This window comes from Cupressus sempervirens, chromosome 6, assembly GCF_028749045.1.
Source record: "Cupressus sempervirens isolate cs-2001-9-10 chromosome 6, ASM2874904v1, whole genome shotgun sequence".
Taxonomy (NCBI): domain Eukaryota; kingdom Viridiplantae; phylum Streptophyta; class Pinopsida; order Cupressales; family Cupressaceae; genus Cupressus; species Cupressus sempervirens.
In genome coordinates, this window is record NC_143123.1 from 6,599,670 (window position 1) to 6,743,848 (window position 144,179).

Sequence of the window (144,179 nt, forward strand, 5' to 3'; positions counted from 1 at the left end):
GGGTAGGCAAATTTATAGTCAAAATTCATCGAATCGATGCTGCAGATGCAATGGTGAGGTCCACTTTGGCTCTAGACACTCCCAATAACTGCTAATACTTTGGATCTGAATCGTGGTCCTCTAAGAGGTGAAGCAAAAATGGTCTCCAATGGCTATGTGATGAGAAGCTCCCTCAGCTCTAGTACCATGTAAGAATTTTCCTTAGGAAAAAAAAAACACCAAGGTCAAGAAGCTCAAACACTAGCACAATATGGACCAATAATGGATGATCATAATAACAATAATGAGAATATCATATGTACGTACACAGTAGAAGTGCATGTATATAAAGGCATCTAGAATGACTAGGAGTCAACAAAGTGATAAGTCTCACAACTAAGCACATGTCCACCAAGAGTGCATTATCCTCCATTGAGCACAGGAATTTTTACGATGATGAGAGGATAAGCTTACATAAGTGTATCTCATAAAGAGATGTTGTAGACACCATGTACTCAATTAGAGTACAAAAAATTGTGTTGTCTACATGACAACTCAGATGATTATGCAAACTCCTGTGTTGTCAACAAGACAACTTATATAATTACGCATACTCCTAGGTGTCTATATGATAACTAATAAAATAATACATTTAACCTAAGTAAACTTAAGTAAAGTGTAATAATAAATAATTATTTAAACTAACACTAACAACTACATAATATAAGTTTATTATAAATTAAGAATAAGAAGCCAAATGAAGGCCGAAATAATAGGGTCTGAAAAAATAGGGCCCAAAAAAAAGGACCCGAAAAAATAGGTGTGAAAAAATAAGGCTCAAATAATTTCTTTGAAATTTTAAATATGAAACATATTCTTTTTGTTAAATATATTTTTGCTTTTTCTGTTGGGAGTGGAAAAATTTAAAACAAATTCGTGGAATGTCAAAAGACATCTATTAGGGGATATGAGGAGTCTCTCGAGTCTCATAGGTTATAAAAAAAATACTCCTCATTTCATTTTCATTTTGTATTTTTGCACAGAGGAAGAGGTGGAGATTATTGGAGTAGATTGGAGTTTTTGAAGAGTAGATTAAAGTTTTAGAGTAATTCTTTTGCCAGTGAGATTTATATTTTTTGTTTTTATTTTTTAATTTAGTTTTGTATTTAGATTTAGAATTAGTTATATATTTAGATTTAGATGTAGATTTAGTTTCAAAATTAGTTATAATATTCTACTTTGATTTAGATTTCAATTTCAATTAGTTTCATCTCAAATTTAGAATTGCATTCAAAATTGTTTAGATTTGCATGTAATAGTTTAGCATTAATTTCAATTAGTTTTATTTCAGATTTAGAATTTGAATTGCATTCAAAATCTATTTGATTTATATATTTGATAATACTTTTCATTTGCACATTTTTAATGTGCATGTTTCAATTTAGTTTTAGATTTGCATGTTTCATATTAGTTTTAGATTTGCATATATCAAAATGCTTTTGGTTTGCATATTTTAGATTTGTATGTTTCATAATAGTTTTATATTTTCACATTTTAAAATATTTATATTTTCATGTTCCATAATTAAATTTTATCAGTAACGTGGATGGCAAGGTTGCCATATCAATAAAATTTGTATTTACTAAAGTTAATAATTAATTTAAAATAGATGAATCATATATTTATTTTATATTTTATCATTATTTAATTATATTATGTGTGTGTTTTATTTAAATATTTTGCATAGTATATATAGATTTTTATTTTTATTTATGGTTGTAATGTTTGAAAAGTGGAAGGAAATGCCACCATATTTCAAACATTACAATCTAAATGTTTCATTTAAAATAGTTTTCATTTTTTATTTATCTTATTTTGAACATTATTCATTTTAAAGAATTTTATGTTAATTATTAATACTTTTTTATTCTCATTATTTCTATGTATTGATGTTTGTTTATAAGTTTGTAGGTTACTATTTGAGTTATGGATGTCTTAAACAAAGAATCAAATATTATTGATACTAGCCTGACTACTCGAATGACCTCAAGTGAATTCTTTGAGACTGAGTTTGACAAATGGCTACAAATAATTAAAGAGGTGTGCACAACTATAATTAAAGTTGTGAAGAATGTAATATTGTCAATTGACTATGTTGAGGAAATGGAAGTAATGCAAATGAAAGATGTAGAAAATTTCTTGTGTGACACATCTACAAAAGTGGATGGATTTCCCTCAATGATGAAAGAAGCATTTCACAATCATTGTTCAAATAAAGGTCGCAAAGTAATCATAATCATTGAAGAATGTGACATGTGTTTACACCATTACAAAGATTTTTTTTGTATATAGTTCATTCTTGTCTCCAATTTTAGAATTTTACTTCTAATCAGTTGTATTGGGAGTTTTGTTTCCCCATTGTTCTATGTAACTTTCATGAAGAAGAGAACAAGAAAAACTTAATTTATTTTTGTACAAAAGATTTCTTCAAGGGATGTGGTTGCTAAATATGTTAATTAAGAAATAAAATCATAAGTCTAAATAGATGTCCTTAATGCCATGCATATTCATTGATTACATTTTTTTTATCGTTGCAATAAAACTTGCATTAGCATTATTAAAAATTCAACAATATATAATGTTCTCACATCATCATGGAGAAAATGATTTCCATAAAATTGATTCTTATATATTCTTATCTAACCCTAACCCTAACCCTAATTTTAACCCTAATTATAACTTTAACTCTAACTCTAACTCTAACCCTAACTCTAACCCTACCCCTAATTCTAACCCTAACTCTACCCCTAATACTAATCCTAACTCTAACTCTAACTTTAACTCTAACCTTAACTATGACTATAACTCTAATTTTAACCATAACCCTAACATTAATCCTAACCCTAACCCTACCCCTTATCCTAACCCTAACACTATATATAACTCTAGCTCTGACCCTAACCCTAATTATAGTCCTAACCCAAACCCAAACCCTAATTCTAACCCTAACTCTGACTCTAACCCTAAATCTAACCCTAACCTTAACTCTAACCCTAACCCTAACCCTAAATCTAACACTAATCCCAACTTTATCTCCAACATTAAGTCTAACTCTAACTGTAATTTTATCTCTAATTCTAACCCTAACCCTAACCCTAACCCTAGCCCCAATTCTAGCCCTAACACTAACACTTTAACAATAACACTAACACTAACACTAACCCTAACCCTAACCCTAACACTAACACTAACACTATAACTCTAATTGTAACCGTAATCCTAATGCTAACCCTAACTCTAATTGTAGCCCTAGCACTAACCCTAATTCTAATCCTAACCCTACTTCTAACCCTAACCCTAGCTTTAGCTCTAGCTCTAACTCTAACTCTAACTCTAACTCTAACCCTAACCCTAACCCTAACCCTAACCTAAATTATAACCCTAACTATATTTGTAACCCTAATTCTTACCGTTACCCTAACCCTAACTCTAACTCTACCCCTAATTGTATTTTTAACCCTAATTTTAACCCTAACCCTAACCCTAACTCTAACTCTAACTCTTATTCTACCCCTAGCCCTATATAACCCTAACTCTAATCCTAATCCTAACCCTAGCCCCAATTCTAGCCCTAACCCTAACCTAATTATAAACTAAACTATAACACTAATCCTAACTCTAACCCTAACTCTAACTCTAACTCTAATTCTCATCCTAACCCTAACTCTAACACCAAATCTAAACCTAACTCTATCTCTAATGCTAACCCTAACCCTAACCTTAACTGTAATTCTAACCCTAAATCTGACTCGAACTCTAACTCTAACCCTAACTCTAACTCTAACTTTATCTCTAATTCTAACCCTACCCCTAATGTTAACCCTAACTCTAACCCTAACTGTAACTCTAACTATAACTCTAATTATAACCCTGACCCTGACACTAACCCTAATCCTAACCCTAACACTATATAACTCTAACTCCAGCCCTAACCCTAATTTTAATCCTAACCCCAACCTTAATTCTAACCCTAACTCTTACTCTAACCCTAACCCCAACTCTATCTCTAACTTGAACCCTAACTCAAACTCTAATTCTAACCCTAACCCTAACCCTAACCCCAACTCTAACTCTAACTCTAACACTACCTCTAATTTTAACTCTAACTCTAATTATAACCCTAATCCTAATGTTAACCCTAATCCTAACCATAACCCTAGCTCTAACCTCAATTCTAACCCCAACTATAACTGTAACTCTAACTCTAACTCTAATGCTAACTCTAACTCTAACTCCAATTAAAACCCTAACTCTAATTCTAACCCTAACCCTGATTCTAACCCTAACCCTAACTCTAACTCTCTCTAACATGAACCCTCAGTCTAACCCTAATCCTAACCCTAACCCTAACCCTAACCCTAGCACCAATTCTAACCCTAACCCTAACACTAACACTAATACTATAACTCTAATTGTAACCCTAACCCTAATTGTAATTGTAACTCTAATTGTAACCCTGACCCTATCACTAACCCTAATCCTAACCCTAACACTATGTATAACTCTAACCCTAACCTTAATTCTAATCCTAACCCCAACCCTAATTTTAACCCTAACTCTAACTCTAACCCTAACCCTAAATCTAACCATAACCTTAACTCTACCTCTAACTTTAAATCTAACTCTAACTTGAATGCTAACTCAAAATCTAATTCTAACCCTAACCCTAATCCCAACCCTAACCCCAACTCTAACTCTGACTCTAACTCTAACTCTAACTTTAACTCTAACTTTAACTTTAACTCTAACTCTAACTCTAGCACTAACACTAATACTTATACTAACACTAACACTTACACTACCTCTAATTTTAACTCTAGCTCTAACTGTAACCCTAACCATAATGCTAACCCTAATCCTACCCATAACCCTAAGACTAACCCTAACTCTGACTCTAACTCTAATCCTTATTCTAATTCTAACTCAAACTCTAGCTCAAACTCAAACTCAAACTCTAATTCTAACCCTAATCCTAACCTTAATTGTATTTGTAACCCTAATTCTAACCCTAACCCTAATTCTTACCTTTACCCTAACTCTAACCCTCTCTAACTTGAATCCTAACTCTAACTCTAACTCTAATTCTAACCCTAACTCCAACCCTAATCCCTAATCCTAGCCCTAACACTAACACTAACACTAACACTAACACTAACCCTAACCCTAACACTAACAGTAATACTATAACTCTAATTGTAACCCTAACCCTAATGCTAACCCTAACTCTAACTGTAACCCTAGCGCTAACCCTAACTCTAACCCTAATTCTAACTCTAACTCTAACTTTAACTCTTACTCTAGCTCAAACCCCTACTCTAATTCTAACCCTAACCATAAACCTAACCCTAACTATATTTGTAACCCTAATTCTATCCCTAACTCTAATTCTTACGCTTACCTTAACCCTAACTCTTACCCTAATTGTATTTATAACCCTAATTCTAACCCTAACCCTAACTCTAACTCTATTATACCCCTAACCCTATATAATGGTAAAAATAATCATAATCTAACCCTAACCCCAATTCTAGCCCTAACCCTAACCTAATTATATCCCTAACTATAACTCTAATCCTAACTCTAACCCTAACTCTAACTCTATCTCTAATTCTCACCCTAATCCTAACTATAACACAAATTCTAACCCTAACTCTATCTCTAATGCTAATTCTAACCCTAACCCTTACCCTAACTCTAACCGTAACTTTAACTCTAACTCTAACCCTAACTCTAATTCTAACTCTATCTCTAATTCTAACCATGCCCCTAATTCTAACCCTAACTCTAACTACAACTATAACTCTAATTCTAATTGTAAACTTGACCCTAACACCAATCCTACCCCTAATTCTAACCCTAATCCTAACCCTAACACTATATATAACTCTAACTCTAACTCTAACCCTAATTCTAATCCTAAACCCAACCCTAATTATAACCCTAACTCTAACCCTAACCCTAAATCTAACCCTAACCCCAACTCTATCTCTAATTTTAACTCTAACTCTAACTCTAATTTGAACCCTAACTCAAACTCTAATTCTAACCCTAACCCTAACCCTAACCCTAACCCTAACCCTAACCCTAGCCCCAACCCTAACCCCAACTCTAACCTTGACTCTAACTCTAACTCTAACTCTAACTCTTAAACTAACACTAACACTAACACTAACACTACCTCTAATTTTAACTCTAACTCTAATTGTAACCCTAATTCTAATGCCAACCCTAATCCTAACTGTAACCATAACAATAACCCTAACTCTAACCCCAATTCAAACCCTAACTATAACCCTAACTCTATCTCTAACCTTTATTCTAACTCTAATTCTAAATATAACCCTAACTCTAATTCTTTACTCCAATCCCTTGAATCACAATATTCTTTACTCACACTTTGTTCCTCCCCTCCATTTGTTTCCCTTTCTTTGTTTGTTATTGGAAGCTATTATTTTTAGTCCATTTGGCTACAGGAATAAGAATATGGGAATAGGAATATGTATTCTAGAATTGTTATTCTAAAATACAAAATAGAATAGGTATTCCTATTCTTGTTTGGTTTAGTCAAAATTTGATGGGAATTTACAGACCCAAAAATTTATGTTTTCTAAAATAAATAAAACTAGAATAGAGTCCACCTATTTAGGTGGAATTGCAAATGTTCATTTTTGGGCCAAAATTGGAATACGTATTCCTATTCACAATTTCGATTTGGTGCACCCTAGATAGAGAATTTGAAATTTTAAGAATTTACATATGCCTATTCCACTCATATTCCTGTTGCCAATAGCTCCTTTATGATCTAGGCATTAGGAGCTAGCGAATTGGACAATTTCTTTGATAAATCTTGCTCTTTCTTCTTTAGATCCACAAGCAAGCTCTAGAATTCTTCGCAGACTGACACACCTACTTTATCAACTTCAATGTCTAAAACTTCAAACATATTAATTGTAGTGGGATGTTGAGGATCAAAGTTGTCCAACAAAGACATCATGTCCAAAGATTGTCGGTAAGCTTTAATAGCTTTGTCCATCTTATCTACATCTTTGGTGCATGATAACACTCAACAATGAAAGTGTCGTCATCCTTCAGAGTAGGGAAATGCTTTGCAACACGAGGCAAACCTTCAAGCCAGTTTACAAACCTTCTAGTGGCACTCTCCACTTGCCTTACAAGTCTTCCATCATCATTGGATTCTAGATTAGTTGAAATGAATTCGATGAGCTCATCATAGTTATAAGAGCCCTTTCCTTTGTCTTTTTTTTTACCGAAATGATCCTTGGCTTGCTTCATACTCTTCTCATTGGCTTTCCACAAGTTTTCCCAATGTTCTTTGGGCATAAATACTTTCTCCAAAACTTCCTTGTATTTTTCAAATTCCCCCTCAGGTTGGAACAACACTTTGTCACTTCCACGCAAATAATACCATACAAACTTGAATCTAAACACAAGCTCTGAGACAAAGAGACAACATTTGCAAAAGCAGATGAAAGAAATTAGCTTAGACTTATACAAAGAAAATGAGTAATGTAACTTCATTGTTGTACCTAGGCGAAGCATCAGCCCTTCCAACCTTCCATGTTTTGGTTCTTCTTGTTAAGTCCATCTTTCTAGATTATAAATCTCAATCATCTCTAGAATACTTTTTGTTGAAAAGTCCTCCACAAAAAGTTTTGGACGTGTTTGCTTCATCTTCTTCTTCTTTACAGAAAACATTGGGAAGTAGACTACCACCATGATCATAATATATATCTTGCTTGTACATAAAGACTTGTAATCATGCATCAACCAAGTTGGCTTTGAAAACATAACAGAATATCTATGTTTCCATTAGTAAGCAGTTGGAAACCCACACACTTGTCTTTCTTCATAAAAGTAGATTTTTACCTCTGCAACTTGATTCAAGACCTTCTCGATTTTAACTTACACTTTCACAGATCTTTCCATTATGATATAATTATGTGCACAACTTGTTAACATCATCGTGACTTCATTCCTCAAATACACGCTTGATGAAGTTCGCTAAAAGGGAAAACTAACTTGATTATTGAGAATCTGAAAGGAATGGGAATGTTGGAGCACGATAGTAGATACAGAAACAAGAATATTTTACTTCTCATCGAAAAGATGCTTGAAACACATCCCATCCCAACCTAGATTACATAGACCCTGAACACATTTGAATAGCAAGAAACCCACATAGGAGAATAGGTAAAGGCAAGGCAAAGGAGACTCAAAAAAGATACAAAGTGAGAGCCTTGGGAAGAGATGAGAAATAAGTCACCTAAAGGCTACTTAGACATGCAATCTTATAGAAACTTATTGAATACCAACAACTATACTTGACAAGGTAGAAACTGAAAGCTGGCAATAAAGGGTTATTGTTGGACACTAAGGTGAGAATCAGAATAAAACTAAGGATATTAATTATGATTTGATATCAAATACAAAGGGAGCTGCTCGAAGCAATTGCATGTTTTGGATTACATGGTAACTAGAGGTATTTCCATCAATGCCAAAGAGGGAGATTATTGGAACTACAATTGGAATAATTGCTATGTTGGCATTGATGTCAAACCTTAATTGGTAAGATAGTTGATATATGAATAGAGTGTCATATCAATATGATTTATGAAGAGGATTTGAGAAGGAGAGATAAAAAAAGAACCTAGAGAAAATATTATGTGAAACTGCAATGGCAACTTGTTTTGTTAGACCTTGGCAAGATAATATGATTGTTTAATCATAACACAAATGGACAAGATAGTTGTATTGAAGCCTAGAGGAATGATCAAAGAAAGATCAAATGCATATGCTTGATCATAAAAAAGAGCAAAAGATTAAGGAACTAAAAGTATATGTTGAGTGATGCTAGAGTTGATTGAATAACAATATAAGTCTAGGAGAATACAATGTCGATCAAGCATCAGTATCAATCGATTATCACAAAGAATGATGAGTACAATAGTTAGTATTGACCAAATAATTTAGTGGTGACCAAGTATCAAGACCCAGTGTTGGCCAAGGGACAACATTTGATAGATTATGAGGAAATCTTGGTTTCCAGCTAACACAATTGAATTCTTGGAATATGTAAAATGTGTTGAAGATAAGTATGGATGACTAGGAGCATTTAATTCAAGGGAAACTTTGTTTGAGAATTTTCATGCATAAATTCAAAGAGAAGTTTGGAGAAGTTTATAAAAGGGGAGAAGGAGAGAAAAATGGTAGAAAGATTCAATGAATCTAACCAAACCCTAAGATCTATCGTGGTGTTTAAGTAGCAAAATATTAGAACTACCTATTTAAGGAGGTATAAGAGCTAACCTTAAACAAGGTTAGAGCAGTCATTGATGCTATTAACTAGTGACCTTAAGCATGAGGTTGAGAAGAGTTATGAAGAGGTTATGTGTGATAACTTGAAGGATTGCCAAGCAGATCGGAGATAGAGATGATAATGAAGGTTAGTCAGTGAATTAGCATATGAGCTACATTGTGATCTATATTTGCAAAGTGAGTTGTATTTGTCAGATCAACCTATTGTTACTTTCTAACCATTGTATAAGTTTTGAAATCTTTTAATCAAGGTTGACCTGATAGTCAATTGTGAATCCTTTAACGAAGGTGACATTCTAATGGAATGTTCTAAAGCCCTCTAATAAGGCCATTCCTAAATGGGTGATTAAATCCTTTAACAAGGTCACATTTAACAATGTGTTTTGTAGCCTTTAACAGGGTTGGCTCCTCATAGAACTCACTTCATAAGAGTGAAAAAATGGTAGCATGTTACATGGGGTTTTTCCCAAATTGGGTTTCCATGTTAAAATTTGGTGGCATACTTATGTGGATGTTATTTGAGATGTTTTATTGTTAAATGTTTAGATCTAAAATATTTGAAGTGATTAAAAGTTGAATTGGTACATCTAGACTTGAGGATAACTGATTCAACCCCCCTCACCCCCCTTTCAAGTATTCTAAATCATTCTAACATGATGAAATAATGAGTTTTGTAAGAAAGGGGTAAGAAACATTAGAAAGGAATATACATATAAAAAAAATAGAGAAATTAAATTTTGGTAAAAGTAATTATCTATTATATATGTTTAGCAGTAACAGAAGTACTCTTCCCACTGATCTGAATCTTTTAAAACATAATCTAAAGAATTTACCCCCAAATTCATCTATCTGATTATCCTAGCACATTAATAGGTGAGGAAGAGGACAACTCAACATGAGAAGGAAATATGTAGGGCTCGCCATAGAATTGCTTATGGAAGGCACTGCAAAAATAGTTCATTATCAGCTGGTCAAATTGCCTATAAAACTATTTTAGGGATCTGCTAGAATATGTTGTAGTATGTTGTTTATACACAACATGTTACTTTGGAGTGCATGGTCGACAAGAAAATTTAAAAAGAAAAGCAACAATATCCTAGAAATATAACTTGCTAAGAAGTGAAGTTATATTCTATCATCTTTGAAAAGCCGAATACAATGAAATGATTACCATTTATTTCTATATAATAAAAGTTCTAAAAAAAATTAAATAAGTTAGAGTTTTTCCATTGGCAAATTTTTTTTTAAAAATACATATGAGAAATATTATTTCATGTTTACCAATAAAAAAGATCATTTTCAACAATTAATATTGTTCGCCCTGACTGATAATTCTATGAATGTATTTGAAAGAGTCACATCAGTTATTATGTTGCCATTAATGTCATGTCTTAGTTGGCTAGACATTATGCTAATTCAGTAGAGTGTCATGTCATTTGATTCATGAAGATGATTTGAAGAAAGTATGTTGATGAGTTAGATTATTGATATGTATGGTATTCAATGGGTACTTGATTGAGTTAGATAGTGATAATATAATGTTGGTTTGATTATTTTACAATCATGTAATCTTGTGAGGTAATAATGAAATCTATGGATTCACCGAGCTATACAAGCTACACCGAGCAATAAGGTGAGAGAAGACATATAGTGTTCATCAAGTAACTACAATTGTCACCGACTAGTTGGCTAAGCAAAGTTAAAATTTGGAACTTTAACCGAGAAAGTTTCATATTGATTGAGTAATGTATTGCCCAAGTGAAATATAATGTTTACCGAGTAACAAATGGGAGAACAAGTTTGGAAAAATGGAATTTGAGGCTGACTTTTGATGAAAATAAAAAATGTTTGAAATGTTCAAAGGCTGAAGTCAAAGTCTGTTACAAGATCTATGGTTGGAAAACTACAATGAAGATCTGATGATGAAGGTTGAAGAAAGATAAGGATGAACACAAAGTTATATGAAAGATCTATTTTCTAAGTGACTATATACATTTAAACTAAGATTTACAATAGAAGTTAGGTGACAATAATGGAAGAATCTGGAGGTAGAGAGACTGTTATTTGAGAAGATGATTAAGAATTTTTTTATGTGTAATAGTGAAAGTCAAGAAGAGTTAAGCACAAAGTGAAAGTGCGAAGGAGTGAATCAGCTAGAAGAATATCATAGGAAGAAGATTAGAGAAAGAAGACCAAGAAAGAATAGATATGTGAACAAGCAAGGTAGTGAGCTATACTTAACTAGATAATCTGACTATTACTATTTAACCATTGTAGCAAATAAAATCTCTTAACCGAGTGGACCTAACAAATCTATGAAATATTATCTACTAATATCAATTAGGGATGTTTGTAAGTCCTTTAGAGAAGGCCACTCTTTAGATAGGATCAAGGAATGATAAGGTCTAGATGGTCTTTTGGTTAAAATCCTTTAACTGGGTCACACTAGAAAAATGTGTATGTAAACCTTTATCAAGATTGGCTCCTAGTAGAGCTCACTTTAGAAGAGTGAAATTTTTGGGTTGCCATTCCCAAGTGGTTTTTCCCTTTACAGGGTTTCCATGTTAAAAATGTTGGTGTCAAATGTGTGAATGCTTTTGTGTTACAAGTTGATTTTCATGATATTTACTTTTTATTACAACTTGGTAAAAGCTAGGTAGATGCTAAGTTATATTATTGATACTTGATAAAGAAAACAGCAATGAGTTTAAAGTTTGAAATAAATTTTTTGTAAGAGTTAATTGTAAAACTGAAAGAGAACATTGAGTTATTTTAAAGAAATTTTAAGAAGTTTGAATTGGTACTAAAATGTATGAAAGGACTGTAGGATAACTAGACATAACTTATTCACCTCCCCCTCTCAGTTACCTAATAATTGATATCAGAGCATAGTGCTTGGAGGAAGAATTTTAAGAGAACTTGAGCTAAAGATCTAAAGATGTATAAGAGAGAGGGATACCAAAGTTGAACAAGGATAATTTATCCTCATTGAAAGATAGAATGAGGTTGTATCTATCTAGAATTGGAGATAATGTTACACATTGGTTGGATTGTGAATACACTACACATGTCACTTCTATGACTATAGAACAAATGACTAGAAGAGAGATCATAATATTTTGATGATTGAGATTGCATATGTCCTTGATGATGTTAAGTTTGATGATATCAAGAATTGCACTACTGCTAAACAGATGTGGAACAAATTGACAATTTTATATTGTGGAGATCCAAATACTCTGAGAGATAAAACTAAAAGCCCAAGAGGCAAGTATGATGACATGAGAATGAAATAAGGAGAGAATGTTGCACAATATGTGAACCAAATCAAAGAGGTTATGAGTGCAATAAGAGTTTCTGGAGGAGTTATCAGTGACAATGAAATTGCAAGTAAAGTTCTTAGAACTCTTAAACCCATCTATGCTATAAAAGTTTCTCCAATTCAAGAAGTTAGAACTATGGCTACTAATGATCTAATACTTGATGGCTTAGTTGGTCGGTTGATTGTATTTGAGTTTACCAATTATGAAAATAGTACGGTTTCACTTAAAAACACTTCATCTAAAATTAGCATAGGTTTATCATGAAAATGGAAAAAATTGGTCTTGATTAAAAGACCGATTCATATAGTCTTGTAGATTTTGTTTGTTAATACATTCCACATGGAAAAAGTATTTCTTAACAAGATGATTTGGAAGAAATCGGTTTTCTCTACAAAAATGAATGTCATATTAAATGTATATGTTTAAAAAATAGCTTTCACAAATAATTAGTTTGTGAATAATTAGTTTTTGTTTTGATTTGATTTGAATGATAAACATTTCTCATTCAAAGATTCAAAGTTCTTTATAGTAAAAAAACAATAATCCTTTCATGGAAGATACCATTTTTTGGGAGTTTATTTGCAGATAACGAAGGTATTGAAGAGTCTATATATGATTGGAATTTTGATGATGGGATGTAGAAAAGGAAGATAATCTTTAAGTATTTAGATTGGCATTGTTTCTAATGAAAAGATTGGTGATATGGAAGAATGTTCTTTTGATTGTAATCTTCATGTAAGATAAAATTTGTTCATGTAAATAAATGATAGTGTCATTGACAAAATGTTCAGAATGATTTGTTGAACTTTGTGATTGAACATACAAAAATTTTAGAGAGGAAATTTTTGTGGTAGAAGTGGTTGAGAGGTATAAATTTTATTTAGTTTTTTAATTTCTCTCAATTGATAGATAACGTTATTTTTAGATAATAAAAACATTGACTTAGAATTGTTAACTTATGAGTCTACATATTAATAATACAAGTTAAATATATCTTGTAAATATTTAGTCAAAGTTTACAGTGTTGCGAAGGTGGAAATGTAATTTGCAAATTCATGTCATTATAATGGCTGGAAAGTTTTATGAGAATATAGATAATTTTTTATAATCAGATTTGGACAACAATTTGAAATACTTGGGTGTTCAAATTTTCAAATGAAAGATATCTCATATTAATGTAAAAATAAAATTTAAATAATTTTGTGTTCTTTGAAGGTATCATCTTTTTCTCATTGTAAATTTTAATTTGTAAATAATAATTGGTTTTGATAATGTATTGCATAGCAACAAAGTAACCATCTAATTATTCCATTTCTCAAGTATGTAGAAAAAAAGTGGGTGCTTCTTGATGTTCAAAGTGGGTGCTTCAAGAGATAGGGATCTATAGGTGTTCTTTGAGTTATAGATCCTAAATGTAATAAGAGCGTTGGTGCTTCCTTGAGTTGTAACTATAAAATATTTGTCTCAAAAGGTCTAATAAAAGGAAGAATTGAAGAGTGGTTTTTAACCCTACAGGGCTTTCCACTATAAATATTGTATCACCTTGTAATTATTTTGTATCTTGCTCATGTGTTAATGTTTCATACTTTGTAATTGGTTAAGTTGTAAAAATTCATGTAACCACTAATTCACCTCCCTTCTTAGTGGTGATTGTATTCCAATTCCTACAACTTATCTTTCACTAAAATTCCCCAATTTAGATATTGGTCAATAGATAAAAAAATAACAATAAAAGTGAAAAAAAATGTATATTCTAAAGGTAATAGCAACATAGTTAATATATGTCCAATCCATACATGTAAATAGAAGGTAATACATAAAGTTTTTCTCTTTGTCCATCATCATGGTTCATAAATATGTATAATCTTTACATGGATTACTAATGACTACATTACAAGGATTTACAACTTTAACAAATCTAGTGCTTCAAGTAATACAATAATGCATTAGTGAGCATAAATCCAAAAGGTGTCATGAAGAGAATGATGAATCCACAAACCAAGAACACAAGCCTTAGCAGAAGATTGTTTTCCACCCAACAATGTGGACCTTATAATCCATCCCCCAAGCTAGGGGATGAAATTTAGACGTACACATGTTGAAATAAAAATGAAGGCTTTAAAGTCACAAGTATCAAAAGTTTAAGGAAAAGTATCTCATAATACAACAAGGATCAACAAAAATGAATACATGAGCACCAAATATAAATCACAACAAAATCATAAGAAATCTAAGAAGAACATTATATGCCAGAGGAAAATCTAAACACAAAGTTGAGGTGATCCTAGGATACAATTGAAGGTGTCGTTACATGATCCCATGCTAGTGCCACACATGGCCTCTCTAGACCTAGCACCTAGATGGACACCATCTAGAACCAACCACCGTAATGAAACGAGGTGTTGTACTACCAACTCAACATTCCATTGATGGGCATTCCTTCTCTACCTACCCTTACAAAAGGGTGTATACATGCTCTAGGCATGGGAGAGGTGTCATAGTCTTTTATTAGTGTGATTCCCAAACTTGGTAAATTTTAATTATGTTTCCACTTGATTACAAATCTTTGACATTGGGTTATCCACGACTATCTAGTTTGGTCCCTAGCCCCTAATGCAAGCCACCCTTCAACTATGTCCCTAGTGATCCCTCCTAACACAAAGCCTCATAATGACAAGGCAAAAATATCCAACAATAAGAAGTGGAGTACAAAATCATGCATTCCTCCTCAATACGATAATACCCAAATATTAATCCATCAATCACAAAATATGACAATCTCATAACTAGATGTTAACCCCAAACTACGGATCCAAAACAAATAATAAAAATATGCCCAAAAGAAGAATAAGCATCAAAGTAATAAGACACCAAAATCAAGAACCAATAATCACTTAAAGAACACATCATCAAGGCATAATCCTCAACATCCAAATGAGATTCAACAACATCCCAAGGTCTAGAACATAGGAGAACAAACATGTATCTCAAGTAAAGACCATCAAGGTAACAATGTCGACAAAATCAAAAAAGAAAAAGAAAAAGAAAAGTTCTTTACCTTTGGTGAACAAAAGAAACATAGCAAAAGGAAGTACATTTGTTGTATATTTCTCAAAAAACATCAAAACCACTAATAACATGTAATAATTAATGCGATCAGATTTCCACAATCCATAATAGTTATGTTACTTAGTTTCTGGACTAGATTGTGTAAAGATTTTTACCATCAACGTTTCAAATCACACTACGTGATCCATTATCAGGATGAGAGAGCAAGAGATGTAAAACAATGTAAGTTGCAGATTTAGTAAAGACTCAGACTCACCAAATAAAGGAGACCAGGAGAAAGGGATTGCACACACCCCAAAGTTAGGAAAAATAATAATAATAAACATCAAAATAAAGCAAAACAATTAGGGTGAATGACTAACAAGTGTGTGTGTGTGTGTGTGTGTGTGTGTGTGTGTGTTACATATAAATAATAATATATTTATAATATATACTCATATATATGAAGTATATATAAGTATATAATAAAAATATATAACATGTATAATATATACTTGTATATATATGATATACAACATATATATATTAAATACATATAATAAATATATATATTTTATACATTGTTTGAGATATATGCAAAATATTCCAGCATATATTTTATATATATTTAATATTTACTTACTTATATATATATTATACATATTATATATTTCTAATATATACTTATATATACTTCTTATAGATAAGTATATATTATAAATATATTATTATTTATATGTTATAAGTATATATATATCAAAATAACATATATGTCTATATTACATATATATATATATATATATATATATATATATATATATATATATATATATTGGTAATTTATATACTTATACACCCTCTTAATCCATATGCTTGCTTCTCCCGGATCTAGATCAGTTTTTCCTTTTTTCTCTCTTTCTTCCCCTTACTATTAACCTCATTACTTGCATTGTGAAGATGTCTTCTTGTTAGTCATTCACCCCGATTGTTTTGTTTTTTTTTTATGTTTTTTTTTTTTTTTTTTTTCCAGCTTTGGGGTGTGTGCAATCCCTTTCTCCTGGTCTCCTTTATTTGGTGAGTTTTTACTAAATTTGCAACTTACATTGTTTTACATCTCTTGCTCTCTCATCCTGATGATGGATCACGTAGTGTGATTCAAAATGTTGATGGTAAAAATCTTTACACAATCTAATCTAGAAACTAAGTAACATAACATGTAACAAAGTAATAATAATGAACAAAAGTCATTTTAGAGCAAAGAACTATCAACATTCATAATACAATCTTTAATATAAATTTATACATAATAAACCAAATCATTATTGTAAAAATAACTTTAACTCTAAATTACTAACTCACATTTAACAACTTAATTAAAACAAGAGCTCTAGCCAAGCTAGAGTCCTTGCCTCTTGCCAAAAATTCAAGATAGATTTTTTCAATTGTTTAAGCATGAAGTACTGAGAAATGGTGATGTTGTATAGATGTCCTCTAAATAATCATTTGCAGTTTAGTAAGTGCATTCATATGCATATTACTATTAGTCACTACCAAGTAGTAGTAAAACTTTTATTAGAAATACCAATGACCAATTAGAAAAAAATGATTAAAAATTAAAAAGAAAGATTTTTTAAAAAATGATAAAAAAAAACTTTCAAATGATAAAAGAATTTTAAACAGTGAAATTAATAGTAAGTGAGATGAGAATATATTTCTTTACCTCTCAATATATATTTCAAAAATTCGCTACAAGAACCGTAGCTAAACATAACTCTTCTATTTGATAAGGACATAAATTCTTCATTAAAAATAAATTAAATTAAGAACTATAGAAAATAAAGAAATAACCTTAATAAAAAAGACATACCCTTTTTTAACACTTTTATGAATAATAAATAAACCATATCTATATTTGATTCAAAAATAATTGATAATAATTCAAGAAGTGCTTCTAACTAAATCTTTGTGAAGCTATAACTATAAATCTTATAGATCATAGGTGAGATTTCTCTTTTTTAACTTTTCTATAGACCTATATCAAGGTTATCAAGCAGGTTTGAAGATTGCAAATAAGTACTTTTTGATTTGTCTAACGATGGAAAGTTTGTCCTCTTGAAAGACAGATCACAAACTCAAGTCCTATGGGATAGGTTAAGTTTATTTTTTTATTAGCATATTTAAATATACTTAACCTATCATATAAGACTTAAATTTGTGATGTGTCTTTCAAGAGCACAAACTTTCCATCATTAGGAAAATCCAAAAGTAATTATTTGCACTCTTCAAACTTGTTTGATAACCTTGATATAGGCCTATAGAAAAGTCAAATAAAAGAAATCTTGCCTATGGTCTATAAGATTCTTAGTTATAGCTTCACAAAGATTTAGTTAGAAGCACTTCCCTAGTGTATTATAAAACATATGTATACCCATTGTGTTCTATAATAAGAATATATTTTCAATTTAAACTAAATTGTTAAATTCAAATAAATCGAAATGACACATAGTCCACATATACCCTAATTCATATTTGAGCCAAAAAATTATTGTTTTAGACTATAAAAGAATCTTGAAAGTCACACCTTGAAAGTGTGTTGTTTAAATCAAATGTCATGATTGTAATCAATACATACCTATAATTAAAATTGTGGAACCCATGACTCAAATTATAATCGAAAAAGTTTCTTTGATAGAAGCTAGCTATTAATGTGGTGTTTCCTTGTTATCATAAAAACACTCAAAAGATCAAGTTGTATTTCAATTTATGCATTTGAAAAAAAAGATTTGATAGTATATTGCATCAATATCTTGGAGACTCGTTTATAATTTCACAAATAATTTTTATCCATTCATTTATATAGTTTTAAAAATGTCATGATTGTGGGTCACCAAGCTTAATAGATACTACCCACAATTGAACCATGATTTATCAATATTGTATTTTAACAATGCCATTTTCTCCAACTCTAAAATATCATTTAACTATATTTTACAATTGAAACCAACTTGAAACTCAAGTCACAACTGAAAGTGGTATCAAGAAACCGATCATATCGAGCCCTTCTGAGAAAAACCATCAATAACATTGAAGACTGAGAAAGAGCATAGGCTGGTCTAAAGGGTGATTAACTGATTTTTCTTTGCATCACAACATGAAATTGTGGCCTTTCTGAATTGCTTCACAGGAAAAACAAATAGTGGTGCTCAACAAGAAAGTCAACGACATTTTACTAGGGTTTAGATTGACAAAATTTGCCCCAGCTTTTCTAGTGCAAAACAATATAAAAATTTGTTGTTTCCAGAATTAAGTCATACCAATTGTTTACTATTTTCCATCTAATTTGATTCACTGCCATCATTACGAGTTGATAGGGCAAGAATTTGTGTGCAAACAAGAGCAGAAACATATGAAGCTACGCAAAGTTGGATCGAAATTGGGTTTACAAGTACTTGAGCAGTATTATCTTCGGGGCAATCCAAAGAGTCTGTTGTTTGAGGGACTTGAATAGAGATAGATAGATAGATAGATAAATAAAATTTTAACGTCCACGAGGCTAAAAATAGCCTATGGGACAGCAAGACAACTCAAGCAGACTTAAGTAGCGCTGTTCGCCTCATGTGTAGACTAATTATTACACCACTCTTCTCGGTCAGGGTTCCAAATTCTTGGGCAACGGTATTGGGAATTATTTTACACAGTCTTGCAAGCATTTCATGCTTGAAGGATCTAACAAGAGATCTCATTAGCATGGGCTACATGTTCCATTTGCACCTGTTTGTTAGTCTTATGCAAACTAGAGCTAGAATTTTGTGGATCTTTTCAAGTGCATATTCATCTCATTTTCTTTCATCATCATCGCAAAACCTTCTAGAAATTCTAGATATTTTATTTTCAATATTTTTCTAATTAAAAAATAATGTTACCACTAGTAAAAATAAGATCAACAAATCAAAGCGGATGAATTAATGATTACAAATTAATTTAAAAATGAATATGTTTTCAAACTTTAGAAATTTAGTGATTTTGATTGTAAAAATTAATTGAAACAAGACAGCTGAAAACATTAGTTCCATGTCTATATTGGCACAAACTAATATCAAACAATAATTCTTTTTATAAAAAAAATTTAAAAATAACAAAACAATTTTACCTAATATAAAGCTTTTTTGTTTATTATTGTTGTTGTTGTTGTTGTTGTTGTTGCCGTCACGATCATCATCATCATCATCATCATCTATTAGTTACTTATTCCTAAGCACCAAATCTAAAACCTTTAAATTTTCCCTTGTGTATACACCTTGACCAATATTTACTCCAATGCAAAATGTAGTTTTAAATGGTATAAGGAATCAATCTCTAATTTTCTTCTAGAGACTTATATGCAACCTAAATTTTTTTCTCAAATGTCATAACAATCCTTAACATAGTAAAGAGCCAATGCATTTGCAACTAGACACATAAACAACTCATGCTAAGGATTGGTCAAATTTTATAAAATTTGCAGTCCTTCCAAAACTTTTGATCTTCCCCTCCCTTTAATTCAAGCTAAATTACGAACTCCTTGTAAGCAGTGTGAGCTCTCTCCCATGCACTCAACAAACAAATTAAAAGCTAATGATTGCACCATAAAGAGGTGCAAGGTTAAGTCGATAGAAAACTAATAATAATTCTTCTTTATATGAACATGTGTTTTACAATATTAATAAAGAATAATTTAAATGCATTAATATTTCTTAATATATGATTTTTAATTGTGGTAGATTCTTAATTTAAAAAAATAGAAGACAAGTTAATTTAACATACAATATTTTCTTCTTCTTATGATTTATGATTATTCATATGAGCATGTCTTACACAATGGTAATAAAGATTAATTTAGATGTACAAATATTATAAGGTATTAATTCTTAATATGTGATATTTCCATATAGTTGATTCTTATAAACTACAAGAGTACTTAGTTCAAACTTTGATGAATATAAAAATTCAACTTTCCAAATGTTGTTTTGCAGTTTAAATTTCTTTTCTAACATTATTACAACTATAACAACGAGAAATTTTGACTAGAATCTAATACTATAAATGAAACATATTGGTCACAAAATTGAGTTTATCATTATATTGAAGTCTCTTTTAAATTAAAAAATAATAATAAGTAAAAATAAAATAAAATTATAATTAAATAGTTTAACTATTTGACATAAAATACATTTGAATATTAGTAGAAATATTTAAATATGCAAAAGTAATTCATTCTAAAGCAGTACATTAATAATGGCTACAAGACTCATTTACTTTTGAATTGACAAACAATCATCTATTGTATATTCTTGATATTTAATTAAATGTGAAAAAAATTATATATTAATTAATAGAAAATACTAATATCATTTATTTAACCAATTTATTCCTATTGACTTTACAAATATGTCTATAGTGGCACTTGTAGTTTTAGCATCTAACAGTTACACAACTTTCATGCTTCAATTAACACCCATACCATGCAATGGATCTTGAGATACTTACAAATGCTATAGATTTGGGGTTCTCAATTGCTAGTGACGATTCCTTGAAATTTTTCAAAGCCTTTTCAATAGATCAATGCATGTGTATCTTGCAATACCATGTTTTACCCACATCTTCTATAACACTAGGATTTCAAGATGCAAAAGAATTAAACTTTTCCTATTCCCAAGTTGAGGATTTTACGTGATGTTTAAATGTTGAACAAAAAATAATAATGAGAATAAATTTTCCTTTCGATTGAACTCTGAACTAGATTTTGTGGATTCATTTGTGTTGAAAAAAATCTCTTTTGACCTTGATTCCTTGAAGTAGATTGGAAATGGCCAGTCGAAAAAGTGCATAGTCAAATACTTGAATTTAATTTGTTTTTACTAATTTCTAAGGACACACACACACATAGATATATATGATTCTTTGATAGGAAGTACTAAAAATGGTTATGTGTACAACAAAATGACACTTGTACAAGAAAATATGGCAGAACTAAGATCAAGCCTTGACATTATGCATGGGCAAATCTAGATGCACCCTTCCTGTCACATATATCATAAGTGCAACAACATAAGGATAATTTTATCTCCTCTCACATGCTTACTACCCATTGTCATCAACAAGGATGGTAACCAATTATTTGATAAATATTTTAATATTTATTTCTCGCCACATGTCCTTCCCTTTGTTGAAAAGACTTTCAAAGCTTTCAAAATAATGCAACTCAATAGGTATACAAATTAAATTTATTTTTTTAACATCTTAAACATATCTATGATCAAATGAAGGCTATGAAGTAGAGGGAATTCACCATGGTGCAACCCCAATATCTTTGCCCATAGCTCGCAAGGGGATTAGTCATTTTCTGATCATTCAAAATTACTGGCATGTAAAAAGTGTTAGCGTGAGACATATTCAATGGGTTGATGAAAAAACTTATTAACTAATAATAAAATTCAAAAGTTTCTCCTCCTGAAACAAACAATTTCCATAGAAGAACATGTGCCTTTGCATAGCAAAATTTGTAACCTTTTTAAACATGGAATAATACTTTCTAATTCATAAACCCTTCTAATTTTTCTAGGTACTCTTAATATGTTGTTTCCTCTCCTCATAACTCCCAATAATTGGAATTCATAATAATTTTAAAGCTTATCCAAAATGTATATGCTAAAATAGACAAAAATATTATAACAAGAGTGCAAAAATGAAATCAAGTTCAATACCAAGCCAAAATAAGGAGCAATGTGGGTCTAAAGAACATCTCCATCAACCACTAGTTTTCCACCAAGGGAACACATACTCAAAGGATTGTTGATTTAGGGAAATGTGTTTGGTACTTGTAGCTACATCACAAAGTCAAACATATGCATATACATACGTAAATATCTAGATATGTAGATAATGGAAAATAAGATGGGAGAGTGTGACATCATGTAGATCTCCTGAAGAAGTGACTATGAATGCCTCTCCTTGACCCACATATATGCTAGAAAGAGTAATCACATCATCATAACTCATAGTTTTTAGTATTGTTAGTAACATGATATAGTATAAGCATATATCCAAATAAAGAAATCAATATGTATATTCCAAGACATATAACATGAGTTTAAGATAGACAATGTCATTTAGTAAGCAATAAGATCCATACTCACAATTCACACACATAATATCATAAAGATACAAAAATGTTTAGTTAACTCCACATTTATGAGGAACATATGTATACATAGTTTTATAGATTCTAACATTATGAAATCACAATCATAACAATAACTTGTATAGTGAAAATGATTATCAAACTATGAAAGCATAAATATTTGTAGAAGTCACATCATAATCACCATCTTACTCAAGAAAGAGAGTAACCATTACGTCTTAAATGTATCTAATAACTAAAACATCCATAATAGTATTTAGTGTCCTCAATATTAGTACCATCTAGTGTCTAGGCCCATACCCAAAATATCATAAATGTCAAAACAATTGAGTCCACGGGGAGGGGCACTACAATACCTCCCCCTATCGATTTCCCCCCTCCCCCGCCCCCCCCCCCCCCCCCCCCCCCCCCCCCCTTCTTCATTGTATCTTCATATCTATGCCTATCTTCCTCTCTGCCAAATATATCTTCATCTTTATGCCTATCTTCCTCTCTGCCAAATATATCTCTATACATGTCTTTCCCTATCCATCCATCTCTCTCCCTCTTTTTAGACCTGTGTCTTTTTTTACCTCCCCATATTGTTTCTTCTTTCATCTATACTTCTATATTTATCTAATTATTTCTACATCTCTCTTTACCACTATATCTCTCCCATTCAAATATCAATATGTATCACTATCTTTATCTTTATATCTAATATTCTATCTCCTTTTTATTTATTTTTCTCTTTAATCTCTATCTATTCCTCCACCATCTATCTATACCTATCCATCCCCTCCTCTTCATCTTTCTCTCTACTTTCACTTTCTTCATCTCCTCCTTTCATCTATCTCTATTTCTTTATCCTCTCTCCCAACTATCCCTACTTATACATCTCTCTCCCATTTCATCCTATTGGAAACATAAGTTTGTTGGTGTTGGTGTAAATATGTATTCACTATTTACACTTTACTTAAGTTTACTTAAGTTAATGCATTATTTTATTATTTATTAGTTTGACACCTAGGAGTATGCATATTCTTATGAGTTGTCTTGTTGAAAACATAGGATTTAGCATCTAATTTAAGCACATGGTGTCTACATCTCTACACAAGATGCACCTTGTCATATTTATCCTCTCATTGATGCACGTACATTCATGCACAATGGAGGATAATCCACTTCTGGTGGATGTGTGCTTAGTTTTCATGCTTATCTCCTAGCTCATTTTAGAAGCATTCTAGATGCATCTTAGAGGCCTTTATATATAGGAACTCCTAGTGTGTATGTACATAAAAATACATCAATTCATTTGGATTTTTTTTTTTGATCATACCTTATTGGTACATTCTGTGCTTATGCTTGAGTTCCTTGATCTTGGGTGATTTTTCCCTAAGACAAATTCTTACATGGTATTAGAGCTAAGGGAATTTCTCTTCACATAGGCATTGGAGACCATTTTCTTTCTTTATCTCTCAGAGGACCTCGACTTAGATCTAGAGTATCACAGTCATTGGGAGCGTCTAGAGCCAAAGTGAACCTCGCCATTACATCTTAAGCATCGATTCAGTGAAATTTGACTATAAATTTACCTACCCTAGGCCATAGTCAAATTTGAGTCAAAAAATATTTTGCAAACCAACACTAGAAGGCCTAATTTGCAAATCCAGTATGATCATTTATTAGATCTACAAATTTATTTTTTAGATCGGTATTTTATTTTCTCTGTAATTTTCTGCCATTTTCAGAAAAAAATTTAGCCTATCAGGCCTATAGAGAAATATTTTTTACAGGAACCGAGTGGTGAAACCCCAGCCCCGTTAGGGAATATTCATTGTACTATCAAAATATTCCATCAACATTTAACTAATAGTTTCAACTGCTATTTCTGGTAGACTACAAACTAGCCTTGCTCACACCAGCGCACAAGTCTTTCAACCACTGGCAACTTCTCTTTGTTAATACTTCCATGGGTTGTTTGTTTAAAAAAAAGTTTGCATGAACTCCACATGCATGTGGGAAAATTCACATCCCCCTTATGGCTTTTTAAATCTCTGGTCACGACTATTATTGCACTAGTCGTTCATCAGTGATAGCAAAACTCACCAACACTGTCACTATGAACTCCTCTGACACCGTCAAAAAGAACCTATCAACAATTTTTGAACCACCAACCTTTGCATCCAAACTCCTAATGACTACCTACGTGTAGTCCCATTTTCCACATGGAGTCTTGTCCACACATGTGATGACCCCACTCAATGACCACAATTGGACTAGCACGATGCCAAGTTAGCTACCCACGTGGATCCCTGTGATCTGCCACATAAGCCACTAATAGAGCTCCACCTCAATGCTATGACAACACAACCCTGACACGTCAGTTGACACTTTGTTGGAATACAAACACCACTGAGAGGGGGGGGGAGTGAATCAGTGGTTTAAAATACTTTGAAAAACTTGAAACAATTACAAGTTATAAAAATTTAACACATGAGCAAGATAGTTAATGAATAACAAAGTGACACAATATTTTAACGTGGAAAACCCCTTAGGGTAAAAAACCACTTTGAACATAAAACTTTATTAGCCTCTTGGGCAAATCTTTTAGAGCTACAACTCTAGGAAGCACCAACACCCTATTTTAGAAACATCAATTTGAAGGAACACCAATCCATTACACCTGAAGCACCAACTTCCAAAATGAACAAATGAGATATAAAATCAAAGAATCATCTCTGTTACAACACAAATCATGAATCACTATTTTCAACTTCTTGTTGAAAACACAATGCAGGATATACTTCTACTCTCCTCAAAACATCTAATATCCAAATATATTTTCTTTTCTATTAAGAGATCTGATCAAATACTGATATGAATGAATGAAGCAGCAATATATAGCCCTTCTTCTACCTCTAATAAACTTCTTCAATAAAAATCAAATCACAAATATGAGAATAGAAACAAAAAGCGTTACCCTCTTCTTTGCTATTAAAAATCTACCTACAAATTGTTCGGTCTACAAGGAATTCCACACCAATTCTACAAATTCTATCAAAACCACCTATTGGATGTTTTGGAGGAATGTATCCTCTACTTATAAACCAAGAAAGTCAAAAATTTGGAGGTAGGTACATACCCCAAACTTCCATTAGACCAAAACCGCTCAAAATTGTCAAAATTGTCATAAAAATTTGGTACCCGTTTCTAATAAACAAACCTTTTTCTCCTTCCATACATGCATTATTCAAAAAATAATGAAGACCCATTTTAGCTAACTTCGAGAGCTTTCCAAAAAGTTATGATAGTTGGGGCCTATCTAACAAAAAAGCTTGTCGACTTTCTAATAGACTAAAACTATTTTTTTTAATCCATTTTCAAAAACAATGTGAACATTAAGAGTTAATTGTATAACACTTAAGAATTTGTCTTAAATATGTTTTGAACAATATTGAAGGACATCAAATAAGATAATTACATGATGTTGGCCATACCATATGTTCATTATTGACATCAATGACAACAATCAAAGACGAAATACTAAGGGTTCAACATACTCCCCCTTTGGCATTGATGTCAATACCAACTTCCACTTGTATATCCATGTGTACTTGTATATCTTGTATATGTACCTATATACCTGTATATCCAACATGTAGACATCTTCTTCATTTTTCTCCCCCTTTGACATCAATGACACAGGAGATATACCAAGGTTTCATTGTAACAAAAAGATAAACGAAATATGCTCCCCCTGAAACCTATCACTCATTTATGAACTTATGCAAGAGAAGAGAGGGATAAAAACCCCAATCGTGTTCTTAACCCTTCAAATGTGGCTCTTGAGAGAGGTTTTGTAAATATGTCAGCAAGCTGATTTGAAGAAGGAACAAATTCTAATTCAACGTTACCATTCAAGACATTTTCCCTTATGAAATGATAATGAACATCAATGTGCTTGGTGTGTGAATGCATAATTATTGGATTCTTAGAAATGTTGATCGCACTTTGATTATCACAATAGATAGGAAATGGTTTAGACACTGTTACTTTCATTTTTGATAAAGTTTGAACCATCCAAAGAACTTTTTGACAACAAGAACATGCAGCTATATATTCAACTTCTACCATAGAAAGTGTAGTAGATTCTTGCTTTTTACTATGCCAACACACTAGCCTATTACCCAAGAAAAATGTTGCTTCTGAAGTACTTTTTCTTTCATCTTGACAACCTGCCCAATCTAAGTTAGTATAAGCAACAAATCTAAAATCATCATGTTTAGGATACCAAATCCCATAATCCAAAGTACCCTAAATATATCTGAAAATTCTTTTAACTGCCATAACATGAGATTCTTTAGGTGAAGATTGAAATCTTGCAACCAAACATAATGCATGCATGATATCAGGCCTTGAAGCTGTGAGATATAGTAAACTACCAATCATGGATCTATAAATAGTTTGATTAGCATTAGGATAATCATCATTTTTAGTAAGTTTACATCCTGTTATCATTGGTGTTCCCATAAGCTTACAATCTTCTTCCATATGAAATTTCTTTAACATTTCTTTTACATACTTAGTTTGGGATAAGAATGTACCATTTTCGAATTGAGAAATTTGCAACCCAAGAAAATAGAATAGTTCTCCAAGCGTGGACATTTCAAATTCAGATTGCATAAGCTTTGGAAAAGCTTGACTTAAAGCATCATCATTGGATCCAAATATTATATCATCAACATAAACAAAAACAATGAGTACATCATCACATGTACCATATATATACAAATTGCTATCAACACCACCTCTTCTGAAGCCATTTTTTATAAGATACTTATCCAACCTAGAATGCCAAGCCCTCAGAGCTTGTTTCCAACCATAAAGAGCCTTTTTAAGCCTGTAGACATGATTAGGATAGTCTTTGTTTTCAAATCCTTCAGGTTGATCCATATAAACCTCTTCATCAAGATATCCATTAAGAAATGTCATTTTAACATCGATTTGGTACATTTTAAAGCCCTTGAAAGCTGAATATGCAAGAAAGATTCTAATTGCTTTAATTCTAGCCACTGGTGCAAAAGTTTCATCAAAGTCCACACCTTTTATTTGTGCATAACCTTTACAAACCAATCTAGCCTTGTTCCTTGATATCTTTCCATTTTCATCAAGTTTATTTCTAAAGATCCATTTAGCACCTATTACATTTTTATCGTTAGGTCTAGGCACTAATTGTCAAGTTTTATTCTTTTCAATTTGACTTAGTTCCTCTTTCATAGTATTAACCCAAAACTCATCCATACTAGCTTCTTTATATGATTTAGGTTCAATTTGAGCTAACAAACATAGATTAGCACATTCACTAGGTGTAGTTCTTGTTCTCATTTGAATACCTGCATGTTTATCCCCAATAATTTGATCTTGAGGATGATACTTCTTCAATCTTGTTCTTGTAGCCTTTGTACCTGTAGTTTCAGGTGTTTCTATTTGATCTTTTATCTCTTCTTCACCTTCATCAACCTTATTATCTATTTCTTTTCCTTCACCAACTTTATTGCCAACTTCTTTCAATGATTTATCATTGTCTTGTAGTAAAGTATTATCCATTTGTATTTCCTTTTTATCCTACACAACTTCATCCACTTTCACATGTACACTTTCATTGAGTTTATTCAACCTTTTATTAAAACATTGGTAAGCTTTACTTTGAGAAGAATATCCTAAAAAGATTCCTTCATCACATCTTGAATCAAAGCTTCCTATTTTATCATCAAAATTCTTAATGAAGCATCTACTTCCAAAAATTCTAAAATTATTAAGAGATGCAGGATGTCCATACCATAACTCATAAGGAGTGTACTTAGTTTTTACCCTTAGTTGTGCCCTGTTTAAAATATATACTGTTGTTTGAACTATTTCTTTCCAATACCTGTTTGGTACTTTAGATTCATCTAACATAGTTTTTGCCATTTCTTTCACTATTCGATTCTTTCTCTCAACAACTCTATTTTGTTGAGGTGTCCTGGATGTTGCATATTGTCTTTTGATGCCATGTTTTTCACAATAATCAACAAATTCATTTGAAGTAAACTCACCACCTTTATTTGATCGTAAGTATTTAACCTTCATGTCTTACTCATTTTCGACCATTTTCCTAAAAATCATAAACTTGTTAAATGCCTCTGTTTTATGTTGTAAGAATGTTATCCATGTCATTTTTGTATAATCATCTATAAAAAGCATGAAATACTTTTCACCATTTAATGACATTGTCCTTGTAGGACCACATAAATCAATATGTACTAATTGCAATGGTTAAGAAACAAAATATTCTTTTGAAGGAAAAGATGCCTTTGTTTGTTTACCATGTTGACACCCTTCACAAATAACATTCTCTAGCTTACTTATAAATGGCATACCTCTTACTTTTTGATGCTTACTAACTTTTACCAAGTTGTCAAAATTCAAGTGCCCAAGCCTTTTATGCCATAACCAACTTTCATTCACCTGTCCCATAAGACAAACATCTTCATGATTGTTCGTATTTGTGATATCTTTTAAATTGTATACATTCCCTTTAGATCTTTTATCTGATACAACCAACTGCCCATATTTTAATTTGATTTGGCAACCATGGTCATAAAAAACAACTTCATATCCATGATCACAAATTTGACTAACACTTAGAAGATTGTACTTTAATCCATCAACATAATACACATCATGAATGGACATTTTGTCACTAAGCATCAAAGAACCCAAACCTTTAATTTTCCTTGAAGAACCATCACCAAAACTACCATTGCCACCTTTGTAGTTAATCAATTTGTTAAACTTTGTTCTATCTCCTGTCATGTATCTAGAACAACCACTATCAACTATCCAAAAGTTTTTTTCTTCAAAATGTACAGCCATTTGAAAAAATATAGACTTATTAATCTTAGGCCTCCATATCTTAGTCATTTTAGTATCAAATTCTTTATCAACTTGTAGACTAGCATAAGATTGATCATTCTGAAATTGACTTAGTTTTGCAATTACTCATAACATGACCATTTAGAGATTGCATTTGTAACATCTTAGACTATTCATTTTAGGAAAGGAACAACCAAAATGAAACTTTGAATACCTCCTTGTCATGTATCTACAATTACTTATTCTATGTCCATATTGATGACACATGAAGCAAGACCCATCAAAGAAAGAAGTGAACTTGTTTGAGTATCTTTTACCAATGAATGAAGTGCTTGATGTAACCTGATTTTTATCATTAGAAATCTCACTAAAACCTACATTTTTACCTGCATTTGATGTGGTAGCATTCTTATTTGTATCCTTACTTTTAGATTTAAATATCTCAAATAAAGATTTATCTTTCTTATCACTAGAACATTGTCCAAGTTCAAAACCAATTCCTATTAGATCATTAGTTCTTCTTTGTTTCTCTAACATATCATCCAAAGTAGTGTTCTCATATTTTTCTAACTTTCTTCTATATGATACTACTTCATTCATTAACCTTGTACATTCCTAATCTTTAGAATTTAACTCTTCCTTAGTGACAAAGACAATTCTCTTTTGTTCCTCAACTTGTAATTTCAATTCTATAACTTGTTGATTTAAGTCCTTAGTTTCTTTTTCAAAGTTCTCTTTTTCTTTTAAGAATTGATTTTCTTGAACACTTAAATTCCTTTTTAATTCCTTGATCTTTTTAAGTGCATAAAGAAATTCACATTCTAAATCAGCCTCAACAAGTTCAATATCATCATCACTATCTAATTCTTGACAAGTAGTTTCTATAGCCATGAATGAAACTTCATTTTCATCACATTCAAAACTACTAGATTCGCTATCTGATACATCAGCAATCAAACTTTTCTTCTTCTTAAAGAACTTATTTTTGTTATAGAATTTCTTTTTACTTGATTTCTCTTTCTCACCATCTACTTCATCATGACTATTATAAGGCCATTTAGATGCAAAGTGTCCTATTTTACCACAATTAAAGCATTTGAAAGGAAATTTACCTTTGTATTTACCTGCTCCTTTATTTAATTTTCTTGATAAATTTGCTTCAAGAACATCAAGATCTTCTTATTCTAAAGAGACTTGCTTCACTTTCTTTTCCACCTTGAATGTTGCTTCTTTGCTTGTGGATTCTTGTTTGCCAAACTTTCTCATTTCATAAGCTACAAGTGCTCCATGAATATCTTACATTGTATACTTGTTAATATCTCTAGTTTCTTCTATAGAACATATCTTAGAATCAAATTTATTAGGACGAGATCTCAAAACTTTCTTTACAACATCAATATCATTAATTTTTTTGCCAAGTTCTCTTATGCCAATTATAGTTTCATCTATCTTAAGGAGATAATCTTTTACCCTTTCATCATTACCCATCTTAAGATCTTCAAATATTGATTTCAAATGGTGTATCTTGGCTTCCTTAACTCTATCATTACCATGATATGTGTTTTTCAATTTGTCCCATACTTCTTGAGAAGAACCACAATGCATTACCTTAACAAAAACATCTTTAGATAAACTGTTAGGTATAGCAAATTTAGCTTTCATATTAGTTTCATACTTGCTCTTTTCATTAGGATCTATAGGTAAAGTATTAGGAACTTTATAACCATTAACAACTAAAGCCCAAACATCAACCTTAATAGATAACAAATATGTTTGCATCATTACTTCCCAAAAAGCATAATCTGATCCATCAAAAATAGGAACTTTTGAAGAACTATCTTGAGCCATAAAAGATAAGTATTACAGTCAACCAAAATCTACCCAAAGTTGTTAAACTTGATAGAGGGAACCTTTCTTTGATACCACTTGTTGGAATACAAACACCACTTGTGGGGGCAGGGAATCAATGGTTTAAAATACTTTGAAAAACTTGAAACAATTACAAGTTATAAAAATTTAACACATGAGCGAGATAGTTAATGAATAGCAAAGTGACACAATATTTTAACTTGGAAAACCCCTTAGGGTAAAAAAAAACTTTGAATCTAAAACTTTATTGACCTCTTGGGCAAATCTTTTAGAGCTACAACTTTGGGAAGCACCAACACCTTGTTTTAGAAACACCAATTTCAAGGAACACGAATCCCTTACACCTAAAACACCAACTTCCAAAATGAAAAAATGAGATATAAAATTAGAGGATCATCTCAATTACAACACAAATCATGAATCACTAGTTTCAACTTATTGTTGAAAACACAATGCAGGATATATTTCTATTCTCCTCAAAACATCCAATATCCAAATATATTTTCTTTTTCTATTAAGAGATTTGATCAAATATTGATATGAATGAATGAAACAACAATATATAACCCTTCTTCTACCTCTAATAAACTTCTTCAATAAAAATCAAATCACAAATATGAGAATAGAAACATAAAACATTACCCTCTTCTTTGTTGTTAAAAATTTGCCTGCAAACTATTCGGTCTACAAGGAATTCCACATCAATTTTGCAACTTCTATCAAAACCACTTGTTGGATGTTTTAAAAGAATGTATCCTCCACTTATAAAATAAGAAAGTTAAAATTTTGGAGGCAGTTCCATACCCCAAACTTTTATTAGACCAAAATCGCTGAAAACTACCAAAACTGTCATAAAAATTTGGTACCGTTTCTAATAAACAAACTTTTTCTCCTTCCATACATGTGTTATGCAAAAACTAATGAAGACCCATTTTAGCTAACTCTGAGACCTTTCCAAAAAGCTATGAGAGTTGGGGTCTATCTAATAAAAAATCTTGTCAACTTTCTAATAGACCAAAATTGTTTTTTTATATCCATTTTCAAAAGCAATGTGAACATTAAGTGTTAATTGTATAACACTTATGTATTTGTCTTGAATATGTTTTGAACAATATTGAAGGATATCAAATAAGATAATTACATTATGTTAGCCATACCATATGCTCATTATTGACATTAATGACAACAATCAAAGACCAAATACCAAGGGTTCAACACACCTAAGCGCTACATGGCATTGCCACATCGGCATACCGTATGACACATTAGGCATCCATGTCACAGGTCGTATAGGCACACACAACTTGTCATACCTACCATGCCTATCACCACATCATCTCTTTTTATATTGTTGATGTCATCATTCGTACTGCTGACATCAGTAGTTGACATCACCTACCACGTCATCAGAGGGCATCCTTTTCACAATCCTAAATTTGATGACCGTTTGACCATCATTTGTAGGCAAAATTGAATTGCTACAATAGTCGTTTGATCGTCAAATTTAACCTTGTAGTTTACTGCCCAGACCCCTCTCCAGATTCAGTTTTGATCTGATAGTCTGACTTTGGGAGGCCATAACTCAGTCATCCAGACTCCAAATCAGGTGCGATTTTTTAAATTTTGGGTAGAATTTCCTAAACTTTTAGTGGTGCTATTATTTTCTAGTTTTGGTGCAAGGATTTGTTAGAAATTGCTTCTTTGGCGACTGTACCTATCCAATCCTGCATTTTGCAACTTCAAATGCTCCATATGGGCTCATCTGGACACATTTTCAGGTTTTGTTTTTTTTAAGTGCTTAATTTTTCATCTACTTTCTAGATCTGCAATCAAATTATAGGCTTGTGGGGACAAAAATACCACTTTTAGAATTATGTCCCTTTCTGCATTATATTGCTTTGATTTCTCTTCAACATTGTTGTACATCTGAGCTATAGTGCTTAGTACCATATTTGAACCTCAAAAGGCAATTGTAAACAACAAAATTAGAAGTTCATTTTGTACATTTTGATAAGTGTCATATTTCAAATGCACTACATATAAAGTGCCAAAAGCATCATTTTTAGGGGGGAGGTGGGTAGGGTGGGGTTCTTTGATTGAGTGAATGGGGGGGGGGGGGGGTGTCTTGTGTTCTTGTGTCTCTCTCTTTTGTGCTCTTTTAATTTGTTGCATCATGGGTTCACCTAAAGCTCCACTTCTAACTTCACACAATTATACTACGTGGAAAGATATTGTATGGAGTAGATTAATGGAAAAAGGTTTAAATATATATGTTGATGGTACAATCACAAAACCCACTGATGTTACAACACTAGTTGATTGGAAAATTAAAGACAATGAAGCTTTAGGAATTATTCGGAGTTGTGTTCATAGAGATCTCTTCTTCCACATTTCAAATTTTAAGGAAGCCAAGCCTGCTTGGGACAAACTTGCAAGGTTGTATGGTAAGGTGGATGAGGAAAAAGGATTCCAAATTGAGGATGATCTACTTCTATTGGATCGTAAGAATTTTGACACAGTTCAAGACTATATCAACAAAGCTAATGAATTTAGAGCACTATTTAAAGATTGTTGTAATCCCATGAAGGATGATTGATTGATTCATCACATCTTGAACAGGCTACCATCAAAGTATGCATCTTTTGTTTCGAGCTACAACACTCACAGGTTGACCAGGGGAAGTGCTTTCACTAAGCCTACATTTTGATGCATTTACAAAAATGTTGATGTTGGAACAATCCAAGTTGATAGATATGGGAATTCTTACGTCATCAAAGACCAAAGCATTGGTGGCTAGTAATGAGAACCAATCAAGTCAAGAAGGAAAAAGTTCTACCAACAGCAAGAAAAAGTAGTGGAAGCAAAAATCACAATCAGAGGCACAACAATCTTCCTCCTCACAACAAGGCAGTTCTTCCAACAAGAAGGGAAACAATGATAAGAAGGATAAACTATTTTGTGCATATTGCAAGAAACCAAATCATGATGAGTGTCATTGCAAGACTAAGAGAATCGATGAGTTGGAAAACTTACTCAAGAAGAACAAAATCAATGTGCCAAATGCTTCCAACGATTCAACTCCACCCACTTTGAAGGGAAAAGGGGAAGCACTTATGGTCAGTTCAAGTTCTTCAGGGGAATGAATTCTTGACTTAGGTGCCTCATATCATATGGGTTCTTCAAAAGGAGACTTTTCTTTATTGAAGCAGTCAAAGGTACCTCACATCTTTGTAGGAGATGAATAAATGGAAGTTGAAGGGAAAGGACATGTGGAGATGGATAATGGAGAGTTCAAAGATGTTCTCTATGTTCCTAATCTTAGCTCTAATCTCCTTTCAATTTACCAAATTACTCACTATGGAGATAGCAACAAAGTTGAGTTCCTTCCTGATTCAGTAATGGTGTGCAATCTTAAAGATGATTCATTGTTTGCAGCGGGTAAAGTCAATCATGACACAAGGCTTTATTCTTTCTCCCACTTTGTGCCAAAATCTCTTTTACATGCCTTGTTGACACAATCTCAATCACAAAGAAAATTATGGCATGAGTGGTATTGACATCTTGCCTTCTGGTATATTCATCAACTTAGCTCAAACAATTTGGTCAAAGGTCTACCTACAATCAACTTTTCTCAGGGTGAATGTTCAACTTGTTCAATGGATATGCATCTAGAGGAGAAGTTTGATAATATCAATTGTTCTTTAGTTGGTTCACATGGTTCTAGTAGGTCCTTTTGTAGTGACATCAGTTAGCAAGGGTCACTACATCCTCATTTTCATTGATGACTTTTCACGCTACACATTGATGCAGAGATAAACTCAACAGAAGCAAAAACAAACGAAACCAACACCAGAAAGAGATAGATAACAATATTCTTCTAATTGATTCATCAAATGAATAGTATATACACTTGCTCTCATAAAGATTTCTTCTCCTCGTAACTTCATATCCAAAAACTTGACTAAACCCAAACCTAAAAACTCTATTTATACTTGCTAGGACTATCTACGGAACATTCTAGATTATTACAAAATAGGAAAATCAACCTAAAGAGACTTCCCACCAAAACATCTTATAGAATATTCTAGATCAATATAGAATAGGGAAAAATGACCCCACAATGGTTTGAACATATCCCAAGAAAAGATCTTATCCTAATGACCAAATCAAGATAAATTCCTCAAGTTGGCTCATGCAAAAATCACATCCAAAATACTGTACAATCTTTATGTGGGTGCCCCTGCACCATACTCCCCAGAAAATTTTACCTCAAGCCCACTTGAGATGAGCTCTTGTAGAGTGGTACCCTGCTTCTTGATATCTTGTTCATTCATCTACACAACATCTACATGCAAATAACCTCTAAGTTTTACCAAATACTGCTTGGACTCCTTTCCTCTTGTCTTCTTTATGACTTTGGTGTCAAGTATCCTTTCTAGTTGTGGTGTCTTCTTAAATGGTAGATGCTCAATGTCTTATGTATCAGCAATCGGTCCTGTATCAATTTCTTCATTGGTTGCTTTGAATGGTGTGAGGTCTACTATTTTGAAGATGGGAGAGATGCCAATCTTAGGTGGCAATCAAATCTCATAAGCATTGCTTCCAAACTTCTTCAATATTTGACAAGGACCTAGTTTTCTCAACATAAGCTTGGTAGATTTACCTTTTGGTAGCCTCTCTTTCTTGAGATTTTCCCACACTAAATCTCCTACTTCAAATTCTAAGTGTCGTCATTTCTGATCTGCATGCTTCTTATACTTGTTAGAGGTTTGTTGGAGTTCTACTTTGACTTCATCATGGATTTCTTTTATGGCTATAAAAAATTCTTCTCCTTGGGCACTAACTTGTTGCTATGAACTCATATCTCTTAAATCAAAGATCCCTCTAAGATGAATTTGATAGACCACTTGAAATGGTGACTTCCATGTACTTCTATTAATGGATTCATTATACACAAATTTAGCTTGGGGTAGGGTTACATCCCATTTTGTTGCCTGTTGTCTTGTGAGTGTTCTTAACAAATTGCCCAATATTCTATTAACTACCTCGGTTTGGCCATTAGTTTGAGGGTGGTAGGTTGATGAGAATGATAAATTGGTTCCAAGTTTCCTCCATAAAGTTCTCCAAAAGTGTCCTACAAACTTCACTTCCCTATCTGAAACTATGTTGAGACGTAGCTCATGAATCCTTATGAATTCCTTGAAAAAGAGATTTGCTACATGAGAAGCATCATAGGTCGACTTACATGGTAAGAAGTGAGCCATTTTGTTGAACATATCTACTACAAAAAATACACTATCATGCCCCTTTTGTGTTCGTGGCAAGCCCATTACAAAATCCATCATTATGCTTTCCCAAGGTCTAGATGGTATTGGCAAATGTTGATAAAGCCTTGCATTTGTAGTCCTTCCTTTGGCCCTTTGAAAAATCATACATGTTTCCACAAAGTTTCTAACATCAGTTTGAAGTTTAGGCCAATAGTAGTACCTTCTAACCAATTCTAAGGTTTTAACCAAACTAAAATGTCCACCCATTGTTCCACTATGCTTTTCTTTGATAATGTTTGTCCTCATAGAGCACTTGGGTACACATAGTTATCTTCCTTTGAAAAGAAGTATGTCTTGTATCAAAAAATTAGGAAAATTAGCATGGTATCTTTCACCAAACTCCATACATATATTGTAGATGTTGCCAAAATCTAGATTTGCTACATACATGTCCTTGAGTGCTTCAATTCCCACAATTTCTAGCTATATCTAGGAGACAGTCAGATTCCTTCTGCTAAGAGCATCAGCAACCTTATTTGATATGCCCTTCTTATGCTTGATGGTAAAGGTATAGGCTTGTAAATACTCCACCCACTTCATGTGCCAATGACTTAATTTGTCTTGGCTATTTAGAAAACTAAGTGCTTGGTTATCGATATACACAACAAACTCCTTTGGCAACAAGTAATGTCTCCACCTTCTAAGAGCTTGAACCAATGCATACATTTCTAGGTCATATGAAGAGTATTTCTGCTTGGCTTTATTGAACTTTTCACTTGAGAAAGCCACTAGTTTTCCTTCTTGACTAAGAACTGCCCCTATAGCAACCTTGTTAGCATCACACTCTACTTGGAAAACTTTGTTAGAATCAGGTAAAGAAAGAATTGGCTACTTACTAACCTTTTTCTTAAGCGATTCAAAAGCTTCATTTACTGATTGACTCCATGCAAACTTACACTTCCTTCCTCCTTTGATAGTTTCTAACATAGGAGCACATATATGACTAAAATTTCTTATGAATTTCCTATAAAATGTAGCAAGACCATGAAAGCTTCTAACATCTCCAACTATTTTTGGGGGTGGCCAGGATAGTATAGCACTTACCTTATCTTTATCCATCTTCAAGCTACCTTGGGAGATCACAAAACCAAGATATAATAGCTCCTCTTACATGAACAAACACTTTTCCAAGTTTATTACCAATTTCTCCTCATGAAGTCTTCTCAAAACCATGTCAATGTGCTCTAGGTGTTCTTCCTTTGTCTTGGTGAAAATTAATATGTCATCTAAACATACTATGATGAAATTTCTATTGAAGCCTTTGAGTATTTCATTCATAAGCTTCATGAAGGTATTAGGAGCATTAGAGAGTCCAAATGACATTACCTTCCATTCATATAATCCATCATTGGTTTTTAATGTTGTCTTCCAATCATCTCTAACTCTTATCCTTATCTAAAGGTGTTTTCTTCCACTCATCTCTAGCTCTTATCCTTATTTAAAGGTACCCACTTTTTAAGTCAATCTTGTAGAAATACTTTGCACCTCCCAAACAATCAAGAAAATCTTCAATTCTTGGCATTGGAAACCTATATTTGATTGTAATCTTATTAATGGCTCTAGAATTAATGCACAACTTCCAAGTTCCTTCCTTCTTGGGTGCCAAAACAACAGGTACAGCACATGAGCTTAAGCTTTTTGCAATCAAGCCAGAATGAAGTAACTCCTTTACTTGTCTAGCAATCTCCTCATTTTGTTGAGGTGTCATCTTGTATGTAGCCTTATTGGGTAAAGTAGCTCCAGGAATGAAATCAATACAATGACTAAAGTCTCGTATAGGTGGTAAAGACTTTGGCATACCTTCTAAAATCAAACCTTCATACTTATCCAAAAGTTCTTTCACTTCATTAGGAATTGCCTTCTTTGTTTCAGCCTCCTTTCTGTCATTTCCAATGGGTTCTTATGGTTGTGGGTTAGGCATAAAAAGAAAAAAAGGCTTAGGTTCATCCTTCATGTCTCATAAGAATTCTTTTTTATCAACCATCATAATTTGGCTTCTCTCTCTCTTTATTTTCTTCCACTTCTTCATGATCAGCAAATGGAATTAATCTAATCACCTTTCCATCCTTCTTGATGGTGTATATATTGAGTTTTTCATCATGTTGTGCCTGCAAATCATACTGCCAGGGCCTACCAAATAATAGGTGGCATGCATCTATGCCAACTATATCACACAAAATTCTATCCTTATACTTTCCAATTTGAAAATTAACCCATGCTTGCTCATTTACAAGAGTTTGTTGACCCTTTGTTACCCATGAAACCTTATAAGAAAAAGGATGAGGTATTCTTCTAAGTTTTAACTTCTGAACCATCTCAAGAGAAACTAAATTCTCAGTAGATCCTGAGTCAATAATGACTTTACATACCTTACCTCTAGATTTGCAAGCAATCCTAAAGATAGTTTTCCTTCGTGGTGGTTCCACGGTAGTAGGCACTTTCAAAAGTGTTCTTTTCATCATTAAACTTTCTCCTCTTTTAGGTACACTATCTGAGTCAGCCATCTCCTTCACTTGGTATTCATCATCTTGTACCAAAGGTGTTCTTCTTTCACCTTGTGAACTTGAACTAGCTCTATCCGGACACCTAGATGCATAATGTCCCTCCTTATTGCAATTGAAACAAATGATCAGACTTGCCCTTCTACCACCAAATCCTCCTCTTGAATTGCCTCTTCTACCTTTGAAATTACCTCTAAATTTTCCTTCACTTTGACTGATCTATTGCTTTATCTCCTTATGATCTTCATGGTTTTGTCCTCTTCCTTGGAAATTTCCTCTTCCCCTTTGATTTCTTCCTCTTCCTCTGCTATTTTATTTTTGCCTTCTTTTCAATTTCGCTTCCACCTTCAATGCTAGTTGATAAAATTTATGTATTGTATCAAGACACAATAAATTAAGTTCTTCTTGAATGTTCAACCTCAATCCATTGAGATATCTAGCAACTTTTACACTTTCACATTCACTCTGCTTTGCCCTTAGGCTTAATTTTTGGAATTCTTTAGTATAGGCTGTGACATCTAGCTCCTTTTGTCTTAAAATTTTTCTCCTTCGATGAAGTTGGTAAGTATGTTTCTCTCACCTTGGCACACATCCTTTCCCATGAAGTTATCATGATCTTACCTCCTTTGACCCTTTCTCCTTGGGTGAAATTCCACCAAGTGAGGGCTGGTCCCTTCAACTTTGACTTGGCAATTTTTACCTTATTCTTTTCTGCTATATTTTCACATTCAAAATGGTTGTTCAAGCCTTCTATCTGTCATGTCCCCTTTTCAAATAATTAAAAATAATAAACTTTGCTAAGGCAGCAGGCTCCGAAAAGGTGAAGTTTCGGCAAAAAGGGCTAATCTTTGAAAACCAATAGACTAATAAATAAAAAATATTATTAAATTATATTTTATTAACCCCTCTTGGACGTGAGTTAGGGTTATGCCCTCTTTTAAGGGGTTTGGAGGCACTTTGGGCTCATTCCAATACTTGATTTTCGCTTATTGCTTTGTTGTTCTTCAGAGGCTGCCAAACTTGTGGAGAAGGAGACCCAAGGACGGGAGTTTGTAGGTTTTCAGGAAGGCTAAGGATGGTATTTTGAAGCCATTCTATGTGCAAGCTCATGCAGAGTTTGCCCTTGTGCTGAATAGTGCAAATTTGTGGGTTTTCGGGTGTGTTTTTTTTGTAAGAGTTTGGTGTTTTCGATTGAGTATTTCATATCAGTTTGGGTTGCTGCTGTATTTCAGACTTTAAGATGTTAAAATAAAGCTAAATATATGTATTGGAATGTGGTTAAACTTCTGAGATAGATTATTAGTGTTTTTGTGATGTTTCTGAGCATTTTGTGTTAATTTCGGGAGCCCGATGAGCATGGTTTTTGTCCTATGTTTGGGAGCTGTTGTGTAAATGCTATATAGATCTAGAAATTTCATTTTGTAGGCCGTTATGCTACTAAAATTTTTGTAAAAATGTCCACTTTCAGATTTATTAATAATATGTGAAGTTGTGAAGTTTTTGGCACTATTTCGGACATAGCCAATTTGGGGTTTATTGAGAAATTGGTGGATCTTGTAATATTGGTTGTTTGATTTTGAAAATCTGATTAGAGGGTTGAAATATCTTATAAATTCAAAAAAGGGACACTACAGTGGTATCGGAGCTATGATCTTGCCAGCCTGAGGGTTTGTAGAAGTTTGCATGCAACTAAGTGAAAGAGAAAAAAAATATTTGCAGCGAGAAAAGAATAATTTTTTTTGATCAAACCTCCAGTTGAAAGTAAAAGCACAAAATCCAAGGAAGGGAAAAGTATGGCTGATCCAGGTGAAATGGCAAAAAAATTCTTCCAAGACATCCAAAATACTCAGAAGCAAACAGTGAATAGTTTGGCAGAAACTAGAGAGGCTTTACAAATATTGACAGAAAAACTACAAGGAGTTGCATCTATTAATGAGAAAGGGAGCACTTCAGAGGAGCCAAGAAATCTGAAATCCACACCATCCAAATCAACCAAAACTATTTTCTTGCCTGCAGATGAGCCACCAGTACCGAATCCAGCCCTTAATCCCATGGAAGAGGTTATAGGTAACTTGATTGCATTAAGAGCTACTTACAATGGCTTAGATGATGAATTTCGCAGTTCGGTTCCTTTTAGAGAATATGTGGATATGATGAACACTTTGATGCCTAAGAAAGAGAACAGGAGGGAGCATGACATAAGTGGAAGAGAGCTCAAAAATAAAATAAGCAAGTTTACAGCACCTACTTTTGATGGAACAAATAAAATTTCAGCTAGAGCATGGCTACAAAAATTACAGACTTTCTTCACACTTAACCCCATGAAGGAGAGTGATGCTGTTCAATTTGCAAGTCTACACTTGGAAGATGCAGCCTATGATTGGTGGTATCATGGAATGACTACTCAAGGTCATGATCAGGTAACTACATTTGATGATTTTAGTTAAAGAGTGATAGATAGATTTGACCTCAAGGATGATGAAGAGTACTTTAAAGAATTGTCAAAGTTGAAGCAAACCAAATCAATTAATGAGTATATAGAAGAGTTTCAAAAAGTGGTTGTTATGGTACCTGGTATGAGTGAAAAGAGGATTGTTTATCTTTTTCTTGATAGTTTAGAAGATTCTATTAAGGGTTTGGTTAAGGCTTTCTCACCCTCAACCTTACAGGAAGCTATCAAAAGAAGCTTGCAACTTGAAACTTGCGTGCCTATGAAACCAGTCACTAATCAAAAACCCCCAAAACTTTGGCAACATAAGGGAAATTTTCAGAAAAAGACTTTCCCAACACTACCACCAAAAGATGTGATAAATGTGGCAAAAAAGAAGGTAGATGAAGAGACTAGGAGTGAATTACAAAGGAAAAAGCTTTGTTTTACTTGTAGAGAACCATGGGTTTCAAGACACAAATTTTTGGGGAAAGGTCAAGTGCACTATATTGAAGTTGCTTCAGAATCTAATTTAGATGAGTATGAGGAATTTCATGACACTAAGGAGGAGGTAGAAGAAGAGAAAGAAAAAGAAATCAGCAAGGATGGCACTTTAGCAGCATTATCAGGAGTCCCAAGATACCATCCCTTTTGAATTCGAGGGGTACTAGAAGGGCAAAGGTTGACAGTTCTTCTTGATAGTGGGGCAACTCACAATTTTATTAATGAAGGATTTGTCATAAAAAGAGGGCTTAAAGTAGAAGATTTTGAGGGATTCAATGTTACTGTAGCTGATGGATTCACTATGCCTTGCACACAGGTGGTGAAACAACTCAAGATGACCTTAGGAGATTATGAGTTATGTGATGACTTCTATGTGGTTGGTATTGGGGAGGCAGTCTTGTATTGGGTGTTCAATGGTTGCACTCTATTGGAGGCTATTACATGAACCATCAAACTATGGAGTTTAAATTTCATTCCAATGGGAAAGAAGTCATATTGAGAGGCTTATCGAATGGAGCACCTAAGGCAGTCTCTGCAAAGACGATGGATAGGACTTTTCGAAGAGGACAAGTAGCATGGGCAGCAGGAGTCATAATCCATCCAACAAGCTCTCCAAAGAATCAAGGTAATTTCCATTTTGAAATTCAAAATATTCTTGATAAGCATAGTATAGTTTTCAATGACTTGCCTCCAGGATTACCACCAGATAGAGGTTTTGAGCATGTTATAGAGTTAGAACAGGGTGCCAAACCAGTTATAACAACCCCATATCGCCATCCAAGAGGTTATAAGGAAGAAATTGAAAAAACTATTAAAGAACTCCTAGACATGGGATTCATAAGGCCTAGCTCTAGTCCATTTGCATCATCTGTGGTACTTGTCAATAAAAAGGATGGTACAATGAGAATGTGTATAGACTACAGGGCTCTAAACAAGAAGACCATAAAAAATAGGTATCCCATACCACGCACAGATGAACTCATTGATGAGTCACATGGTGTTGTATACTTCTCAAAAATTGACTTAAGATCAGGGTACCATCAAATCCGAATGAGGAGTGAAGATGTGGAAAAGACTGCTTTCAGATGTCGCTATGGGCACTTTGAATTTCTTGTTATGCCATTTGGCCTCACTAATGCACTTGCAACATTCCAATCTTGTATGAATAAGGTATTCAGCCAGCATCTTCGAAAATTTGTTTTGGTATTTTTTGATGATATCTTGATTTACAATAAAACATGGGAAGAGCATCTAAAGCACATAGACACTGTTTTGGGAATCTTGGAGCAGCAATCCTTCTATGCTAAGCTATCTAAATGTGAGTTTGGTTTGACAGAGATCCTATATTTGGGACATATTATAAGTTCTAAAGGAGTACTGGTTGATCAACAAAAAATCCAGGCAATTTTGGATTAGCCTCCACCCACTAATCTTACACAGTTGAGAGGTTTCTTAGGGTTGTGTAGCTACTATAGGAGATTTGTCAAGGAATTTTCTCAGCTTGCTGCCCCCTTGACTGATTTGAAAAAGAAAGGAGCTTTTGTTTGGACAGAAGAGGCACAAAAAATATTTGATAAGCTTAAGGAGGTAATGAGTTCATGCCCTGTGCTTGCAATTCCATATTTCTCTTTACCTTTTGTTGTTGAATGTGATGCTTCTGGAGAAGGTATAGGGGCTGTCCTAACTCAAAGGGGACATCCAATAGCATTTGAGAGTAGAAAATTAAATCAATCAGAGAAAGGTTACTCCATCTATGATAAGGAAATGTTGGCAATCATGCATGCACTTCATAAGCTTAGACAATATTTGGTATGTAGGAGATTCATTGTAAAGACAGACCATAATAGCCTCAAGTTCTTCTTGAACTAAAGGGATTTGAATGATCGTCAACAAAAATGGGTAAGAAAATTGCAAGCTTATGATTTTGATATTGAATACATGAAAGGAAAGAATAATGTGGTTGCTGATGCTCTCTCAAGAAAGCCCACTTTGTGTTCCTTAACATCTATCTCTGCTAATTGGAAAGTCTCCATAATTTCAGAGTATGCTAAAGATTCCTTTGCCACCAAGATTTTGGATAAGTTAGTGGATGATAACAGGTACAAGGTTGTTGATGAATTGATTTATTACAAGAATAGGATCTTCTTAGTGCCAGGATCAAAAACTAAGGAGAGGATATTGAGGGCTTTTCATGACACACCTTTGGCTGGTCATCAAGGATACTTCAAGACATACAGGCAAATTTGAGAGCGGTTTTCATGGAAGGGTATGAAGGAGGATGTCCTTAAACACATTAATGAATGTATGGTATGCCAACAAAGCAAGAGTGAGCAAAATTTTCCTGCAGGGTTGTTGCAGCAACTTCCTATTCCTGAACAAAAATGGGAAAGTATTTCCATGGACTTCATCACTGGGTTGCCCAAGGTTCAAGGTAAGGATTGCATATATGTGGTGGTAGATAGACTAACTAAGTATGCACATTTCTTTCCTATCACATCTGATTTCAAGGCATCACAAGTGGCCGAATTGTTCTTCAAGGATTTTTTTAGATTACATGGCTTGCCTAGAAATATTGTTAGTGACCAGGACAGTAGATTCCTCAGCTCTTTTTGGAAGGAACTCTTTCATTTGGCAGGAACTGAACTCACTCCCAGTACTAGCTATCACCCTCAAATAGATGGTCAAACAGAGATAGTTAATAAATGGATAGAGGGATATTTGAGGAACTATGTTTCAAATCAACAACATGCTTGGGTGAAATGGTTACACCTAGGGGAGTATTGTTACAATACATCTCATCACATGTCTATTGGTATGCCCTTTCCTTTGTTGATCTAATACTTTCTGATAGCAGAGTACCTGCAGCAAGTGATTTCGTCAAGCAAAGCCAAGACATAATAAGGTCCCTCAAGGATAATCTACAACATGCATAGAACCAACAAAAGTTATATGCTGATAGAAAAAGGATTGAAAGATATTTTGAGGTGGGAGATTTGGTATTTGTTAGGTTGCAGCGATATAAGCAAAGCACCTTGAAGAGGAGTGGGGTAGAGAAACTCAAGCCAAGGTTCTATGGGCCTTATAAGATCATCAAGAAGGTAGAAATACATAATATTTTCCATGTATCTTGCTTGAAGAAGGTTCTAGGCCAGAAAACCATAGTATCTACAGAATTACCACCTCTTGATGATGAAGGGAAATTAGTTTTGATACCAGAAGAGATTTTGGATACAAGAGAGAAAAGATTGAGAAATAGGAGCGTCATAGAGCATTTGGTCAAATGGAAAGGATTACCACTAGAGGATGCAACTTGGGAAGGAGCACATATTCTTGAGAATTCCAACCTTCATTGCTTGAGGACAAGCAATATTTGAGAGGGGAGGACTTGTCATGTCCCCTTTTCAAATAATTAAAAATAATAAAATTTGCTAAGGCAAGCAGGCTCCGAAAAGGTGAAGTTTCGGCAAAAAGGGTTAATCTTTGGAAAATAATGGACTAATAAATAAAAATTATTATTAAATTATATTTTATCAACCCCTCTTGGACATGAGTTAGGGTTATGCCCTCTTTTAATGGGTTTGGGGCACTTTGGGCTCATTCCAGTACTTGATTTTCGCTTATTGCTTTGTTGTTCTTTAGAGGCTACCAAACCTGTGGAGAAGGAGACAAAAGGACAAGAGTTTGTAGGTTTTTAGGAAGGCTAAGGGTGGGAGTTTGAAGCCATTCCATGTGCAAGCTCATGCAGAGTTTGCCCTTGTGTTGAACAATGCAAATTTGTGGATTTTCGGGTGTGTTTTTTTTGTAAGAGTTTGGTGTTTTCGAATGAGTATTTCATATCAGTTTGGGTTGCTGCTATATTTCAGACTTTAAGATGTTAAAATAAAGCTGAATATATGTATTGGGATGTGGTTAAACTTTTGAGATAGATTATTAGTGTTTTTGTGATGTTTCTGGGCATTTTGTGTTAATTTCGGGAGCCCGATGAGCATGGTTTTTGTCCTACATTTGGGAGCTATTGTGTAAATGCTATATAGATCTGGAAATGTCATTTTGTAGGCCATTATGCTGCTGAAATTTCTATAAAAATTTCCACTTTCAGATTTATTAATAATATGTGAAGTTGTGAAGTTTTTGGCACTATTTCGGACATACCCAATTTGGGGTTTATTGAGAAATTGGTGGATCTTGTAATATTGGTTGTTTGATTTTGAAAATCTGATTAGAGGGTTGAAATATCTTATAAATTCAGAAAAGGGACACTACACTATCCAATCCACAATAGCATCAACATCCATCTTTCTCGAGAAGATGGGTAGGTCGCCTTTGACACCCCTCTTGCCAACTCTTTCAAGGGCTTCTATGAAGTATCTCTGGTCTGCAGGTAAGTTAACCACCTCCTGCTCAAGGGTATCCTCTTCTTCCCCTTCTTCCTCTTGCTTTGAGGAAATGTTTTCTCTCTTTTCCATCCAACCCTTCAACTTCTCAAATTCATCCAGTAACCACTTATTGGTTTTCTCATGTTCTTGCATCTTCTTTGCCAGTTCAACATTGGTGACCATGTTTGATGTTTCAGCTTCTGACTCTAATCTAGACATAAAATCCAATTGCCTCAGGAGCTTTCCCCAAGCTCTGATACCAAAAATGATGCAGAGATAAACTCAATAGAATCAAAAACAAAAGGAACCAACACTAGAAAGAGATAGATAACAATATTCTTCTAATTGATTCATCAAATGAACAGTATATACACTTGCTCTCCTAAAGATTTATTCTCCTCGTAACTTCATATCCAAAAACTTGACTAAACCTAAACCTATAAACTCTATTTATACTTACTAGGATGGTCTATAGAACATTATAGATTATTATAAAATAGGAAAATCAATCTAAAGAGACTTCCTGCCAAAATGGCTTACATAATATTCTAGATCAATATAGAATAGGGAAAAATGACCCCACAATGGTCTAAACAAATCCCAAGAAAAGATCTTATCCTAATGATGAAATAAATTCCTCAAGTCAGCTTGTGTAGAAATCAAGTCCAAAATACGGTACAATCTTTATGTGGGTGCTCCTGCACCACACATGGGTCTACTTTCTTGATCACAAGAATGGAGTGTTTGACAAGTTTCTAGCCTTCAAGAGTCATGTTGAAAACCAATCAAGGAAAGCCATCAAAGTTCTTCGCATGGACAATGAAAGTAGATATGTGAACAAAAGACTTAGAGACTTTTGCAAACTTGAGGGTATTGATCTTCAGATCTAGTAGCATTTAGTCTACCAAAGACAAATATTGCAACAATGAAGATTAGAACTCTTAAGTCAATGGCAAGTTGCATGATTCAAGCCAAGTCTCTTGATCCATCACTTGAAGTCAAAGCTATGAGTAGTGCCAATCACATACTTAATAGGTCTCCTCGTAATGTCTTAGATGGAAAGACTCCTTTTGAGGCATGGTGTGGCAAAAAACTAGTTGTGAAACACTTCAGAGTCTTTGGTTATCCAGCATGGGCAAACATATCTTCAAGGAAATGTAAGGCACCACCACCAAGGCCTTGTAATTTCATTGGATATGAAGACAGTGTTAAGGCATATAGACTCATGGATCCTGAGACTCATGAGATCTTCATAGAGAGGAATGTTCACTTTGAGGAAAGTTCACCTAGCTTATCCTCTAATCCTCTCTGTACTTCATACATTGTGGAATCTGATAACGACTACAGTGATAATGATTCAACAGATTCAAATATGTGGGATCCTATTGACAGCTACATGAAGAGGTCACAGCATCAACACGTTCCACATGCATACATTGCCATAGTGATAGGTCCATGTATTTCAACACAACAAAGTACACCTTGTCTTCCAACTCCAACATCAGGGGATGACCACATAACAAATATTTCAAGTTTGTTTGTGGAGTCATACATAGCAAATTTGGGAGACATTATAGATGATATGCATCTTCTCTTTGATGAAGAAGATCCTTCTTCAGTTGTTGCGAGGGCTCACTCTGACCCTCCTATCCATTCTCTACATGATTAGTCTTACGGGGTTGATATGATTGTGGATCCTTATGTACAACAGTTGCAGGAGGTCTCTTTATCATTCGAGGAGACAGTTGGTTCTTTGGGATATGTTCTACATCCATCCTTCCTAGAACTACACTCGTTCATTTCAGCAGTGTTGGAAGGGGCGAGCGACCGTTATATCGACACAGGGACAGTTGAGTAGGTTTCAGAGACACCATTCATCTTTGGGATTCTTTTTGCAAATTGGGGAAGCATCTCCTATGTACCTATACCATTGTTTCTTCCTAAGGGGAGGAACTTTATTTAGCAATCATGGATCAACTTCTACATTGGAGTGGCTATCATTGATCAACATTCTACATTTGGGGAGGGGCTACCTTATCTCCTTTCTTCTTCTTCTCTTTTATGGGGGGGACTTTTTCCTCTTATGGGGTTTTGTCCTTCTCATATTTCTCTATTGCTTATACTTGATGTATGTTGCAATGGGGGAGTGGGGGTCTTGATTACTCCATCCATCCATGCATCTTGTTTCTTCATCTCTCTTTGTGGTGGAGGGTTTTTCCCATGAGGTTTTCCCTCTTTCTCTGTTTTTAGAGAGATTGCATTGCTTTTATACATGGGTACCTAACATGGCCTAGTAGCCAGGACCCATCATGCATTTTCATCCTAGCTTTTGTGAGCTTAAGTGCATTCCCCTAAGTTGCACTTAATGGGGGGTGTTGGTGTAAATATGTATTCACTATTCACACTTTACTTAAGTTTACTTAGGTTAATGCATTATTTTATTATTTATTAGTTTGACACCTAGGAGTATGCGTACTCTTATGAGTTGTGTTGTTGACAACACAAGAGTTAACATCTAATTTAAGCACACAGTGTCTACAACATCTCTACACAAGGTACACCTCGTCATACTTATCCTCTCATTGATGCACATACATTCATGCACAATGGAGGATAATCCACTTCTGATGGATGTGTGCTTAGTTGTCATGCTTATCTCCTAGCTCATTCCAGAAGCATTCTAGATGCATCTTAGAGGCCTTTATATACAGGCACTCCTAGTGTGTATGTACATGACAATACATCAATTCATTTGGATATTGTTATTCTGATCATACCTTATTGGTCCATTCTGTGCTTGTGCTTGAGTTCCTTGATCTTGGGTGATTTTGCTCTAAGCCAAATTCTTACAGTTGGTGATAAAACTTTATTATCTTCTTTTCACCAGTGGATGGACATTCAATGTGAAGTTATTACATTTTTGCACAAACAAAACTATATTCTTAATGGCCTACCAATTTCTCACTTATTGAACATTTTTTTTCCCTCTATTTGATCTTCCACATCTTTTCAGCATAGCCATTGCACACTAAGTCAAAATTTCTAGTTTTATATCTATTTGTAATCTATGTTGAAGAGAATACTAATGCATTGATACATTCCCTTTATTTAATTAGTTTAACTAATAAACATATAATTTTTTTTTAAAAATTGAATAACAATCTTATAATCCATATTTAATTTCTATTTTAAATATTATCGAAAATAATATTTTTATTGTTGTTACGTGTAGCCTAATCAAACTTGGAGATTAATTTTTCTCACTTTATTCGGCACATATTCTCCCTAGATTATGAGGATTTGGGGGCAAAACCCCCAAGACGGGGGTCAAGGGGTAGTGGCCCAGCTTACAGGTTTCTGGGGTAAAGCCCCACATGTGCTCCCTATTGTGGTATAGGGTGGGTCAAGGGGCAACCCTGACCCCCACGAGGGTTTTCCGGGGTAGTGCCCTCAAAAGCTCAACTGACTTTATTATTGTAAAAGGCATAGATTGCTATTTTTCTATTGGATGACTTATTCTAGTCCCAATTTTGTAAGCAATAAAAAACTTGTATAAAATGACTTAGGGTTAGGGATTTTATTATGTGTAAGATGAGATTGTAGTTTCTTCGGCAGTATTGAGTTGTAAATGATTACATATTGTAATCAAGTTAATCACCAAATAATAAGAATATTAGACTCGTTGTTGGTGGACATAGCCCAAGGATTGGGTGAACCACGTTAAATCTTTATTTTTTGTGTTATCTTTTGTGCAACTTATTATTTTCTGATATTGATTCAAATTTGAATGTAATTGCTATTTCTACCTGATTAATCCTAACACTTTTATAATAAGAATATTAGACTCGTTGTTGGTGGACATAGCCCAAGGATTAAGTGAACCACGTTAACTCTTTGTTTTTTGTGTTATCTTTTGTGCAACTTATTATTTTCTAATATTGATTCAAATTTAAATGTAATTGCTATTTCTACCTGATAAATCCTAACACTTATATATATATATATATATAATCAAATCAAATGATCATTATTAGTTTCCATACAATAAAGTTAATTAATTTGGGAAAAAAAAATTGTCCCTCATTTCTAACATCACTCAAGTTCATTTTATTGGAATTTTTTCTAATTTTTAATTTTACAGATTTTTTTGGTTAAATTGATCGTTCTTGCCCTCATGCATTTTGTGCATAACCCACAGTATAAGCGTAGCTTTATACCTGCCCAAATTACACCCGACCACAGTTAAGCTTCAGGTAAGCTCTGATAAAAAAAACTTTGTTCATAATCGTTCGCGAGACTTGTAATTCCCTTTGCTATTTCTTGTTCTTGCGCAGACGAAGCGAAAGCCGAGAAGAATATTAAATATAACAAAATGACAATATTCCACTTCTTCAACTGCGCAGCTCTAACCTTCGGCCCTCATGCTGTCTATTACACAGCCACTCCCCTGTAAGTTTTACACAATCCTCTTCATTCAGTTCTCATCGCCAACAAGCAAATAACTCAACTTAATATCAATTTATTTATTTTCTGTTCTCTCTTTCTTCTAAACTTTGAATTTCAACTAGAATCTATTACTTCAAGCATTAATTTTTTAATCAATCTGCCGAAAATAGTGATCTTGTTGTCTGCAACTTGGATTATTCGTAAAATTTCAGTCGAGCCTCTCAAACTCATGGCATTTGATTATGTTTCGGAAAGGGAAAAATTATATTGTTTTATAGACTATTTTAGCTATGAACAGTATGGCACATTAGTGAATCGAAGCTTTCTAGGTTTTGTAGAAAAATAAAAAATTAAAGAATGGTATCATTATATATTGTTAATAAATCTAATCGATGTTATTTAAAGTAAGATTTAGGCTATTAAAATGATGGGTGGGTTGCACTTGTGTAGTAAATTGGTCTGATTTTGTTTCGGCTAGATCAGATTCAATTCTCAGGGCTTTTTGTGGGCAGAGAAATTCTGGATTAATGCCGTCCCAGGGTTCAACCCTCGTCGAACAAGAGCAATGGGTTCAACTAATAGAAAGCTTTCGAAATGGATTCGCCTTATAGACATTACAATTGTTAGTCTAGTGGGTAACCAAATGAAAAAACCCAAAAAAATGAGCTTGCCATATAGAACAACTGACTGTTCGGCCCGGAGTAACTTAATAAAAAAAATAGAAATGGGCCAGCCATATAGAGCATTATGACTGCTAGTTAGGGGATTCAACTAATTTAAAGCAAAACAAGGGCTGGCCTTTTAAAACAATTTGACGGTTAGTCTAGATTAAATTTTCAGGGCTGTTTGAGGGCAGGTGATTTCTATGGTTATAGAATCATAGCATTCGATCCTTCTCAGTGAAGAAAAAGAGGTTCCTTTATACAAAATTACTAAGTTGCCGGTTTGGACTCTGGTTCAGATGTGGGTTTAAGATTCGCTAAATTTTTTTTGGGTCGGGTTGGGTTTCGTTTTGGGTTCGACCGTACAAGTTTTTTTTTTTTGTTGTTTTTAAATTTTAAATATATATATATATATATATATATATATATATATATATATATATATATATATATATATATATATATATATATATAAACCTATCAAATAAATTGGAAATTGAAAATATGAACCTGCAACTTAGCTTTTAACTACTGAACATATGAAAGCTTTAAAATAATAAATTGGAAATTGAAAATATGAAGTTTTATACAGAACATTATAAGGAACAACTCAATCTGCAATGATCGCCTGAATAAAAGCTTCTAATGCTTGCATTTTTGCCCGCCTATGCCATTTTTTGTAAATACTAAGTGCGATTTTCTGTAAGTGCCCGCGATTTTCTATAAAATGAAGCCAATACTGAGCCTGCGAATCTCTGTAAGTGCCATTTTTTGTTGAGCCTGTGTTGTTTTTTACTGAGCTCACCGTGTATTCTCAATGTCATGTACTGAGAATGCGGGTGACTTTAGGTTTAAATTTTAGGACAAAAAACATACTAAAACTGCGGGTGAAAGTTTAAACTATTAAAAAACATTAATAAAAAACAAAAGGTGCATCAGTGTCACAGGAAAGTCGGTCCAAATTCGCCAAAAATCAGAGAAATGCATTTCCCACTCATCTGGATATATGCAAATTCAGTAAAAGTCGCCTCTGATTCGACCAGGGTCCTATGTGGCACTTTTACAGCGAATTTTGCAGTTAAAATGCAAATTTGATACAAATTCGAATGTCATGTGAATCAACTTTCAAATTCAGGATTCGCATTGGATGCCCAGCTTATGTAAGGATTCAGAAAATGAAAAAATAGCTGACATGGCTGCGGCAACTAATTGCAAGCAAATGTTGTTTTAAAATTCTTGCTTTGTACTTGTCAGTAAACCCACACCAACAGATCAAATTGGAGTAGTCATTGAAGTGCTTACATCTGTTTGTTTTTTTGGATCCTCTCTCAAGTGGAGATCTTGATATTTCCTGGCATAGAACATGTTAAAGTAGTAATGTAGACTGTTAGGCCTTTATGTAATAATCATAGAAAATTAACAATTGCTTTCCCGATATTCAATTTTTTATAGTTTTGTAAAGTAAGGAGCACAGGGTCTTCTCCTTTTTCATCAATAAACCAAGTTCACAACTTACATGGATAAGAGGAATGGCTTTCCAAACTTATTTTCTTGGTAATAATGAAATCCGTTTATTTGGAACTTGAATAATAAGAGAATCAAGTCAGAGATTTCTAAAAGTGTCCTTATCTTGGAGGGAAGAGCCTGTGAAAAATGTAACTGATTCTTTGATTTCCCCAATGGAAAACAAGTTCTACTTGTTGTATTTGTCTTATCCTCACAAATGTAGTCAGCTCTAGTAAATCACTCCATTGTGGGTGCATCTTTGAAAACAAACAAACTATGCATCCATCCATCATAACAGGAAAGTCGGTCCAAATTCGCCAAAAATCAGAGAAATGCATTTCCCACTCGTCCATATATATGCAAATTCAGCAAAAGTTGCTTCCGATTCGACCAGGGTCCTATGTGGCGCTTTTACAGCGAATTTTGCAGTTAAAATGCAAATTTAATACAAATTCGAATGTCATGTGAATCAACTTTCAAATTCGGGATTCGCATTGGATGCTCAGCTTATGTAAGGATTCAGAAAATGAAAAAATAGCTGACATGGCTATGGCAACTAATTGCAAACAAATGTTGTTTTAAAATTCTTGCTTTGTACTTGTCAGTAAACCCACACCAACAGATCAAATTGGAGTAGTCGTTGAAGTGCTTACATCTGTTTTTTTTTTTGAAACCTCTCTCAAGTGGAGATCTTGATATTTCCTGGCATAGAACATGTTAAAGTAGTAATGTAGACTGTTAGGCCTTTAGGTAATAATAATAGAAAATTAACAATTTCTTTCCCGAAATTCTATTTTTTTTTAGTTTTGTAAAGTGAGGAGCACAGGGTCTTCTCCTTTTTCATCAATAAACCAAGTTTACAACTTACATGGATAAGAAGAATGGCTTTCCAAACTTATTTTCTTGGTAATAATGAAATCCATTTATTTGGAACTTGAATAACAAGAGAATCAAGTCAGAGATTTCGAAAAGTGTCCTTATCTTGGAGGGAAGAGCCTGTGAAAAATGTAACTGATTCTTTGATTTCCCCAATGAAAAACAAGTTCTACTTGTTGTATTTGTCTTATTCTCACAAATGTAGTCAGCTCTAGTAAATCACTCCATTGTGGGTGCATATTCGAAAACAAACAAACTATGCATCCATCCATCATATTGCACTTCAATGGATATGGGTGAGAACAAACATTCAAAGTTACTAATGTAATAGATCTAGATCTGTAACTACGAATGATGTGAGCAGTAGCAAAATGTTGTGTGTAATGCTCCCTTTCTGAAATAGGATTTAATAATAGATAATTGCTAATAAAATAAAAATATAAAAATATAAAAATTATAATTATAAAATATGATTTCAAGTTAGTTTTAGTTTAATTAAAAGTCAAGGGGCATTGAACGAAGAGTTATGGCACCCTTAACATAAGATATGAAAGGGAAAAGAGTTCATGGGGCATGTAATGAAGAGTTCATAGTTGCATGACTCAAGCACTCAGTAAGCAGGTACAAAGAATAAAGTTACACAAATGCCAAAATACGGAGCATACACACGAGACGGATATATTAACCATCCAAATCATAAATCAGACCAAGTAAAGTAAGAGAGGTTTGTGTAGGATTACACAACTTTCTCCTCTGATTGTCGAGCATGGTCCCTGCCCATTGACATTGCAAATGAGCATGTTTTGATCCTTTGCTATTTTGGTGTGATGGATGATGATGCAATTTGTTTTTCTAGGTCAAGCTTTACTACAGTTATTTGGTAATCCTAGTCCCATGTCTCAAGGGGTCCTTCCATCACAAAGTTATTTCTACTTTGTTTAGGTTTCGGTTCAGCTTTGGTTGTTTGCATATATATGTGTATATAGATACATAGATACATAGATACATATATAATATATATACATAAATATATAGCACTATAATTTGCACGAAATATACAGTATTAAATAAATAATACGATTAGTAGTTGATTCAATGTCAAATGATGTTAAAAAATAAATCAAATGATTTATAGTAGTACAATTGCACATGACTAATCAAAACAAATCATGGCATACACACACACACACACACACACATGCACATGTGTACAAGCATAAATATCAATGCATTTTGATTTGTGTATACATACACACACATGCCTGTGCATGCACATGACTAATCAAAACAAATCATGGTATATACTATATATAGATATCAGAGTAACGTGAATTGCCTGATTCAGGCGATTTTGCAATCCAACTTAAGGTATGCTGATTCGTAGACAATTCATAGGCAATTCACGAATTGAGTAGGCCTTGCCGATTCCGATTTTTGGTTCTTTGATAGATATACACACATGCACGCATGAACATGTGTACACACACAATTGAAATATCCAATTTGGGATGCTCTAGCATGACATCCCAACTCTTTCTGCTCCTTTTAACGAACTTGTTTGTGTGAGAGGAACTGTAGGTTGGATTGCATAGACACTAACTATTTTACCTTATTCAGTGTGCATTTGATGTGCTTAACCAAGTGGACAAAGGAGTAAGTTTTATTTATTTGAAAAGGAATTTGCAACCAATTGAGATTTGAGACAGTCAATTTAAATTGTATAATTACTTTTGCCGATGGAATATAAGCTAATAGAATAAAAAATACATATGATAGAACTTCAATTACAAGAGATTGCAGCTAAATAGAACCTTGGCCATGGAGGTGCAAGTATGTGCTAGTTTCTTGTAGTTATTGTGAAAACCGCTAACAATATGCATTGTTGAAGCCATAAAATTATCAAACTCGCCCATAACTCTGCACTTTACATCTAGATAATGGAAGAGTCTAGCGAATGCCAACTTGTACCCATCATTAACTTCAATTGTTTTGTATGGTGGCACCCTCTAGGGAAAAAAAAGTTTATTTTTGCTGGCCAAAGCAAATACCAAGTCCAACAAGGTGACACCTTGTATTTAACTGTAATTCTTTGCACATGCTTGAACAATGTTGTATAGTTCTCCTTAGTTGCTATTATATTCCTTTTCTTTCCTATGTATTTAACTGTAATTCTTTACACGTGCTTGAACAACGTTGTATAGTTCTCTTTAGTTGCTATTATATTCCTTTTCTTTCCTATCATAGAGTCAATGTCATTGTATGCCTTGTATACGATTTGCGTTGGCAAGTTTAATCACTCATTATAGTTTTGATGATATTCAATGCATAGAAATCTACCATCACCTGCCTTTTGCACCTTCACAATCCAGTTCAAGATGACTATGTGTGAAGTAATTTGAGTTTTATGGCCTAATATAGTGTTAAAAAAATTAAAACATATGAGGAGGACTGAAAGATGGCATGTGACTGGATTATTAGTTAAAAAACATTGGAATCTCTTTAGCTTTGTTTTATGTTCTACCAACATTCCTATGGCTTTGCAATGTTTTCTCATTTATTATAATCCGGAGCCTGGACAATGTTTTGAGTTCCTAGTGCTTCTATGGACTTAGTGATGATGTTGATGATGAAGTTTATAGCCATCACCTGCCTATCGCAATTAATTATCCTAGAAACTTTGCCTCAATAGGACACACCATATGGACATTAATGAGTCAGTCTATTTATGCAATCGTTATATCTATAAAAAGAATTTTGGACATCCTTGTTTTGGTCCATGAATTCCTATGGGCTGCAATAAATGGATTAACTCATCTTCTTCTGAAGATACTGTTGCAAGAAATAGATGCATGGCAATCAGTACTGAATGAATTTAGTGCATACAAAGAAGGGGAATCAGTTCATGCAAAAACACCTTAATGACCCTGTCTTTGTGTAATATAACCTTCGGTTAAACACAAGGAAGGTAGAGGAAACACCATCTTGCCCACTTGATTTGAATGACAAATCCTTACAGTGATTGGACACCATGGTAGCAACCTCCATTGTTTATAGAGGATGAGATCTATGATTTGGAGAGGTAGGCTATGGAGGAGGGGGGTGGATTCAGACTAGATAACATTGAGGAGGATGTGGAGGTTGAGGATGACGAGGAGTCATTGCCAATGCCGACAATAACACCATTTACATCCAGGACGGAGGTCAAGTTAACAACTGGTCGTGCTGCGTGAGGGCACAACCACAAGAGACTCATAGTACTAGACGCCCTATCCCTCCTGTAATTTTTACTAGAGCTGCTGGGTAGGGGAAAGGGAAGATGTAGACTATTTTGATGTTGTATTTACTTATAGTTTTACAAAGACAATGTTCTATTCTAATTTGGCTTGAGACTATCAGGCTTCCAGCCATCATCATTTCACATGACGATGCCATTTTGTACCCAATTTTGTCTACTCATTTGTTGATTCATTAGGTGCATCTCCTCATTGAATCTTGAAAAAAATGCATCTCTAATTAGTTTTAAGCAATTTTTAAGTTACTGAGTTTTAGCTGAGTTTTCTCCAAATTTGGCTAAGTGATTTTCAGGCATTGGCAAGTAGTTACTGAGTCTTAGTTTTCCAACTCTGCTTGAGTTTGATCCTATAGGGGTGGCTTATGTGATCCTTTTTCTGCCAGAAATCAAATTTGTTCAAATTCTTTTGGTTACATTGTCTACATCTCCTTGTTTTTTAATATATGTGTGAATTTCTCTATTCCAACCCAAATTTGGTTGTTTTGCCACAAGTTGCCATTCCTTGGCTAGCAGTTACACACTAATGAGATTTTACATCTGTAGGATCTCTTATACTCGTTTTGACACTTGTAGTGCCAAAGATAATCTCTCTCTAGGAATCTACATAATTGTTATCATATGTTTATTATTATTTGTTGTATCTAAATGCATATAGGGATATAATATTCCTTCGATTTTATATAGGGATTTAAGAACCCAGACTATACTATGACCAAGATTTGTACTTAATACAAACCTTGTTTATGTATGATTTTGATTTCCAAGAAGCTAATAACACAGAGTGAGAATGCTAAGGGGTTTAATCCTAATACAACCAAATACACATTTCAAGTTCCATTGATGTATTTGGTCATTTGTGGACTGCAATAATTAGGAATGTCAAAATCAATAATGTTCAACAAGTCATATGTTGTAAATATATATTCTTTGACAGTAATATAATATTCATTCACATCCTTGCCTTTTAGATATTGTCTTCTCATCAACATCCTATTAATGTGGGACACCCTGCAATGTATTTAGGGAGGGACATGACATTAGCTGGTTTTGCATTTCTTTTGACATTATCATGCTTAGTTGAATCCCTTGCCGATGATGGTGTGCCGCTAACAAGCCCTATTTATTGTTGACTACAAGTCTCATGTGGATAGTAGCTGGATGGTCCTCCTACCTTCTTGCAATATATTTATTTAGATTCTCCTATGTTCCTATAAGCTATTGAACATTTTATGTTTATTCAGTTTACTTTATATCTATTGGTATTTTGTAGATAAGATACTGTTTATCTGTTTTTTTGCAGATCCGAATATGATACAATTGGAACTTGCTTGAAAGCGGCCCTTGTCTACCTTGGCACTACGTTGATTAAGGTTATTTATGATTCTTTGTTGGACCACTATTGTCTGTTAAAATGATGAAAAAGTGTTAATTAAAATATAGTAATGAGATTTTTGAAAATTGAAAGGAATGTTTTCTATGGAGATGAAATCATTGTCAAACTTCTATAAATATTAATTTCTAGATACTTACAGCAGTGATCATAAATGCAAAATAGATGTGAGAAATTGCATTTAAGAATAAAGATTTCTAGAAAAGGTTAATAAAAATCATTCAATTTGCTTTTAGCATATATTAAATAGAAATGTTAAAATGAAATTTATGTCCAACAACTCTGTGTTTTTGTGCAGCTTGTCTGCCTTGCAACCTTCCTCCAAGTATCAGATAATGACAACTTTGATCCTTACCAGGTAGAATCACATCTTTTGTAAATTAAATTGGCTGCAAAAATTGTGATATTTGAATCCCAAGGTTTATATAATTATGCTGGTGGACATACAAAGCTTTCTAGACTTGCCTGTTAAATTTTTGTTTGTTTATGAATTCCCATAATTTGGCTGTTAAAATTCTGCAGTGATTACTGCATTGGCTTCTACCAAAGAGAAGATCTGAAATGGTCCCTGCCCTTCCTTTCCTCTTCATTTTGGTTTCTTCTTATTTTTTAGCTTCTTTTTCTCTTCCAAGTCAGTCACAAATACAAACTATTTGTCAAGCTCCGATTCTCTTAGTGCAGTGTTTACTGAATATATTTGGTAGTTTAGAACATATTCTAGAGGACCTTTCTGAAATTTATTGCATGTGAATACAACCATCCATGGGGCAATACACTTCTATTTTCAACCAGAGTATATCATAATGTAGTTGAGTTGTTTTATTGACTACAAGAAGGCCTTTGACTTGGTTCTAACACCTGCTTTTCTACAGTATTCTTGGTTCTCTCATATTGCAGTTTGGAAGATTCATGAGAAATTTAGTGGATAGATCTGTACTTTGTATGGTCTATTTGACTTTGTGAAGAGTACCATTGGGTTCAAACAAGGGGATATTCTCTCAAAGACCCTCTTCAGCATTTGCATTGACGTGGACGAGTTTCTTTGGCACTATACTCATATGGATGATGTTGTATTGTTCATGAGGCAGTTATAACCATACATCTTTTTGCTGATAACGTGCTCAGTTGTCATTTTGCCAGAAGCTTATAGAGGCAAATTGACGGTCTTGCTTTTATCTGCGTAGTCATGATCAATAGTATCTTCAAATGTTCTTCTAGATTCTAGTCAAGTCCTGTGCAAAAGGGCAGCTTTGGAGATCACACACTTGGAAGTCCCATTTTTTGAAGGGTATCTTTGCAAGCATTATGCCTCACTCTCTTGGAGTGTCGATGGTTCTAGATTTGCTTCAAAGATATCTTTTCAAAGATACGTGTTTTTTAATTTTTTTTTGATACAATAATCAAGCCTGTAATTTATATCTGTTAAGAGGTTTGGGGACCTAGTGTTAGTTGGACGGGTATTAAGAGGGTTCAATAACATTATAAAATTAATATATAATGTGATAGTATCGTCGGTTAGGGGAAAAATGGAAGCCCTTAATAAGATGTGTTAATTAATTAAGATCTACACCCTAACACTCAATACAAGAGAAACAGGGCTTCGAGGCATAACTCTCAATATAATTCAAGTTAGATTAGCAAGACCCAAGCAAGATGAAGTGATGCTAATGCAAAACTCTAAAGTATATTAAGGATTTATGCAAGCAAGCCTTTTAACAAGATTCACCTTAGATTAGTTATGTGAAGGCAAATTGATTAAGTTGATTAAAATGATTAAGTGCTAGATTAACTTGCCTAGGGTTAATTGATTTAATTGCAAGAGACAGGAGTACAACCCTAACTCTGGAAGAATTCAGATCTGAAACATAAATGGACAAATAAGAATGCAAATTACCTTGAGAACGTGAAGAGGAAGATACTTTGAAAGTTTGAAAATAGCAATTTGGAAACAACAGGAGCAAAATAGAGACCAAATCTGGAATCAGGAAGCCAACAAAATCAAAACCTAGAAACCCATTTGCCCTAGGTAATGGTCTACCTAGGTCAACGTATACTAGAGCTGGCAAGGTATGCAGATTCTGAAATTTCTGCGAAATGGTACTTAAATCCACATCCAAAACTTTGATCATGGAATCTACACACAAGAAAAATGGGAAATTTGTTGGGGGAGGGCTTGCCTTTGTCAAAACCTAGATTGAGGAACTAACCTTGAAAAATAAATAAATGTGAAGCATGTAAGGAAGCAAGATAAACTGTAAATATTCACCTCGCTTGATTAAACCCTTGTTAGGAAGGATTTTGCATTGCTAGATGTTGTTGATACCAAGTCTTCAATATGGATGTAGGAAATCTCTACATATGCAATGGATCTAATCAAATATTGAATCATGGTGCCATGGGTGTAGATGCACTTGAAGGAAGAAGAAGAGGAATGAATGCAATGCATATCTTCTCCCTCGATGACTGATAATGGATGGTAGATCTTGAAGAGGAAATTCTCCAAATGCATCCTTGAATACCTTGAATGCTTGAAGATGCCAATGTGCTTGATAGATGTCTCTTCTGTGCATATGGATCTCTTCTTAGGAATGCTTTATTAGTGATAATGAAATGCTCGAGCTCCTTTAGATACTAGTTTTTAAGATCGAAAAACAATGAGAGCTGACCAAAGCACTGGAGAAAACAATTTAGAAACCTGAGAGGACAAGATTCGAAGTTAATTTGGTCCCCAAGTATAGGTCAACTTAGGTCAACGTATATGTCAACTTGAGTTGAGCTATACTGAGGGTACCCCTGGGTCCGTCATTTTGAGGTCAGGGGTTGTGCAAAAAGAATTGAGAAAAAAAAATCCAGAGTGGGAAATATAGCCGTTTAACCACAAATATATCCATGGACCAAAAATTCACTGAAGGACGGGATCTTAAGTCTTAAATAATGGGTGCTTCCAATTTAAGATGGTATAATCATAATACAATTATCAATGTCATAATGTAATATAATTTATAATATATTATATAATATAACTTACAGTGTTATAATACAATATAAAATAATATATTGCAATACAATTATTACAATGTTCTTATAAAATTTATGTAAAATTCTCTGCTCTATTCTAAAATTTATATATCTCAATAAATATAATTTTTCAACAATTAAAGCAATCAGATACTTGGCCTTTCATTCCTCCAAATGGGTTGCTTTCTTGGGCCCATAGATGCCAAAATTGGTAGTATTTGAAGAGTAAGCTTACTTTTTCTTCTATCAACTTCTCAATTTATAGTACATTTTCTTACATGTGTTTATTGGTTGCTCTTACTCAGCTCATTCCTTCAAAGGAGATCATCACTAAAGCTGCTACAGAGGATATTTACAGACAGTATATCTAGGCTGTCTGGACCTCCCCTCCTATGCTACTTAGCCCAAGGTTGACTTGTTATGTAGGGCATGTCTTATAGGTGGAAGATGGTATTTTCTGTTGTTCTAACCAGATCTAATATAATTGGTAGCATGCCTTGAGATTTCCCCCTGGCCAATTGAAGCTGTGTTCACACTAGTTATGAGTTGAGATTGATCATTTGCGAGGATTGAATTTGCAATAATTGCTCCCTCTGGGAGGTGAAGACTAAGGAGCATATTTAACCTTCAGATGCCCCATTTTCTACAAGAATTTGGTGAGATACTACTCTCTTAACAAGTAATCAAACAGCGTGCTCTACATTCTTTAGATATCTGGACTAGTCTGCATGGCCTTTTATCTAGGGAGGCTGTCATCTTTTGACATAGATCTTCATAGCATGTCTCTAGGGACTATAGAGCCTCTCAGGCACATCATTTCCTTCTTCCAATGAATCTAGCAGACTTCTGGCTCTAACCTAAATTTGTATATTGCTAGTGAACACATAGATGTGGAAAGATTGATCAACTTATTTCCTCTACTCAAATGCGCTGACATATTCCCCTTCTCAACTTGGTTTTGCTTCTTTTTTGTGGTGTGACTTGGCTCTTTCTCATTGGCATAGATATACTCCTCTTTGGCCAGCCCTTAGCCACAGGGACAAATGCATGTTATGATCTTCTTCATTGTTATACGAGTTTCATGGGCCTTGTATGCTAAGTGTCTTTCTAGAATGGGCCCTCCTAGCCTTAGACACTTTCTAATGAGCACTACCAGAATTTGTATTGGTCCTTTCATAGTGATTGATGATGACATTGATGACTACTTCATTTCATGATGTAACTTTTGTCCTTTCTCTCCAATATTCCTCTGCTTCTGCCCTTTGAGAATTATGTTCCCCCTACTTGGCTATATGTATTGGCTTGACTACATATGATATGTTTTCATTTTTGCTTTTGTACCTTATCCTCCTTCTCTAGGGATCATAGAGCCCCTTAGGTACATCATTTCCTTCTTCCAATGAATCTAGAAGACTAATTGCTCTAACCTAAATTCATAGATTTCTACCAAACACGTTGATGTGGATGGATCTACGAGACAATATCTCACAACTTATTTCCTCTACTCAAATGCCCCAACATATTCCGCTTCGTAACTTGGTTTCACTTTTTTTTGTGGTGTGACTCGGCTCCTTCTCATTGAAATAGATATACTCCTCTTTGGCCACCCCTTAGCCATAGAGACAATGCATATTATGATCTTCTTCATTGTTATAGGAGTTACATGTGCCTTGCATGCTAAGTGTCTTTCTAGAATGGACCCTCCTAGCCTTAGACACTCTCTCAATAGCACTACCAGAATTTGTATTGGTCCTCTCATAGTGATTGATGATGAGATTGATGACTACTTCATTTCAGGCGCAGACAGAGATATTTAATGAGACTTTTGTCCAGTCTCCCCAATACTCCTCAGCTTATGCCCTTTGAGAGTTATGTTCCCCCCACTTTGCTATATGTATTGGCTTGACTATATATGATAGTTTTTTCATTTTTGCTTTTGTACCTTCTCCTCGTTGGGCCTCTCTAGGATTTTATCTTCCTAGAACTTTTTATCGTATTTTGATCCCATTGACCCAGTCTTGATCTGGGGACATCAATATATTTCTTTCCTTATTTCATTCTTGTTCATGTTAATTGCAATTTTTTTTCAGTAAGCATATTATTGAATTATTCACATCACTATGTTATATATTCTGTAAATAGTTTTAAATTGTATTTGCCATTCTCTTTTTATATACCAATTTGCACACAAATTAATGTAATATTGACTTGATCTGAGCACAAAGCTCAGAATCTCAATAAGAGTTTCTCTGACTGCAACTGTTCATTAAAGGGATGCTCAAACCCTCTGAAAAGTGAAAAATGAATCTAGGATATGACTAGTGATTATAAAAGTATAAACTCCTTAAAAATCATTGCATTTGTTTTACAGGAGCTGTTAAAGGCATTCATAGGATTCATTGATGTGGCAGGTCTGTATTTTGCACTCACACAACTGACACACAGAAATATTTCTCAGAATCACAAATTCCAAGCCATCGGTCTCGGTGAGTAATGTCTCCTCTAGGACATTCCGAACTAGGGTTAATCTCTTTTAGGCTTTTAGCATTATTTTGATCCTTTGTACTATTTTTCTATTCTAATCGAGAGTACTCAAAAAATCCATGTCTTCAATTTGATGTAATAGGATAATTATGGGAACTTGAGTTTGTATACAGTCGGTCATTTGATCTAATATTATTCTTGTATTATATATTTATTAAATGGAATGCTTAGGGCATTTTTGTTTTAATTTCACTGCATGCTTTGCTAATATGAATAGGAAAAGTGCAGAATGTTCAGTAAAATTCTCAAAATGTGAAAGCCTTGGATAACTTCATCAAAATTATATACTTCACTATCAAAATTAAATAATGAATAATATTACAAATGTTATCTAACCTAAAATAATCCTAATTGTTTTTCCCTTTGCAGTAAAACTTGGAAACCTTGGAACCTTCCTTAATAAAAATAAATCTAATTATGCTTTTCTTTAACTGATGTCAGCATTCATGATGACAGTGCCTAGTCTGTTGCTTTTTATTTTCCTCTACTCCTAATACACATACAACATTTAAGTTTCCTTATTGAATTTCTGTGTTAACAAAATTTGTTCAGTTTGGTGAGGTTCCCTCTACTTATATATTTAGATTGATACAATCGTTAATGATCATTTAAGCCAGATTGCCCTTCATCTGCAAGTGTTCACCACATTTGAATAATGGTAATGTCAAGAGAGGAGTGTTTTCAGCCCTTACATGTCTTGTCGATTATCTAGAATACCAATACTTTTTTTCTTGTATTGGGCAATGTGTTGGTTTACTGGTTTGATCTGAAGGGTACCTAGTCGTGTGTATCTTATTTTATGTTGTCATTATTGGTAGATTTGCAAATAACGATGATATTAATTTTGTCGTAGTCCTTAGTTGCATGGTCATAATCAATCACTATATATCATAGTTCGCAAACTCAAAATCAACACGAACTCGGCAAGGCCAACTCAACTCGTGACTCGAATATGAATCGGCAAAATGAAAAAACCCTTGAAATTTAGAGATTTTAAAAACTTATCTCATGCACCCTTTATTGAATATGACTTAAACACACTATAACATCATTGTTGGTGCACTTTAAGTCTTTCCAGCTTTGAGCTCCTAAGTGATGGTAATCCAATGCAAAATATGTCAAGTCAGGTCTAGACTACAATTAGGATGGCTTTTCTTCTCATCTACCCTTGAGAGCCTACCCATGCAGGAAATGGAGCAAGTCAAGCACTATTAGTCAGCTAAGTGATTCTAGGATGGGTGGGCAAGTGTCAAGCTTTTTCTAAAATAAGAAGAAAGCTAAATGAGCTTTATTGATACATCTATCCATGCTCAGAACCTACTTGAAGTGAAGAACTAGTACTATGTACATCAAAGGAAAAGATTCCATGAAGATCCAAAGCCAGAGCGATGAAGAAACAACCAGTTGAATGAAGAGATCATGGAAAGCATAGACAAAAGTTGGCAATGCATTTCAGGTTGTTGATTTTATCAGAGCAATGGTCCAGATCAAATCATAATCAGCCATGTCGGGAGGAAGAAAAGTCAAATATCATATAAGTAAGGATTCATGTGACTAAGCATTGAAGAGTCAAATCTCTAGTCATAAAGATGCATGTGGCAGCAGACCCACAGCGAACCAAGTGAAGTGGTTAAGCGATTGAATCCAATGGCCCTCGCTTTACCACTTTAGCCAGATGCAAACTCTTTGATCTTCACGGTGTAGTGGGAGCCGTAGATCTCCTTCCGCCTACTAAGTTGCAGGCCCAGATCATCAATTCATCCTGATCGTCCAACAAAGCTAAGATCAATGACTCCAAATGAATTTCGGGCCGATTTTGGGCAACGATCATCTTGTAGTCACATATTCTCCGATAAGAGGACATGTGGCATACTTGACGTAACATCTATTACCATATCAACGTCCTAAATAAGTGTTTCACACCGTTCGATCAACAATGATCGAATAGCCCTAGTCATGTTTCGGGCCTAAATGTTGAAGGACAAAAAGTTTTGGAGAAAGTCTTCGAAATAATGACATTGTCCACACTCAAATCCATTTCGGGCCAAAAAATTAAAAGGATCAAAATTGACTTGTAAACGACAATCATACATTCAAATTATAAAGGCAAAGAGCTCATGTAATTGTGGTTGTAGATTTTTAGGAAATCAATGGCGGTCGCAAAATAGTCGAAAAGATAAATGCATGGACTCAGAGCAAATAGAGTAATGCCATGCGGGGGTGTGGATGCAACTTAGTAACATGCAATTTCTAGTCAAAGCGTGAAGACTCAATCACGATTGATCATTTGGATTAATTGTGGCCGTCCATTTCCTTAGCAAAGGAAGGATAAAGTTAAAGGACCAGTCAAAGCATGAAGATCAATCTTGATCGTCGATTTGGTAACTGAAGATGGTACGTCGACGACAAAGATTTAAACCCAAAGAAACGGCTAGAAATACAAAATGAAAAAGTTGGCGCAAAGGGTTTACCAGTAAGGGTAAATGAAGTGTTGCGAGCACATTCCAGAACGATAATGAACTGTAGAAGTAATGGAGGATGCTAGAGGTTAATAAGGAATATCAAGCTGTCAAATCCAAAGTCAGGAACGTTACCAAAACCATGTAATGATGCCAAACTGTTAGGATTTTGAGGCTTTTTGACTATTCTGCTTTCTTTTTCTGATGTATTGAATTCTAACTAATGACTAATGATTCCTAAGCGATTCAAGTGCTCTATGATTGTAACTGATGAATTTGTAACTGGCCAAGAACCCTAAGAGGGAACGTATATATGTGATTTTAACAGATTATGTAAAAGTTCTGCAGTTTTCTATGGAATCTTCCCCCGGCAGCTGGGACTACTGAGTGAGATTCGAAGTTGTAGAGAGAGGGTTGATTGATGAAAGGGTTGGGAATCGCTTGAGTCTTGATAGCTCATTAGGGGTAAGCAGTTCTCATGGCTGATTGCCTTTTTGATTCTTTCATTGTCACCTTAATGCGGAGCCAGGCTTGTTAGTTTGTTTGATGATTGGAATGTGAATTGGTTGGGAAGTCACTGATAGTGGTTTTCACATGGACTGTGATCCATTTAGGTCAGGAACCATTCCAGTTTTCATTGTGTTTGCTTTTAGTTAGTTTAGATGCATGTAGAAGTAGACAATAGTTTAGAGATAGTCCTAAAATCTACCTGAGTATCCTATAGTTATAGGTTACTTTGTTCTTCCTCTATTGCTCTCAGGTTAAGAGCATAGCTTTAAGTTAGTTGTAGGACCAGAAAAGATTGAAAATCATTCTAGAGGGGGGCTATACCCTTCAAATTTAGGGGTCTTTGATAGAACACCTTCCTAGACCCATTCTGCTAATATCAGTTTGTTCCTTTAGCTTTGGGCAAAGAGTCGAGGCTAAAACCATTTTGAAGAAAATGACAACTTGTTATCCAACAATCATCAAATAGAAGCTAACACATACATAAACAAGGAGCATAAATGATAAATCCATCACATGCATGGTTGATGTTTGGTAGCTTCAGTTGGATAAACTATGAGACTAAAGTGCATATATATATATAATAGAAGCTAACACATACATAAACAAGGAACATAAATGATAAATCCATCACATGCATGGTTGATGTTTGGTAGATTCAGTTGGATAAACTATGAGACTAAAGTGCATATATATATATATATATATATATATATATATATATTTTATGTGAGATATTATATAAGTAAATAATCATTTGTTATTATATTAATTAGATAATAATAAATAGACATGTCTCCTCATGAGACATGTTTCTCCATGTCTCTGTCTTAATATAAATAAGAGTAATATTGCCACCATTGGAAAACATATATTATAAGAGGCAATGCAAATACATTTGCAGCGATCACCGAAAACCAACATGGTATCAAAGCAAGGCTAAAAATGTAAGAAAATAATAGATGTGATGCATATCAACTGTAGAAAATAATCACTACATCAGTGCATTGATGAGAAAGGAGTATTGAAGATTAATGTTGCTGTTCGGTAAAACTAAAATAAGCATGCAGCTTCAGCATTGATTGACTCCACTTCAAACTCCAGCTCCACCGCTTCATCTCCACCGTTTCACAAATGATTTCTAGTTTACTTTAGTTCAAGAGTAGTGTTTAAGCAAGATGCGTGCTTTCCATATGGCATGCATTAGATTATAGTTTTTTGATGAATAGTTTACTTTCTTGGGATAATAGTCTTCAGCAGTTTGAACTACAGTAGTTTATTATTTTGTAATAAATCATGCTATCCTTGCACATGTTATGCTGTGCATGAGTTAGTTTGGTTTGGTTTTGTTTTAGTTTTCTTAGGAATTACAGCTGAAGTCTACTGTGATTGTAGACTATTAAATAAGCTTCCATTTTGTAAGAATTGTTTTAGCTGTGAATAAAATCTGTGTTGTCTCTCCTGAAAACAGAGCACCCTTGTTTTTTTTTTAGTATTATTTTTATTGTGTTGCTGCTGTTCTTAAATCCTACATTTGGTATCAGAGCTGAAGGTGTTTGGAAGACAGCAGCATGGCAAACAATTTGCAAATTCCAGAGTTTGATGGAGTTGATTACCAATATTGGTCAATCAAGATGAAGACTTTTTTGATTGGAAAAGATTTTTGGGAGATCGTTGAATCCGGATATGAAGAGCCTGCAGATTGGAATACTCTCCAACCTAATGACAGGAGATTGAAGAAAGAAGCTGAGAAGAAGAATGCAATGGCATTGTTTCACATTTAGATGGCTCTTGATAAGAGCTTGTTTCCTCGAATTGCTGATGCACAGACAGCAAAAGAGGCCTGAAAGACTCTAAAAGATGCTTACCATGGCAATGATCAGATCAAGGTTGTGAAGCTACAAACCTTGAAAAGAGAATATGAGAACTTGAAGATGAAGGAGACAGAGAGTGTGGGAGATTTCTGTGTGAGAGTGAAAGATGTGACTCATAAAATGGCCACTTTGGGTGAATCTATTGCTCAAGAGCAAATAATACAAAAGGTATTGAGATCTCTAACCCCAAGATGGAATATTGTAGTAATTGCCATAGAAGAAAGCAAAAATTTAGCTACCATGGAGTATGAAGAATTGGTTGGATCTCTTATATCGCATGAGGATAGAATAAGGGACACATCTACCAGTGTTAATGAGAAGGCTTTTGCTTCCCAATTGCAAATTTCAAAGAACGATGGTGCTAGCAGCAGTAGTAACAACAACAAAGGCTCGGGAAGGGGCCAAAATCAGAATTTTTCAAGAGGATCTAGAGGAAGAGGAGGTGCTCAAGGAGGAAAAGGTAGAGGCAGATTTGATAAAAGGAACATCCAATGCTATCATTGCAATAAGTATGGACATTTTGAGAGAGAGTGTAGACTGAAATCAGGTAACAATAATGCAAATTATGCCCAACAAGATGAGGATCCTTCCTCGGGTAATTTATTTTTGTGTTATGGGAAAGGTGAAAGTAATGTGAATGATGTTTGGTATTTGGATTCTGGATGCTCTAACCATATGTTTGGTAACAGAGAAATATTTTCAAAGCTTGATGATAGTTACAGATCCAATATTACCCTTGGTAATAACAATACTGTGGATGTTGCGGCCAAAGGAGCCATGGATGTTCAGACAAAGGAAGGTATGAAAAGTGTTCAAGATATTTATTATACTCCCAAGTTAAAGCATAATTTATTGAGTGTTGGGCAGCTATGTGAGAAGAATTATAGAGTGGTATTTGAGAACATGCACTGTACTATCTATGATAAGAATCAAAAAATAAAGTGATTACAATTGTTCCTATGACAAAGAATAGGATGTTTCCTTTGAAGTTTGGTCAAAATGATAATCAGCTTGTCAATATGGCTTATGAGGATAAAAGTTGGTTGTGGCATCTCAGGTATGGCCATTTGAATTTCAATAGTTTGAAGAATCTAACATCAAACGCATTAGTTCTTGGATTGCCTAAGGTTGAAGAGCATAAACAGATTTGTGAAGGGTGTGCAAAAGGGAAACATCCAAGGGAATCATTTCCAAAAGGCAATGCATGGCGGGCACAATACCCACTTCAACTTATTCATTCAGATATTTGTGGTCCAATGCAAACACAAAGTTTGCAATACCCACTTCAACTTATTCATTCAGATATTTGTGGTCCAATGCAAACACAAAGTTTGGGTAAGTCATCATATTTCATTACTTTTATTGATGATTACTCACGCATGTGTTGGGTATATTTTTTGAAGACTAAGGATGAAGCCTTTCATACATTCAAAAGATTTAAAGCTCGTGTAGAGAATGAGAAAGGGAACACAATCAGATGTTTGAGAATAGATCGAGGAGGAGAGTTTTGCTCAAACGATTTTCAGAATTTTTGTGAGATGAATGGCATCAAAAGACAACTCACAACTGCATACACACCCCAACAGAATGGAGTGGCTGAAAGGAAGAACTGTACTGTGGTAGAAATGGCAAGGAGCATGTTACAAACCAAGGGTTTGAACAATTCTTATTAGGCTGATTCAGTTGTTACAGCCGTATATATTCTCAACAGGAGTCCTACAAGTGCCCTACACAAGATGACTCCATATGAAGCATGGTATGAGAAAAAGCATAATGTAAATCATTTTAAAGTTTTTGGTTGTTTGGCTTATGTTCGCATCCCTGATCAGGATAGGCAAAAGCTAGATGCTAAAAGTGAATTATGTATTTTTGTGGGCTATAGTGAAGAAAGAAAAGCTTATAGATTATTCAATCTTATTACTAATAAGATTGTTGTTTCAAGAGATGTGATTTTTGATGAAGGGGGAGTTTATGGTCATCAAAAACAACATGTTGGAAAGCCAAAATCAGTTTTGGATGATGATGATATTGCTAATAATGATAATGAGCAGCCAACTAATGGTTCTATTTCAAGATCACCAAGCCCACCAAGAAACCCCTCACCAATCCCAAGAGCAAGTCCATCCTCAAGTCCTCCACGGAAGGTAAGAAGATTGAGTGATATTTATGAGAGGTGTCAAAATCAAGCACATGAAGAAGATCCAATAGGTGAGATAGTAAATTTTGCATTACTTGCTAAAGCTGATTTTGAGCCATCATGTTTTGAAGATGCATGTGCTAATGAGGTTTGGATGCAAGCAATGAATGAAGAGATGGATTCCATTGATAGGAATGAAACATGGGAGCTTGTAGATCTTCCACATAAGAAGAAGAAGATTGGCACAAAATGGGTCTATAAGACCAAGTATAATAGTGATGGGAGTGTTGAAAGACACAAGGCAAGATTGGTTGCTAAAGGTTTCACTCAAAGGTATGGCATTGATTATGAAGAAACTTTTGCACCAATAGCAAAACAAGAAACTATTAGGATGCTAATCTCTCTTGCAGCTCAAAAGAAATGGAGTATTCATCACATGGATGTGAAAAGTGTCTTCTTGAATGGGTACTTAGAAGAAGAGGTATATGTGGGACAGCCACAAGGTTTTGAGATTCAAGGCAAAGAAGATTATGTCTACAAGTTGAAGAAGGCTTTGTATGGCCTCAAGCAAGCACCACGTGCATGGTATGCAAGAATAGATGGATATTTTCAGCAAAATGGCTTTCAAAGAAGTAAGAGTGAACCTACCCTTTACTACAAACAAGAAGGTAATGAAATTCTCATTGTGAGTTTGTATGTTGATGATTTGTTATATATGGGTAGTAGTTCAAAGATGAAAGATGAATTTAAAGTTGCTATGATTAATGAGTTTGAGATGAAAGATTTAGGTCTCATGAAGTACTTTCTTGGCATGAAGGTTTATCAAGGTAATGATGAAATTTTTAGTTGTCAAGAAAAGTATGCAAAAGATATGTTGAAGAAATTTGATATGGCTGATTGTAAACTTCTTTCCACTCCAATTGCTCATGGAGTTACATTATGTAGAGATGATGGTGCTAAAATTGTTGATGAGACATTATACAGGAGCATTGTGGGGAGTTTGATGTTTTTAACTCACACAAGGCCTAATATTGCTTATTCAGTTTCATTGGTTTCAAGGTATATGACAAATCCATCAGAGGAACATATGAAGGCAGCCAAGAGAATTTTGAGGTATGTGAAAAGCACGATAGATTTTGGCATTCACTATTCTTTTAATAAGTTTGAGCTTGTTGGCTTTAGTGATTCAGATTGGGGAGGTTGTTTGGATGACCGAAAATCTACATCTGGTAATTGTTTTTCTTTGGGTTCTGGTTTAATCACATGGAGTTCAAAGAAGCAAAGTATGGTTGCTCTTTCGTCTACAAAAGCGGAGTATGTTGCCATTACTTCAACTGGTACACAAGCTTTATGGCTTAGAAAGCTTCTTGAAGAAATTGGAGAGATACAAGTTCAGCCTACTGTGATATTTTGTGACAATATAAGTGCCATTAAATTGGCCAAGAATCCGGTTCATCACAGCAAGACCAAACACTTTGATCTGAAACAACATTTCATCAGAGATTTGGTACAAAATAAAGCAGTTGAGTTGAAGTACATCAGCTCAAAGGAGCAAATCGCAGACATCTTCACAAAGGCAGTTGCAAAAGATCAGTTTTTGATACTCAGAGATCGAATTGTTAGTCCTCTCAGCATCAAGGGGGAGTATGAAGATTAATCTTGCTGTTCGGTAAAACTAAAATAAGCATGCAGCTTCAGCATTGATTGACTCCACTTCAACTCCAGCTCCACCGCTTCATCTCCACCGTTTCACAAATGATTTCTAGTTTACTTTAGTTCAAGAGTAGTGTTTAAGCAAGATGCGTGCTTTCCATATGGCATGCATTAGATTATAGTTTTTTGATGAATAGTTTACTTTCTTGGGATAATAGTGTTCAGCAGTGTGAACTACAGTAGTTTATTATTTTGTAATAAATCATGCTATCCTTGCATATGTTATGCTGTGCATGAGTTAGTTTGGTTTGGTTTTGTTTTAGTTTTCTTAGGAATTACAGCTGAAGTCTACTGTGATTGTAGACTATTAAATAAGCTTCCATTTTGTAAGAATTGTTTTAGCTGTGAATAAAATCTGTGTTGTCTCTCCTGAAAACAGAGCACCCCTGTTTTTTTTTGAGTATTATTCTGTTCTTAAATTCTACAAGTATTATCAACTAGATAACAACTGCATCGGCTCTGTATCAGCAGGAAATGAGGGCAATCTTCTTGCTGATGGCTGCAAGTTGTGAGGGCTAGAAGTTGCTGAGAATGGGCAATGACACTGCTGTTGTGCTTTGTGTTCCAGGAAGGCCACGACGGGGTTCTGTGATTGCTCATTTTCTTCCACCATTGATGTTTGATTTAGGCTGAGACCAAACTGGGATGGGGCAGCCTTCAAACTACAAGGACTCAAATTGTTTCACTTTTGCAGGTTAATGACGTGGAGCAAGAGTTCATAATAAGCAACAACAAGCAAAATAATAGACATAGCGAGTAGAACCATAAAAAGGTAGAGTAATAAATTGAATGTAATGAAACAAAGTGCCAAACATTGTCACATGTATGGAGGAAATAGGGAGGAGGATATTATCAATGCAGATATAAAAGACCACTTATGACTAGCACACACCCCACAACCAATATTTATAAAATATAATGCGGTGGACATTTATTAGTAAAAAGCTATGCAAGGATCCTCGAATAGGAGATATGGAAGGGATGTCTTTCAAAGCAATAAAATTTATGTAGGAGCAGTCAACAAAGGAAACCACTGGAGATTTATCTGCCACATAAGGGTCCACATGCCACGTGACCACAAGCATGGGAATGGTAATGAAGGGAAATCATGGATGATGAGGTAAATTCTGATGATGAACATTAAGTGAGCCACGCAATTGAACAGTAAATAAATACGTCTACCTGTGATGAAAAATGCAGAGATTAATATCATTATAAAGCTAAAGACATATGGGGGGCCCATTACAAACATTGGGTACCCAACCCTATCAAGGCTTGAAACAAAGGCGAATTATTATTGACAAATAAGGACATAAACATGCAAAGTTAAGATTAAAACCACCATTCTTATATGGACCGTTGATATATATTAAATGTGGGTGAGGCATATGGATATAGGAGGAGACCACCATTTTTAATTGTCATTCAAAACAATAAAATTTATGTAGGAGCAGTCAACAAAGGAAACCACTAGAGATATATCTGCCACATAAGGGTCCACATGCCACGTCACCACAAGCATGGGAATGGTAATGAAGGGAAATCATGGATGATAAGATAAATTCTGATGATGAACATTAAGCGAGCCATGCAATTGAATAGTAAATAAATATGACTACTTGTGACGAAAAATGCAGAAATTAATATCATCATAGTGCTAAAGACATATGGGGGTCCATTACGAACATTAGGTTCCCGACCCCATCAAGGCTTGAAACAAAGGCGAATTATTATTGACAAATAAGGACGTAAACATGTAGAGTTAAGATTAAGACCACCATTCTTATATGGACTGTTGATATATATTGAATGTGGATGACGCATATGGATATAAGAGGTAGAGGCCTTGGGCACTAAGTATGGAGGTATGTTTTATTGGTAAGAATCACACTGTAAATATTCATTAATTTTTAATATCACATGGATATTATAAGTGGGAGTATCTTTGATAACAAATTATAGGTGTGTGTGTGTGTGTGTACAATCGAGAATTAAACGTGAATCATAAAAGTAATGAGAAATATATTTTTATTGTTGTTAGTAACAATTACGAGTTAAACACTAACATTCTTATTTATATTATAAGTATTGTTTTCCTTGATCGTTTCCTCCGAGAATGTTATTATAGGAAAAGGGAGATCGGTATCAGATTCAGATAGAGTTTGACACTTCTTCAATGGTAAAGGAGCTCAAAAGATTGAGGTTCGGAGGGAGTTTTACGCATCCATTTGAAAGAGAAAATAGAGGATATGTTTCAATTGAGCTTTGAAGATCTTGATCATATCAAAATCAGAGGAAGTTTTAATTTCATGTAAACTTATTGTATCATGTGTGTGACTGCATGGTTTAATGGGCCTACCCCCTGTTTACATCATGAGGAAGTGACTACTTCCAAATGATTATCACTTGTATTTGTAGAAGTTATTGAAAGGTGACGATCTTACAAAAACTTAATTTTCTATTATGATGGATATCTTAAGATGCCTATGCAGATCATGATAGATTATATTTTGCATAGTGGATGTTCATATGGTAGGCATTATGAGAATGCATGTGCACATACCTTATGAACATTTTGAGTACATGGTGAATGTTATGCAAATTGATATTCAGGAGACCATTACATAGAGTACTTGGTGAATATCAAATGAGTCGACAATAAGTCGACATTCAAGAGGCCATTACTCATAGTACTTGATGAATTTCTTGCAACTCAATGTTTAGGAGGCCATTGCTCAAAGGTTACACGGTAAATGTTAAATGAGTTGACATACAAGAGGCCATTACTCCCAATATCTTTATATTACATTAAGGTAATATATGGTTATGTGTTTATCCTCCCTAGCTAAGAGGGAGTGTTGATGTTTGGTAGCTTCAGTTGGACAAACTATGAGACTAAAGTGCAAAAATGTGTGTGTGTGTCAGAGAGAGAGAGAGAGAGAGAGAGAGAGAGAGAGAGAGAGATTACGATAATAGATAGTTTCTATTATCTTTGTTTAATATCTAATGGTTATCTATTGTAATCTTCTATAAATATTAGAATGTTTCTAATATTTAGTTTTTTGTTTCTAGAATAGAATGTTTCTATTCTTTATGATTGTTTCTGTGAAGAACCTCCTTATAGCAATATCGTGAGAATGCTCAAAATAACAGAATACCAAGTGATAGCAGAACTCAGAATGAATCTACTGATCGCAGGCCACTTCGAGGGGGTAACCTCCTTTGAGCAAGCTCAATACAATAAATTCGTCCGTACCCATCAAGGGCCTCAACCTATTCTTATATACTGGGTATGATCTAGAAAAGTAATACTACCTATGCATGTGGGATAATAAAATATACTCACGGGACGACTTACAAAGCATATGCGTCCAACAACACTACTCTAACAAAATAAACAGAAGGAACACACAGGTTCCTAACATCCCCTCTCCCTTAGAAAAAAGCTTTGTCCTCAAAGCTTAAGGTGTGGAAATTGTTGTTGAATCTGAAGAAGGGGTTCCCAGGTAGCATCCTCTGGTTGCATGCCATGCCACTGAATCAAGACCTCAGAGATGGAGCGAGAGCGAAGCTGGCGAGTGCGCTGGTCAATGATTGCCACTGGCTCCAGGATAATGGATCCTTCCGTATCCATTTCAGGGAGAGTAGTTTGTGCTCTGACAGTGGTACCCAGAACTTTCTTTAGACAAGAAACATGAAAGACTGGATGAATGCGGGAAGAAGGAGGAAGTTCCAGTTTATAAGCAACTGAACCAATCTTCTGCAGAACCTTATAAGGCCCATAAAATTTTGGGGCCAGCTTATGACGCCCTTTCAGCTTTAGGGAGGATTGTTTGTATGGCTGTAGACGAAGAAAAACCATATCCCCAACTTGAAATGAGCGCTCAAAACGGTGTTGATCTGCTTGCTGTTTCATCCGATTACGGGCCATGTGAAGATTATCCTGTAAGGTACGAAGAATCTGATCCCTGCTGCGGAGAACTATGTCAACTGCCTGGACTGGTGAGCTGTTGGGAGTGTAGGGAAGGAGCACTGGAGGTGCCTGACCATAGACTGCTTCATATGGAGTCATTTTAGAGGCAGTGTGGTAAGAGGTATTGTACCACCATTCAGCTAAAGGGAGCCACTTGGCCCACTGATGTTGCTGCTCGGAAGTGAAGCAACGAAGATAAGTTTCCAAGCATTTATTGACAATTTCAGTTTGACCATCAGTTTGTGGGTGATAGCCTGAACTCATCTTCAGTTTGGTGCCAGTTTTCTGAAACAGTTCAGTCCAAAAATGACTGGTAAAAGTTGCATCACGATCAGAGACAATGGAAGAAGGGAGTCCATGAAGACGAAATATCTGGTCCATGAAGATTTGTGCAACAGAGGAGGCAGTATAGGGGTGGCTAAGGGCACAAAAATGACTATATTTCGAGAGACGATCAACCACAACCAAGATCACTGTCTTGCCACCGGATTTAGGAAGCCCTTCAATGAAATCCATAGAAATATCAGTCCAAATCCGTGTAGGGATGGGCAATGGTTCGAGCAAGCCAGGAAGGTGGGTCGTTTCACCCTTGTGGCGTTGGCAAGTATCACATTCAGCCACCATCTGTTGAATCGTCTGTTTCATCCCTTTCCAAAAGAAGTTTCTCCTTGCTCGCTCATAAGTTTTGAGGAAGCCTGAGTGCCCTGCTGAAGGAGAAGCATGGAGTTCATAAAAAATAGCCTGATGTAGAGCTGGGTTCTGAGGAAGCACTAGCCGACCCTTGTATCGAAGAGAAGCACCATCCCAAGAGTAATGTGGTATAGCAGAAGGATTATTGGCTAGCTGGTGAATGATTTGAGATAAAGAAGAGTCACTGTCATAGCCCTGCTGAACAGACGCTAACCAATTGGGAATGGGCATAGAAATAGCGGAAAGGGAAGCTTGATTATCAAATGTGCGAGAAAGAGCATCTGCCACAATATTCTCCTTACCCTTCTTGTAGGTGATCTCATAATCATACCCCATGAGTTTGCTGACCCATTTCTGTTGTGTAGGAGAGGATACCCGTTGTTCCAGGAAGTATTTCAGACTTTGGTGATCGGTTCTGATGCAAAAATGACTCCCTAAGAGGTATGGCCGCCACTTCTGTACAGCATGCAAAATAGCCATCATTTCTTTTTCATAAGTAGAGAGGGCTAGATTCTTACCAGAGAGGGCTTTGCTAGTGAACGCAATAGGATGGTCATCTTGCAGGAGAACAGCACCCAATCCATTGCCGCAAGCATCACTCTCAATAGTGAAGGGTTTGGAAAAATCTGGCATCGCGAGAACAGGTGTACTGCACATAGCCTGTTTCAGTTGTTCAAATGCAGTCTCAGCAACAGGGGTCCAGGAGAAGGCATCCTTTTTTAACAGAGCTGTCAATGGTGCTGCAATTTTCCCGTAATCTTTGACAAACTTGCGGTAGTAGCCAGTCAACCCCAAAAAACCCCGAAGGCTCTTGAGAGTTTTAGGATGCGGCCAAGTTTTCATGGCATCTATTTTTGTAGGATCCACCCGCACTCCATGGTGTGCAACAATATGCCCGAGATACTCCACTTCCTCCTGGCCAAACACACATTTAGATAGTTTTGCACAGAGTTGATGATCAGAGAGAAGTTGCAAGACAAGCTCCAGATGATGGAGATGCTCAGCCCAAGTTTTGCTATATATGAGGATATCATCAAAGAAGACTAGAATGAATTTCCGGAGGTATGGTCGAAATATGTTATTCATCACTGCCTGAAATGTTGAAGGAGCATTCGTGAGGCCGAAGGGCATGACTAAAAATTCATAGTGACCATCATGTGTGCAGAAGGCAGTTTTAGGTATATCCTCCTCATGAACCCGAATTTGATGATACCCAGAACGAAGATCTAACTTGGAGAAAAAATGAGCCCCATGAAGTTCATCAAGAAGTTCATCAACAACTGGAATGGGAAACTTGTCCTTTATAGTGAGATGATTAAGTGCTCGGAAATCAATGCAGAGTCGCCATGACCCATCTTTTTTGCGAACAAGAAGAACTGGAGAAGAAAAGGAACTGGTACTAGGGCGAATAATACCTTGCTTCAGTAAGTCACGGACAAGTATCTCGATTTCGGTCTTCTGATGAAATGGGTAGCGGTAGGGCCTGATGTTGGGCGGAACACTGCCAGGAAGGAGCTGAATACGGTGGTCCTCTGGACGAGAAGGAGGTAATCCCACAGGTTCAGCAAATATACCAGAATACTTGTCCAAAATGTGTTGGAGATCGGCAGGAGTGCTAGAGACTGCTGATGGCTGCATCTGAATGGAATGGAGCTGAGCGATGACACCATGTGAATTCTTCTTAAGAAGTTTTTCCATACGGTGTGAACTGATGATGCTGAGAGACCCTGGTTGTAAGCCTTTCAAAGTGTGTTGGTGCCCCTCGGCTGAAAACTGCATCCAAAGTTCAGCAAAATCCCAGAGAATGGGGCCAAGAGTGCGTAACCATTGGGCACCCAAAACCACATCACAGCCACCTAAGGGTAAGGCAAACATGTCAGAGCGCATGTTATAATCTCCAATAGAGAGACGCACATTGCGACATTTCCCTTTACAAGGTAAAGTGCCCCCATTGGCAATCATGACTTCAAAGCTAGAGCAGGGATGGATAAAGCAATCAGCCTGTTTGGCTATTCGTGGATCAATGAAGTTATGAGTGCTACCAGAATCAATGAGTATAGTAAGAGGGATCTTCTTGAAGAAACCCTGGACCCGCATGGTTTGTGGAGTAGTGACTCCTGCCAAAGCATGGACAGATATCTCTGGTGGAGCTTCTGGTGAAGGAGGTTCAGGCTGGTGAGGCTCAACCTCATCATCCACTGTTTCCTGAGCATCTACATATTCTTCCAGTTCCGGTGGAGAATCCACATCCAAGAGATAGAGCTTTTGCTGAACACATCTATGGCCCCGAGACCATTTCTCATCACAATTATAACAAAGCCCTTTGTCTCGCCTGACTCGCATCTCTGTTTCAGACAAGTGCTTGATCGGAGTAGTTCTGGGAGCTGGTATGACTGGAGGGTTGTGAGAACCTGTATTTCTGAATGGAACAAAATTAGATCTGGAGCGTTGTAGAGCACTAATCTTGTCTTCCGCTAACTTAGCCAACCCAAGGGCTTCCATCATTGTAGTAGGTCGAAACATTTTGACTTCTGAGCGAAGTGCATCCTTCAGACCACTGACAAAACAACTACGGAAGAATTCATCAGACAAGCCCTCTGTGTGATTAGCTAATTTTTCAAACTCTGTCTGGTATTCTCTTACAGTGCCTGTTTGACGCAGTTTAGTGAGTGCTCCTGTGAAATCATCAAAGGAACTAGGGCCAAAGCGCTCCAAAATGAGGGTGCACAATTCGCTCCACGTTGGGCCTACATTAGCCTTGATGTACCAACGGAACCATTGAAGAGCTTCATGTTCCAAATGAAAAGATGCAAGGGGGACTTTGTGGTTATCCAAAGTATTATGCAAGCTGAAATATTGCTCTGCCCTATAGATTCATCCAGTCGGATCAGAACCATCGAAGCGTGGAAAATCAAGCTTTGGTCCACGGAAATTGCCAGAAGAGGACCCAGTATCTCCTGAATGGTTTCGGCTCATGGCTGACTGCTGAAAGTTAAGACCCAGAATTTTGTCATCCAGATCTTGAAGTTTGGTTTTGAGGGATGCAATTTCCTCTTCCATGATTTTTGCTCCTGTACGCGTAACAACCATAAAACAAGGTTTTTTTTTTTTTTTTTTTTTTTTTTTTTTTTTAAATTTTTATTTTATTTGGTTTGGAATGGGTAGAAGATGAGAAACAAAAACTTTTTTAGTTACGGCAAACTTGGATTTGGGTAAAACTCATATAGGAAATGGGTGTTCGACGGGTGGTGGGAGACTACCTGGGGACAAGGGAAAAGAAAAATGAGGGTTTCAAGGGTAGGGAGGCGAAATGAGGCAAACAGTCCAAGAGGGATAAGGGAGCAAAATGAGGAATCGAATCTTGTGGCTCAGTTTGGTGGCGATTGGATGAGAGGTGAAAAAGATAGGGCAAACCCTAAAATTAGATAAATGAGGGATTTAGGGCTTTGATATGTAAAATTTGGGGTTGGGTCGCCAAGGAAGGAAGTATGCGAAATGATATTGCAGACGTTCTGCGGAAGTATGAGCAGAAACAGAAAGCAAACAAGGAAGCTACGACTAAAAAACAGAAAAATTTTTACTCTTTTTTTTTTTTTTTTTGTGTGTGTCTTTTTTTTTATTTGAACAGTCGACTTAGAAAAATTCACTCACAGACAGAACAACTGAAAAGAGTTATTGCAATAACAAGAGATATTAGAAGTGAGAGGAACCTGAAGGCCACGACAGAAAAAAAAATTTGATGTAATTTCCACCCAGCGAGCCCAAGAGAGTGCTCTGATACCAGATGTGAAGAACCTCCTTATAGCAATATCGTGAGAATGCTCAAAATAACAGAATACCAAGTGATAGCAGAACTCAGAATGAATCTACTGATCGCAGGCCACTTCGAGGGGGTAACCTCCTTTGAGCAAGCTCAATACAATAAATTCGTCCGTACCCATCAAGGGCCTCAACCTATTCTTATATACTGGGTACGATCTAGAAAAGTAATACTACCTATGCATGTGGGATAATAAAATATACTCACGGGACGACTTACAAAGCATATGCGTCCAACAACACTACTCTAACAAAATAAACAGAAGGAACACACAGGTTCCTAACAGTTTCTTAAGGAAACATCACTCAACCTCTTGTATAGATTGATCTCTTGATCGCTGTTAATAACAAACCAATATTTTCTAGTTACTTCATAATATGGTATCAGAGCCAATACTCCAAATTTCTTCGAACATAATTATAATTCTTGGTTGAAATTATTTGTCTTTTATTTTCAAAATTATTTACATGCATATTTGCTTCCAACTCTCTCTATAATCTGACTAGGGTTTTTGTTCTGAGAGATCTAAATCCGCTAATTTCTGATTATTGGTGGGTTTTTTGAGAGCTCAATTGAGTTGTCAAATTTTCTTGTGTGCCTCAATATTTGTGCCTTAATTTTCAAGCCAGCTGATCCAAAAATTGATGACACGGTCTTTTTGGGTTTCTCGAGCTCTCTTCTAGGTCACCCTTCAAATTTTCTGTGTCTCTACTTTTTGAGGGTTGCATGTTGTTTGCATGTCCTGCTTTACCATGCAAAGTCTCATGTTTTGCCTCCCTTAAAAATTCTGGTAAAAAAAAAATTCATAAGGGTTTTTATAAATTTTTCGTTATTTTTTGTTGATTCTGTAATTCGCAAAGTTCTGTGGGATTCCTTTGTGAGTTTGTAATTTTTTCCTTAAAAATTATTTGTTGGGTTTTACAATTCTTCCTAAAAAATGAAGCTTTGTACTGTCAGGTTTTGATTGATTTTTCACCTCAAAAAATCATGTTGGGTTTTGATTGTTTTTTCACCTCAAAAATCATGTTGGGTTTTGGTTGTTTTTTCACTTCAAAAATCATGTTGGGTTTTGATTGATTTTTCACCACAAAAATCATATTGAATTTTGATTGTTTTTTCACTTCAAAAATCATGTTGGGTTTTGATTGATTTTTCACCTCAAAAATCATGTTGGGTTTTGATTGATTTTTCACCTCAAAAATCATTGCTTTTTGCGGTTTGTTTTGGAGCATTATGCTCATCTGCAAAGTTTTGGAGTATTATCCAAAGTACCATCAAATATCTTCTCAGTAGACATCCTTTGCTCTGGATTCTGAAGGCTCCTAGAAGAAAAACATTCAATGCAACTATTGCCACTAGTTTGGGCACATGAAGGTTGAATGTCGGAAGCGCTTAGCTGCCCTATCTAAGCAATGTAGTTCTCAACCCACAACGAATAGTGTGGAGCCCCTTGAGTAGACAAAATCTGTCTTTTACGCTTTTTGACTGCTTCGTGCTCTAGACAGATTAACCATTACGGGAGGGTATTACGATAATAGATAGTTTCTATTATCTCTGTTTAGTATCTAATGGTTATCTATTGTAATCTTTTGTAAATATTAGAATGTTTCTAATATTTAGATTTCTGTTTCTAGAATATATGTTCTGTTCTTTAGTTAGTTGTAGATGACTATTAGTTCTCTCTTAGCTAAAATAAAATGTTTATATTCTTTATGATTGTTTCTTAAGGAAACATCGTTCAGTCGCTTGTATAGATTGATCTCTTGATCATTGGTAATAACAAGCAAATATTTTCCAATTACTTTGTAATGTGTGTGTGTGTGTGTGTGTGTGTGTGAGAGAGAGAGAGAGAGAGAGAGAGAGAGAGAGAGAGAGATAATATACATATATAAATTAAATATATATTAAATAAATGAGATGTTATATAATTAAATAATCATTTATTATTATATTAATTAGATAATAATGGATAGACATGTCTCTCCATGCCTCTTCCTTAATATAAATAAGATTGATATCGCTGTCATTGGAAAACATACATAGCACGGCACACATCAGTTTTCAGCAACATCGATGTTTGAGTTCAGTGGGAAATTACATTGAATTAGCGCATAAGCAATTTTATATCAATGTTGCAGAATTGTTCATTGGAATATCCAAGTCAATTAAAAATCATTTGACACCTAAGTAAGAAGCTTTCAAACTTTGTTTCACTTTGCTGCTTATAGATAACTATAAGAATCAACATTTGATGGAAAAACCAATCAAGCAAACCTAATTGCAGAGAAAAGACTGATACCTGTGTATTTTAGGAACTACCATTTAGTTGGAAGATTTCTTATATAAATATTGTTATGTAGGTCTTTTGTATATAGAATCATCTTCCCCTTTGATAATTTCCTATGTAAATAATTCTCACAGTGCAAATATAGTGATAGCACAAGATAACATAGATTACATACTCAACGAGTCATGAGAATTTGCATTTTTTCTTGTTGTGTGAGGCTAGGTAAGTTTCATCCACGAAGTTTTTTCAGCTTTTACCAAACTTGCCTAGACTTGCTGATTTATGGCAATTTTTGATGAATCGCAGAGTTGGGTGATTTATGGCCATTACTCGCTGAGTCCAGTCAATGAGTCACCATTGCTCGTCTGCCTTAGCTTTTCTTTAAATGATGTCAACATTCATAATGACAGTGCCTAGTAGGGATGCATGAACATCCTAGCCAAGGGAAAAGGACTCCCAAGAGTCCCTTAGCTGTCTGAGGGATGCCTTGAAACTTACCTAGCCTCACACAACAAGAAAAATTGCAAATTCTCATGACTTGCTATGCAATCTATGTTATCTTGTGCTATCACTATATTTGCTTTTTCTTTCCCACAGTAGATATATTTGCACTGTGAGAATTATTTACATAGGAAATTATCAAAGGGGAAGATGATTCTATATGCAAAAGACCTACATAACATTATTTATATAAGAAACCTTCCAAGTAAACGTTAGTTACTAAAATACAAAGGTATCAGTCTTTTCTCTGCAATTAGGTTTGCTTGATTGGTTTTTCCATCAAATGTTGATTCTTATAGTTATCTATAAGCAGCAACGTGAAACAAAGTTTGAAAGCTTCTTACTTAGGTGTCAAATGATTTTTAATTGACTTGGATATTCCAATGAACAATTCTGCAACATTGATATAAAATTGCTTATGCACTAATTCAATGTAATTTCCTACTGAACTGAATAGATGGCGAGCTCTAGATTATTGGTGGTTGTCTTTTTAACTAGATTTCTGACATCATTGGACTTAAATAGTGTTGACCTATTCATTTTGTGGAGCTTATAGGTGTTAGTGACTGATTTCTACAATTTGCCATTATTTTTTCTGGTTAAATTCAGAAGGGTTTGATAAGGTATAAATTATTCTGGTCTGATTTGATGCTATAGAGTGTCCTAGCGTATTATTAAGCAAGCTTGATAATTCATGTCCCTTAAGTTAATTTTCAATTGCAACTTTTTTGACTTTTGAAGCATACATTTGCTTTCTAGTGGTTTCTAACATTAATATTAAGTTTTTATTTTTATTTTCTATCTTAAGCTTGCAGTTTAAGAATGGTAAGACTGACAAAACCTTTGATTTTTTTAAAGTATTATAGCAATTTTTTTATTTTATTTTTTAAAATTTCAAATGGAATAATATCGTTTCTTATCACAGGATGGGCATTTGCTGATTCACTATTACACAGATTGGCTCCTCTGTGGGTTGGAGCCAAGGGACTAGAGTTTACCTGGGATTACCTTCTGCAGGGACTGGAGGCAAATGCAAATTTGGTACCCTTTTCTCCATTTCTGGTTTCTTTCTCATTGTTGAAAATGCAATCACTAGAAATATTTTAAAATTAATTATTGTGTTATATTTCCCTCATGTTAGATAGTTTCTTGATGCATGTATTTGATTATTTCCTTAATTTCTTAATCTTCCAATTTTTGTATAGAGTGCTCCATGTGTGCTGACATATTTGTTGTACTTGACTACAGGTTCTGACTGTGTCACTTGCAGCTTTAGGATCATTAATGTGGCTTCGCAAAAATAAACCCAAACCATTGGTGCCAATCATATATGCAAGTGCTGGTGTTCTGGCAACTATGCCTTCTATTATAAGGTTTGTTATTTTGAATTTGATCATCATTGACTTTAGTAGATCTATTAGTGAGTGTAGATATGATTAAAAAAATTGTTTTTAGTCAGTAGTTTCTAAACTATCTTAATTTAGAAACTTCAATGAAATTGGGAGCAACCCTTTCATGAAGCACTTCATTAACCTTAAGTACTAGTACTTTACATAGTTGTTATGATAAACTCATGACTTTCAAGTTTTACTTTTGAATTAGAGCTGCATGGATATTTGATCATCAATAAGTAGGAATCTTATTTTTGTTCAGAATTCAAAACAAACAAAATATAAAACCTGACAAATCTAATATAAGGTTTGATTTGATATGTTTTTGAAACTGAACAATTAATTCTCCTTGTATGAATAACAGTGTTAAACACTGGTAACAAACTCTTCCGCTATAGCACTAAAAATTAAGAAACCAAATATATGAGGCAGGGTAAAGACCTTTAACAAATGATCAGAGCAGACAATTGTTTAAGATGATTGGCTTGCAGAAATCGCGAAATGGCTGATTGCTATATGAACTTGTTGTATTACTTGTCTGCAAGTGGTCTACATCATCGGAAGCAAACACTTATAAATGCAAGCAACACACAAGGAAGATTGAACATAAAAAACAGTGTTAGCGAGAGAAGACAATATCTTTCCCTTTCTACTACTATTCTGGTTACTTGATGCATTCTCAATAATTGAAGTTTCTTCAATTAAGAACTTTTAAATCGCTGGGATTATTTCCTTCAGTTGGGCACCAGAAATTAAGAAACAAAATATATTAGGCTGAGGAAAAAGCTTTAATAAAAGCTCAAATTGGGTAATAATTCAAGGCATGTTGCTTACAGAAAACATGCATCCACTTGCTATATGAAGTTCTTGTTTTTAGTTGTCTGCAAGTGATGTCCATGGTTCAGAAACAAACACAAAATAATGAGAAACTTTGAAAAACAGAGTTTGAGAGTTCGTGTTTTTTAATGTAGTCATCTAGAAATGTTTTTGCCATTCTTAAACCAAACTAACCCACATAGTTTCAATTCAAATCCCAATTTCTCAAGTCAGATTACAACCTGCATTGATAGTTATTCCTAAAATTTAATCCTTTTTGCCTATCAGAAACTACCTTGTTGCAGCTATACAGAAATAGGAGTTGAATTTCAGCCAATGATGGGGGAGTACAATTTATCATTGTTTCGAGAGAAAAATAGGAAATGGTGCTGCCATCGTTGTCAAAATATCTATTATTAACAATGAATTTTCAATCCTTATCCATTGAGGGGTTTAAAATTAGATACATTTACATTTAGTTTCTACAGGTGAAATTTCCCACAGTTATGACTTAATTGTGTTCTGCCTGGTGGTTTGTGACAGATTTTGTGAAGCTGGAGGAATTTACTATAAATTTAATTGCTGTAAATCTGGGATAATATGAACTTAGCTCTTGAAGTGGTTTGTTGTAAATATTCAACAGTTTTGGTTTAATTATGTTCTGTTTGGCAATTTGTAACATAAGTTGGAGGAATTAACATTAAATTTAATCACTACCAATTTGGGATTGTGCAAACTTACTTGAATGGACAGCTACATCCTCTTCACCATACTTACGAAATCAAATTACTGTTAGATACTTCATAAAATCAGGCTGTATTTATTTGAAATAGTGCTGAAAGATTCACAGTACTTTGGAGAAAAAGATTTCAGATCATTTAGTTTGGCATTATGATGACGTTTTATAATGTCGAAAACTTCCAACTGTGGCTACAATTTGCTGTAAATGCAGAGAAGCAGATGTATACCTTCAAAAGTTGCATTTTGACATGTTTCACTCATTTATATTACTATCTACTATTTTATCTGAAAATTATTGGAGAAACATTCAGGTGCAGTTGGACTATTGATAGCATGAAAATGCAGTGTTGCAAAAGCAGCATAAGGGAGTTTATGCAATCTAAAAGGAGAATGACGTTTTATAATGTCGAGAACTTCTAACTGTGGCTACAATTTGCTGTAAATGCAGAGATGCAGATGTATATCTTCAAAAGTTGCAATTTGACATGTTTCACTCATTTATATTACTATCTACTATTTTATCTGAAAATTATTGGAGAAACATTCAGATACAGTTAGACTATTGATAGCATGAAAATGCAGTGTTGCAAAAGGAGCATAAGGGAGTTTATGCAATCTAAAAGGAGAAACCTCATTTTGAGTCTATATGCAGTTTTTGATCTATGCAAGTTCTAGGAACAGTTATTAGCGAGGAATTTGCTAAACTTCTCTTACTAGTTCAACTGAGGTCAAATCTGTCATGGATAAGAACCAGTTGTAGCTGACAGGTTCATTTGTAGTCAAAGTTGTCCCATATAGGAAAAGTAAGTAGAGTGGAAGAGTTGTCTGATAAATTTAATGGTTCTTGATGTATCTTGATTCTTGACATGGGTGGCATTACTGTGCGGCTTGGTCCCTTCATGTAACCTTGTGATCTATACTTTGATTTTGACATAAAAATGCTTGTTTTCTTACTCATGGTCTGAAGTAAGGTTCATAATCTTGCTGGTCATATTGGCTGGCATGGATGAAGAGGTACTTGCAGGTTGTTAGAAAAAATAGCATCCGCAAAGGAGAAACTTACTTCAATTTGAATTTTTAGATAAAAATGCATGTTTTCTTATGCTCCGGAGCACAAGTTCACTATCTGATGGAGTCTTGGTAGGAATATTCAGTCTTGGTGCAAATAAAATGAGGGTATATATTGAATGTTTATTCCTACAAATGGAGTCTGTGAAAGAGGAACTTGCTTTTGATTTTCAATTTTTCACATAAAAATTAAAGTTAGCAGAATCTGGCTTGGTTCTGTCTAAGGTCTGTTCTGGATCAAATTCCCTTTGAAGTTTGCTGCAGGTGGTCAAATTTGGTCAAAAGTCTGTCAGACGGATCTGGGCTGAATTTAGGTGAATTTTAAACGCAGCAGCAGGAGCTAGCCAGACTTTGGCATAAAAGCGTACCTTTTTGGCCTTTTTAAAGTTCTATAAAAATCTAATTTAATCTTTTTGACTTAACAACCCTAAAATAGTCCTCTAGAAAGGCATAAAAGGTAAAACATATGTCATTTATACTTAAAACATTAATATATATGGTGGTGTATTTAGCTATGTTGCTTTACTATTGGCATAGTAGTGTATGAACTTTTGTTCAATTCCGTGTATATATAGTATATACATATACTATTTTTAAAAAACATATGTTTCCATATGTACAAACCTAAAACAAATTCAAACACATCCAAAATTTTTTTTAATGAATTTTGAACCTGAATCTGAATCAGCAACTTAGATAAAAATGCCTGTTTACTTATGCTGTGGAGCACAGGCTACGTCTTTGAAATTTTTGCCTCCAGTATGAACACACAGAATGTTTGTTCATTCAAATAGAACCAAGAATGAGAACTTTACTTCGATTGTCTTGTTAATATTATTTTTGACTTGTGTTCTGGATACTTAACCTCAGGGGATGATCAATATTTGCATCCTGTTGTTGAACTTTCTGTTACATTCTCACCAGAGTGCAGAGGCCACTGTGATGATAGAGAGGTTAAAATAAGGTAGATAGAATACATATTGAGGCTGTATACTGTCGGATTAACCTTGTCGAATTTGCCCAATAAGGTCATCTGATTACTGATTAGTCTCTGTCTGTATTATATTAAATTGCTGAGAATATTTCACAGCTTGTTTTTCTATGCGAAGATTGGATTTGTATTAGGTTTTCTACTAATGCTGTTTAGAAGATAATCTAGATACCCAATTTCCATATAGCCAAAACAGGGGATACGGATAGGTTATTGAGTATTACCATGGATTGTCAGAGGTTATTTATAATATTATATAGTTTTCTTAATAGGGATGGTCAGTCAGGTTACTTGGTATTATTGTGGTTTGTCATTTCTTCATCTGTGCGTGACAGTTTCAATTTGGTTATCTGTCAGCAATTTATCTAGCTTTGGACTCACGGTTACTATATCATAGAATATGTCTTCATTTGGAATGAAGAATTTTTGAAAATTTTTTTAACAGAGCAACACTCAGTCATTTGGACAATTGATCAAAATGTGCTCTTGGATGGAAGGTACAATTTTATTTGATTCACTCTTCTGGGTATGATAGACTGAAGGGAGGCTAGGCTACATTATTGAAGAGTAAATTCTGAAAATTAAGGAAGTTTCCATTAATTTGCCAAGGTGATTGAACTGTGTAGATGAAAATACTAAAAATGGATTTATGACCTTTAAATATTCTTAAACATATGATAGGCAGACACAACCCAAAAGGTTAATATTTTGTTATTACAATTATTTGTCTGGTATGATGTATAATGTGCAGTTGCAGCCAGTTAGATTATTCTGAATAAGATGTGTTGATGTTATTGCAGCTACTTACGAAGGGGACTTGGTTGGGACTTTCCAAAGGTTGTTGGATTTGAACTGTTTTCATCATTACTGATGGCATTCATCAGCTGGCAACTATTTAGTGCTTGTCAAAAGCCTTCATCATAATGCTAAATGGTAATTTTTGGCTTCTGGCGAGTCTCTCTATATGCAACACATACCATTGTGTCATTCACAGACATACAATGGCAGAGATAGCCCATTCCCCAATTGTTGATTATGTAATCCATTCTTATTCACCAGTGAGATTTTTTTATGATAGATGTACTGATAATTGGGCATCATTTCATTTCATGGGAGAAATTTTTTCTTTCTGTGGTTAAACCTGTACAACTGGTGAAAGATAATGCGAGCATTTGTTTTTGTCGGAATGAAATTGATTTGTTGAATCATTTTTGTATGTTTTGAATGAAAAGTTCTAGTGTAACTATGGACACAAATATTTGATTACTGATGTTCTTAATTCTTAAATATAGATAACTATGGACCCAAATATTTGATCATTGCCGTTTTTGTAATTCTTGATTTCAGATTATAGAATAATAACATGTCAAGTAATGGTACAAATGGATAGCTATTGCTGATTTGGGCTATAAAGGCCTTATGATCTTGTTTCTGGAACCCTTTGTCAATGATGAAGAATGTGATTTATAGCAATTAGGTATGCTCAGTGTCTGATATTGACAATACATTTTTAGGACTCAACAGGTGCTACCATAAGGGGACTGCTATAGAACTTTAAAATAGATGTCCATGGTGGACTTTTGCATCCTATCAAGTCCAACTACTTCACCATGTTTTTATTATGCAACGTAAGGCAATGTTTCCCATATCCCACGATAGAACTCAAGCCTGCAATAGTTGCCTATAAATACTAGTACTACCTTTAGTGGCTATCACGAGGTTCCAGAGCATATCATTTGTTTCCTTTTGGTTATTTTTGCACTAGAGGCATCCTTGCAACCCACCTTACCTTGGATGGATTTACTGCCTAGGTGGGGTCAAGAAGCGGGGAGTTGAAATGAGACGAATCCTTTGGGGATGTACCAAGCCGCCTAGAAGCCAAGTTCATATCATTGCACGATGCTACTTTAATAAGTAATTTCCTAAATATTGCGCTTTAGTCATATGGCTGAAATCTACATATTGATTTCTTTTGGGCGAAGGATTAAGTTATTACTTGTGACCACCTTGCTTGAGGAAAAGGAACCTCTCTTCATGGTTTGTGAACCTGTCAGTAAGTCATAAAATAATGTACGTTTTGTTACAATGTCTAATAAATGAGTAGGGGGTATTTTCTATAATGTTAAATATAGCATTGTTATCAGTAAGTCATAAAATAATGTACGTTTTGTTACAATGTCTAATAGATGAGTAGGGGGTATTTTCTATAATGTTAAATATAGCATTGTTATTGGGAGTCAACTACATAGTTTGAGTCAAATTCATTGACACATGTTTCAAGAGTAGGAGTTAAAATGAACCCATATACCATGAAAATGAATGGTTGACTTAGCACTAATTGTATCTAAGTGATATTTATAGGGTGAAGCTTGGGATTTTATGAGAGGCTACTATTCTCATTGTTGTTTTGTCTCAAGCATGCTTAACCACGGAGCTTCCCCCAAGATTAATCCAGATTAATCCCTCTTAGTTTGCTACCCCATTAGCAAAACCTTTTAACAAGTTTTGTGTTTTATGGAGCATTCATTATGGAGCCCTTTTAGCTTATAAATCAATAAGTAGAAGGTATTTTTCGGTGTGTCAAATTATTATGTTGGCACTATTCAACTACATAACTTTGAAGTCGAATTCATTTACCCATATCTCATGGTAACAAATGGACCTCTTAGCACTCATTGCACCTAGGTTATGCTGCTTTTAGGAGTGAAGCATTAAGAGTTCATGAGAGGTCGTCAATCCCTATACTACTCCAACTCAAGTTTGTTAACTTAGAGTTTCTCCCAAGGTCAAATCCACTTTGCTTGCTGCCTCATTTGAAAAACTTCCAACATATGTTTTTCCTTTTCAAACATTCATCATATAACCCCTTGAGCTCATAAATTTATAATTATGATGTTACTATTTAGAAGGAAGCAAAGTGCAAATAGCCATTCTATAAGCTAAATTTGACATGACAGTGCAAAATTTCCTTCAAAACTTTTAATTGTTGCAAATTAGATACATGTGAAGTCCAATCTTAAACAAATAAACACAATGCTAGATTTTACAACATGGAGCTCAATTGATTGTTAGTAACAACAATTACAATATAATGTACAAAATCAATGCTCTTCAAGGCGTAGTTACAACAATAGAGATTTGTAGATTGTAATATTTGATAAATATTTAACATATCTCATACAATCAGCTACCAACATATACATAGAGCTTGACATGAAGAGCTATACACCCATGGTTTTTGCAAACAAACTTCTACTCTCAGTGGCAAGTGTTGTCAAATATCTTGCTAATTCCATGACACATGGAAATGACAACTTTAAAAGAACTAACACTTATTACATTTGTAACAATCATCTCATCAAATGCAATGTTAGTTTAACATTGATTTTTCCATAACAAAGAATAGGCACCTTCCTTACCTCACACTCGTCAAAAATGGATTCCACCATAAATCACAATTGCAATCCTCATGATTCTTCCTCCAAACTAGTTGTAACATGCATTAGTTTCCTTAAAAAAGAATTCCAAAAGTGGGCATCAACTTCCTAGAAGAATTAATGTTATAGTCTCAACTTTCACATAGGATGACACCTTATTAAAAGGTCCTACAAGTATGACATGACATTAGGAAATTAGAAACTTATAATATAACAATATATATGCAACTAGTAACAAATAATTCAGCATGTTAGAGTATAAGGTTGAGACATCTTAATTCCAATAATCTATATTTCCTCATCTTAATTATGCATTACAGGGTGTGAGTCAATATGTCAACATTAAAAATATTTTCATAGTTCAATCCAAAAAAGAAATTGCACTTCAACTTTATGGGCAATGGAAAAGCTAATTTCATCCATTCTCCTACTTGTCAAGAGTAGCTCATCACCACCTTCTTGGGCACCAAGGCCCATTGAACCAACATACCATCTAAATTTTCCTGTGCTCATTGGCTTTTTAGTGCATATGCAACATTCAATAAAGCATCGACCTTTTCCATTTTTACCTTTTTGTATTCCACCATATTACAAACTAAGTGAAACCACATATCAATGTGCTTTGTTCTAGTATGTAAAGTAGGTTTCTTTGCTAAGAAAATAATACTCTAGGAGTCGCAACAAATAGTAATTTGTCCAACATCAATGCAAATATCATAACACAACCTCTTAAGCCAAAAGGCTTCTTTACAAGCCTGATTAATATTCATGTATTTTCCTTTTTCAATCGAAAAGGTGTTTTTTTCTTTTCACTTGTTCATCCAACTAATAGCACATACGAACACTAAAAACCATTTCCACTTGTGGAGCTTTTGTGGCTAATATCACTAGCCCAATCGGAATTCGCATACTCACATATAAATTGAATCTTGAGGTTTAGTAGGATAACCATGAAAACATAACAAATACTCATATGTAGCTCACAAATGGCCCCCATTGCTTGATCAATGTCTAGCCTACTATAGACAATAACATACATCAAGTTGCCACTGACACTTCCATAAGGAACTTTAGTTATGTCCTCCATCTCTAAAGGAGATTTTAAACAATTCTTCACAAAATGTTGCCTTGTAAAACGCAAGGACAACTGGTTGTATGCATGTTGTCATTTTGAACTTCTTCATTTCGAAGTTAACGAACTTACTTTGGCTCATCCAAATCTTTTGATGGCTCTATCACAAATGATATCAATACCAAGAATATACCTTATTGAAACTAGATTTTTTAAATTTCAGTTGTTTCTAATTGGGACTTCAAATATGAAGTCATGCTTTTTATCATTCCCAACAAGCAATGTATCATCAACGTACAAGACTATGATGAGTATGTGCCCATTTTCTAATTTGTAATACATACAATGATCAGATTTAGATCTCATGCATCACAAAGGTAACACTTGGGTATCAAACTTTTGGTACCACATTTTAAGGGACTATTTTAAACCATACATAAATTTCTTCAACTTACAAACTAGGTTCGCCTTACCTTTTTTAATGAAATGCTCTAGGTGTGACATGCAATTTCTTCCTCCAATTATTGTGAATGAACATTGTCTTCACATCCATATTTTCGAATTATAAGTCCTAAACATTTGCAAGTGATAATAGGGGTGGAAACCAACTTAGTTAGAGGAGATAACATTTCATCATAATAAATCATCTTCGCTTGTGAATGCCCCTTAATGACTAACTATGCTGCATGCTTCTCGATAGTGTCATCTAGACCCAGTTTCTTTCAAACACCCACATACACCAAAAATATTTCAATCTTAGGGCATAGGTACTAGATCCCATGTAATACTCTTCTTCAATGTAGTGGTCTCTTTATTCATGGTTTTCATCCAAGAATCTATGTCATGCATACCCTTAGCCTCTCTAACATGTTTAGGCTCATAAGTGTAAATTATAAAAGAAAATATGCCATTGGAATAATGAATATCAAAACCTTACGATTGTTGCTCAATATGCATAGATGACCTCAATTGTTGAGGCTGAGGGTCTTTCTCTTCTTGAAATTTTTTATAGTTGTTAGAGCTCTCCTCACCATATGATTTAATAGGAATGTTTAGTTTCTCTTTCACTAGAGCATGTAGTAAATGAATTGCATCCTTTTTTGGTTTCTCTTTTTCCTTTGGCTACGAGTGAATAGTGGAAGGCTTCAACTCTTGGGAAATCACACCTTACTTTAGAAAGTGTTTTTTGTAGCTATACTCTAAGGGTTGTATCCTAAGAGTGTTTTTTTTCAAAGTAGGAGATATGGCAATTAGATAACGTGTAGTGGCTACAACTTCAACCTATAATTTTGTCTAAGGCTACTACCGCTCAACATACTTCATATGGAGTTTTGCGTCTTTGAATCTTTCAGTCCTTATAGGATCTGTCAAATTTTGTTGAACAAAACTCAACATTATTAGTAGTCCTCAAACACTCATTTTTTTCTAATAGTATGGTTTTCAACCAAGGCTTTAAATTCCTTAAACTGACTTAAAGCTTCATATTTTTTCATGAGGAAATATACAAATGTTTTGCTAGAGTCATTTATGAATGAGACAAAATACACATAACTAGACAATGAAAAAAACATTCATAGGATTGAACATGTCTAAATGAATATAATAAAATACCCCACAAGACTCGATGAAAACTAGAATAAAAGTAAATATGGCATTGTTTTTCATATATAAAGTGTTCGTAGAAGTCAAACTCAAGATTAGAATCATAAAGGTCTTCAACAAGGCACTTTATTTTTAAGGCTCTACGATCCTTTTCACCAAAGCACTGTTTTCTTTTTTGAGAGCTTCATCTCCATAGCATTGGTACTCTTAGGTACCTACTTAATTTTTCAAGGTCATAACATTGTTTTATTTGTTGGGAGCTTCATCTTCAAAGCATTGGTACTCTTAGGTACCTACAAATATGAACTTTAAATGTATAAACCATCGATTTCTTATTTGCATGATCTGATGGTAAGGATGAAGAGTCCAAGGCCCTCTTATTAGACATGCATATAGTTTATACAAGGTACCAATCTAAACACCCTTAATAAGCACCATAGACCATCTTGTCATCTTACATCCTCCACTTAAGAAAATAACTTGTACACACAAATCTCTTAGCTTTCTCACTAAAAGAAGGTTTCATGCTAAACCAAGGATATCCAAAAGACCATCAATCCCCTTCACTACCATTAACAAACATAATCTTGACTCTTGAATGAGAAACAATCTTGAGATGAGAGTCAACATCTAGATACACCCTTCCACTGTCAAAATCTTCATACTTTGAAAATCAATCTCTATGAGAGGTCATGTTGAAAGAGGCACTTGAGTCTTTCATCCACACATCTTGTGATGTATGTGTTCTTAAGGTTGAACATAAGTATCTTAATTATTTTACCTTTATTTTTCTTCACCTTGTACTCCTTATGGATATGACAAGATTTTCTACGATTTCAACGTTTCACTTTGGAATTTTTATCAGGAGACTTAGATCTTCTTAGAAACTTGGATATAGACTTATTTTCCTTCTTTCCTTTCTCCATTAATCTACCACAAGCAATGAGAACTTGATCAACCATCTCAGATTATTTCCTTCACATCTATTTACATAACAACAAAGCAATCATAGTTAGGGACCTACAACACAATGGTAAATTGTGAGCCTCTTATCTTGGAGGCCTTGGAGTCAAATCAACTTGAGCTAAGTTACTAATAATCATGATAATTACTCACAATAAATAATAATAATCAACCTTAGCTTCCACCTCTTATCGATAAAAATAAAAGCAAAAAAAACAAAGCAACCACATCCTTCATCTTCAAAGTGGTTGTTGTGCTTCCAAAGGACAAACAAGGGGGTCCTATGTGTTCAACAAAGAATAGAAAACGTATGAATCCTCTTGATCAATATTCACTAATAAAACTTAGCTGGGAAAAATCATCCAAATGATCTAGAATAGGCCCTCCTTTATTCATGTTTAGAGAACTAGGAACAACTTATTTCCAAGGCATTTCCCTTTGTAGAGATCTCCAAGTTTCTAAGAAAGGTTAGCTACATTTTTCTCTTCAAGGGCATAAGTACACAATTAGTCAAACAAAGTCTTCTTAAAGCCTTAACTTTATTATCTATTGTATCTCATACATCTTGAATTGTAGTTTGAGGTTTCCTTGAAGAAATTGCAGCCATAGATCTCTACCTACAAGCATATACTTGATTTTGAGTTTTCACAACTCAAAAGTTGCCATTAAACTTCTCCACATCTACTCTACTAGGTTTGTTTGCCATCTCAAAGTTGTGACAAAGTTATAAAAAAAATTCTATGCAAATCCCCCATGAAACCAAAGTAGTACAAAAGTCATTTAATTTAACGAGAATGACAAAGTTGGATAGGAATTCAATTGAAAGGAAGTAAAGTGTGGAATATTGTTACCAAATGCTAAATCTCACAAGAGAGATAATTTCTTACAAATCCTTAAGTTATTGGAGATTAGATATTCATAAATTTTAGATTTTAACAAGTAAAATCCACACTCCAACAACAACAACATAGATTTTTTAAGTAATTTTTTTTTTTAGTGTAACATCTTACAAGATATCCAACATCTCTCATAAAATCAAAATAGGCACCAACATATATATAGATCTCAATATAAAGAGGTAGGCATCAATGGTTTCCAAAATTAACTTCTTGCAATAGAGGTAAGTGCATTAAAGGAAAAACATTTTGCTAATCCCATGACATTCTACACAATAACTTCTAAAGCCCTACATATATCTCATTCATAATGTCCATCTTGTGAAATACGATGTAAGATTAGCAAAGAAATTGACAAAGCCATGAATAGGCACATGCTTGATTTCATACTAATTGTCAAAAGTGAACTACACCATAAATGATAAGTACTAAATATGACTCCATGACTCTTCTAGTGAATTGATAACCATTATAGGCATAATGAAAACTTTTCATAATGTCAAGATAACATTCTATGACCCTAGTCCCTAAAATATAAATTTGTAAAGTGGGCACCAACTTCCTAGAAAATAAGAATCTATACCATTATTTTTTCTTCCATGTAGGAGACTGCCTCACCAAACAATCCCACAATGATGACATGATATTAGGAAGTTAAAAACATAGGATATAACAATACATGAATGTTTATATTGTGAGCACTTGTAGGTTAATACACCTTTAATCCAAAACTATAAGGAGTAACTTACTTTATTTTTTTTAGCCAAATGCATTGATTCATTTTTAATGAGGATTGATTCACATAAAACCATTTTTAGTAAAAATAAATGCCCTACTTGGTGATAATTGCATTTAGGCGGTACTCACAGTATCGAAGCATTGAAATATCTTGAGAGGTCATTCATATCTATACGACTCTTCCTCATTGTATCAAACCATTTATGTTCTTATTAAAGATAGTAGATTTCCACAATCCATGAAAATTATTTGTAGTACTTTTGGATTAGATTGTGTATGTAGATTTTGCATCAACATTTCGGATCACACTTTGTTATCAATCATCAAGATGAGACAACACCAAAGAAAATATATCAAGAAATAATGAAGATTTGACTAGGAAGAATTTTTTTTTATAAAGGAAAAGGCAAGGGACACAAAGACCGAGGCGTGGTCAAGGGATGAGGAAAAACTAAGGCAATAAATCAACAAACAAAAAAGAAAAGGATAAAAGAAGAAATGAATTTATAAAAATAAGCAATATTACTATAAAAAAGGAATATAATATTGATAATTTGTTTTTTTTTTCCCCTATTGTTATTTTTATTATTTTGATATTAATATGATTATTATTTTTCTTGTTGTTAGTAATATTACTTCTTTTTCTTAATTTATTTTTTGGTTTTATCCTTTTTGTCATTTTCTTCTTTTCTTTTTGGTTCCTTGATTTATTGTCCAGGCTTTTCCTCATTTTTTGAACTAGCCCCAGTCTTCATGTCACTTGCCCTTTCCTTCTTCCGTGCTATATTCATGCATTATTTCTTACTATCTATTTGACGCTCTCTCATCCTGATGATGGATCTCAAAGTGTAATCCAAAATAATGTCGCAAAAACTACATAAACAATCTAATCTAGAAGCATAGGAAAACATTTATTTTCTTCCAAGTTTAAGTCCAGTTAATTTTGTCGCTCTATTTACAAGTGTTATAGTTTATAAACTATTGATTATTCAATTTTTTTCAAGGTATTTGCACACTATTGCAATCTTTATAGTAGTTTAAGCACACTTAGTATTGCAATACACAATGACTTTAATTAGAAAGCTTTTAAATTATATGGTTGACTCCTAATTTTTGAACCAATATTTTATATAGAATGTCAAGCACAAAATAGAAAAGGTCCATTTATTTTATTTACACATTAGCATTAAAGGAATAATAGGTGCAAACGATAGATTTACTCTTCTACTTTCTTACGTAGAAGTTCTTAGATAGTATGAAGATTCTTGGTTGATTAAAATAAGGCCTTCATCTTACCTTATAGTTAGATTGATCATCCAATAAATCCTAATTTACCCACTTGATCTAATGCAATTACTTTTGTGCATCTCATGATAGCTAAGACTCTCCCACCCTTACATGCTCCCAACTTCCAACTTGTGTTAAGGTTAGTGCACCAACAACTCTCATCAGTTATTTTTCTATATAGACATTATTGTACACATTTCTCTCTAATAAGTTTTTTTTCCCTTGACAAGCATCCTTGTACATACTTTCTTATTTTTATATTTATACATATAATCACATTTTGTCTCAATTTTCATTATTGTCATTGTATTTGTTTACTTGACATAGTAATAAAATTTAATGATGACATCACCTATTTCCATTTATCTCAAAGGTTTTCATGTTTTAGCTTTATTATAGCTAATACTATTACATTTCTTTTATTTGTAAAAGTTTCTAGCAATTATTCTCCACTATTTCATATCAATTGATATTAGAAATCATTAGTGTGATAGTCCTTATTTGGATGATCAAATTTGCACATTAAGGTTCAACAAAACATCTTACTCACTACTCTCATTCATTAGTCAAAACCAACAAGTTGCGTTATTTTAGACATGCTCTCAACATTTAAAACAATGAATCTAGTCCATAACAAACTGTTAAAGTCTTCCATTAGTATGTAGAGAGTTTAGGTAATATATTGACTTTAAAGTCAAGCACGGCTAAAGTGTATTGTTATTTTTATAAAAGCAAAGTACGTATTTCAATATGAAAAAAAAACAATACATTTGTGTTTAGGATTTTGGATTGACATGTATTGAAGGAGATTTATAGTTAGTTATAAAGATATAAATCTTATCAAGGACGGACGTAATTTTTTTCAACTCGCTTTTATAAGATATAGATTTTTCGTGGTTGGATAAATGTTAGTTGTCTTGATTTGTTTGTGGCAAATTTTCTAATTCAAATGCGTTATATATAAATATAGTGTTATAAACAATCTATGTTTAGTTTTTAAACTATTGGTATTTCAACACAAATCTTGGCTGGTGTAAAAGTATAAACAACACAACCTTGTCTCATGGCAGTTTAGAATAATATTTTTGTCAATAAAAGTTGACATAAGTACGTGTTGTGCAAGATATTTATACCAACAAAAATAAAGAAAGGATGTTTCATACTTTGTATGTAGAGGAGTTGATCTAATGGTTGAATATCTTATACTTTTGCCTCTCAAAACCTTATGTGGTAATTTCAAATAACTATTTTTTTTTTTTAATAATTTATGTGGAAAGTACCTTGCATATAATTAAGGTTAAGGTCCATGTCATCAAGTATGATGCCACATTAATATGCTCGATAGAATTTTGTTGCTAAAATAATTTTTAATTTTGAGTAAATGTAACTATGTACCAAAAATAGATGCATGTACATTGTAATTAAAATAACACATATATAAAGATAAGATGTAGAAGATATATCTTACTTGCATATTATATATTATAGGAATTTATTAAAATGTACATTGTGAACCAATTGCATACACTAATGACTAACACTACTATCCATTAGAATCTAGAGGGAATGATATTTGATCAAACGTTCTACATAATAAATAAGTTGAATTTAAAATCATAAACTACAGGCTAGACCAAGTATGGTCAAAATGTAAATTTTAAAAACTAAATATGTTAAAGGGGTTGTAGCTTGTTTAGTGAGGATGGCGACATTCAAACCATCCACTAAGGTAAACTTCCTATACATATGTAATGGTGAGAGAATGGTCCAATCCTTGTGTCAATGGATGTCAATAGGCATAGTAACTTAACCAAAACAAACTTTTGGAAATGTTTGTACTTACTCTATGTTGTAATTAGCTACTTAAGAGTAGACATGCATGTACAACCCAATTGTATTCATAAAAAGAATTTGAATAGATTATAGAATATAATTCAATGCTTGAAATCGAAAAGTATTAACAAAAATATTCTAAAAGGGTCCTTATAATAGTAAAAATTGCATATCATTTGATTCTCCCTTCAATTTTGGATTCATGGTAATTAGGTTTTTCTTTATGCATATATTGCAGTGCAAGTCAACATTTATTTGCATTAAAGATAATAAATAAGATTATCCCAGCCCATTTTTAGCATCATTGGTTTCTGAGATCTAAATTTGACTCTAAATCTAGTTATTTTCCGCCTTTATTTTGATTTATGGTAATGGAATCAACTCATATAAAAAAAATTTACCGCAATCTTGAATTCAAAACTTCTAAATTTAATTTTTTTGAAATCGACCCATGTTCCCCAAATTGAGTATGTATTATCTGCCAACCAAAGTATACTTTCAAATAAATTTAGGGTAGTTCCTATATACATCATAATAACATGAAAATCAATCTAAAAATCATTGTAGACCTCAAAAAGAGGTATATCATCATAATGAATATAAGAACCCATGGGATCCACTAAGGGAAACTAGAAGAAAATCATGAAAGTTGTGAGACAAAACTAGAGTAGAGTACATAAGCACATGATAAAACATGAGAGGATATGTGATAAACATTACACAACTCAAGCTATTGTTAGCTCTATCAACTAAGGTAGTACAAAACATTTCAATGCAACATCATTATTTATGTAAGCATAACATATTGATATTCGGATTTAACATGTATATTTGGATGTTCATTACCACTAAATAGCTAAATTAATGTACTAAAATATATGCATAATAAAATGAACCATTATTTGCATTATGAGAAAGTGACAAATGATCACTAGGTGTTTGAAAAATCATATCTGCACACCAAAATACGTATCTCTACATCACAAAAAAAATAAAGATAGGATGAAGTAAGAGATGCATCACTAATAGAACTTGTAAGGAATGTAAGAAAAACTAATAAGAGATGTTTAAAAAATATGCACCCGTTATATAATCTTCACATATAGGAATATCTCTAGATGTATCATGAAAGGTGAGAATTGTAGTAGTATCATCCATGAACTAGAATCATGATGAATCATAAAGACATATAATAAAAAATCTCCTTACATAGATGAAGTTCAACACATGAGATTATAGAAGGATGAAAATTACAAAAATGTTTAACAATCTTATGTATTAAATACGTAGGTTCACCTATGTTATAAAAGAAATCTTAAGCAAAAAATACTAAGAGACAATAAAGCCTCAAACTAATCATAATCCATGATGCATGCATGTGATGAATAGCAAAACAAAGTATTGAATCGTAATAAAAGATATTAACAAAAATAAATAAACAATAGAAGGTTCTAGATGGGTAATTATCAAATAGGTATAACACAATAAAAACCAAACTTGATATAGATAAATCAAGATACACATATAAGAATGTATCTAAGTGTCACTCATATCTATAATGCATGATTAAAAATAAGAAAAAATTGGACTTGAAACCTCAGTATAGAAGGAATAAATCACAAGGACAAAACCATAAGAGCTATTGGCATGTTGAGTTCCCTCGTTCAATGTGATGACAACAAATGGATTTCACCACAATTTGTAGAACAATTAATTTACATTAATAAACTATATGATCTAGATATTAGAATTATCAAAATCAACACAAAAATAAAATGAATAACAATGGATGTACTTAGCTCTTGCTTTGATGCTCAAAATATTTTGATAATTCAAAAAAAAAAGGTTTCTTGTTATGCACAGGAACTAGGATATATTAGATGCCTATTTTAGAATAAATAAACTCTTTATTAGGTGTCAAGTTGAATGTCATGTTATGAAATGAACCTCATGTGTGCAAACTTAACATTGTGCACAGAATTAAACCTTGTGTCTGTTTTTAAACTTGGGACATGGATTTGATAGAAACCTACACATTTAGAATGGTTGACCTCAATTCGTTGTAGCCATGTCTAAAGAGGATCTTACTATGCAAAGATTACTTTTCATTTTGTCAAAGCCTTGAGGAAGTTGATTTGATAGGGATAAAAGAAGGATTAATGATAATACAAAAGCACATAGTTTGTCTAAATTGATTATATAATTGAATAATGCATTTGTTACTATGACTCACTCAAGTTAATGTTCCATAATAACATGTTTTGATAGATTTGAAATTTATTAGATTATGTCTTTTTATATAACAACAAAGATGTAATAATTTAGACTACTTGAGAATAAAACATATGCCAAATTAAAAATGGAATTCAAAGAATTTGAGGTTGAAAATTGTATACATATAATAAATTTATACCTACGAATCTATTTCACGGTGATGAATATTGAAGATTAGATTCAAACTCTTGAAATGCATGAAGATTATAGATATATATATATAATTTAATTATTTACCAACTCTCACATAAAATTACACCAAATTATATACTAATTATTATATAATAACATTCTTATAAAAAAATCAAACATTAAAAAACATTAGATTCCACAATCCATTCCTTCACAAAATCAAATTCGGAACTAACAAACCATAAGACAGATCACCAAATCCTTAAAACATCAATATTCTAATCCATCTGTATTTCCATATTCTGTAAACACTTAAAATATTTAAGAAAACCATTCATGTAAATTTTATGGGGTTTAAGAAGTGAATGCCTGAATTCTTTTAATAGCATCCACATGACCAAACAACCTATGGGACCTATAGATATGCAAAAATTAGTAAACACGAGTGAAGTCCAAAACAGGAGGGACCCACCTACTAGATCTCTTTTTCCTTCTACAATTTAGATCTTTCGTTATGTCTCTTAATCAAGAAATTTGCAACCTTTATAATCTTTTCTTCTTCAAACAACTTATTTAAGGTGTTCATGTTTTGTGTATTAATATAATTTATCCAAATATCCTTGTAGACTAAACACTCCATGTTGCAATGTCATTATGTCTCCATCACTTCTTGAGTACAATACTAACACCTTATGTTTGCTCACTCTTCTTAAGATATCATCCATCTTTTACTTTCACATATAAGGTGGTGCAAACTAGTTCTTATTTAAGCAATCATCATTTTTCTCTCTCAATTATTTGTTGTTTTTTAAAGGTGTATGAGACACTATGACAACTATGTGTTGGAATAGACTGATTCTACCATTGCGACTGAAACTTCGGTTAACTCCACCACACTTCTATAGGTGCATGCATGATAGACTGAGTCATTAAACATATGTCAAGTTTAGTTGAGTGTTATCACACTATACCATCTACATATGCGATCTAGACTCTTCTTTGTTGATGGAAGTCTTCTATTTATAGAGACCATGTAATCTATTTTATGTGTGTAGTCAAATTAATAAAATACTATTTTTATTTGTTGTCACCATTTTCTTAGTTCTATTTATCAATATAGTATTAGAGAAAATATGATCCTTGGGCAGTGAGCAATGAGCTAGATTCGAGAAGCTCAATATAGATCTCTTTAGAAAATGTATGAAGTCTATTGAGAAGTGTTTGAAGGATGCCAAGATGGATAAGAACAATTTTCGTGGTGTTATTCTCGCAGGAAGTTCTATTTGAATTCCTAATCTACAACAAATGATACAAGACTTATTCAATGGAACGGAGTTATGTAAGAGCATCAACCTTGATGAACACGTTGCTTATGATGCTGATGTCCAAGCTATAATTTTAAGTGGAGAAGGAAATGAGAAAGAACAAGATTTGTTGAGGCTTGATGTTACTCCACAATCACTAGCGTTGCAAACAACAAGAGGTGTTATGATTATTTTGATTCTTTGAAATGCAACTATCCCCACCAAGAATGAGTAGGCATTCTCTACATGCTCTAACAATCAACTAAACATGTTGATTCAAGTCTTTAAATGAGACAGGTGTATTAAAAACTTAATTGCATGAGGGTATTGAGTAGCTCTACAATGAGACAAGTGGATCAATGACTGTGTCGTCCAAAGAATCTGGTTTGAATAATATTTTCATTCATGAAAACTATTGGCTGTAAGTTTTTTTTTTTGTGATTGTCAGCATCTGTATGTCCTGCATAAGGGATATAAGCTAGGAGAAATGAGTGTTAATAAGATAGCGAGGAGATAATCATCAGACTTTAGTTCTATTCCTTTACAGCTCATATAGACTCAGTTTGGTTTATAAATAAATCATGTGTGCTTAGTGCACAAAGTTGGATTGGTGGTGCAATGATATCTTTAGTTCCAAAGAATAAGCTAAAAGCCGTGTAGATCAAATTAGTGATGGTTATAGGAAGAGGTGCATTATCGGTTGTGCCCGACACCCTAAAAAATAATAATTTGATTTGACATATTTATTTTAACCTTGTATTTGAAAAATATTCTTAGAGAACTAGCAAGCACATCGGTTGTGTACCCATGTATCTTTGTAGATGAATTGTTTTTCATACAGACTCAATAATTACTTTAATACGAGAGAAAAGTTAAAAGTTGGCTTCCCCAACAATGGAGCAATGTTTGTACCAAGTTTTTTGAAGGGTTTGTGGTTTGCCAAAATCACTTGTTTAGGTGAAAAACCTAAGAGTCCCTTGAAGGGTTTGCGGTAAACCAAAACCGCTCATTTAGGTGAAAATACCTAAAAATTTGTTGAAGGGTTTGTGGTAAGCCAAAACCACTTGTTTGGGTGAAAAATCCTAAAGCATTTTTGGAAGAGTTTGTGGTAAGCTAAAACCACTTGTTTGGGTGAAAAACCTAAAGTCTTTGAAGGTTTTGTGGTAATCCAAAACTACTTGTTTGGGTGAAAAACCCTAAAGCAGATCAATTGCACTAATTGGTGAAAGTCCCAAATAGTTATAGGTAAATTGGTTAAAATCCAGTAAGCATTATGACAAGAGGAACAGATCTTCCAAAGTGATAGTGATAGGAGGAACACAAATCTTATGTTGTAAATGGGTACCTAAGAAGACTTAATGTCAGGACCCATCCTATTTAAATTATTTCATTGTAATAATTTCTCGTACATACACAAGTCTTTAGTGGTAGAAATTAAGGGAGGGTATTGGAATAGAACGATTCTACCATTGCAATTGAAACTTCAGTTAACTTACCCATGTTTCTATAGGTACATGCATGATAGGCTAAGTCATTAAGTATATGTCAAGTTTAGTTGAGTGTTGTCACACTACACCATCCACGTATATGATCTAGACTCTTCTTTTGTTGATGAAAGTCTTCTATTTATAGAAATCATGTAATCTATTTATGTGTGCAATCAGATTAATAAAATGCTTTTTTTATCTGTTGTCACCATTTTCTTAGTTATATTTATCAATACTATGAGCCTACCTACCTTCTCTCACATTCTAGTGGGCTTTGGCGCCTCCACACCCAATATGGAGGGATGCAATTCTCGTGGTTGGAGATATGTCTTAAGCTGAATTGCTCAACTATTAGAGTTCCCCTTTTGCTTTCGACAATGCTTCCCCATTGAACATTTGGCTATTGATTCCTCTCTCTTGTACCGTAAAAGTGCTATCACTTGGTGGAAGTATGCAAATGATGAAAATTTGATCATCTTAGCCTTTGATTTTGTTTTTTATAATTCTTCGCAAGCTAATTATGACTCCTTATGGGTGATGTTCTTATTATTTTGATAGACTTAGTGGAGCCAACACTACCTCTTATTGCTAGGGTGATCACCTTTGGCCACACAAACCCTCCTTTGACAACTACTCCTAATCTTGCTCCAATCTTTGGTTGTGGAGGCATAACATTGCCAACACTTTGTTCCTACTGCTGATTGTTTTGAGAAGCCACCACCTCCCCTGGGTGGTGGGGACCCTACTTAAAGTGTCACATGTATAGTTGTCCATTGTTGAATGAAAATTTGATCAACAATCCCTCATTCTCTCCCTAATGAAATGAGTCTATTGTGTTGTAGGTTATTGTTAGAATGTTTAGAATAACTAAGAGAAGGGGGGGGGGGGGGAAGTGGTGGGGTGGGTGAATCAGTTATCCAAGGTCCAAATGTATGAATTGAACAAACAAACACTCAAACACTTTCTAATCTTATTACCTCACTTCTCAGTCTATATTGTACTGTAATAACATTAACTAGTGGTTCACTATCCTAAATTAAAAAACTTGTAGAATGTAAATATTAAATTGTAAAACAACATAATAACATTCAACACAAGTTTGACACTAGGATTCAATGTGGAAACCCAATTTGGAAAAACAACCAGCAACATGTCACCAATTTTCACTCTTCTAAAGTGAGCCCTGTTAATGGTTACAATACACACTATTAAATGTGACATTGTTAAAGGAATTAATTACCCTATTAAGAGTGCCCTTGTTGGAGGACTTTAGAACACTCCATTAGAATGTCACCTGGTTAGAGGATTTACATAGATTTTCAAGTCCTTATGACTGTTAGGTCAACCTTGATTAAAGGATTTCAATATACTATTTACAATGGTTAGAAAGTAACAACAGGTTTGACCTATTAGGTTTAACCTGTTAAGTGCAACTCACTTTGCACTTACAAATCTTTGTTCAGCTCCTAATACTGATTTACTGTCTGGTCTCCATTGTCATCTTAATCTCAGATTCACTTGGAAACTCTTCAAGCAATCACTCTTCACTTCTTCTCAACTCAATTAAGCCTTCTTAGATTCACCAGTTAACATCTGCATCTTTATGGAATTTCTTCACATGCGCACGACCTCTCTGCACTCTCCTCTCACTTCTCTTCCATGTAGAAAGTTTGTCTTTGTACCTCTTTAAATAGGTAGTTTTGATCTTTTGCCACTTAAACAACATCGTAGATCTTACGGTTCACGATTTGATCCATCATAAACAATGTATCTAATCGCCATTCTGTTTATATCTTCTTTTCTAGAAACTTCTCCTTGAGTTCATCGCTTAAGTCAATTACCTAATCCACTCCTAGAATTAAATGATCCAACTCATCGTTTCTTATCTTCAACACGCTTTCCATATCCCAAGAATTCTAATGTTGCTCAACACCCATAGTCCATTTCTCGGCAACTGACTATTGCAACTTGACATTCCTAGTCTATTGAGGATCTACATATTTTATTTCTTGTTCAGGTGGAATTCCTAGAGCACTATCACTCACATATATGAATGAACTATAATCTTCAGGTTTTGTCTTACAATTAACTTCATTTATCTATGTATATTCATCAACTTTCACATATGCACTTTCCAAAAATTTGTTAGTGTTAGAGTTCAAACACTTATAATCTTTTCCCTTAGTGGAATATCTTAAGAATATACCTTCATCACTTTTAACATCAAATTTTTAATTTCTATTGACTCTAAGTATGTAACATTTTCTTCTGAAAACTTTAAAATATTTAACATTGAGTGCATATCCATACCATAATTCAAAAGGTGTAGCATTTGTGCCTTTCTTGATTTGCACTCTGTTTAGAGTATAAACAACAATACTTACAACTTCTCTCCAACATTTATGTGACACATTCTTCTCCATCATCAATATTCTAGCACAATCCATAATTGATCTATTTCTTCTTTCAACTATTCCATTCTGAGGAGGGGTTTTGGGTGTGTACATTTTTCTTTTCATTCCTTAGTCATTGCAGAATATGTTGAACTCATTAGAAATAAATTCACCAACTCTGTCAAATCTCAAACACTTCAGACTCTTCCCTATCTCCTTTTCAACTCTGGCTAGATACCACTTAAACAGTTGAAAAGCATTCAATTTTTCTTCAAGAAACACCACAAACATCAACAAATAGAATGAAATATTTGTCTCCACAATAGCTTTGAACTCTAATAGGTCCACATAAGTCGGTATGAACCAATTCCAAAATGTCATTAGATGAATATGTTTTTCTCTTGAAACTAGATTTTATCATTTTTTCCAATTGACATTTTTTACACATAACATTGCCAGGTTTCTTCAATTTTGGCAAACCTCTTACTCTTTTCATTTTACTAATGCTAACCAAATTGTCAAAATTTATGACATAATTTTTTGTGCCATAACCAAATATCTTCATATTGTACAAATAAACATGTCTCATAAGATAAATCTAGATAAAACAAGTTACCTATTGTTTGATCACCACTTCCAATTAGTTTACCGCCAACATCAAATATTTTGGCATTTCTGTGATGAAATTCAACTCTGTAACCTAATTTGTTTAATTGTGAAACACTCAACAAATTATAGTTAAGTCTTTCAACCTAGTAAACATTGTCACATTTGATCTTATCAGTTAGTTGAATTGTCCCTTTACCTTTCACAAGAGATGGAACATCACTACCAAATTTAGCACAACCACCCTTGTATGTTCCAATGTCCTCAAATTTACTTCTATCATCAATCATGTGATTAAAGAAACCACTATCAATTATCCATCTATCACTTTTGTTCACATAAGAGATTAAAACAATTTTTGGATCTTCATCAAAATCTTCTTTTATAGAAACATAGACTACCTCTTCATCATTACTTTTAGATTCAATATTCGTTTCTTCTTCATCAATATAATAAGATTTCTTACCTTTGTCCTTGTAGTCCTTGTTCTTCTTGAAGTCTCGGTCATCTGTTCTTCCTTTGTACTTGCTTTCCTTTCTTTCATCTTTGTCTTCTCTATCAAGACACCTTGCAACAATATGACCAACCTTGTTGCATGAAAAATAGATTATGGGAAGTTTACCTTTGTATTTTCCTTTGCCTCTTCCAAATCGCCTAGCTATCAGTGACTCAAGTTCATCATCAGAAGTATCGTTGTCATTTTTCACATGTTTTCCCTTTGTTTCTTGCTATGAACTAGTTGTGATTTATAAACAAATTCAATAGTAGTAAGTGTGTAATTATCAAAATTAGACATCTCAAAAGCAATAAGCCTACCAATTGCACCTTCCAAGGTTAGGGCATTACCTGGTGTACATCTTAGTTCTTGTATTATAGAAACCCTAATAGCATAAATAGGAAGTAGAGTTCTCAATATCTCGTTGATTATTGTTTCATCTTCAATCTTTCCTTGAGCTCCTCTAATAGCATTGACAACTTCTTTGATTCTTGTTCTCACCTTCTGTCATTCTCATTTCATCAAACTTACCTCTCAAACTTTATGATTTGGCTCTCAAGAAATTATCATCTCCTCCATAGATAGTCTTCAATTTATCCCACAACTATGTTCTCACCTTCTATCATTCTCATTTCATCAAACTTACCTCTCAAACTTTATGATTTGGCTCTCAAGACATTATCATCTCCTCCATAGATAGTCTTCAGTTTATCCCACATTTCCTTTGAATTCTTTAACTCATTTAGACCTGTCATCAAACTTAGCATAGCTTAGGGCTGAAGCAATCCCCAAGATTGACTAATTATGTTCTTTCTTTCCATTTAGTTGTTGAGCAGTCAGAGGGACTTTTGTTATGTCCACATATGCATTGTCTACAAAATCCAATGCAACATCACCAATACTAGCTATGTGTAGCCTCATCAACTTTTGCAATGTAGGAAAATTTTCGTTGTTCAACTTTGGTACCTCTCTTTTGTATGTCATGATCTTTAGCTTTGAGTACCTTCAAACTTCTTTCTACAAGTACCAATGCTATGATACTAATTTTTAGAATGTTTAGAATAACTAAGAGGGGGAGGGGGGTGAATCAGTTATCCAAGGTCCAAATCTACCAATTGAACAAACAAACACTTAAAACACTTTCTGATATTATGTCATCATTGCTCGGTCTTTACTCTAACAACATTAACTAGTAGTTCACTATCCTAATATAATAGACTTGTAGAATGTAAACATTAAATTGTAAAACACCATAATAACAATCAACACAAGTTTGATGCTAGGATTTAACGTGGAAACCCAATTTGGAAAAAACCACTAGCAACATGTCAACAATTTCCACTCTTCTGAAGTGAGCCCTGTTAGGAGTCAACCCTATTAAAAGTTACAATAAACACTATTAAATGTGATCTTGTTAAAGGATTTAGGTCAACCTTGATGAAAGGATTTCAATATACTATTTACAATGGTTAGAAAGTAACAACAGGTTTGATTTGTTAAGTACAACTCGCTTTGCATGTATAGATCTCTATTCAACTCTTAATACCGATTTACTATCTGGCCTCCATTGTAATCTCAATCCCACATTCGCTTGGCAATCCTTCAAGCAATCACCCTTCACTTCTTCTCAACTCAATTAAGCCTTATGTTTAGATTCATCAGTCAACAACATCATTAACAAGTTCAACTCATTAATCTTTATCTTCAACATGTTTTCTATATTTTAAGAAATCAACTGAGTCAATTGGAAATTATGATTCCTTGCAAACACTTAAAATGTTGTTCCTCAACCAATACTAAGTTCTGATAGTCGGTCACCACTGAGTCACTCAGTCACTATAAACTTGTTGCTTGACATCAATAATGCCACTCGACCGATATTGATGCTCGGTTAACACTGAATTTGCTTGACACTTATTGTGACTAGGTTGACACTAGCATCACTCGGCATATGCCCATCAAAATTCCTTAGTCTTTTACTCTATTACTTAATCAAGTCTACACATTTGATCTATCTTTGCTCACACTTCCAAGACTTGAACATTACAGTCTTCTCCACTTGAAAGATGATTTAAACAATTACTTTCTCTTGTCAAAGTCTAACTAATCAAATGTCCATTTGTGGTTTACTCTTCATAACTCAAGCTTTCCTCTAGATTTTTTTTTTTTTTTATGAACAACTTCTTAAATCCTCTTCATCAATGAAACAGATATGACATTTAGATCACATAACAAACTGTCTCACCAATAGATTTGACATCAATGACAACATAACCATTGTTCCAATTATAGTTTCCAACAGTTACTTGTTGTGTTGATAGTTTATTGGTAATTATCTATTCTAGACTTGGTTGTACTTAACTATTTTTATTTTCGCCTCAGGGATGGTGTAAGAGTCAACACCTTTGTTTTGGTGCTTTTAATTATCAAAACCACTTTTTCTCTCCATTTTATTTCCATTCCTATATAATTCTATTAAGTGTGATTATATTTATGATTAAAATGTTTGATGTAGTACTCCTTTTTCCTCCAAAAATGCCCTATCCACATACTTTCCGTCAGTTTGTTGTGAACATACTTTTTATTTCCCTTAGTGTCGAGGCATTCTCATTTTATTACCTTACTTATTCAACCATTTTTTGTTTTGCTTCATCCATGTGTTCTTTCTTCACTCTAGTTTCTCTTTAGTACTATTTTTGGCCAATAATGTAGCTCTATAGTCTCTCTTTGTTTTTAAAAAAACAAACTTAAAAATAGATGCATAATTTAAAGAGTCTCGACCCCCACCAAAACAATCTCGCAAGGAATAAGGGAAAGGGACCAATATTGCCTTAGGCTCTAATAACCACCCACTCATTTTCACACAATAAAATCACCAATAGTGGATCATTTATATACCAATAATTGATCATTTTCTAGCTTTTCCATCCATGATTGGCCTCTTTGTGCACCACTACTAAAGATTTGTATGCCACTAGTAGCACATTTATCCACAAGCACTAGTGATATGTGGTGATTTGAGTGAGCAATTATTAGTGCAATGAGAATCTTGTATCAAGACACTTTTTGTTTTGATCACTTCTCGGACTCAGCTATCCTCCCTACAAATTGTATAGTTGACCAATTTTTAAAATATCGAAAACATCATGAATTTTTTTAAAAATTTCAGCATTTGATCTTCATGATGTGCATAGTTTGTAGTCGAAAACAACAAAAAAAATTGAAAAAAAAAATCACTACATTTCCTGAATCTGGAAAAAGAAGAAAAAAATTTGACCTTATTTTGTCTTTATACAATTTGTCTGGGGATTAGCCTGTCCCATAGAGAAATACGTAGAAGAAATCCTCACAATCTCATATAATTTGCTATTTTAATTAAATGTGCAAAATTAACTAAAACCACTGCTCATCCCTTAATTTTTAAATAAACAAAGAGAGAACCGCTGTAAAACCCTATACCCATGAGATATCACACTGGAGAACGTTGTCCGGAGTGTGAACTGTCAAGTGCCCAACACAACGGTCACAAATTCCAGAGCAGAAAAGAATGGCTAATCTGTCAAGATCCGCGGTGGGATGTTTGAGAACTATTGGTGGCAACCTCAAAACACAAGCTCAAGTAAGAACATCAGCGAAGTCATCAGCTCCCTTAAAAAGCAGCTCCTCCTTATTCTCGTTTTCTATTCGGACCGACAACCCCCGTCGATTATTCTCTATCACCAGGTTTAAAATAATTGACTTGACTGGCCTTCCTCTCATTTCACTGCATTTCTTCTTCTTCGTGAAATTTCATCGCATACTTGAAATGTATATTTTGTTTTCATGTGGCTGTTCACAGCATTTTGGTGTATGCGAGTCTTTGGAATTAATTTAATAATAGTTCAATTTTTACACTGTGTGTTGTTGATATTTAAATTTTCAGCTTAATTTGGTCTTTAGGATCTATTGAAGTTTTCGTGTATAGGATGAAACGACTATTAACAGATTATGTTAAACGATCTTTGGGATTTATTAAAATATATGTTTTTGTTTAAGGTTAATCCTAAATTTTGGTTAATGTATGGTTGTGCATAACAAGTTACAGACTTAAATCATTTTATTGGTGGATTTTAAACTGGGTCATGGATTGACAAATTTTCCCATTACCATTGCACAGCAACCCCTTGTACTTGTCTGTCCATTCTTGTAGTCGATCGTATGTGCTCATCTTCTGCGAATTGCTTCAAGAGTAAACAAGCATTCCTATGATGCGGATAAAAAATGTTATCTTAGGTTAAATTGGACCTACTCAAGTAGATCTAGTTGTTTACATTCTTGTTGCTATGTGTTTTAGTTCTTGATTGTATCACAGAATAAACAAATGTTATTATCTATATACAAATGAGAGGAGATGGCTTTGAACATCTTTAAGTTAAGCTGGTTTGAAGGACATATTTAATTATATCTGCTTATTTTCTTATTTGATGCTATGTGTGTTGGTTTCTTAGAAACTCTCCAGGGAACTTGAGGTTTAATGGATATCAGTAAGTGATTGGAAATATCCTTTTAGTTGCATCTAATTTCATTTTATATAATGGCAGGTTACCTATAGAACTAGGGTGCTGCATAGAGTCTTTAATTCCATTACATAGTGCAGTTGCCAGCGCTCGACTGACATCTCGGCTTTCTATCAATTCTCGATCGCTGTCTCAGGGTACCCTCTGTCGAACTTCTCCGGATCGGTAGTTTTTATTTTGTGAGTTTGCTTACCATATTTTTTAATGTCTATCCAAAGTTTTTTAATTAGGTAAAGCGTAACACTCATCCCGCTTTCATATAAGAACACCTTTCAGCTTAGAAGTAATGTTTGAAGGGGCTTTTCTTCCATGGAAATTTGCATTAGACTTTGCAGTCTGATCCAGTTAGTCCTTTACGGGCTTCCATTAATATGGCTGCTCTGAAGCATTCCCCTGGAATTTGAACCTGGGTCGGTGTCATGGAAATTGCTTCTACCTTACCATAAGGCCAACTTTTATTCCTTATCTGGACTGGACACTCTTTATTTAAATTTGTATCCAGTACTAACCATAGCCAATTGTTAGTTTCATTTTTTCTAAATGCAAATAATCAGAGTACACACAAAACATAGTACACAATATTGTGCATAGTAACTCAATGGTGCTCGTGGGAATGAGTTGAAAGTCAATATTATGCGCAATAGTATCCTGCATAAGCTTGATTGGATGCCTTTAAAGAACAAAATAAATGGTTCATCCTCCCTTGAAGATAGCTCTTGAAACTCAAGCAAATCTTGGAGATTAATGAATGAATGATTTTTGCTTCTAATGTAGATAGAAAGATTGAACCTTGAATGAATAATTTTTGCTTCTAATGTAGATAGAAAGATTGAACCTTAGTTCTTGTTCTTTTGGCAAACTGACGAATTTGACCACTTTGGTGCAATATAGTGTATTTTTCATTATCAGTAACAGGAATGATGATGTGATTGCAACGTGTGCTGCTGAAGTAATATTTGCTAATCAACCTTAATGAGTGTTGATGCAACTGTAAGTCATGCTGCTGATGCTATGATTGCTGAGTAGGAAGAAATGGGGTTGAAATGACACCAAACCGTGTTGTTAATGCAATAACCACTAATCTGGCTCAGGGATTGGTGGTATGTCTCCAAAGCATGTTGTTGATGCAGGTGATTGAATCTGAACGGGTATAATTGGTGGTTAAGCAATTTCAAACCATGCTTCTGATGCTATATAACTGAATTGGGCACAAGGAGCAGTGATGTCATTATAAAGTATGCTGCTGATGCAGGTGGCTTAATTTGATTAGGCACAAGTGTGGCTGATGTGACTGCGGAGGATGTTACTGATACATTGACTGCTAAGAAGACACAAAAGGCAGCGACTCAATTGCGAAGCGTGTTTGTAAGGCAGATCAATAAACTTGAAACCTCTGTTATTAAGCACAAGTAGTGGTTTCACTGCGAGGCATGTTGCTGATGCTTTGGCTGCCGTCAGGCACAGTGAGTGGTTACAATACTGCGAAGCATGCTGCTGATGTGGGTGATTGAAGCTGATTAGGAGCAAGAGTGTTGGTGATTGAAGTTGAGTAGGAGCAAGGATCTTTGTGAAAGCTTCCTTCAGTTTCATACATCTCCAAGTGGCACTAAAGTGCATATCAATGTGTACATAGTTGAACAAGCTCTGTGACACTTAAGGAATTGGTGCAATCAAGTCTATATGCAAATGTCATGACCTTCAAAAGGTGACATTCGTATGAAGCACAAACAATGGTAAGTTTGGGAACTTGAGGTGATTGTCATTTGACCACCAAATTTAACACAAAATGTCTGTCATGGGCATTTAGTTGACAGATGTAAATTAGTGGAGCGAGGTCACCATTTGTGCACTGTAAAATTTGCACCTTTCAAACTCATAAATAACAATTTCAAATGACTCAAATTTTTGTAACAACTTACTTGGAAAGTTTGGTGCTTAAGGATTCAGATGCACATCATTAAATATGATGCTACAAATTGCAAAGAAAAAGAAGTTACTCCATCAGATGTGCATTACATGAAGTGTGCTTGTTCTAGTGGGTTCATTTCATTTAATTGTTAGAAATAAATTAATAATAGTCAACACTAAGAACTTTGAAGTCACAACTACTCGTGCTATAGTATTAAAATACATGGTCATTAAATATCTTGAGACACTCACAATAATTGGACGTTATTCAGTTATAGGGGTATTGGGAAATTCAAATTTTGAAGAAAGGTTATCTGTGCACTAGATTAGTTTGTATAGATGCCGGTAGTTGCTAAAATCTATTTTACTTTGGAGTTGACTTTTCTCTTAGAGGCTGACTACCACTTTCTATAGGATTTAAGGAAAATTTGGAAAAGTCACAAATTAGAGAAAATCCCCCTTGAAATTTTGCAAGGAACCCAGATCTTCAAATTGATGAGAAAATTTCTAAATGAGCTATTCAGTAGAGCACTGTTACATCTAGGGTTATCGTTGCACCATAAGATCAACCTGTTAATTCTTGTTACAACCACTAGACTTATAAAATATAGGAGGCGGTTAAGCCATGCCACAAATCCTGAAGGGAAACGTTGGCAGTTAGTACACCAATCCCCCCTCCCCCCTTAGCATTACCCAAGGAGTTTCAAACCTATGACCATGCTCTGTGTAATGACCCATACCAGTAGGCCAGTGGATTGATCAAATGGTGGAGACTAAATGCTGTAGATGATATGGTGAAAGTGCAACTCACCTGGAAACTTTAAATCAGCAATTAAGCACAATGAAAGGACTGAAATATCCTTCCCACAGCTGCAATAATTCAGGTGATCTCTCACACCCTCAAAATTGCGTAACAATTGAGAGTTTTCGTTCTCAATGGCCAATTGTGACTATTTGCAGAAACCATAGGCTCCACAACGCACATAAGCAAAAATCAATAATAAATCTCGATGATAGACAATGAGCCCTCAATGCCTATTTATTCTTTTTTCCTTGATAGGTCGGCCTCCCTTTTAAATTTTTCTCCGCTTCTTCTAGCAACCTCTAGAAGCTTTTTTTATTTAATTTATAAAGTTACCTTGTAATATATATTTTTTTAATTGATAACTTTATAATTAATTCCTCCCAAAAAAAAAAAAATGGGACATTACAGGTCTGCCCCTCCTAAAATTGCTTGGCCTCAAGCAATCTTAATGCTGGATGCTACAAAATCACTTCTCCCTCCCAAGTAGCATCTTCAATAGGTAAATCTTTCCACTTAACTAGATACTCTCTGATTACTCTCCTGCGAAGCTGCTTCTCTCTACTATCCTGAATGAATTCTGGCACTAAGATCAATTTCTCCTCATCATCCAAGGGAGGTAATATTGCAGAAGGCATCACATTCTGACCCAACGGCTTTTTGAGGCATGATACATGAAACACATTGTGCACTCGACTATCTGTGGGAAGCTCCAACTCATAAGCCACCGCACCAACTCGTTTGATGATCTTGAATGGTCCATAATAGCGTGGCTTGAGTTTCTCTGTACCACTCTTCTTGAGAGTGGACTGCTTATATGGCTGCAACATGAGGTAAACCATATCATTTACCTCAAAACTACGCTCAATCCTCTTCTTGTCTGCATACTATTTTTGCTGGTTCTGAGCTCTAGCAATGTTGTCTCTGAGAGTAGCAACTATATCCTTACTTTCCTGTAATAGTTTACCTGCACGGGGTACTCGACTGTCTCCCAACAACAAATCTAAGAAACTAGGTGCCTCATAACCGTAAAGTGCCATGAAGGGTGTCATTTGTATAGTCATATGATATGTAGTATTGTAACAATACTCACAGAGATATATCCATCTGACCCAAGCTCGTTGTTGATCTGCCACATAATTCCTCAAATACCCTTCCACCCATTTGTTTACAATCTCTGTTTGACCATCAGTCTATGGGTGATAACTGGTACTAGGTGTAAGCTCAGTGCCACACAACCGAAATATCTCCTGCCAAAAGTGACTCATGAAGCGGCTGTCCCTGTCACTCACAATGCTCCGAGGCAAACTGTGTAATCTAAAAATCTCCCTGAAGAATACCTCTGCCACCTGAGTTGCTGAGTATGTAGTAGCGATAGGGAAGAAGTGAGCATATTTTGTTAGCTTATCCACCACCACATAGATACAATCATGCCCTTGGGCCCTAGGCAAGCCCGTAATAAAATCCATAGAGATGCACTCCCACTTCCTGTCAGGAATAGGAAGTGGCTAAAGGAGCCTTGCTGGATAAGTGTGCTCTTGTTTGTTCTGCTGGCAAACATGACACTCACACACATACTGCAAAACATCAGCCTTAAGTCCCTTCCAAGTGAATCGTTCCCGTACTAACCTGTAAGTCTTGAAATATCTAGGATGGCCTGCTATAGGTGAATTATGGAATGCTCTAAAAATCAACTGCTTCACTTTCGATCCTGGGACTAAGTAAATCCTATTCTTGTGAATGATCAAATTATCTATGAGAGTGTACCTGGTGTCAACTGTTGTTCCCTACACTATAGCAGAGGCCCACGTGTCTTTGGCATATTCTGCTACAATCAAGTGTCGCCAATCTTTTGATATCTGAATCATAGAAGTGAGGTGTGGCCTACGAGATAAAGCATCTGCAACAATATTTTGTGTCCCCTTAACATATGTGATATCAAAATCATATGCTTGTAACTTACTCACCCACTTCTGCTGACGATCATTCAGGTCCCGCTGTCCCAAAAAGTGCTTCAAACTATTATGATCAGTTTTAATACAAAATTTGCTGCCCACAAGATACTGTCTGAATTTGGCCAAGGCATGCATGATGGCCAGCATCTCCTTATCATTTATGCTGAATGATCTCTCAGCCCCTCTGAGTTTCCTACTCTCATAAGCTATAGGATGCTTGTCCTGCATGAGTACAGCACCAACTCCCTCTCCAGAAGCATCACATTGAAGCTCAAATGGCTTCGTGAAATCAGGCAATGCTAATATTGGGCATGTAGTCATTATTTCCTTGAACTACATAAAACACTCCTGTGCCTCCCGAGTCCACACAAATGCCCCTTTTTTCAGCAAATCTGTCATGGGCGCTGCATGTCGTGAGTAGCCACTAACAAACCTGCAATAGAATCCACATAGACCAAGAAACCCTCTTAACTGTGTAAGGTTCTCTGGTGGTGGCCAATCAACAATAGCACGGATCTTTTCAGGATCCATTCGCACTCCTTCTGCACTAATGATGTGTCCAAGATACAACAATTCTGTCATCCCCAAATCACATTTGGACTCCTTAGCATACAAGGACTCGCTCTGTAAAATGCTTAATACTATCTCCAAGTGCTCTAAATGTTCCTGCCATGTCCTGCTATAGATCAAAATATCATCAAAGAACACTAGCACAAATTTCCTCAACTGATGGTGGAAGACCTTGTTCATAGTGGACTGAAAAGTGGCAGGTGCATTAGTCAAACCAAAAGGCATGACTACAAACTCGAAATGCCCATAATGACATCTGAAAGCAGTTTTTTCAATATCTTGCTCTCGAACTCTAATCTGGTGATAGCCTGATCTCAAATCAATTTTTGTGAAATAACAAGCCCCATGCAATTCGTCTATCAGCTCATCGATGCGTGGGATGGGATACTTTTTCTTTTAGTTCTCTTATTCAACACCCTATAATCAATACACATTCGTAGAGTTCCATCCTTCTTTTTTACCAAAACAACAGAAGATGCAAAAGGTGACTTACTTGGTCTGATGTGTCCCATTGCTAGCAACTCGTTGATGGTCCTCTCGATCTCATCTTTGAGTCGTCTTGGGTGCCGGTATGGTGTGATCATGACAGGCTTAGCACCTTCCTCCAACTTGATAATGTGCTCAATACCTCTGTCTGGTGGTCTGCCTGGTGGAATCTCACTGAATACCTTCCCATACTTGATTCTCAATTTTTGAATATCTGAATGATATTCAATCTTATGTTGTTCCCCTTGGGTAGGCATCAAGGCACATATTGCTGCCCACTCTATATTATTATGCCTGGCTAATCTCTCCAACCGCCTAAATGAGATAGTTCTAACATCACCATTATGGATAGCCTTCAGCACATGAGTCCTGCCAACCACCACGAATCGTATCTCCATATCCTCCAATCTCAAGGTAACCTCCTTCAAAGAATGTAGCCATTGCATCCCAAGTACTATGTCCATGTCACCCATGTTGACCACATGATAGTCCGCCTTAAACTCATAGTTGTTCAGACGCAAAGGTAGATCTCACACCATCCTATCACAACGAAGAGTATATCCATCAGCTACCTTAACTCTCAGTCCCTCGAACTCCTCAGTAATGAGTCCACGCCTCTCCACAAATCGTGCATCAATGAAATTATGTGTGGCACCTGTATCCAATAGAGTAATAATCTTTTGTCCTGCCAAGACTCCTCGAAATCTAAAAGATCCCTCTCTTTGAATACTAGACAGACGTACCTCCTGTAAATGTATCTCTGGAGCCTCTTTTTTCTCAGCACTATCTACCTCTTGTTCACCCTCTACCTCATCAGGAACCTCATCATGGTGCTCTGAGATGTCTAAATCTGAACGTTCATAATAAGCCCACATCGCCCGGTTAGCCTTCCCCTTAGACTTCATAGGACAATCATGACCAAACTCATAGGGACCTTTGCAAAAGAAGCATAGCTTCTTCCTACGCAAGTCATTAAGTGTTTCCTTATCCCAAGGTGCAGCTAGCTTGTCTTTTGAGTCACTAACCTTTTCTTTACCCTTGCTGAATTCCCCTTTGTTATCTCTAAATGATGAAGAACCCTTTGAACTAAACCGGTTTGCTGGAGCTGCAAGTTCCATACTACGGGCTTTCTTCATGGCTTCCTGTAATGTAGGAGGATCAAAGGCCTTTACCCACCCCTTGAGTGGTTCAGTTAATCCCTCTGTGAATAAAATGACTAGCCTCCTTTCTGAAATGTCAGGCACCATCACTGCAAGCTTCTGGAAATCATTGATAAATTGTTCTAAGCCTCCTGACTGTCTCAACTGGGCTAACTCCCGGAAATAAACTTCAGGATTTTTTTTATCAAACCTTTCTATCAATCTATCCACAAACTCTTGATAAGTGGTTACCTGATTGTGTTGCAATGTGATCATGCCATGTGTCCACCAATCATGTGCTGCCCCATCTAAGTGTAAAGTGGCATACTTGAGTGCTTCAATTTCTGTCATAGTCTTCAGAGATAGGAAAGTATCCACCTTATGAATCCAAGCACGAGCAGTCATTTTTCCACTGCCATCAAATGTGGGTAATACCAACTTGTTGGTGACCTATTGCAACTCACTATGTTTATCTACTTGCTTCTGCCTGGCAACTCTATAATTCAGGTACCTGTCAAATGTCCATCCATCCTATACATATTCTGGTAATGAATCCCTCTCATTCCTTGCTTGTCGAAGTTCATCTACAATATCTGTTACCATAACATCAGGTGTGCATGCTGGAGTTTCTTCTCTAAATGTAGGACGTGTGGGTCTGTCAGTTGTTCCAGATCGTGTCCTATGTTGTGATCCTACTATGCTTCTGTCATCCTGATCATAATTATTTCTCCTATTTTCCCCAATCAAATGTTGCATCATAACCATCATTGCCTGTGTACTTGCCTCTATTGACTGTAGAAGCCTCTCCTGTTGCTGTAAAGTCTCATCATTTCACACACTTCTGGATGGACTTTGAGAATGTCTCTCAGCCATATTCTTAGTTATGCTAGTTCTTTTGTAAACTAAATTAAATGGTGGCTGGGTAACCCTATCAGGCTGGCAGGAAACCGCTCTGATACCACTGTAATGACCCGTACCAGTAGGCCATTGGATTGATCAAATGGTGGAGACTAAATGCTGTAGATGATATGGTGAAAGTGCAACTCCACTGGAAACTCCAAATCAGCAATTAAGCACAATGAAAGGACTGAAATATCCTTCCCACAGCTGCAATAATTCAGGTGATCTCTCACACCCTCAAAATTGCGTACCAATTGAGAGTTTTCGTTCTCAATGGCCAATTGTGACTATTTGCAGAAACCCTAGGCTCCACAACGCACATAAGCAAAAATCAATAATAAATCTCGATGATAGACAATGAGCCCTCAATGCCTATTTATTCTTTTTTCCTTGATAGGTCGGCCTCCCTTTTTAATTTTTCTCCGCTTCTTCCAGCAACCTCTAGAAGCTTTTTTTATTTAATTTATAAAGTTACCTTGTAATATATATTTTTTTAATTGATAACTTTATAATTAATTCCTCCCAAAAAAAAAAATGGGACATTACACTCTGATACCACTTGTTACAAGCTAGGGTTTCCGTTGCACAAAAGATTGACCTGTTAATGCTCGATACAACTGCTAGATTTATAGAACACATGAAGCAGTTAAGCCATGTCACGAATACCAAAGGAGAACATTTGCAGTTAGTCCAACAAGCACTTTATTGAAAAGGTAAGTATGGCAGTCTCTTATTGGAGATTATGCCTAGGTCAGCAAAATTTCAGGAATAGACCAGTGACAGTGAACTAACTGAACCTTCTAGCTGAAAAAAGAAAGCAATAAGATCATTGAAAAATGTATTTCCTTTAGTCTAAAAGCAAGAAATGTTTTGATATGATGTAAAAGTGTGCATAAATATGTTTTTGGGAGCAAAATGATATAAGCTTGGAGCAACAACAGAAGGAAAGAGAAAGAGATGCTTTTTGGAGAGAAACACTTGATAACTAGTTTAATATCCCATTTAAATTTAGCTATCACCATGCAGCACTTTCAGTGAATTTCTTCCACGGTGATTTGCCTGTACATGCAACTATTGTCAAGATAAGATTCTTTTTAGAGTGATATCGACTGTATCCTGATTTTTTCATAAAAACCTAATGATTTGTGGTCCCATAACTTCCATTAGGGTCTTGTTCTACGTATTGATTCATTTCGAAGACTATGATTACTATCGGTGCCACTGTTTATGAACCCACATAATAAATGGTGTCCCAAATCTGGCAACTGCCACTGTAACACAACCTGCTTTGCAGCCTCTGCAGTGCAACCTACTGAGCAGTCTAAGATATCTGAAATCCTTTGCTTGTTGTCAGCAAATAGTGATTTTGGAATATCACATCCATTACTGATTATTTACATCAATTCTTCATGACCCCTCTATTATTAAAACTGGCCTTTTTTTTGTCTTTGATAAGATATTTGAGTAATCTGAGCAATTAACTGAAATCAGAATATATTGCATTTGATAGAAACAAATTGCCCAACTGAAGCACAATAGAAATGTGCATTTTGTTCTAAATCTTTGGACGAGATTACCGGTAACAATCTTGAGAGTTTGTGTCCTCAAATTGGAACCCAGAAGAGGAATGTCTTTGTCCCCAGGAACTGTCTTCAGCGAATATAAGTTTTTTTCTGGAAAACAAAAATTCTGAAGAACTTTAGAAAAGCTTAACCATAAAGAGAATTCGACAATAATCATATATTACTCTTGTCCTTGCTTGAACTCCCTTGAATAGAGTTTTCCTCTTAAAAGACATTTGAAGTATTTTCATGATCCTTGATTGATATTTGATAGGAATTATTTAAAACAAACTTAACTTGAGGCCCTCTCTATTATAATTTTAATCTCATTTCCTTTGTGGGAAATGTATGATGGATATTTTTGGGTTTTAGGTTGGCATATTTTTGAAAAAAGGAACATTGCAACTGGGGTCATAAAGGGGATTCCAGTAGGCACCTCCAACATTTTGGTGAGAGTCAATGAAACCAAAATTGGACGTGATTGGTAAAATGGTGAGAGGGATGCCATTGATTTGTTAGACAGGGATTAGTTTCATTAATTTTATTGTTGCACCTCACATAGCATAATTTTTAGGGGTGTATGTGTTATGAAAATCCATTCTAGGTGATTTTGGAGAGAAAATTTGTGAGAGTACAAGGTGTTATTCTACACCCGAGATTGTAAATGAAGAGAGACTATGAACGAGGTTAAGCTTGGATGTTGTACAAGGTGTTTTGAGCCTAGCGATATTAATAAAGCGGTCCACGAATTGAGAAGCGGACTCAGAGACGTAGCCCTCAAGGACAAACGTCATTATGAAAATGGTTGGTGTCTCTTCTTCTCTTTATTTTCTCCAATTCTTTTCATTACTTTATCCTCTCTTAAATGTTATCAGTTATTAGATGATTAAATTGTGTAAAGGAGTATAAAATCAAAACTGTAATCTTAATGGTTTAAAATAATAAACCCCATTACGGTTGGATAGGGAATGAAATCTGTGGATAGGATTAAGTTTGGAATATCTTGTTAAGTCCTGTTTACAGATCAATAGAAGACATTTTGAAAGTCTCAGAATGTAGGCAGAAGAAAACGTTGCTGCTTAGTTTTTGCAAGTAGATGAAGTTGTTAACTCTATCAAGGGTCTAGGAGAAAAGATTGAGGAGTCCTTTATAGTTTAGAGAATTTAAAGGTCTCTTCCGGTGTGTTTTGATGCTAAAGATTCAGTGGTTAAAGAGATGAAGGAGATTAATGCATTTATTGTTGAGTACTACTTTTGATTCTTCATGCAAAAGGGAGAGAACCTTTAAAGCTTCAAAAAAAGGAAAGAAAAGAAGTATGTATCAAGTGAAAGTTTTGATGAAGAATCTGATTCTGAAGGTGCAGATTTCATTACGAAGTCAAAGAAAGGTACTAGCAAATACAAAGGCAAGCTGCCTTTCAAGTGTTTCAACTATGGTAAGGTAGGACATTTTGCAGTGAAATGTCCTTATGCAAAAAGTGAGGCAAAGAACAATGAAGAGAAGCTTAAGTTCAACAAGAAGCATAAGGGAAGAGAGAAAAAGTTTAAGAATTCCAAAAAGAGTCTCTATTCTAAGGAAGAAAGTGATTCATTTGATGTAGTGATAAAGAGTATTCAATGGAAGAAATTTTGTTCATGGCCTTAGAAGAAGCATAGGATGAAGATCAAGAACTTGAAGATCATGGTGATGAAGAAGGAGAAGTGGTTTTGGAAGTAAAGCTAATAAGGGCTCTAGATAAAATCAAGAGAATTAGAAAGAAAGAACAAAACTTGAAGTTACTACTACAAGAAGGGAATATAGTGAATACCAAGATATCTCTCCAATGCATTTCAATGCTAAAGTTTCAGTGGTTAAAGAGATGGAGGAGCTTGATGCATTAATTGTTGATCAATGTAAAATGGGGACTCACACCCCCCTCCCAAACCTCGAAGTACCCATCCCTGAGATGTCCCCACACCAAGCACTTGCATACCCAAGTAACCCCACCTTCGCCATTCCGCAACCATGCTGCCGCTCAAATGGGTACTTGGATTTGTATTTGAATTTTGATTTTTGATTGTTATTATCAAGTATGTAATATGTTACTATGTTGAATGTTCAATTGTTCTAGTTCAAATTGCAATTTTTCTATGTTCGATTATATTAATTTGGTATATATTACTTAAACTTCATTTCATAACAAGCATTTCAAGTTCTATATATATACTATAGAACACCCCTCCTTGCCCCATCCTCCCATTGCCGCCGTCCCTAAAATGAGGTCCATTTTCCCATTGTCCTGAAAACTCGTTTGGCGTCCTGCCGTCCCGACGTACCCTAGTACTGGTGTAACATTGTTGTTGAGTGCTATTTTTGATTCTTCATGCAAAAGGGAGAGAACCTTTAAAGCTTCAAAAAAGGAAAAGAAAATAAGTATGTATCAAGTGAAAGTTTTGATGAAGAATATGATTCTGAAGGTGCAGATTTCATTACAAAGTCAAAGAAAGGTACCAGCAAATACAAAGGCAAGCTTTCTTTCAATTGTTTCAACTATGGTAAGGTAGGACATTTTGCAGTGAAATGTCCTTATGCAAAAAGTGAGGCAAAAAACAATGAAGAGAAGCCCAAGTTCAACAAGAAGCATAAGGGAAGAGAGACAAAGTCTCAGAATTCCAAAAAGAGTCTATTCTAAGGAAGAAAGTGATTCATTTGATGTTAGTGATAAAGAGTATTCGAAGGAAGAAATTTTGTTCATGGCCTTAGAAGAAGCATAGGAAGAAGATCAAGAACTTGAAGATCATACTGATGAAGAAGGAGTGGTTTTGGAAGAAAGGCTAATAATGGCTCTAGATAAAATCAAGAGAACTAGAAAGAAAAAACAGAACTTGAAGTTACTGCTACAAGAAGGGAATAGAGTGAATACCAAGATATCTCTAGCTCTTGGAGAAGCAAAAGAACTGATAGTTGACTTGAAGATTCAGGTTGAAGAATCCAAAAAAATAGAAAAAGAAATCAGGAAACAGCTTAAGCTTAAAGAAGAAGATAGTGAAATATTTGAAGCTATCATTGTATTACTTAGAGAGATAGACAAATCTTGAACATGGCTGAATCATGAGAAGATGGATTGGAAAAGTTTCATGTCATTGGAGAAGATTATTAGCTCACAAAAATCAACTAAAGACAAAGGTGGAGTTGGTCTTGAAGAAGGTCAAAGCTCTATGTTGACAAAAAACAACAATAGAAGATAAATGCTGATAGCATAAAGGAATCTCCGTCCAATTCAGAAATAATGCATTCAAGAAGCCTCCTATTTCAAGACAAGCACTCGTGACCAGGTTTAACAATTCTTTCTTTTATGGTTACTGTTTCTCATGCAATTATTTTGGACACAGGGCAATCAACTCAATGTTTGCAAGAAATAATTTTATACTTGGGAGTGGGATTTCATTTGCTCGTACAAGAAGTTACAATTTTGTGTTCTATAAATATAATAGTCTTGGTCATGCTGCAAGAGCTTGTAGAAGTGGCAGATTTCTCTTAGCAGAACATGAAGTTATAGGAGGACAAAGCAAATGACCTTGTTGAGGGTTGGAGAAGGAAAGAGAAAGAAGTCTTAGAAGAGTCATTGATTGTGCAAACAACCTTTTTTGCACAAAATGAAAATGGCATTTGGTATGTTGACAGTGGTTTCTAGGCATATGATTGGAGACAAGCAAGTTTATCACTTTTAAATGCACAAATGAAGGTAAAGTAAGATTTGCTGGTAATACACCTGCAAAAATCTGAGGTAAAGGTACACTTATTCTTAATGATGGTAAGCCAAAATTTGAAAATGTCTTATATAAAAATTCTGAAATACAATCTTTTAAGTGTTAGTGAATTGTGTGATCAAGGACACAGCTTGGTTTTTAATTTAAATTGTTGAGTTTAGGAAAGATGGTAGACGTATTGCTGATGCAAGCAGGGCTGTTAATAATCTATACATTTTTTATGATATCAAAAATGAGTTGGAAGTGACTCCACTCCACCATGACTTGTTCGTCGGACTCGGGTAGCTTTCATTGTCATATTCTTTTAGCCCTATTTCAAGTTATTCAAGTTGGTTTTAGCTATGCAAGTTGGTTTCAGTTATGGAGGATGGTTTGAGGTATGCAGGTTGATTTCGTCATCGATGTCAAAGTGGGAGGAACAGCTTTATTTCAAAGTAAGTTTGTTTGAGCATTGCTTCAGAGCTTCTTTGTTTCAGGTTGATTTCAGGTGGGTCGCCATCAATGACAAAGGGGGAGATTGGTGAGTATGTTGTCATTGAAGTCAAATCTTGATGATCAAGGTTGTACGAATCTCAAAGGATCACGTATTGTAATAAAAATTTGGCCGATCTGCTTGCTTGCTTGGTTGAGCTGCTTGACGTGTTGAGCTAGTTGTGTGTCCACTTTAGCAGATTCTCAACTACTTGCTTGTCTCCATTAGCTGCCATGTCAGATTAATGTGTTCAAAGGGTTGATTTTATGGTTTGAATTGTGTGGGCTAAATTTAAAATATGCATCTAATATATATGCATTTGTCTAAGTGTTCAAACTTCTTCATAATGTATTTTTGGAGGTGATGAATATTGTTTTATACTAGGCTGTGGTAATTAATTAGTGGCGAAGACATGGATTCCTAGAGTTTCTATGTTCAAGCTGCAGATTTAATTTAAAAGCACTCTTGCTGAGTAGCGACACCTATATCCAAGCCGTCTTAATTTTAAAGGCAATCATACTTTTCAATTGAGGTATTGTGCATCTTAAAAGTTTATGTAGTCGTTTCTTGAAGAAGGTGCATGTCTTTTTTAAGAAGGAATTTAAGACTTGGATTGGTTGCCTTTGTTAAGGACGAGTCAAGCTGGAAATACATAAATGGTCTTTATCACCGATTGGAAAAAATCACGAAAGTAGCTTTTACTTGTGTTGCGTTGCCTAATCTTTGTGTTGTATGTTTTGAGAAAGTTCTTCAAATCTTTTGTAAGAGGTGTCAATGCTTATTTTTAGTCAGCTACATATTCTGCATATGGAATCACATGTATTAAACATGGGCATGTGTTGATGACTGTTATTCCTAGGCAGTGATTTTTCCTAGTAGTATTTTAACAACAAGAAAGGTATTGATGAACAAGTTTTAGTAAGACAGGGTATCTATTATTAGGAGCCATTTTAGTATATACTTGTGGCCTGTATGCAAATTTCAAGTTGCCTTTTGAAAGGTTTGAACAAATAGAATAAACTTATATATGAGCGATTAGCATGAATAATGTGGTGTGCGATAATCATTAATGAAGGCTGGGTGTTTACATTTCTTAATACAATGTTGCACGATGCAACCTTTTTGAAAGCATTGCACATTGAAATGGAGAAAAAATAGGAATCAAGGGTGAGATTTGTGAGATGTGTAATTTTTGAAGATATATGAGATCATGGATGTTGTGTTGTAGCTTCACACATTTTTGGAGGCCATATTTGCCAAGTGAAATGAATCGATGATGCTAAGGATGTGGTGTGATCTTTGAAATAACCCCGACTAAAAGGGCACTAAATCCTGATATTGTACTGATATGATACTGGAGAATTTCTGTTACGCACTTTAACTAAATAATTGAATCTGTGCTATTCTGATTTTGAAGGCAAAACACATAGAGTGGGCAGGCTAAAATATTTTCTCCATTTATTAGTAAATATGAGACACTGATGTTACAATAGCAAAAACATATAAGAAAGTGTTTGGAACCTGAATAGAGATGAAACGCCAAGAGTTTGCTTCAAACCTTGTTTGCTGCCAATTATCATGGCCGATTTGGTCTTCAGTAGATGGCCAAGATCGGAGTAAATATCAAGTCCCTGAATATATGCTTGAGTTGCCCGGTTGGGTTGCCGTTCACAAGCTGCTGTCACCGTTTAACCCGTGCGGAATCATCTCATATTTATCGGATGAGCAAATCAGATGGTAATCGCAGTTATTTCCAACTGTTCAATAAAACGCCCTATCGGCACCTGTGTCAAATCAAGCCTGCGACCTCCACCAAGAATACTACCGCCGACTTCCTTATTCGTTCGCAAATGTCATCGGTCTGAGATTGCCAAGTGATGGACGCTGATGGTCGAAATTGAGTCTCAGATATTCGACTGCCAATTTCCGCAAGTCTTGCGCAGATCTTTGGTTGCTATATTTTCGTCTCTGCCCTAAACTCGCCTTTGACCTTCCGCAAAGAACCAATACATACTCCTGCACCTTTTTAATCCCTGTGACAGTCTCTGACCTTCGATCAATGACTGAAGTGTATGAGCAGGAAGGCGCCGGAATTATATATGGTAAAAACGTTTTTTCTCAATCCCGTGCAATGCAGATGGATAGTTTCAAGTTACCTCTATCTGCTTCCTTTCCCAAGACCGCCCTCTAACGTTGATACCTGATGCCGACTGTAGGAGATAACTTATTTCAAGTCTTGCGTCCCTTGGTGACGCTTTCGACCCGACCCATAATTGGTCTGATACAGTTGAAATATGCTTGAGTGGATGCCTTAATCCGGGGTCAGTTTGGAAACGGTTGAAATATGCCTCAGCGAATGCCTTAATCCGCAGCTCGTGCTGGCTACTGTTTCCAGCCCAATCTTCAGAACTCGTGAATCCAAATTGCCGATGATTAGAGTTTAGTTCGCCTGATTCGTGCCCTGGAATTTTTTTAGTTAATTCTCATGCTCAACAAAATGAACTTGTTGATATACTGAAACGTTGCTAACTGATCCCATAGAAATAATAAACTCTAATTTGCAAAATAGCTTAATCTTCCATTCTCAAGCCTTCGAATGATCTACCAAAATTTTGGCCTTAAGCCACAGATTCTGCCCTGATGAAATGATTGAATGTCACCTCCAATCTGCAATAATTCGGATGATATTTCACACCCTCAAAATTGCGTACCAATTGAGAGTTATCGTTCTCAATGGCCAACTGTGACAATTGCAAAAACCCTAGGTTCCACAATGCACTTGTGATTAAATCACAATCTGAAAATCAAAGAGAGATAATCAACTGCCTTATTCGAATGGAGCCCCGGGGTGCCTATTTATTCTTTCCTCTCCATCTTCTCCAGAGACTTCTAGAACATTTTTTATCTTATCTCTTAAGTGACTTTATTAAATATTTTTATAATCCAAGTCACTTTATTAAATATAAAGTTATCTTTTAATGTTTATTTATTTAATTAAAATAATTAATTAGTCATCCTTAAAATATTCATTACTTTGGACAACCAGATTAGTTAAATTAATTAAATCGAACTGTCACCAAAAATGGGGACATGACAGTCCGCCCTTCCTGAAATTGCTTGTCCCCAAGCAATGGCTGAACCATAAACCAATCAGTATGCCTGGGTCCCAAATGTAAATCTGTATGTCATCCCAATCCTCATCATACTCCCGTGGAGAAATCATCAATACCAGTATCTGAGAAACTGTACTCAACATCCAAACAACTGACAACTCTGATGAAATTATCTGAAAACCAACTGTAAATGTCGGTAGAAGAAAACATTCTGCGGAACTCAAGCCAACTGAAACATCAACTCTATCAAAACTCAAACCCCTGTCAAAATGACACCTGCACCCAACTGCACTATAGATATGACAACAGCCATAGGTACTTGAATCACTGCCATCAAATCCAATCTCTGAAAAACTGCTCCGGGTGTGTCGATGCTGCAGGCTAAGTAACTTGCTACTACCAATTTTATTTTCAAAAGATGGTGCCAATCTATCCCTTAATGGATGGTAAGAAACTGGAGCCAATCTACTTCTGTGTGAAATGAAATCTTCTATTTCTGTGTCAAAAGAAAAATGACGAGCGTACCCTACCGCATAACGCCGATAAGAACCTCCAACCTCTGCTGCTGGCTCATCATCACTAAATTGGGAATCAACAGATGGCTCCATTTTCTGACTCTGAGTGACTGTAGGCTGGATAGGATCCCGTGCATTCTGCTCAATAAACCCTTCCTCGAGATCCCTGTGAGGTAGCATAGTAGCAAGGACCCCTATAATCTTTTCAACCAATCTGCAAATAACACTAGTATCTTGGATGAGAACACCTTCTGTCACTTTATGCGAGTCCAAATGAACACATGCACTATCCAGCAAATACTCCATGAACGGTTCAATGCAGTAAAAATTATATGAGGAAACATTAACATACTCCCCTTTACACCACAATTGGTCCTCCTGTAAGGGTGGCATACTCAACTGTACCACACTATCAACTATCTGAGAAGAATCAATCTGGAAACTTGACTCTACTGGTATCCCAAACTCATTAGGACCAGCTACTACCAAATCCTGAATATGTGTGTCAGCCTCAACAATATGCTCCTTAGTAGCAACTGTGGAAGTGTACTTACCATCGTCCACCTCAATAGTCAAATGAACTGGGTCTGGGGCTGGTTTTGATTGCAAATCCTCCAACTCCACGGTCACCTCCTTCAACTGAAACTGCGACTTCTGTAGATCTCGCTGTGTGTCCTCTAACGCCTCAGTAGTCGCTATGAGCTCTTGGGAAAGCTCACTCACCTCCTCTTCACGATCCAAGAGTGCCTCATAAGCTATACTTCCCCACTCAACCAAGTGATCACGGTCGGCTACCAGTCGTAAGTAATCCTGCTTCAAAATCCGGACAGCTTCACTCAAGGCATGAATCTCTGCCAAAGAAAAATAACCACCGTTGAACTCATCTATCATAGAAGTACCCCAACCAGTAACGGCCAACAAATGACGAGTAGTATCAAAATGCTCACAAGCGATAGCAATGTCTCGCTTACTAACTTTCAGCTGGCTAGTCATATGATGGCTCTGGCTGAACTGTCTCCTACAAGCTTCTTCTAGAGCTCTGTCTAAAGGAGTATCCTCAATATTAACATCCATATCTCGCGAATCATCTCCAAGGTCCATATCAAAATCCAAATTGTCAAAAATTGTAGTACTGCTGTCAAGCTCTTCTGTACCCAAAGAAACTGTCAAAGAAGCTGTGTCTTCAAAACTGTCCATTTCATCCTCCTGGATGTCATCAAGGTCAAAATGATCCTGGGGCTCATCCGTACACATTGCCAAATATGAAAAATCTTCAACACCTTCTAGCAAGAACGGTCGTTTACATATATAAACCAGACCCAATACCGGTGTATAAAAACCAATACCAACATTGGACAAGCTGCTGGCACTAGGAAAGACAACACCGTGTATTCTGCTAATCAAATCCATGATAGCACTCAAACAAACATTGCTACTATTAAGTGTTAAAGATCTCCAGTTAACTGAACCCCAAATACCCCTGAAACATTCTTGAGTCCATATCCGTAAACAAGGAACAGCTGGTAGCTCAAGCAAACTCCTTACCTGAGTAATGTGACCAATACCAACTAACTTCACATACCTGTCTGCCATTGTCCTTGTATCCTGGATGTGAATGCAAGATGAACTCGTAACATTATCAGCAACCACATATGACCCATCAAATGTAGAAAGCTGAGTGTCAGACGTGCCAGATGAAACTAAGCTTAGCTCCATGCCATGCTCATTCCCATGTCTCTCCCAGTCCTGTAATGCCAATGGAGTATTTACCAAAGTTGCTCGATTGTCCTCAAGCTCACGAGAAAGCTTGAAAACTTTCTCCTCCTTCCTCCTCAAGGCATCTGAATAGTCTTTGGTAAGGCTAAGAAGATGGTCACGGTCTGATAGAAGATGTAAATAGCTTGACTTCATGGTTCCCATTCCTTCACTAATTGCCTGTAAGTCATACCAAGAAGATTTTGCCTGAACTCCCTTATGTCTTCCTTGTAACTGAATCATTCGGATGTGCTCTTCTATCATCTCCCGCATCCTGTCATGATGAGATAAAGAAGTCACAACACTATCTTCGCTCACCTTCAGCTGTCTGGACCAATCATGTGAAGTACTACCAGTTTCATTCTCATGTGACGAAGCATCTAACTGAGCCTGGTACTCTCTCTCAGCAAAATCATGAATACTCAGTGTTTGCTCATCTCTACCTGGTATCTCACCATCAACATCCTTATCATCATCTGAACTCACTTCACTGTAATCATTGATTGTCGGAAGCAAACCACCTTGAGTATCTAAGACATCACCCTTTGGCAGCCTGTATACAACTGTATCAACTTGAGTACCAAGTTGACAGTTACTATCCAGCAGCGTAATATCCTTCACCGCTTCTTCCTGAGGCTGAACTGAAACCTCTAGCTGATTGCACACCTGTTTCTCGAACTCCTCATTAAGGTTCTTAGTAACATCGCCCACTGTATTAGTTAGTGCTTTGCGAGAAGATTTTTCGAATCGAAATCCAGTTGACTTATTTACCTTAGTTGGGTCAGACAGCCTGTCAATCATACGGTGGTGCTTAACCAACAGTTCAGACTTGTTATGTCTGATTTTTCTGAGCTCATCCTGAATGCCTGAATAGTCCTCCTTTCTACAATTCGGCCTCTGAATACTATATCTATTACTTGTCCAAGATTGTGTCCTCGGAGACTTTGTGCTGTACCTGTCCATCTTGGTTGAAGTAAAGTGCTGATCACTCATGTAAGTCGGTTCTTACCCCACAGGATGGCAAGAAAACCGCTCTGATACCACTGAAATAACCCCGACTAAAAGGGCACTAAATCCCGATATTGTACTGATATGATACTGGAGAATTTCTGTTACGCACTTTAACTAAATAATTGAATCTGTGCTATTCTGATTTTGAAGGCAAAACACATAGAGTGGGCAGGCTAAAATATTTTCTCCATTTATTAGTAAATATGAGACACTGATGTTACAATAGCAAAAACATATAAGAAAGTGTTTGGAACCTGAATAGAGATGAAACGCCAAGATTTTGCTTCAAACCTTGTTTGCTGCCAATTATCATGGCCGATTTGGTCTTCAGTAGATGGCCAAGATTGGAGTAAATATCAAGTCCCTGAATATATGCTTGAGTTGCCCGGTTGGGTTGCCGTTCACAGGCTGCTGTCACCGTTTAACCCGTGCGGCATCATCTCATATTTATCGGATGAGCAAATCAGATGGTAATCGCAGTTATTTCCAACTGTTCAATAAAATGCCCTATCGGCACCTGTGTCAAATCAAGCCTGCGACCTCCACCAAGAATACTACCGCCGACTTCCTTATTCGTTCGCAAATGTCATCGGTCTGAGATTGCCAAGTGATGGACGCTGATGGTCGAAATTGAGTCTCAGATATTCGACTGCCAATTTCCGCAAGTCTTGCGCAGATCTTTGGTTGCTATATTTTCGTCTCTGCCCTAAACTCGCCTTTGACCTTCCGCAAAGAACCAATACATACTCCTGCACCTTTTTAATCCCTGTGACAGTCTCTGACCTTCGATCAATGACTGAAGTGTATGAGAAGGAAGGCGTCGGAATTATATATGGTAAAAACGTTTTTTCTCAATCCCGTGCAATGCAGATGGATAGTTTCAAGTTACCTCTATCTGCTTCCTTTCCCAAGACCGCCCTCTAACGTTGATACCTGATGCCGACTGTAGGAGATAACTTATTTCAAGTCTTGCGTCCCTTGGTGACGCTTTCGACCCGACCCATAATTGGTCTGATACAGTTGAAATATGCTTGAGTGGATGCCTTAATCCGGGGTCAGTTTGGAAACGGTTGAAATATGCCTCAACGAATGCCTTAATCCGCAGCTCGTGCTGGCTACTGTTTCCAGCCCAATCTTCAGAACTCGTGAATCCAAATTGCCGATGATTAGAGTTTAGTTCGCCTGATTCGTGCCCTGGAATTTTTTTAGTTAATTCTCATGCTCAACAAAATGAACTTGTTGATATACTGAAACGTTGCTAACTGATCCCATAGAAATAATAAACTCTAATTTGCAAAATAGCTTAATCTTCCATTCTCAAGCCTCCGAATGATCTACCAAAATTTTGGCCTTAAGCCACAGATTCTGCCCTGATGAAATGATTGAATGTCACCTCCAATCTGCAATAATTCGGATGATATTTCACACCCTCAAAATTGCGTACCAATTGAGAGTTATCGTTCTCAATGGCCAACTGTGACAATTGCAAAAACCCTAGGTTCCACAATGCACTTGTGATTAAATCACAATCTGAAAATCAAAGAGAGATAATCAACTGCCTTATTCGAATGGAGCCCCGGGGTGCCTATTTATTCTTTCCTCTCCATCTTCTCCAGAGACTTCTAGAACTTTTTTTATCTTATCTCTTAAGTGACTTTATTAAATATTTTTATAATCCAAGTCACTTTATTAAATATAAAGTTATCTTTTAATGTTTATTTATTTAATTAAAATAATTAATTAGTCATCCTTAAAATATTCATTACTTTGGACAACCAGATTAATTAAATTAATTAAATCGAACTGTCACCAAAAATGGGAACATGACAATCTTTGAAGACGATTGAGTTGTTAGTTGTTTTTGATTGCTGCTATTTCGTCTTTAGACTGTTATGTGTATTTTCAAAGCATTTAAAATATTGCTTCTAAATATCTTTGACAACAAAATATGTTATATATTCTTGCCAATTACACAAGTGTTATATGTATTCAGATTTTTTTATTAAATCTAGTATTTGAGATTGTACATGATTTGGAGTTGGTGCCTAAGCAGAACATTGGGTTGGTACCTAAACTAGGGTTGGTGCTTCAATATTCAAAGTGGGTGCTTTAGAGAGGGTTGGTAAATGAAATCATACTTTGGTAAAGAAATTATTTCGTAGGATGAAGACTCCTCTATCACCTTGTCATTTTCAATGTATATAGAGTTATCCATTTTTGTCCCCACCTGCAAAACATGACCTTTCAACAGAAGAGATAAAGGGACCTTTGGAATTGGCATTTCAAAATGAGTCTCGTGTGAGATTGCCAATAACGACAGTGAGATCTGTCTATGTGATTGAATTGGAATTCAATCTTATTTGCTCATCATATTAACAAAAAAGTGGAGGAATTAGTTAATGAGGTTCCAAAACAATATATGGGCCTAAGTTTTGAGGTGTATAGCACCTTATTGGATAAAGAGGTGAGATTTGTAGAGGACTTCTTGAAGCTAATAAATGATTCATTGGTCAAAACATGGGTGACCATTATTTCAATGGATGGGTAAGTACAAAAAATTACCCATTGATCAATGTTGTTGTAGCGTCCCCTAGCGAGACAATGTTTTTGAGAGCAATGAATTGTAGAAGGAATGTGAAGGATGGGTGCATATATTGCTAACATTCTTTGTCAAGCCATTGAGAAAGTTGGCCCTTAAAATGTTTTGCAAGTTATAACAAACAATGCCAAGAATTTTAGGGCTGTTAGGTTGAGAAGCATTATGTTGAACATGTTGTCATTGATTTCAAATTGTGCTTTGTTGAAGAAGGGAGATTGTTGGAGGTATGGTCATTGATGTCAAAATTTGGGAGATTGTTATATTGGCTTTATTTTTTTGGCCGACCCATGGAATTTAATTATTTTGAAAGAGGTGTAATTGGAAGCCAACTCATGGAATCTAATATTACAATTTAATTTTGTGTGACTAACCTATGTGCTCAATTCATTCAATATTGGTGCATGAAGTGGTGCAAAAACATGAAGCAAGATTGTGTGTAATTGTGGTGTGTGTAATGCTTTATCTTTTTAATACAAGTCAAAGCAGATTTAATATGGAGAAAACTTTGTTCATCATCCATTGAAGAAGCAACATCCAAAATGTGACACTTTGTAGAAGAATTTGGTGCCTCTTAGAAGAAGAGACTGGTGCCCTTTGCTAAGTTGATGCTTAGTTTTAGTGGGTTAGTACATGCAAATATTGGAAGATCATTTTATAAATGTTGTGGTTGGATTTGGATTGTAGATCCAAGCAATGCTTCTTCATGGTTTTTCCCAAAAGGATTTTCACATTAATCTTATGCTCTTAATTGTGGATCTTCGCTAATTGCTAATGTTGTGGTTGGTGCTATCCAAGTGTAAGTTTATCTTTATTGATTCACCCTTGATCACCCCTCTTGGTATAAGAGTGTGTGCTCATGTTATTTGCTCATCTTGGACACCTTGTATTGCAAAAGATTGGCACCACGTTGATTTGACCAAATAGGTGTATATTGAGGCCAAATTGATCGAAATGTTCGTTAGCAATGACAATATGTCAAAAGGCATATTTTGACAAAACTCAAAATTGGAGCCATTGGAGGTAAGCTAAATACTAAATTTGTTTCACTTCAGTAATTTTTTTTAATTCTAATATGATTTTTATTTTCAAATAGGTTGCTACCTATTTTACCTCCAATATAATTATGTTGAGAGCCCGAGACAACTTGTGAAGGCTTGTGAGGCACTAAGCTAGTTGTGAGCCCATATTGGTCCATATGGAGGCAATCTAGCACTGCAAGGGCAACAAAGGTTAAGCAAATGATCCTAGATGAAATTTGGTGAGATTGTGTCAAGTATCTCCTGAGTTTCACAAAGCGTGAGCATGATCCGTTATATCGACATGCATAGGCCTTGTTCAGGCAAGGCATGTGATTGCATTTACTCAGTGATCAGTGAGATTAAATTCATCATAAATGCAAAAGAGCAAGTTCTTGAAGATTTTTTTTTTTTAAAAGTACACAAAAACATTGTAGAGAGATGGAACAAAATGACCACTTCATTGAATCTTCTTTCCTTTGTATTTAGTTCCAAGTATCATAGTTCTCAACTCTTTCTTGTGATATCAAGAGTTGCCCCATATAGAGATCTTGAAGTCACTTAAGCTACGCGAAAACACTTTGTAGGCTCTTCACTAATCATGACATGCGAGATGCAGCAAGGGCTGAGTTCAGGAGATATATATGGTGAATGATCATAGTTGGTGGTATTGCCATGGTGAGATATGCACACATCTACAAGCTCTTGCCATCAAATTTTACCTTAAGGCTTGTAAAAGAAAAATCTCTTATTTTTTATTTAATATATTTTTATTTTTATAGTTTACATTTTTTTATTTTGTAACTCTTGGGGGAAAGGGACCAATAGTGGCTCAAGGTCCAATAACCGCTCACCCATTTTCACACAATAAAATTGCTAGTAGTGGTTGTTTATATACCAATAGTTGATCATTTTTAGCTTTTTTCAATCATGATTGACCCATTTGTGCACTGCAACTTGAGATTTGTGAACCACTACTAGGACATTTATGCTTAAGTACTGGTGATTTATGGTGATTTGAGTGAGCTGTTATTGGTGCAATGGGGATCTTGTATTAGTTAATACTTTTTTTTGACCACTTTACGACCCTTTCGCGTCTAATGTCTTTTGTAGAGTGCATTGTTATTGGCTAAAAGCCAAAAGTTAAAACCTCAGCTTTAAGCAGTTGAGTTGGGTCACTCACGGATACAACTAAAAAAAATTACCACAATCTGATATAGTTTGCCACCTCAATTAAGTGCACAAAGTTAGCTATAGCCACTGCTGGTCCCTTTCCCCTACTTTAATTTTGTCTTAATATGTTCCTAATGCATCTGCATCTGAGAGGAATTGGAACACATACTTCATCTACTCAACAAGAACAATAGACTAATAAATAAATTAGGATTTGGTGTTGTGCATTCAAACTTGTGTCTCCTTACATGCAAACAAAGTGGCTACAAAGAAGGGGACACAAAGAAGTGAGATGTTGAGCCAAAGTGTGTTGACTTGGATGCTTCCACTGTTCACTTTGCTACATTTGATGTTGACAATGACCATGACTGTGAAACAACTAGTGAGCATTAGAGTGCTAGTGCTAATGCTAGTGACATTATTTGCGGTTCTTTTAATTTACATCGTCTAATATGGATGTATGTGATGATATTTTGATGATCCATATGATATTTGATCAATGATGGCTGATTGTTGTCACTTGACATTATTTTTGAACTTTAATGTCTCATGACATTCAAGTTTGATTAATATTGGACTACTACTGTAGCTGTGTATTTCATACTTATTTTCTGCTGCAAACATGCATATTTCTGATTTTTATGTCTTGTATGGATGAACCAGACCCTATATTTTTGTCTGAATTCTTAAAGTAAACCCAAACTGGTAACTTAGGCTAGAATAGGTGTTCATCAAATGCCATATCAGATCACTAGTCATTTTTAACTATTTTGACTTTATAGTCTACGGGCTTCTTGCACGCCTGTCATTATGTATGCCACCAGTTCACCTTATAATTTTAAAATTTTGGGTGCCACAAGCAACTTTATATAAGTATTAAGGTGTTTTAGAAGACCTTGCTGAAAGTGTTCAATAAGAAAAACAAAATTTTCGTTCCTGCCAGAGGATAAACCTGATTTCTAATCAGATTGAGATGTCATCATCCCTGTAAATGTGGGCTATATTAGCTTCTTGAGTCATGCATCTTTCATGAACTGCGATTAGACATCTTAGTGAGTTGTCTGATATCATCAAATCTTTCATTAAAATGTGTACAATGAAACCCTATGTGAAGGGATGGTTAAATTCACTATCTAATTCTAAAGTCAATGTAATCCTTAAGGTTGTGGATGAATAGAAATGAACTTTATTAAAAAAGTGTCATTGTTTTGGAGTATATAGGCTATATACATTTAAAATTAAACTATTTGTAGTCAAATATGTTTATATCTCCATGGCACTGTATAAACTTGAGAAATGCATGAGCAGATGGCAAGGATGGACCATAAGAAGATACGCTTGAAGGACTAACAGACATCGTGATGTTGGCACTAGTTGTAGACCTACTTCATTGCACTGGAAGAACAGTAGCATGTAATAAGCTGTTTGACAAAAAATGTTTTGCCCAAATTGATGGAATTTTGAGTGGTTGTAATACTACATTTAAGTACTTCTAGTATCGAGGTACATGTTATCCATTTTTGCCTTCATGATTCTGAACCCTTTTGGTCTCGGTATATTTTTCTGTCCTTTACAGTTGGAAATATCAAATAACCTACAAATCTATGGATGATGTCTTAGTCTTGGTAGTTTGATGATACCAAAATTCATATAAATCAGAGCAGATTGTTTCTTATTCAAAATAAAATTATCATGTGAAATAAATGTTAATCTGTAGCTTTTTAATGATTTTACTTTAGTATTTCTTTTTTATTTCAATGTGACTCGCTGATTAATCTGTTTTGGTATTTTGTTCCTAGAACTCATTCTTTCTATACCAAGATGATTTTTCAAGGCAGGTAAGCGTTTATTACTTTGGGTGTCATGCGATGTAAGAAGGATGACATGCTCAACTGTAGAAGAGAGTTTTTGGGAATTTCAGAGTAAAGTTTGGGAAATTGATTTCTATTGGATTTATATTATATAAAGGAGCAAACTATTGTTGAAATAGTTTTTTCGATTCCAAACTGATAATTTATATTTTAGAATTTAGCAGTTTTTTCAACTGTGCATATGCCTCAATTTCCATGGACATTTAATCATTGAAGTGGTTGAAGTGGATTGGATATGGGTATTGGCATGTTGCACATTTGAAGATCCATTATAATAAACTTCATTTCGTACTGTTGTGGATGTATTCTTCAGGAAGAATTTAAGGTGGCTTGTTGCAATAAATTATAAGCTTAATTTTTTGTCATGTCCCTTCTATGGAATTCAGTAACTGTACTACTCATGAAGCACAGATGTACAGTAGATAATTTTACACGTGTCAAGAAAGGCCTTTTATTTTTCAGAATTATTCTAGCATCTGATCACAGGCCAAATGTGACAGACCATATTGTTAAGGTAACATAACATGCACTAGGTTAACATGTATTGTTTTCAGTAACATAACATGTACTAGGATCTCCATGTGACATGTATAATTTGAAATTTCATATTGTCGCACAGATCACTAATTTGCCAGTCGCTCAATTCTGCAGTATTACTTTGTATTTGTAGATGAGTGGAACTTGGAGAAGATTTGGCTGCGGCTAACAAACTCTTTTTGATGAGGCAAATATCTTTTAATGTCTAGAGACTAGAACCAGACGTGTTGAGCCAATTTCTTTAATGGCCTTGAAAGCATTCTAGATGTGAAAACCTAATTAGAAGACATGACAGAAAAAAACAATTGCGCTGCAATTATATTGTGTAGCAACAAGAGCATTCAATGAGTTCACAATTGCAGCACTTTTACTGATGTATACTTAAATAGCTTCTTTGTTCTTCCGATTTTTGGTCTAGCTAACAACAATCAATCATCGATGTCCTATCATTCCTACAGTTCCCCTTTTTTTGGTTACCATGCCATGAATAGGCTGTCGATGTTAACTCTTATAGTTCGATTATTTTAATGGCTTATTATGGTAATCAAAGATCCAGACTGGGCCATTAATGATCTGGGATTCATGCTATAGGCTCAGAAATTTGCATGAATGCAAAATTTCAGAGTAAAATTAACGTACTTTCAAAATTCTAAGGCAAATACGTGTTACTCAGTAAGCTGAGAAAATAAGCTATGGGAGCAAGGGTAGTCGTAGCAAGTATGGTGCGATGATACGACTGTGTTTAACTTGTATTTTTATATTGAGAGGAGTTTTGTGTAAACCAAAACAAAAAAACAAAAAATATATTGAAATAATTGAAATTAATAAATAAATAATTTTAAAGTAAATGAAAACCAAGCAAGTCACATAAAACTAAATATAAATTGTCAAGTTATATATATAATACAAATTGCTATTTAGGTATGACATTATAGATTCTTGATGTTATGGAAAAAATTGATTGTTGCAAAAATGATAGAATTTGATTTGAGTTGTATGTCTAGGCTCTATGGTAATAAATGAAGCTCCGTGTGAATATTTCCAAAGTGGTAAAGAATTAAGGTAGGGCAACTATTTACCCCCCTTCCATTTTGTAATTTTGGCTAATGTTAATCAAGGTTGTCACAAGGAAGATGGTGCTTGGATTGTGGGAAGTTATAAAAGCCAAGCAAAATTTATCCCATGATCTAGCAAGCACAAAGTATTTGTAACACAATACTTGAATTCGATTGCTTATGGACAAGTAATCAACAACACCAAATCTAATATTTTCTTCTTAAACATATCAAAAGTTGTACAAGGGTTGTCACCTTTTTGGTTCACTATTGAAAAACCTTCCTCCAAGTTTTTATGGATTCCCTTGCTGAATGGATTGGTCAAAGGGGACCTAAGGAACACAATATTGGAAAAATATAATAGGAGATAGGCTAACTAGAGAGGAAGATGTCTCATATTGACTAGAAGAGTAAAAATGATTTAGTTAATTATGTTGTTTAGAGTCTACACTCTTAATTATGGTTACCAACTAGAACATACCAAAAAGTAATCTCTCAAAAATGGAAATTTTGGTGGGAAGGCTATAAAAAATGGATATCATTGATTGCATTGGAAAAGTTACCAACAATAAATCAAATGGAGGGGATAGCATATATGAATTGCATATCCAATATTTGACATTGGGAGGGGACTCGCATAGAAAATATATTAAAATGTTGATGCCATAGAGAATATATATCTAAGAGAAAAATACTTTGATAGAGAAACTCCAAATTGTATTTGTACTATAGCTAATTTGCTTTAAGGTTCAAAGATATGGAACTTCGTAATAAAGTATAGAAGCATCATCACTAAACATCTTACATGGAGAATGAAAACTTGAGTGATTGCTTCTTTTTTGGTACGACTCATGGTTTGGATACCACTTTTTGGATGCTAACTTGAATTGGTAGGTGTCATTCAATTGTCCTGTCAAGCTTATGGAGAGAAAATAACCAATGTACAACCAACCACACAAATGGAATTTCTTTCCCTAAGTGGAAAGACCTCAATATGATTAACATGTTATATGCAAATACTCTCAAAACAAAATTAAATATGAGGAAAATAAGTTGACAATCGAGAACAATAAAATTATTTGGTGTGCAACTAAATTAGCTTAATACACAGCCAATCTTAGGCATATTTCTACTAACGTGGATCAAGTGAAAGGCACTTCACCTAAATATCTTTGTTGGGGGTAAATTATATTACAAAAAGTAGGAGCCTTTGCCTAGATGACACTTTGCAATTAAATAATAGATTCATAACTAGGTATAGATAACAAAAAATAAAAGAAATATTAAGTTTTGGTCAACAATGATAGAGGAGATCAGATAGCTTGATATGATATTTATGATGTATATGGTTTACTATTATGGTAACCAATTTTTATATGTGATGC

General features: G+C 34.8%; 2 protein-coding genes across 9 annotated transcripts; both read left to right on the forward strand.

Moving 5' to 3' along the window:
* The first annotated feature begins 50,944 nt into the window (after positions 1–50,944).
* LOC149550719 (seven transmembrane domain protein) lies at positions 50,945–90,738 on the forward strand. 2 transcript variants are annotated; one of them, XM_089786282.1, is made up of 8 exons: positions 50,945–51,081; positions 51,163–51,277; positions 58,911–58,980; positions 59,299–59,358; positions 64,390–64,504; positions 85,449–85,564; positions 85,772–85,896; positions 90,331–90,738. In XM_089786282.1, exons 2-8 carry the CDS (start codon positions 51,201–51,203, stop codon positions 90,452–90,454), a joined length of 687 nt encoding a protein of 228 aa, XP_089642408.1. In that variant the 5' UTR covers positions 50,945–51,081; positions 51,163–51,200; the 3' UTR covers positions 90,455–90,738. The 2 variants fall into 2 exon arrangements, with proteins under 2 accessions (XP_089642408.1, XP_089642407.1); XM_089786281.1 differs by having other exon boundaries at positions 51,057–51,277.
* Positions 90,739–113,460: 22,722 nt separating this feature from the next.
* On the forward strand, positions 113,461–141,567 carry LOC149550720 (uncharacterized). 7 transcript variants are annotated; one of them, XR_016352587.1, is made up of 4 exons: positions 113,461–113,773; positions 114,631–114,785; positions 140,640–140,834; positions 141,131–141,567. XR_016352587.1 is itself a non-coding variant. In XM_089786284.1 (3 exons), the coding sequence occupies exons 1-2, from the start codon at positions 113,598–113,600 to the stop codon at positions 114,773–114,775; spliced, it is 321 nt and encodes a 106-aa protein (XP_089642410.1). In that variant the 5' UTR covers positions 113,461–113,597; the 3' UTR covers positions 114,776–114,785; positions 141,131–141,567. The 7 variants fall into 7 exon arrangements, 4 of the variants coding, with proteins under 4 accessions (XP_089642410.1, XP_089642409.1, XP_089642412.1 ...); XR_016352589.1 differs by lacking the exons at positions 140,640–140,834; positions 141,131–141,567 and adding an exon at positions 115,859–116,520 and having other exon boundaries at positions 114,631–115,754; XR_016352588.1 differs by lacking the exons at positions 140,640–140,834; positions 141,131–141,567 and adding an exon at positions 115,859–116,520 and having other exon boundaries at positions 114,631–115,736.
* Positions 141,568–144,179: the final 2,612 nt, after the last annotated feature.

What these genes read in the sequence shown, in the direction of transcription:
- LOC149550719 (XM_089786282.1), top strand. Translation starts at nt 51,201, where the DNA reads ATGACAATATTCCACTTCTTCAACTGCGCAGCTCTAACCTTCGGCCCT. An exon ending in TATTACACAGCCACTCCCCT is followed by an intron (nt 51,278 to 58,910) that starts GTAAGTTTTACA and finishes GTTTTTTTGCAG; the next exon opens with ATCCGAATATGATACAATTG. An exon ending in TTGGCACTACGTTGATTAAG is followed by an intron (nt 58,981 to 59,298) that starts GTTATTTATGAT and finishes GTTTTTGTGCAG; the next exon opens with CTTGTCTGCCTTGCAACCTT.
- LOC149550720 (XM_089786284.1), top strand. Translation starts at nt 113,598, where the DNA reads ATGGCTAATCTGTCAAGATCCGCGGTGGGATGTTTGAGAACTATTGGT. An exon ending in CGATTATTCTCTATCACCAG is followed by an intron (nt 113,774 to 114,630) that starts GTTTAAAATAAT and finishes ATATAATGGCAG; the next exon opens with GTTACCTATAGAACTAGGGT.